Source organism: Vidua chalybeata, chromosome 27 (genome assembly GCF_026979565.1).
Source record: "Vidua chalybeata isolate OUT-0048 chromosome 27, bVidCha1 merged haplotype, whole genome shotgun sequence".
NCBI lineage: Eukaryota > Metazoa > Chordata > Aves > Passeriformes > Viduidae > Vidua > Vidua chalybeata.
The window spans coordinates 154,099-297,759 of NC_071556.1; the positions used below are offsets into that span (position 1 = coordinate 154,099).

Here is a 143,661-nt window from a genome sequence, read left to right on the forward strand (position 1 = left end):
ATTGAGTATTGCTTGACTCGGATAGGGGGTGTATCTTTTTGCATTTCTATTTTTATTGGCGTGATGTTCAAGTATCCACACTTACTCTCTTCTGCCCATACTCTGGGGTCTATTTCCTCTATGTCTCTCTGAGTCAGCCTCATGACCTGGACTACCATCCTCCCATCCCTCGGGATGATCCCTACCCCCAGTTGAACTTGCAAGTCTCTTCCCAAGAGGTTACTCCCTAAATTGGGCAGATAGATAAAGTCTGCCAAGCATTGTCTTGAATTCCCCTTGATTTCTATATTCTCAACTATAGGTGCTTTAAATGGTCTTCCCTCTGCCCCTAAAACCTCACAGACCTTCTTCCCAATGGTGATTCCTACTGGTAACTTGTTTATACTGGACTTATCTGCCCCTGTGTCAACTAAGAACTCAAATTCTTCATAGTGGGGACCCACCTCAAAGTTTACCAAGGGCTCTTCTTGATGGTTCATTGGGTCCCTTAACTTATAGAGCCCCTGACACCCCTAGTCATCTTGAAATCTCTTCTAAGACTTCTTGTTCTCTATGCATTACCTCATCAAACTGAAACTTCTTACAATTCCTTTTAAGGTGTCCTATCTCACCACAGTAATAGCACCTCCTGTTGCTTTGTGAGGCCTCAGGTTTCCTGAACTCATTAAAGTTCTTATTTGCTCCATATGATGGTGTTGGTTGGTCTCTAATTTTTGGTAATGGCCCTGGTCTATTCTCACTTGACTTAGACGGCAGTGCTGGTGATCTGCCTGCTCTTATACTTTCTCGAGCAACTGCAACCATAATTCTAGCCTTAGTTTTGGCCTTTTCCTCTTTCCTCCTTAGATAAACTCTCAGGGCTTCTTTGAGCAGCTCATTCATATTCTTTTCTTGCCAGTCCTCCATCTTTTCTAGCTTCTGTCTAATATCGGGCCAGGATTTGGTGACAAACTGGACCTTCAAGAGGACTTGACCCTCTGGGCTATCTGGGTCTATATTTGAATATAACTGGAAATTTCGTTTTAGTCGGTTAAGCCACATTGCTGGCGTCTCATCCTTCTCCTGCGTACTATCAAAGGCCAATTTCGTGTTGCTTCCCCTAGGGATAGACTCTTTGATCCCTCTTATCATGAGTGACCTATAGTCTCTCATGTTTTGCCTTCCTTCTTCCTGGTTGGGATTCCAGTTGGGGTCTACTAAGGGTATCTTTTGGTCCCCTGGGGGCCCCAATCTATTTTCTCTTTCCCATATCTTCACCCCTGCCGTTCGGATTATCCGGACCTCTTCTGGAGAGAACAGAATGCTTAGAATAGAGTTAAGCTCTCCCCAGGTATAAATATTTGGCCCTAGAAATTGGTCTAACTGGTTAGATATTCCAACGGGGTCTTCTACTAAATTTCCTAGCTCTTTCTTAAATCCCCGGACTTCGGAAGCTGTCAGAGGTGCATCTACAAACCCAACTCTTCCAGCTACTCCACCCATGGGGACTTCCCTAAGGGGAAAGAGCCTTTCTACCCGTGGTGCTTTGGATCGGGTGTTACAATATGGCCCTCCTTCTAAGGCCCCAGGTAGGGAGGTAGTAGTTGAGGCAGGCGCACTAGGCAAGGGAGCTCCCGTTGGAGAAGGGGAAGAGGGAACTGGGGAGGTGGTTGGAATAGAGGGGGGAAAACCGGGGAAAGGAATAATAGGAGGGGACAAAGGATTAACTGGGGAAACTGTTGGGGAGGTAACAGGAGCAGAAGGGGGTAGGTAATCAAGGGGGTCCCATCTTTTTCTTTTTCTAGTCTCTTCTCCATTCTCTTTGTCTTCTTCTCTATTTCTTTGTAACTTGCATATTCTCACAGTCTCATTATAGAATTCTCCAGCCAGCAAGCTGCATAAGATAGTTGTTCTACATCAAGGTCCTCTCGGGTTTTTAGGTGTTGGTTTAGCTGATTACACATCCACTGATCTTGGGTTCCATACCATGGCCATTCTCCCTGTAATTCTAACTTCGGCCATACTTCTATACTGTAATGTATAATCTTACTCTTGTTTAGACCCTTCGTGGCTTCCAGAGAATCCCATTGGTCTAACAATTGCCCTAAGGGGCTGTTAGGGGGAATCCTCTTGGCTTTTTCTTTGGAAGGATCTGCTCCTTTACTATAACCTCTTCCCATTTTCAGGCCTCAAAAAGAAAGGGAAAGAAAATACTTTAAATGGTGTATCTATGTAAAATGGAATATACTAACAGGCAATTAAAGCTGCATTCCCACAACTTAATATTTTGAATCCCTTGCCTGAATTTAGTCTCTTTTAACTAAACCACGACTACCTTCTGGACACTTTACATTGTTTCTTGGTTAGGACAATCACTAGTCACATTCACATCTATTGTCCTCTGTTCTCTTGCTCTTCAGCCTAAGTTTTGGACTTCTTGTTGGACTTTCTAGGCTTGTACCCCTGCTAAGTCTCGCCCCCAACTCTTACTTGGTCCGTTGCCTAACCTTCTTACTAGTCTTAGGAAGCTTGGTCTCCCTGCCGAGGTAAGGTCGAACGTCCTGCCAAGCCTTACACTCGAACTCCGGCCAAGCCCCCTTGCCTGACTCTCCTACTAGGCTTGGGAAGCTTGGTCTCCCTGCAGTGGTAAGGTCGAACGTCCTGCCGAGCCTTACACTCGAACTCCGGCCAAGCCCCCTTGCCTGACCCTACTAGGCTTGGGAAGCTTGGTCTCCCTGCCGAGGTAAGGTCGAACGTCCTGCCGAGCCTTACACTCGAACTCCGGCCAAGCCCCCTTGCCTGACCCTACTAGGCTTGGGAAGCTTGGTCTCCCTGCTGAGGTAAGGTCGAATGTCCTGCCGAGCCTTACACTCGAACTCCGGCCAAGCCCCCTTGCCTGACTCTCCTACTAGGCTTGGGAAGCTTGGTCTCCCTGCCGAGGTAAGGTCGAACGTCCTGCCGAGCCTTACACTCGAACTCCGGCCAAGCCCCCTTGCCTGACTCTCCTACTAGGCTTGGGAAGCTTGGTCTCCCTGCCGAGGTAAGGTCGAACGTCCTGCCGAGCCTTACACTCGAACTCCGGCCAAGCCCCCTTGCCTGACCCTACTAGGCTTGGGAAGCTTGGTCTCCCTGCCGAGGTAAGGTCGAACGTCCTGCCGAGCCTTACACTCGAACTCCGGCCAAGCCCCCTTGCCTGACCTTACTAGGCTTAGCTTGGGAAGCTTGGTCTTCCTGCCGAGGTAAGGTCGAACGTCCTGCCGAGCTTTACACTCGAACTCCGGCCAAGTCCCCTTGCCTGACTCTCCTACTAGGCTTGGGAAGCTTGGTCTCCCTGCAGTGGTAAGGTCGAACGTCCTGCCGAGCCTTACACTCGAACTCCGGCCAAGCCCCCTTGCCTGACCTTACTAGGCTTAGCTTGCTTGCCTTCCTGCCTTTCTGCTTACTCGGGTTAGTGCCTGCTCTGATGGGGACATCCTGCCCTGCCTTCCAGGGCCATTCCCCTATCTTCTCAGACGGGGACCTCCATCCATGCCTGCCATGGACATCCTACCTGCCCTGTTATCCTGTCCTGCCTGGCGGGGACATGCCTTTTGCCTGTTGGGGATATGCTCTCTGTCTGCCAGGTACATGTCACTCCTGCCTGCTAGGACACCCCGCCCTACCTGCCAGGGACATCCCACCTGCCGTCCTATCCCATCCTGCCGGTGCCGGGGACATGTCCTCTAGGACCTCCACATCCCACCTACCCTGCTGGAGGTATTCCCCTTGCCCTGATTGCCAGGGACTTACTTTGCCCATAGGGCACCTCCACACGCTCGGAGGAGGGCCTGCTTTACTTCTAAGGAGACGCCTCAGTCGCTCCTCTGTTCCACTCGCTTCCCCCCGTTCCTGGCCGGCCCCTTCGCAGGAGTCTGGAAACGCAGTACTAGCGGGTCCCTCTCGCTTCGGGGGTCCAAGCTGCCGGCCCCCGTCTCATTCACTCACTCATTCGCTCGTCTCCTGGTTTTTCTTACCAATCCGACGCTCCTCTGCGTTGCTTGTCTAACGCTGATCCTAGGGTCCGAAGGTAGCCAGCAACTCCCGAGGGTCCCTCGAAGCAGGTGGTCCAGCTGTCCAGCTGCCCGGGGGTCCTCTTCGGGTGTGGCTATCCCGGACGAGCCCCCAAATTGAAATTAACAGGGCTAATGCCTTTATTAATGTTCAGCTCTTTATTAAAAACATCAGCTGGGCAGGGGGCTCGACGCAGAGCTCGCCCCCGCGGTTGTAGCTTTCCCAGGCAGCCGGAAGGAAGGCGGTGTGCAGAGCCGGTCACTGGAGTCCCGAGCAGCAGCTGTCCTTTCTCCTTTCCTTGTGGCACACCGGTGGCCCGAGGATGAGGAGGCGTGGTGTGCAGAGTCTGTTGCTGAAGTCCAGAACAACAGCTGTCCCCGCTCCTTCCGTGGTGGCAGCACCAGGGCTCTCTGTCTCTCTATCACCCTACTTCTCAGAGCCTAATATAGTATGTTCCTTCTTAGGTGATGGCGACAGTTAACAGTCAATCAGGGGATGTGTTTCCCTCTTCCTCAGCTAGGGCATTTGCCTGGACTCCTCTACTGTGCTCAGTTTCTGATTTATATTCTTTTTTCCCTCCTAAAAATACTCCCATGATCCTAAGGGGTTTCTATTTGCATGTTAGTCTCAGAGTGGCAGCGTGGAGGGGTGGGGGACCGGTTGTCCCCAGGTAGTTTAGAGAAAACAAACAGAGCAATTAGCTAATTAGCATTTCAATATCGGTACCTAGCTAGAGTTAGTAGTTTTCTTTTAGTGTTGCCATGGAAACTAGGAAAGCCCTGCCCGCGTTTCTGGGGAACACCTGGAAACTGTTCATAACACAGGTGGCTGGTCCATACCTTTCCAGTATGCGTTCAGGGGGCCATTCCTCATCTCCCCATTTTTGGAATCCTCTAATCAAATCTCTTTTATTTCTCTTTAGGTCCTCATAAACTGGTATCCCTAATTGATCTCTATGAGGTCTTGGTAAAAGAAAAAATCTTGGCTAGCTGATTCTTACAGTACAGCTCCTTTTCTACTGAGAGGGTAGTTTTGGGTATGCTCTTTTTCTACATATCTAAAATAAGCCATCTGGAGCTTTCTAATAATAATTTTTTTGCTGATTTATATTTTCCCAAAATTTGAAGATTTCTGGGATGCCAAAGTAAGGATTCTTGCCTGTATCATAACATTGAAAAACTCTAATTTCATTATTATACTTACAATTTCCCTTTTTTGTTTTTCCCTGAGTCCAGTACAGGGTTGGTTCCTCTGGGATCCACTATACAGCAGTTCCATTACTAACCTTATATATTTTACAGGGAGTTTTTCTTACTTCATGAAGGAACTTTCTTCCAGTGCACCAGAGACATTCTTCCCCTATCACTTAAAATCTACCCTTCTAGTTGTTTTTTTCCACTTGTACTTGTTTGGTTCCACTTAAGGAACTCAATTGGTCCTAAGCTGCTGCCTTTCTATGGCTATTCTTCTGACATCAAAGCCCCTCCACAGACTCAACAGCTGGTCATGTTAAGTTCCCTACTTATTCTTTCCCCCAATTCCACAAACTGATTTTGACTCATTCTTGAGATATCTATTTCTTTTTCTAATTGCTGTTCAAGTTTTGTATACAAATTGTTAAATGAGATTGGCACAGGTTTAGGTTGTTGTGCTGGCTTAGCCTTTTTGTTTATTAATTGCTCTTTTACTAAATCTTGTGCTTTATTCCCAATAGCGTATGTGAAACAAATCCATCTCTCTCCCCTTTTGGGTATTGACTTCCCATCCTGTTACCACTTGTTCCTAAGTTCTCCACAATCCAGTACCTTTTCCCATTGTGCATGCAATTGCCTAATTTGGATGGGTTATAACAGTGATGTTGACATGAGTGTGAGAAATAAAAAAGGAACCTTGGTGGCTTTCCATATAGAGCTTTTGGTAACACCTGTGACATGACTTTGTTTGTATCCTAAAAGGGAAAAGACAAAAAATGAGTGACAGAAGAAGGAATAACAGAGGTCTACTATGGCTTATACTCCCACCTCCCATGCCTATGGGGTTGCAACCTACGGCACGTATATATGATCTTCTTGGTGGCAAATACAGAGGCCAATCTGGTCTTGCCCTCTGTCTCTGTATTTCCTTGTCACTTTCTCTTAGCTAATTTCTAGGCAAATAGTTTTTTAACTGTGGTTTCTTACCATTCCTCAGGTATCTCCCATTCAACAGGCACTAAAAATTCTCATCCACAAAACCAAGTAATTATTTCAGTTGCTTAGAGTTCTACCTGGATAGGGGATCGATTTGCTACTCGATACTTCCTGCAACAAAGGCGTCAATTGTGTTAACTACAATACTAATTTTTCCCACAATTTAAACATTTATATTTAACTTAGCTAGCATGTCCAATATTTGGGTGAATCAAATAGGGTATACGGTATGGCACTGATGGAAGTTGTAACTCCTTCCCCTTGTATAAGTCACAGGCTAAGGCCAGAATACAATAGCTTTCTGTCGTAAACAGTCCTGATCCTCCTGTTTGAAATGGCAGTATTCCTCCCCAAGGAGGGTATTGGAGGTGTCTCAGAACTTGTTTAGGCAGTACTTGAAACCACTGATATAAGCCTGGTCTTATTTCCCAATTAGGTGTGATTCTTGGTACATTTCCTAGATCATTTGCATCTTCCCAGTTCATTACCACCCATTCCCCGTTTAAGAGTCAATTTGGTATCACCCAGTTTAGATGTTATCATCTACTCTTTGGGTTCTTCTATGGGTCCTTTGATTCTGCTGGCGTGGATCCACCCTCGTTCACTGGTCTGGATTGCAGCCTCGGTTGTCAGCAATACCTGAAAAGGACCTTCCCATTGTGGAGTTAAAGATTGTTCTTTCCAGGTTTTCACTAGCATTATGGATTTTAAAGTCTAAAGGTGCGGTTTGAGGGATCATCCCTTTTATCAGCAAGTTTTCAAGAGTTTTTGCAATGGTGTTGACATATCTTTTAGCACTCATTTCCCCTACTTCATATGTAGCAGTTTTATGTTGGGTGGTCAGAAAAGGTAACTCAAACATCATTTCATAAGGTGATACTCCCAGGTCTGACCTGGGTTGTGTTTGGATCTTCAATAAGGCTAAAGGTAGGCATTGTACCCACAACATTCTGGTTTCCACTATTAATTTAGTCAAAGTTCTCTTTAAAGTCTGGTTCATCCTCTCTGCCTGGCGCAAACTCTATGGATGCCGTGGGGTGTGTAACTCCCATTTTATCCCCAAGGCTTGAGTTATTTGTTGTAACATTTTTGATGTAAAATGTGTTCCTCTGTCCGAGTCTATCCTATTAACCATTCCATATCTGGGAATAATCTGTTCTAAAAGGGTTTTACAAACCACGTTGGCTGTGGCCTTGACAGTGGAAACCACTTCCACCCAATGAGTTAGATGGTCTGTCATTACTAATAAGTACTTCTATCTCTGTACTTGAGGAAGTTCAGTAAAATCTACTTGGATACTTTGAAATGGTCGAAGAGCTAACTCACGACCTCTTAATGTTGTTTTTCTCATCACTTTTTTATTTATCCCTTGGCAAGTTATACATCTTTCAGTTACTTGCTTTGCTACTCTAAAAATCTCAATATACCCACAGTTCTTTAAAAAATGATCACACAAAGCCTGGGTACCCCAGTGGGTTTTCTGATGCATGTCTTCTAATATTTTCCTAGTAAGTGTTTTATTAAGTAATTGTCTTCCATCAGGAAGTCTCCATTTCCCAGATTCATCTTGCTCTCCTCCTGTCTTGCTTAATTCTTTTTTCCCTGCTGCACTAAACTTTCGGATTTCCAATTTTTCCTTATTTGGCATTAAAATTAACGTAACCCTTTTGGCCCCATTTTCTGTTGCATCTTTAGCTTCTTGATCTGTCAAATTATTTCCTCTTATTTCTGGGGTCATTCCCTTTTGGTGTCCATTAATATGTACTATAGCTATCTTTTCAAGTTATTTTAATGCCTCTAAAACCTCTAAAATGAGTCCCTCATGTACTAATCCTCTTGAATTAATTAATCCCCTTTCTTCCCAAATTTTTCCAAAGGTATGTACTACTCCAAAGGCATACCTTGAATCAGTATATAGAGTTCCTTTCTTGTGTGCTAAATATTCCAGTGCTCTTTTTAGAGCATATAATTCACAAGTTTGAGCAGACCAGTTTGAGGGTAATTTCCCTTTTTCAATAGTTTGCATGTTTTTCCCATCAACTACTGCATACCGTGACATTCTTTATCCTTGTAGACATCTGGAGGAATTATCTATATAGATTGTTTTCACCTCTGAAAGGGCTTGTTCTTCAAGATCTTCTCAATTTTTTATTTGGTATTGGATAATTTCTAAACACTTATGTATTAGGTTACCTACTGGTTCTCCATATAAGAATTGAGCTGGATTTAAACTTCTGTTTACTTCTAGTGTCAAGTCATCACTATCTATCAAGATTGCTTCATGTTTTACATTCTAGAGTCTGTCAACTATTTTTCAGCTTTCTGGTTTAACACAATTCGAACTGCATGTGGTGTACACGCAATTAGTTTACTTCCAAAATTAAGCTTATGATTTTCTTCTACAAGGATTGTAGTAGCTGCTATAGCTTCAAACACATACTGGCCATCTGTGGCTCACTGGATCCAACATCTTTGATAAATAAGCTACTGGTCTTTTTACTCTTCCCCACTCCTGAACTAGAACTCCATGAACTACCCCATTTTCTTCATTGACGTACAGATGAAAAGGTTTTTCTAATGAGGGTAAGCTTAAAGCTGGTACTGAGGCCAGTTTTAACTTCAATTCTTCTAATTTAACATTATCTTCCTTGGTCCACTTTATATCATCTCCGTCTGTCAATTTTCCACACAAAAATTTTACTGCCTCTGTCTACCCGTCAATCCATAATCTACAATATCACAATAATCGAAGTAGTTTTCTGATTTCCCTCTTTGAAGAGGGAGGGGGAAGAGATAAAACCCCTGCAATTGTTTCAGGGTTGAGCTTCCAGCTACCCTTACTTATTAAGTATCCAAGACATTTTACCTCTGGTTCTACAAATTGCAGTTTCCTTTTTGATACCCTTAATCCTTTTTCCCTGAGAAAATTCAAAAGTTTTATAGTGTCGCTTTCTCCCCGACTTCTTTGTTTCTGCCCAGCTCTTTTTTCCCGGGGCATTGGCCAGGCGCTTCCAGAAGCAGTCGGAGAGAAGCAACAACCAACCTTTGTGGTTTGTTTGATACAGACAGAGCTATTTAGAGAGCGTGTCCATGACCGGGATAAAGAGACTCAAGAGATTGGAAACTTGTGTGCAGTCCAAAGTAGGTTGTATTTGCTCGAACGCCGCACATACAAGTGACCCCGGTCTGGGGTTGGGTTACAGTTTTTATAGGGAATACAAGAGATAAGGTAAGACTAATAGAAACAATGCCCAGTATGAATACATTACAGGTGAAATCCAATGGGAATAGCGTCAGGGGGAAGGGTAAATACATGTAAAAATACAGAATAGAACCTTCAGCCTCATATTTACAAAACAGAAACTCCCATTTCAAATTCACAAAGCTTTCTGCTCCTTCTGCGTAGCCACACACCACCACATCTCCCTCTCTTTTGTTTAATAAAATGAATGGAGCTTTGAGGGAAGGAGAAACTGCGGCTATTAAACTGCAGTGTCGTCCTGTTTGCCATTCTCCCACCATTCTCCTCCCGTGGTGGCAGCAGCAATGCCAGGTGCGGAGGTTGCAAACTTGGAGGAAGCATTGCTAGAAATGATTAGCTTAAAAATCCCAAACAATAGCAAAACTAAAAAAATTGCAACTACAACATAACAAATGTCCTTTAGAAGGGACAACACCCACCCAGAAAGATCCCAGCCCTTAAACATGCCCTTGAACCAGTCCTCATTCTCCTGTTTCACGCTCCCAATGAGGTTTCTCATTTCCCGGATGGATGATTGAACACTTTGGCCTTTTGATGACAAATCAAAGCAACACAATCCCTCAAATTCTTTGCATCCATGCCCATGTGCCAACAGCAGGAAATTGATAGCTGCCCTGTTTTGCAGGGTAGCCTTTCTGGTAATTTCCTCATCTGCCAGGAGATCTCTCAAGGCTGCCGATGTCAAACTTGCCTGCTTCGTCACCCAGCATTCTAAATTGCCTAATTCACTCAGTGCTTTGGCTGCCGCTACCCATGGTGGAAACACAGAGACAGCAACCCTTTTTGATTTTGCCCAATGGTAAATTTCAGCGTCACAATGTTCATCAAATTGATTTGCACTCCGTTTAGTAATTTTTGTTTCACTTTTTGTTTTCCCAATTGGAATTTGAGTCATGTTGGGGGAAGCAAGGGAAAGACGCCCCAGCATGCATGGACCTCCAGCGAGACGAGAAGGGATTCCTGGATATGCTCTATCCCCACGGATGAAAAACATTCCCTTTTCCAGCTTGAGGGGATAGAAATCCGTGGTGCTAGGGATCTCTAAAACAGCAACAGCTGTGCACCATTGGCCTGCTCTGAGTTCTATCTTGTATTGTCTGACCTGTGCATATAGTTTTATTTCTTTATCTGGTGAAAAATTGAATTGAACGCAAAATTCAGCTTTTGTGGAGCCCAGTAGTTCTAATTCCTGGGGCTCCCCATCAGCAGCAGGCAGGTCTAGAACAAACTTTTGCCACAGGAGCAGGGGATTCTGAACAGGTATTTTAACACATTCTACAACATCCTTGTGCTTGTCGAACTCTGCCCAAATATTCGGTGGATTGTTTTCATTTAACTCTTTTTGCAAATGGATCAAGGACTTTGGAAATTCTTGCCCCTTACTCGGAATCCCTACCAAGCATGTGGACATCGGATTTTCTGCTGAGGCAGTAGCTAAACACAGGTGTTCTTGTTTCAAGGCTTGGGCAAGGGTGACCCACACATTTTTCCATGGCTGAGGGACAATCCACGCGTCCCCTGTGGACAGGTAGAAGGTCATTTTCTGGAGCCAAACAAGGAGCAGGAACGTAGAAACTGACATCCTGCTAGTCGGAAAGAAAAATGAAATCATACAACAGGGAAAACCAACTATAAAATATTCTGCCAGTATAAAGGAAAAACAAGAATTAGGGTTCTCTTCCTCCCTTGCGGTGTTTCCTGTTTGATGCAACTGCGTCATCTGTGGGGTCTCCAACAACCCCCTGACCCACCCCATTTGTATCATCACACGGGGTAGGTCTGCGCTCCCCAATTAGTTTTTTTGCTGGCTGGAGAATTCTTCCCCCCCCCCCCCCCCACCTCCCCCCCTGAGGAGGGGCTGTCCCTCGAAAGGGGCACTGGCTGATGAAATGGCCTTCCTGATTGCAGTAAAAACACCTGTGTTTGGGAGGAGGAGAACTCGATGTTGGAGTTTCTGGGGTTGCTGATGTCGGAGCAACCACTTTTTCCTGAGGATTTTTCACCAAGTCCTCTGCCATCAGTGTGGCTTTTCTTGTGCACTCCTCGATGAGCTGATCCAACGTTGGAGGAGGAGACGCTGGAAGAGCCATGATGACTCGCCGGCAGGCCTCATTTGCATTTGTGGTAACAATTTCAAACGTGATTTCGTCTCGTGCTTCTTGCCCTTCCACCTTTTTCTTGACCGTGTCTCTCATTCAATCAACAAAATCCACGAATGGCTCTGAAACAGATTGCTTGAGAGCAATATAAGGTATTATAGGTTCCTTTGAGGGCATACTAAGAAATGCCCACTCTGCTGCGTCTTTGGTGAGGTCTAACACTGGCTTGGGGATCCCTTCTGCTTGTTTCTGAGATTGGTTCCAATCCCCCTCACCCACAAGATGTTCGAGGGTGATCTCGTCGTCCTCTATATCTTTGGCATAATCGGCAATCTGCAAAATTCCTGGAAGAAGGTCTCCTGCAAGCCTTTTCCAAGTTCTTTCCCACATTTTGTATTCTGATGGAGGGAGCAAGCAACTGAACAAGCACTTTAAATCAGTGGGAACTAAGGTGTTAGAATTGAAAGTTGCTTTTAACATGCTCTTAAAAAATTCGCTTTTTTGCCCAAATTCACATTTTGTTTTGCAGAGTTCCTTTATGCATTCATATGAAAGTGGTTCCCATCTGGGGTTTTGTCCTCTTGCATTGTATAATACCAGAGCTAGGAACAGAGAATTTGAATCTCTGCTTGCTTTCTGTTTCCCAGCTTCGGCTCCCCCGCCTCTCACGTCGCCATGGGAACCAGAGGCCGGGCCCTGGGAAACAGGATGGGGGGGCAGGGTCCAGAAGCTCGGGGGTGGAGGTTTGTGTGGGAGTGGCTGAGGTTGGTGATGCCGTGTGGAGCGGGGCGGGATCGGGAGATGGAACCTCAAGGGGTGGAGCTGAAGGAACCACCTGGAGGGGCGGTGCTGTGGGTGGAGGCCTGCAATAGCACCTGGGAGGGGTTTGGTCTGCTGCAAGAGAGGAGGAGGGGTCAGGACAAAGGGAAGGTGGGTCAGGGACTGGCGTGTGGGATGGTATAAAGGAATTCTGAGAAGGAGGAGTCCCTGCCGCGCTTCTTTGTCCATCTTGTGATGAGACAAAGACCCCCGCCACGCGGCCACCGCCATCTTGTGGTGGTTCATCCCGTGGCGGTTGAGGGAAGGGGTTAGAAGGGGTACAGCATTTTTGGGAACAGCCACAACTGAAATCCTTGTGAGGAGGATCAGGAAAGGGGTTAGAAACAGAGATTTCAACAGAGCGACCAGCATTTTCAGACTGTGGGGGTCAGGGAGAAGGGGGAAATAAAGCAGATGGGCTCTTTTCAGTTTCCCATGTTTCCCGACTGTCCGCGCCTTCTTTAACCATGTCATACACTAACAAAAAGATCCTCATGAAGCCTTTTTTGACTGAAGGGTCCCCCTTCTTGGTGCCTTCTGTTAAAACTGTGCCAGCCCGCTTCCAAAAACCCTTTTCCCTCACATCCTGAGCTGAGACATTTGGAAATCTTAAAACAAACCACTTAATAAACTTTTTCACAAAACACTTAGAAAAACTTTCTCCTGACTCTCTCAGGGTTACTTTTACTTGGTTATAAATCTCTTTCTGCTGAGTGGACAATTTCCCACCCATTCTGCCCACAAGCAAAGACCCACCCGCCTCCTGCCAGAAAAAAACAAAGAAAAAAAACTGAAAAAGCCTACAAATCGGCAGCGGCACTGCCTGCACTGCGCACTGCGTGGCCCTTTTGCTCCATGCAAACACAAGTGCCTCCATCCAGTTTCACTACCCGGGGCCCTCCCACGCTGGTATTGAAACTTACCTAACTGTTGACCATTAGAAAACAACAAACAAAAAACAGCAGCGGTTCCCAGTCTGAAGCCGTCTTCCACGGTGTGTGGAAGTTGCGTCTCATCCTCGCTGAAAATAGAACTGGACAGAAACCGGAACAGTTTCTCAGTGGCGACAGTGCTGCGGAGCTGCGCGGAAGGGGGTGAGAACCCCCTCATGGACGACGTGGTCCAAGGGCTTTTTCCCGCCGGGCAGACTGTAGTGCCGACGGCTCTACGGTGGCGGTGTCAGTGGCTGTGTCTCCCGCGGTGACGGCGGTGTAAAACGCGTCTGAAAAAGCCCCAAACCAAAGCGCTATCTGTCGCGCCCTAAAAACAGCTGCTGTATCAGAGCCACACTTTGCGGCGCCACTTGTCGCTTTCTCTCTCCGACTTCCTTGTTTCCGCCCGGCTCCTTTTTCCTGGGGCGTGGGCCAGGCGCTTCCAGGAGCAGTCAGAGAGAAGCAACAACCAACTCTGGGGTTCGTTTCATACAGACAGAGCTATTTTGAGAGCGCTACCATGAATGAGATAAGGAGACTCAAAAGATTGGGCACTTGTTGTGCAGTCCAAAGTAGGTTGTATTTGCTCGAACGCCGCACGTACAAGTGACCCCGGTCTGGGGTTGGGTTACAGTTTTTACAAGGGAATATAAGAGATAAGGTGAAACCAATAGAACAATGCCCAGTATGAATACATTACAGGTGAAATCCAATGGGAATAGCTTCAGGGGGAAGGGTAAATACACATAAAAATACAGAATAGAAACTCCAACCTCATATTTACGAAACAGAAACTCCCATTTCCAATTCACAAAGCTTTCTGCTCCTTCTGCGTAGCCACGAACCACCACATTATAATAGCCTCTGTAACATCACTTCAGCTTCCCCAGATAATAGAAGATCATCTAGATATTGGATAATTTGTATTCTAGGAGGAGTGGGAAAAGCTTGTAGTATTGTTTCTAAAGGTTGCCCAAACAAGTTTGGAGATACAGTAAACCCCTGTGGTAACTTTGTCCATCTGAAATTACTGTTTTGTCCCAGTTTGTGGATCCTCCCATTCAAAGGCGAAGACATTTCAGCTCTCCTCAGATAGTGGACAAACCCAAAAAGCATCTTTAAGACCCACTACATTAAACCACTGATGCTGGGGTGGGACTTTACTTAGAAGAGTGTAGGGATTTGGTACCACTGGGTAGTGAGTCTGAGTTCTTTTGTTAACCTCCCATAAATCTTGAACCAATCTATAGTTCCCATCGAGCGTCTTTACTGGGAGAATAGGGTTATTATGAGGAAACATACAAGGGTCTAATGTCCCATCCTTTATTAGTCCTTCTATTACTGGCTTCAAACCTTCCCGTCCTTCTAAGGATATAGGATACTGATGTACACGTATGGGAGAATCTTCTCTCTCAATCGTGACCCTTATGGGGTCAATATCTAAACTTCTCCTATCTCCTTCCTCAGACCAAACTTCCTTGTTAATTTTTTCCTCATCCTCTTGGCTAAGTTTTAAAACTCTAGCTGTCATTTCCCTTTCTTCTGGTATAACCCCTATTCCTAGTTTTACTTGTAAGTCTCTTCCCAATAAGTTGCTACCCGCCCCAGGGACCAATAAGACATCCCCCATCCAAATTCTAGTTTCTCCCTTAATTACCACATCTTTAATGACAGGAACTGTGAAACTCTCCCCTTTTGCACCTCTTACTTTTACAGTATCTTTGCTTACACTATAACCTTTTGGAATATTTAACAGGCAGGTTCTTTCTGCCCCTGTGTCTACCACAAATTCTAATTTTTCTTCTTGGGGACCCACTTTTAAAGTTATCACAGGCTCCAGATGGTATCTGTCCCCCAAAATATAGAGCCTATGACTTCCCTATTCTTCTTCTGTGCCCATTTCACGGAAGATTTTCAGATCTTTTATTTGATTAGGGCAATTTCTTCTATAATGTCCTTTGACCCCACAGTAAAAACAGACAATTCTGGAATGCTCCTGAGATTTGGTTGGTATTTGGGTTCTATTCTTTTCATTTCCCCTGTCTCTATGACCTTCATGTCTAGGAGTGGTGCCTGGGTGTTTTAGCTTTCTCTGGAAATTGTTTTCTCGCATAGTGGTTACTATAATTTTTACTTTCACTTTAGCTTTTTCTTCATCTCTTCAGACATAAATTTTTTGAGCCTCCTTTAATAAGCCATCTAACAATCTATTATGCCAATCCTCAAATTTTTCTAGTTTTTTTCTAATATCTGGCCTGTCATTAGTGACAAAATTAATACTTAACAGAGCTAGTCCCATAACAGTCTCAGGGTTTATTCCAGAATATTGTTTTATATTTCTCCTAAGTCTGTCTAACCATTCTGTTGGAGTTTCTTCTTTCCCCTGCTATTCTTCAAAAGCCTTTTTTGCCCTCAGTGTGCTGCCTCTTTTATTACTTTGATTATCAAATTACAATAATCATTCATGTGTTTCCTCCCCTCCTCATCATTTTGACCCCAATCAGGAGGTGCTGTTGGCATTTTCTGATCTCTGGGGGGTCCTGCTGGTTTTCTTTTTCCCAAATTTTTATTCTAGCTGCTCTGATCAATTGCGTTTTTTCCTGAGAAAGAACTATTTTCATTATAGATTGCATCTCTTCCTAAGTATAAATGTTCAGACCTAAAAATTAGTCTAATTGCTCGGCAGTGACTATGGGATCTTCCAAAATTCTTTTTATTTCTTTTTTAGAATTTCTGACTTCAGAAGAAGTCAAAGGGGTATTTACAAACCCTGTTCCACCTCCTCCCATTGGAACCTCTCTTAGCGGAAATAAACCAATCTCTTTATCCCACTCCTTTTGTTTTTTATCCTCTATAGCCTTTCTCTTATGTTTTGAGGAAAGATCAGGAGACGGCTGTCTTTTAACTGAGTTTCTTGTGTTTCGATAAGGTACATCTTCTTCAAGAAGAAAGTTTTCCTGAACAGCAGGAGGCTGTCATTACCAAGGGAATGAGACCCAGGGCAGGGATGGGAAGAAAGGGAATGAGGGGAGGGATCCGCACCGAGGCTTTGTCCTCCAAGGGCAGGGTGTAGGCGGGGTCTGCTGTCAGAACTGCAAAGGAGGGAGTTCTTCTGGGGGAAACCAAACTGGACCGTGGATAGCCTTCACAAGGTTCATGGCTGCAGGGTCGGCAGCTCCCAGCTTGGGGTTGGCCTTTCCAGTACTTTAGTACTGTCAGGCCTCTGGGAAGGGCCCTGAATCTGTTCTCCTCTGGTGCCAGTTCACCTGTGAGACTGTCTGCATGTAACTCACTCTCTTTCACCACGGCCCCCTACACGCCCGGGAACAATGGCTTGTTTGTGGGTCACGTAGACCTTTTGCCACAGCCTCCCACTCGCCCGGGAAGCTGATTTTGCATGTGACTCACTCTAACACACACAACAAGACAACAATAAGGTACCTTTTATTTGCCAGCCCCGGATGCTCTTGGGTATCCTTCAATCCACCTGCATTGTCCAACTCTGGATGCTCTTGGGCATATCCTCAATCCGGCAGATTTCTGCTTAACGCCGGATGCTCTTGGGCATATTAATCCCTCAACCCAGCAGGTTTAATCCTGGATGCTCTTAGACATTTTTATCCTTCAACCCAGCAGAATTTTTAGAGGCCCCCTCCACTTTTTTTTAAATCCCGTTTTCCCAGTGGATTGTGCCAGGAAAAGCCTCAGCTCCCTCTCTCCAAGGGGTCCTACCCCTTCCCTGAGACCCAGTCCCAGTTTCCCCAGGGGAGGAGTTCTCTCACTCCTTTTACCACTCGCTTCGTCTCTTTACTGGCTGCTTTTCTCATGAAAAGACAAAACCAAAGTGTGGGAGACTCCTCACTCACTTGGCAGGTCTGGGATAACCAGCCCACCTCTCAGACACACACACATTCTCATTCCCCGCCCTGTATCCGCCTCCCCGAAAAGTACTTACAATGATTTTTCCTTTCTGGGTCTTCATGTACACTACTAGTCTTAGGAGGCCAATTACCACAGTTTTAGGGAGCCTTTTCCCTTTTCTTTGTTTTATTATATCTTTTTGTCCACTGGTTGGAACCTGCGTCTGCCGATCATGCCAGAAGAAACAGAGCGAGACTGCCAAACTTGGCAGGGCACACCTCCCTCACTGGGAATCTTCTGAGGCTTTGGCAGTGAGGTGTTAGATCAAAATTGTGAAAAATTTTTTTAAAATTTTAAAAGTTTAATAGTAATAAAATAGTTATAAAAAGATAATAAAAATTAGAGCAATAAGAATTTGGACAATCAGAGTTAGGACAATAAAGTACAATAAAAAGCTTAAAAACTATATTTACAACACTACTTAAAAAATATTAATACAGTACTACAAAGAAATTAATGCAATATAACTTTCCAGCATAACACATATAGTATTCCTTTTAATATTTGTGAAGAGCCAATCATATAATATGCAATTTTCACAGCATCCACCTCTTAAATTGTCTTAAACCAAGACATAAAGGAAACAGGATCTCAACTTGGCTCTTAGAAAAATCAGCCCTGTGAAAAATGCATATTATATGATTAGTTCTTCGCAAATGTTAAAATGAATACTATATGTGTTATGTTGGAAAGTGCTGTATTAATCTTTCTTAAGTAGTACTGAAACAGAGATTTTTGGAGTTCACTTAAGTTAACAAAATGAATTAAGCATTTACATTCTAGCTTGTAGAGTTATGTGTTGAATTTTAACCTTTTACTTAAGAAACATCTGCCATAGTACAAAGGGCATAAGAAAATGCAAATTTCTGAAGCTTCTTGCATAAAGAACAATACCAGAAAGGACCGAAGATGCAAAGAACCCAGATAAAAGAGGCTCCTGTGTCCCCACGCCTATGAAGACTGACAGACGTACTCAGATAAGCACCAAAAAGGACCAAAAGCACACACGCGAAGGAGAAAAGTTCAAAAGTTCAGTCATGAGGAAGACCACAATCTTCAGCCTCAGGACCATCGAGAGACCCCCATACGACCACCACAGCAAACCACGCGTGCCCAGAAGGGCGTGGACTTATTTAGCATGAGAGGCGAGGACAGGCGGGGCCAGGGATTGAATATGCATAGTAAAGTTGTACAATGTATTGCATATGGAACAGCTTTGGGAATAAAGGTGTGGGTCAGACTGAGGCTCGGGGCACAAGTTTTGGAGAGCTATCTCACTTGTGCCGGGCGCTGACATACATACCCACTTCATAACTACCCCAGGTTATGGGTGTGTGCCCCAGTGGACTCTCTCCCTTTAGTCAAATAAAGTTGAAGGACTAGCATAAGTAAAATATGCTGTTTAGTCTGGTAACTCTGCAGCACTAGTAAAACTGCCCCAGCTGAGGAGAAAGAATGCAAATTTCCAAGCTGAACAGGATGAAAAGGGTCGGGAGTTCTCAGGGCACACATGTCCTTTGAAGGGGAACGATCCCCACATGCATCCAGCACTGTAATAAACATACCATCTCTACAAATCTTTATAGGAATTGTGGGGTTTTGATTTTTCGACTGCGTTTCACTCCTCTGTCTCCTTTTTGGACATAAACGTCTGGCATTTTGTGCATTCTCCAGACAATTGAAGGCTCAGTCCAGGATCCTTCCACTCTCTGGGTCCAGCACATGGCAACAAGAGCTGAAGACATTCCTCACCCAGTTTTGGTGGTTAGCTCCCTTTGGCACTGGCTGGCCGGCACTGGCTGGCCAGCACCAGGCGATAGATTCGGTACCCAAGACTGTCCACGAGACAGATGAGAGGCAGACCAGAGGGGTCTATGAAGGGGTCTTTAGGGAGAGGCAAACCAGGGAGGGTCCATGAAGAGTCCATAGGAAAGGACATGGATGCCCGGAGGGGGCAATAAAGGAGAGTCAAGAAGGGTCTTGGCAAATCTCACCAGTAAGTAGCACTTTGGGGTGTGATAAACACACATTATAGTTTTGGCTTTTGCAAATATTAAACTGGATGCTATGTGCATTATAATGTAATATTAACTTTTTCAGAAGTAGCTATAGTTGTGAAATAGTAGCTAATGCTTTTATTTTCGTAACCAACTGACAATAATTAAAATAACTCAGACATATTTGTGAAGTAGCTGATGTTGATTTAGAATACTTGTGGTTAACTTGCAATGACTGAAATAGCTAAACTGTCTGCATGGTCAGATAACATTTGAGGAACGGGCATGATGAGGACCCCTGCTACTGACATTTCAGCTATCAACAACTGTCATCTGCTGAAACCATGGAACAGGGAGCCATTGTAAGGAGGTGACACACGACCCTCAAAACCACATTCAAGATATGAAAAATGCATATTTTATGATTGGCTTTTCGCAAATATCAAAATGAATATTATATGTGTAAAGTTAGAAAGTTATGCTGTATTAATTCTCTTAAGTAGTGTGTTAAATATAGTTTTAGGTTAGAACATAATGTTAAAATAGAAACTCTGCAATGTAAGATATTTTTTACTAGCTCAAGAAAACGGATAAAATAATCCCTCGCACAGAGATAACAGCAACAGGGCACATAAAGAGTTACGGCCTCCTTATCGGAAAAGACAAACATTCTTCCACCTTCTCTCTGTCTTTATGGAACCACCAGGATTAAGGGGAAGAAGTTGACAAAAATCAGAAAAATTCTTAATTTGCAAGGAATTTATGCATCATGTATGAGATATATGAATATGCAACAAGCTGTTGCTTTTAAGGGTTATTCCTTTGTTCACAAGGCATGTTTTTGGCAGCTCAGTGCCCAAAAACATCCGGACGTCTGTAATTCCTTGTTTTTTATTGTCTTGTAGTGTTCTAATCCTCATTGTCCAAATTTTTATTGCTCTAATTTTATTACTATTTTTCTATAACTATTTTATTACTAATAAACTTTTAAAATTTTAAAAACCAGGTGATTGGCATTTTTCACACAAGATTACTGCACATGCTCTAAAAAGGCAGATCAGAGGAAGGACCATGCTAAAAAGTTCCTGGAACATGTAAATTAGTTCAAAGAAATGTTTGAATATGTATAATCATTTATGAATATACATTTGACTGATTCAATAGAAAGGGTATATAAGAAGAGTTGCTATGGTTAGCCAGCATGCCTCTGGCTATGACCACACACCCAGCAGTGTTATGTTTGCTTTATTGATTTTTTCCCATATTGTCCTTTAAAGGAAAATCAAAAAAAGGGTCTAGACTATAGGGCTGACAATCCCAAAATACCTCTGAAGGGTCCTTTAGGAGAATGTTGAAATGGTTTGCACATTTTCCCAGAAGTAGCTACAGGGACATGGGCACCCAGAGTGGGTAATATGGGTAATATGCCAAGAAGGGGCAATATGGGGAACGTAGACGGCCAGAAGAGACAATAAGAGGCACCAAGAAAGGGTCTCGGCAACCCACGCCCAGAAGGGGCAATACAGTGTTAGTTTGGGAAAGGATTGGTTGAAGGGGAATGTGGAGAAATATGGTAAAGGCAAATAGCAGAGGGAGGCTACGTGATAGGGAAAGAACAGTGAGGACTGGGAAGTTCTCTGCCTTATCTTCAAAATCTATGGTCTAGTACAGGGTCAGCTGCAAGTCTTTTTCATTCCTGGCTTCCAGAAGAGGCAAAGCAGGGAGGTATTGTTCCTACCCCACACCTTCCCAGGTCATTATGGAGCCAGAGTGGAGGATTTGGGTTTGTCTGCTTGCTATTCTGGAGTTGAGGGGGTTTCTGTCCGAGGCCAGCATGGGCTAGGGGCCAGTGGGAGTGGCACAGGACTGAGCTGAGGCTGTGGGACAGCTGGGGCTCAGCTACAGAAGGTGCCCAAAGGTGCCACCCCTATGGGCAGGGGCTGCAGTGGACTCCCGGGCCCATGAGACTGCACAATGCAATGTGGTAAGAAAAGCCACTGTAAAACTGTTCCGTTTTCTGGCTGCAGAGGAGGCTTGAAGGGAAGGCACAGGTGATGGAGAGAAAGGTTGAATGTTTAGGGCTTATTTTGACTTAATGCTTACAGTGTGTTGGCTCAGAGGAGGTCCAGGGTTGCTCATGTGAGAAATGACATTCATGTTCAAAAAAATTTAAAAGTTTATTTAAACCTTATCAAAAATACAACAGAATACTGAATAAAGAAAAGAATACAGAGCCATGAGCAACAAATTCAGTCTCCATGTGCTGGTTTACACAATGGATGTTCTGCCTTTTATACCTTTAGCCCCTCCCAAAGTCTTGTCAATCAATTCCTTCTTCACTTGTTCAGTGTGGGAGATCACTTTCTTACAGCTTGATTGGAGGTCAGGTACTACCATAGTAACAAGGTGATCCTCCCAAATGACCTGACTACTAAGGCTATCCCGTGATAACAATGCAAGGAGGAGGGGAAACATAACTATACATCTACAAAACTTTTCTTAACATATATTTAATAGTCGCTCTTTAATTGTGAGAGTCAACCATTGTATTACTCATCTATAACACCCAGGACTGAAGGGGAACCATGACAATTTTTAGGATTATAGGGTGTTATATGTGTATATGATAATTCATGCAAATAAAATTGTTGTATATTTTATAGTTATATACTGTTAAGATATACTCTTATAAGAAGTTTTAAAATGCACAAGCCAGTGACAGGGAAACCACCTGGACGAGGGAGGGGGAATCTCATTTACAATCAAATGAACATGGCCAGCCCGGAGATGGATCATCCATCAGGGTGATCCAAGGAGCACCTGGACGATGAATATGCGATAAATATCTGAGATTGAGATAGCCGGAGCCATCGGGGAGATACATCTCAGTACCGAATCCGGGAACGCGATCATGGGTGCTCATCACTCTCCGGACATGTTCAACTTGCCACAGAGAAAGAACTCCACATGAATATGTGCAGTCTGAAAAGGAAGAAAAGGGACTCTGTCTTGGGCAAGAAAAAATGTATAAAAATCGCTTGGACAGGACAGTCGGGGTGAAACATAGGGGACCCTCTGCTGTAGCGGTCAAACCTGTGTCGCACCCAGCGCCGATACCCGGGCTCGGCACTGACCGTTTTTATTGGATAGTGGCTTTTCGTTGTTATTCTCTAAATTTTTATTTGGACCAATTAATAATTTTTTTTTAATTAATGAATTGGAGCATTCATTTATAACAAGGGTATTGCAAGAAAATTAAAAGAAAGGTTGATTAATGCCCCAGCTTTAGCTCTCCCAGGCCTGGAAAAGGAATTGGAATTTTATATGGACTGGCTGCAAAGACTGATTTCTCCTGTGTGAATTATTAATGAATGAGGAAATACTCTTTGGAAATACTGCTTTTCTGGACATCCCACGCCCAGACTTGGGGATGGTGAAGGAATTTGCTGAGCAGAGAAAATGCATAGGCTATTTCTGGTACGCTTAGGTTATGCTGAAGGTACTCAGAACAATAAGCAGTGTGGTCCTCTGGTATAGGGCTGTGCCAAAGGAATTCTAGTGCTAAAATATTTGTGAAACAAGGGGGTGGCCCCACTGTTTGCTCTAACGGTAACTGAGGCTCTGTTGTCTGCAGAGTTGTGCGGCCACAGCTTTGATGATAACTGAATGCAGGATTGTTAAAGTTTGGCACCAAGTTCTGGGTGGATGACTGGCACTAGATTGCTTCAGTGTGAAATGGAACAGGAGGATTTAGACTTGAGAACCCAGCCTCCTGTTTAACTGGCCCTGAGAAAGGAACCTTAAAGGAGGCTTTTGTCTGTATCTAGGTAACAGATCTCCAGACTCGAGCTAGGGAAGATTTGGTGGACCCTTCTGCCAAATGGGAAAAAGGTGTTTATTAACGGATCTTCAAGGATAGTAGGAGGAAAACGAGTTATCTGATATACTATAGTAAAGGGGAGGGGATTGCAAAAAGGGGGGAAAGGTACCATGCACATAAGCAGCACAAAGCGCAAAACTGTATGCCTTAATAAAAGCCTGCAAAGTGTATTAAGGAAAGGTGGTGAATATATTTACAGATTCCAAGTATGCATGTGTGGTGGTACATGCATTTGGAAAGCTGGAAGGAAAGAGATTTGGTAACTTGCAATGAAAGACGTTAGTTCGCTCATCAGAGCTCAATTACACGCCTGTTTGAGGTGGTACATTTACCAAAAGAGGTAGAAATAAAACATGTTAGGGGACATCAGGCAGATAGCCCAGAAGAGACAATAGGTAATCAACTGGCCAATGGAGATGTTCAGAAAGCAGCACTTCTGCCAGAGGTCTTTGGGATCCACCCTTTGCTCCCTGTGACTCAGCTGCTGCCAGGAGGAGCGGGGAAGTGGTGTTGGTGATGCTGTCTTTTCCACCAGAGGAATTTGGAGATAATTAAAGTTGGTGCAGCAGAGGAAAGAGGAGAGAATTGAGCTGCAAAAGACAGTAAACAGTAGATGCTAGGAGCTTTGATCCTGCAAATATTGGGACAGTTCCATGGGGGAAGCTGTTCGGACTCTCGAGGATTGGCAGAGACATTCTTCAAGATGAACGGCCTTGGGTTTTTTTGTTTCAACAAAATGAGCTATTGAGGGGTGCCTGGCTAAAGTTAAGAGTGAAGACTACAAAGGAGATTGCAATGCAGGGAAATGACCTTGAGCAATATGCCTTTTCCAAAGGTGTTGAGTGTATTTTGCTGAGATGCCCTGGGCAAGAGGACTTAAGTATCCTCTAGTAGTGGTATGCCGGCTGGCAGGGTGGCCAGAGGAGTTTCTAGTCACTTCAGCAACTATTGCATCATTACCAAAGGACTTCTGAATATGGGATTGTGAAGGCAGTGGACTTGGATGGGGAACTATTTTTAAAGGGGGATCCTTCAAGGGATTATGGCTGCCTTGAGAATTCAGTGGGACCTCCACACCCCCTGGCACCCTGAAAATTCCTTAACTGAATTCTTACCCTGAGAACCCTGAGGTTAAGTAGAAAGGATGAATGGACAAATAAAGAAACACCACTTGAAGCTGGTGACAGAAAGTAAGATGCCATGGGTATGGCTTTTGCTATTTGCTTTGGCAAGAGTAAAAGCCAAACCCGAGGGAATATTCAATTATTCCCTTGTGAATTGTTTGGGATTCTTACCCTGTTAATTTTCAATGTGGCAGGGAGGTGAAGATGTATATTTAAACTGGTATGTGGCCAGGATACTTTGTCTCATGAAATCTCATTGACAGGAAGCACAGTTAGCACAGACACTACCTTTGGACTTTGCTGTTCAGAACATCCAACCAGGACTGCAGAGACAGCAGCCAGGACAGCTGAACACAGGTGGACACGTCATACTCGGGTCAAGGTCTCTAAAGCCCTGGACATTTGGACTTCTCAACTGGAAGAAAAACATGGGAAACCTCTTGGTCCAGAGGAGTGTGTATGGCAAACAAAATTTCAGCCTCCATACAGACATCAATGCAAAACTTTTTCACTTATTCATACATTGTTAGCAATGTATAAATTAATGGAATTAATGATCATTGGTTCTAAATTACATAACTCTCATAATTAGTATTCTGTCTTCTATTGGCTGTTGAATTTTGCTTCTTATGCTAATTAGTCCTTATTTTTAGTCTTTTTAGTATCTTTTTCCTCCAGTAGGAACTTTCCAACACATATACTGAGTCTTCGTTAGTTTTTTATCTTCTGGCTTTTGTGAAAAAATCCTTATAAGTCCATAATTTCTGCATTCTAGATGTCCAGCTTCAATAATATATTTCCCTGTGCCCGATTTTGTTCATTGAAGCATATCTGAGTTAGTTTAGCAAAATGTAAAGTTTCAGTAATTTTCCCAAGCTGTGTTCCCATAAAAGGAGCATATGACAACTTTATTAAATGCTGGCTAAAAGTGATTTAAGACTAACACACTACTTATAACTTAAATACTTCATTTTTAAAAAATAATAAGAATATAATTAAAACCATTAACTTAAATATTAGAGAAGTTATATAATTTCCAACATTTGGGTCTAGGAAATGGAGCAGCCAAAGCACACAGGTGTATCTGACTGTAAAAATGAAAAGTATAAAGAAGCAAAAAACCCTGGGGAATCAGAGGTTCTAGTTAAAATGACACCTCCTGTCTCAATCCCCAAAGACCCTGTCTATGTTTTCTTTGTTTGGACAAGGGAGAATAGGAGAATAAAAAAAAAAGAAAAATAAAATTAAAAGAGGGCAAGAATATTATTAAGAACAACTTATATTCCAAGCTTAGATAACTCATGTGTTGTAGGCAGACACAGATGCTGTTGCAATTACTGTTGTAAATGTAGGTATCATTTCAGACTCCATTTCTTCTGCAGATACCATTCGAGATTAAGATTCCATGGCAGAGGGAAATGCATCTGCAGATGAGTACCCCAATGCAGTTACCATCACACATACCATTCATAATTTGCATCTAAGCTCTGTCTTCCAGCAACCAAGCTGAGAGAGACTCTCTTCTGAGAAGCATAGAGGCACTGTTTACTGGCCTGCTGCACTCTGCTTACCATGGACTCATATCAGAGATGTCACTGAGCAACTACCATGCCTTGCACAGTCCACTTCATGTCGGTGCCAGTGAGCAGCATCAAGAAGGATTACAGAGCCCTGGGAGCAGCAGTAGCTGCTGACTCTGGAGCACAGGTAGTTTTTTCATCAACCTTCCCAGTCAAAGCGAGGGGGTTTGAAAGAGACAGTCCAATCTGGGGAATCAACAAATGGTTACAGGACTGGTGCCACAGCCAAGGGTTTGGCTGCTCAGACCATCAGACTTGCTTTGAACAACCTGGTCTGCTGAGGATAGATGCAGTCCATCTGTCAGAAAAGGCAAAGAGTATCTTCACTCACAGGCTTGCCAAGCTGGAGAAGAGGGCCTTAAAATACAGCTGCTGAAGGAGGAGAGCCTCAGTCCATCCCACTCCTATCACAGAAGCAAGAGACATTCTGAGCCTCAAGGCATTCTGGTCCAGATGGGCCTGCCTGCATCCAGATGCAAGGGCTTCTCCAGCATCATGGGCATAGAGTCATTTTGTTACCACCTCAGCCCCTTCTCAGAAGCTGTGGCCACTGTTCCTGCCCCTTTTCTCTCCAGAAGCCAATGGAATTATTTTCTGCAAGCACTCCTGCAAATCGTAAGGGGAAAACTGGCTTGAGCAGCAGAGCAAGCAGGATCCAGTGCAGACTGCAGTGGGCCATGACCCTTTGCCACTGGGGCAATGCCTGCTGATCCTCAACATTTTGCAAGGAGAGATGGTGATGTGGCAGTGCAGCCAAAGCAAGGGCTGTGTGAAAGGACAGGAGATGGCTTTGGCTCCTCAGGAAACCACAGCTCCCTTCCCACAACTGTGGGTGCTGATAGAGGGCTGGGCAGCTCCCCGCTAGCACTGTCCCAGAGCACTGCCTGGTCTGTGGGCAGGAGGAGGCAGAGCAGCAGGAGAGCAAATACTGGAAGATCTGCAGGTGAGTCAGAGTGTTCACAGGGGCCTGATTGCTCATGGAAGACACATCTTTTCTCTTGTTTCATGCTCTTACCCTCCAAATCTAGCAGAGGGCTTAGCTGGTGTTGGGTAAGAGCATATTCAGGGAGATTCTTCCAGCACACGATTTGTCTGGGTTGAGCTGGGTGTGGGTATGCTAGGACACAAACACTGCAGAGGCATGGCTTTTACAGTGGTGAGGGCAGCAATGCTGCCGCAGTGGAGAAGGCATTGCTGTGAAGAGGCCCATCAGTCAGATTCTCCCCACTATGGAAGAGAGCATGGAGAGCAAAAGGGCCAAAATGTCATCTGCTGGCCTCCAAGGACAAGATGGCAGTAGGTGTGGGATTCATTTCTCCCTTACACCATCCCAGGGAGGAGCTGCAGAGCTCAGAGGGTGCCGGAGGGTCTGGTAGGGGATACCAGTTTTGCTACAAATGGTGCTTGTGTGGGAAGAAAGGCAATGTTTAGGCGCATGCCTGCTTGCACCCACACCTCTCGGTTCTCCCCCTCCAGGTCATGGAGGTCCTTGCCCTGACCATGGTTACTCTTCTGGCCCTGCTGCCCCCAGCCCAGCCCTGCTCCTCAGAGATTAACAAGGTCAAGGACCTCCTGGAGGTGAACTGCACGGGGCAGGCTCTCAGCGCAGTGCCCCCAGACCTGCCTGCAGAGACAGGCATCCTGCTGCTCAGTGACAATCGCCTGGAGTCCCTCTCCACCACTGCCTTTCTGTCCCTCGCCCAGCTTCAGGACATTGACCTGGCCAACAATCGGCTGGTGGCTCTGCACACAGGAGCCTTGCTGCTGTCCCTGAAGGAGCTGACCCTCTCTCACAATGCACTGTCAGCCCTACCTGTCCTGGAGGGCCTGCCTGCACTCACCCACCTGGCTGTGGCTCACAACAGCCTGGAGACATTGGCCTCAGGGGCTTTCCGCACAGTGCCACAGCTGCAGAACCTGGACTTGCGAGGGAACAAGATGCAGCAGCTGCCTCAGGAGGCCTTTGCAGGGCTGAGGGCACTCAAGGAGTTGGACCTCTCAGACAACCTCCTGAAGGAGCTACCCAAGGAGTTGCTGCAGGACCTGCAGAAGTTGGAGACCCTTTGGCTCTCAGGGAACCAGCTGCAGACCCTGCCAACTGACTTTTTCCCAAAGGGGCACCTCTTCATGTATGTTTTCCTCACTGAGAATCCCTGGCATTGCAACTGTGACCTGCACTACCTCCAGACCTGGATCCAGAAGAATGCTGACATTGTTTATCAGCCAGAGCGGGGCCTGGAGGAAACAAAGGTGGAGGTCGCACCTGAGAAGGTACTGTGCCACAGCCCTGCTGAGCATAGGCAGAAGCCCATCATTCACTTCAAGCTTAAGTGCAGCATCGTGGAGGATGTGGATGAGGAAGGATGGGATGAATATAATTATGGGGAAGAAACAACAGAGAAAGCTACCATGAGCACCTTCCCCCCACATCCATTCATCCCCAAAGAGCACACTACCATGCCCTGTGCTATTACCTCATCTTGCCTTCCCACCCTTACTACCACAAGATCTCCCCTCACCAGACCTTCCCTCAGCACCTCTTGTACCCCCACCCTTTCCCCAAAGACTTTGCTTGTGGTGCTGACAAGCATCAGAGTTCCCAACACCACCACTCCTGTACCAGCCAGTCCCACCATGATACCCACACAGACCCCCAGCACTGCCACCATTCTCACGGCTGCTACCACCATCACCCTGCATAGACCTGCCACCCTTGACAATGCCACCTCACTGCCAACAACTATGAGCAGCAGCTCTTCTAGCACCAGTGGCCATCCTCAAACCACCCTTGCTGCCAGCAGTATCTATGGCAGTCTCATGGGGTCCGCTGGTACATTTCCCACCACTTCCACAGCAGTGCCTTCCACTGCCATGATAGAGGCCTCTTCCACTGTCAGATCTCCATGTCCTCCGCTGATGTCAGCCAACACCATGCTTTCCACACATGCCCCAACACTACCACCTCCCCTGGACACCATACACTTCACCCAACCTGCATGTTCCCCCCTACCTTCTCCTCCTCCCCTCTGCCCATGCTCCATCCCAGGACGGGCTGTACCTGTGCTGCGTTTGCAGGCAGGTGGGGAGGGTCTGCAGTGGGGGCAGTGGGTGCTGAGGCACTGCTGCCTGTTGCACTGGATGCTCTACCTGGCTTCCTTGGCTCTGCTGGTCCTGACCATGCTGGCTCTAGCAGGTTGGCTGGCATGGATGTGTCTGGTGGGACAACCCTCCTGGCACCAGTCCCTGCAGACCCAAGAGGTGCGGTATCCACTGATGGAATGGAGGGAGTCAACAGGAAACCCTATGATGCATCTCAGCAGCTTCAAAATCCCCCTCCAGCAACCCACATTCTGTACAATCAAGGAAGTGGAGTTGTGCCCTGAGGTTACCTACTGCACAATTAAAGATCTGGGGATACAGCGCAGTCCTGCAAGTTACTCCTTCTGCACCACAAAGGAGTTGTGGGTTCACCACAGTCCTCTACATACATCAGTCAAGCCTTTCTCCAGGAAGCTGATGGTCACAGACCTTAGCTTCCTGAGGGCCCCATCTGTTTACAGCCTAGACAGAGGTGTTGAGGCCATTGGTGATGTCAGAGTGAAATATGCCGGTAACACCATGTAAATGTTTCTGTACACTCAGAGAAAGAGATTGAGGGTCATGGCTCTGCTTTATATGCTTTGTTTTACAAGGGAAAGATCTACTAGCCTAGGAGGAAGCCATCCAGCTCCTTCCTCTAGTATTCTCAAACAGCCTGAGGTTTCCAGAGCTAAAATAATTACTTGGGTATTTGGCTGAGGAAGATAATGTCCTAAACTGGTCAGTGATAGTCTGGGGCTGCCACTGCCTAGTTTTGGGGTGAGTGTGGGCAAGCAGAATTTATGTTGTGCTCTGTCACAACTGCTTCTGCTCAAATTATGCACACACTTTCTACCCAGTGCCAGGTTCTTAATCACATAATAAATATTCTGTGCCTGAATTTAAAAGGGGTGCTGGTTTGATTTCATTGGACCTATCACAAGTCCTGGCAGGGCAGTGAATGAGAAATTTGTCTTCAGTATTTGGAATAGTGAAGGCAGAGAAGAAAAGTCCATGGAATCCCAGAATCCTAGAATATCCTGTGTTGGCAGGGACCCCTGAGGATCAAGTCCGATTCCTGGCCCTGCACAGACACCACAGCAATCCCACTCTGTGCCTGAGAGCATTGTCAAAACACTCCTGGAGCTCTGGCAGCCTTGGAGCTGTGACCATTCCCTGGGGAGACTGTTCAGTGCCTGACCACCCTCTGGGGGAAGAACCTTTTCCTAATATTGATCCCTTGGGATGCCCCCATGAGGGGGGCACATGAGGGTCCTGCCCCAGGTCCCAGAGAGCAGAGATCAAAGCTGGCCTCTGCCTCCCCTCAGGGGAGTTCTCCACGATGAGGTCTCCCCTCGATGTCCTCCAGACTGAATACATCAAGTGCCCTCAACTGCTACTCATACCCTTCCCCTCTAGACCCTTGCCCATTTCATGGCCTCCTTTGGATACTCTTTAACAGCTTTAGACGCTTTATGTATTCTGGCATTCAAAACTGCACAGTTATACTCCTATTCCTGACTTTGACCCCAAATGTGTGATTCTTCCCTGTGGTACTGAATCACACAAGAAAAAGCATCACACTGGCAGGTAATAAGGAAAGTGCAAGTGTTGATGCTTCTGCATGACCCATTATGGGATGGCCAGATACGGAGGAGTAGGGTGGGAGGCTTTGAAGGGCAACAGATATGACTTGTAAGGGATTACACTAGAACAAAGCATTCCAGAGCTGGCCAAACTTTGTGACCACCTGTCTAGATGTCACTCAAACATTTTGGGAGGTGTGAGAACGAGGCAACAGTCACCATTGGTGGGGGTCAAATGGCTCGCTTCAGAACTCGTGCATAAATGCAGCAGCTGGATTCTATGAATCATTTTTCTAGCCTGAAACGCAGTTCCAGTTCTAATTGCCCCAAATGTATTGTCAAACTGCTGTGAGTCAGCATGGCCTTCTGGTAGATTAACTACTGGAGTTCCCCATGTTCCACAGGTGGGAACACGTGCCTGTGCTTGGCCAGCATGAGTATGTCTGCTGGTGAAGGTCTGGTGTGCAAGTGTGTCCATGGACATACACATACTGCGTTTGTAAGAAGGCACTAGTCTGACTGCTGGTGCTGTCCTCTAACCATACCATCCTCTCTATCCCTGTTTCCTGGGAAAACAATGAGACAAGCCGCTCCAGTGCTGGCACAGTCTGAAAGCTCCAACAGTGGGGCCACAGACATCTGGGGAGCAGAGCTGTGGAAAAAAAAAAAAAAAAAAATCTGTGTATCTTGGTGGACAGAAAGGTGAACAAGGTCTAGCAGTGCACCTGACAGCAAAGGGAGGGCAACAAAACTTGAACTGGGTTAACAGAGACAGGGCCAGCAGGCCAAGGGAAGTGATTATCCCCTTCTCCTCAGAACTCTTTAGACTACAATTTTTTGTCTTCTACACATTTGAAGCCAACCAGTTCTCTCCCCAGAGGCACTACTGGTATCCCAGTGTTTCTCAGAATCCCATTACCTTTGCCTCTCCTTGCAACTCCTCCCTGGAATTCTCCCACCTCTTCACACAACAAGCACTCCAATCCACTCCAGGAATCCAAGATCTCTCAAAACCACCTAGGAACCCCAAAGCCCCCAGGACCCCCTATCCTATCCCACCGTCAACCCCCACAAATCCTGGCACCTCCATTACTTTATTCCCTCAGGATCCCCTGTGCACCCCAAGATCCCTCTCAGTCCTGAGACACACACTACACACACCCTCGTGCCCAGTGAACATAGGCACACAGAGTCCCAGTGCCCAGCACCACCCACCCAGGACACTCAGGTCACTGGTCTCCTGCTCGCCTCCTGTTCCTTGTGAGAAGCACCTGGATGTCTGGGTTCCCCATCAGAAACAAGACCCAGACAGACAGTTCAGAAAGCACTTTTATTCAACCCAAGTGTGGGGGGAAATTGAGGAATTCCTAGCTCTCAGTGAAGGGCTCAGACAAGGGGATTGAATATTCTTGGAGGCAGAGGGCTACAGTGTGGGGAAGCTTTATGTTCCACAGGTTCACAACAGTCTAGGTCACGTACCCTGAGGGTGAGGTGTTGCTGGAAACCACAGAAGGGACCCACTCTTGTAGAGGGATCTGGACACTTTTGTTCCATAGAGGTACCCATGGATGCTATCTGGGTATCCCATGGATTGCAAAGAGTATACCCTAAGCATTATTGGGAGTTTCAGTTGATCTCAAGGGGTCTTTAAGGCAGCTGGGAGCACGCAAGGCAGGGGGTACAGTGAGAACACAGGCTTGTAGGTCAGTATAGGCATGGGGCAAGGTGCCTCGGGTGATCCAGCGCCGGGTACCTGGCTGGTAGGCGTGGATCAGGTGCGTGTCCTGGTAGGTCTCATGACTGTACCCTCCCAGAACAAGCAGCTCCCCTCCCAGCACAGCTGCACCCCCAACTACATGTGCACGGGGGAGAGGGCTGAGGAGGACCCAGATGTTCTTCTTGGGGCTGTAGACCTCAAAGGTCAGCTGGTCCCTGTAGCCAGTCTGCCCAGCCCGCTGACACAGGCCCCCAGCCACATACAGCTGCCCACCTGCCTCCTCCATGACATGGCCAGCTCGCTGGCCATTCATGGGGGCCAGGAGTGTGACAGGTGAACCTGGGACATAGCGGAGCAAGGATGCCTGACACTGGTATGCTTCATCACACCCACCCGACACGTAGAGCTCACCATCCAGGGCACACGCTGCATGCCCACACAGAGCCATTGGCAGGGGCTGGCACCTCCTGGGCAAGGAGAGAGGGAAGGGTGAAGGACAGGTTAAGCAGGGCTGTCCTGCAGTGACCAACTACCTAGGGGTTCCCTGGTGAGCCATGGCTTCATTGACCACTCAGCAGGCAACACTTGCCAACACCCAATGAGCCCCAGTGGACAACATCAGCTGACACAGAATGGATGCCCCACAGATGGGGCCATCACTGTTCAACACTTTATAGTCGCCACACCATTGGTCAACCACAGTGGGCTCTATTAATGGACAACATTGGCCATCACCCCATGAATTTTCTCCCTATAAGAGGAATCAAACTACTTTTCTCATTGGCAGATGGCAAACAAGACCTGCAATGAACACACTGCTGGCCAAAAACTCATTTGCCACCCACTAGTCAACACTGGCTAACACCTAGTCCCCAAGGGACATGGTTGTTCAACACCCAGTAAACCCCTCTCAAATACCACTGCAGGTCCATCCTCCACTGGAGACTTAGTGTCACAAAGCACTCAGTAGGCACCATGGCCAAGATAAGGGGCTCTGAGAGAAAAGGAAAATTAGGCATCGGCTGGAGCAGCCTCACCTCCAGGTGTCATTAGCCAGGTCGTAGCACTCCACAGTATCTGTGCAGTAGAGTTCCCCTGAGCTGCCCCCCAGGGCATAGATGAAATTACCAAGTGCCACAGCAGCAAAGTAGCTCCGTCCACATGTCATACTGGCCAGACGCTCCCAGGAATCATCCATAGGCTGGTACCTGGGTTTGAAAGGCAAAGGGGCAAGAGACTACCTGTTACCTATAACACCATGAGCTGATGTTGGCACCACTGAGGGCAACAACCTACCTACAACTTGCCAGTCCCATAGTGCCTTGGGGTCACCTTGCATGGGAATATCCCCTCCTTCCGGACAATATCAAACCCATAATGTCCTGGGGCATCTCCAGATAGAAGCCTCCTGCTCCTACTCCCAAAAAGCCTGTAACACCCCAGAGTAGGAGGGCACCTCTGAGTCCTATACCCAACCCTTCCCAGAATGTCTTGGGGCCACTTGACCAGCTGCAATGCCACAATGTCTTGGATCCACGGGGCAGCTCTTAGCTCTAGCAATACCTCCCACAATGTCCGGGTGCCACATGCCAACTCCAAGTCCTCTGTAGCTCTCACCTGTAGACACTGGTTAAGGTGTCATGGACCCCGTAGTAGTGCTTTCCACCCAGGACATAGAGGTTGTTGCCCACCACAGTTACAGCATGACGGAAGCGTGGGCCATCAGGAAAGTGTCCCAGTGCCCGCCACTCAACCTGCTTCACCAGCCCCACAGCACTGAGGTAGCGGTCTGCAAACCAGAGGTGTCTGCTGGGCTTCCGGGCAGCCAGGTTGCCCTTTACTTTGTCTCCACCACAAACCACCAACACTTCTTGCAAGGAACGTACCCGGCATGGCAGCTGGGCCATGGGGGTGAAACTTGCTACCATGAGCTCGCGGAGGACCTTTGGGTTAGCTACCCCTGCAGTCACAGATGGGACCTTCTTCAGCTCCAGGCTGGACATGAGGGCAAAGCGAACAGATGACAAGATCTCTTTGGCTAGATCCTCCTGGCCATCTCCATTGGCCATAAGCCACCGAGATGCTGCTTCCAAGGCTTCCAGTTCGTGGAGGACATTGAGACCATCAGAGCGGAGGAGGCGGATGAGAAGGTGTGCAGGAAGATCCAGGAAGGCCGGTGTAACCACCACACAGGGAAAGGTGGCCAAGATGTAGTTCTCTGCTATATGGACCACCTCATCCAACCCATAGGCCACAGCAAAGGCCAGCACATCAGGGACAGTTTCTGGGGTCAGGCCATGGGTGAAAACATCCAGGCAGAGAGTGAGAAGCCCCCAGGCCTGGTAGCGCAGGGAGGTCTCAGCTGCCTCTAAGACCATGGGCCATGGCCCTGCTACAGCTCCTGTGTAGGCAAAGGAGAGGAGGAGACGCAGCTCGGCTGGGGACAGCCCCGTAACCAACGGGTCAGCAGGGTCATGGGTGGCCTCTCGCATGGGGCAGGTGAAAAGGGCCCGGAAGAAGTCACAGGAGCAGCTCAGGGCCAGTCGCTGAACTAGGAGGAAGGAGGAATAATGGTGGGAAGCAGCAGGGGACCCTCTACAGTGTGCAACCCCCGGAACTCAGGTGTCCTGGCCCCATGCCCATCAAAGTCCCAGCTCTGCCAAACGGAGCAGCCCTGTGGGCACCTCTAGAGCCTGATCCCCACCTGGAGCTGCAGTCTTATCATCCCCACCAGAGGACTTGGCTGTCCCACAGCACCCTGTCCCACTCCTCAGCCCCTGATAGGGATCCCCACCTCCTGCCCACCTGGGATGACCTCGTTCCCTGCCTGGAGCTGAAGGTCACAGCCCACACCATTGGCATGGAGCTGCTCCATGGCTCTTAGCGTCTCCCACTGCTCCTCCAGGGGCTTAGGACCTTCTTCCTGATTGTCAATCTCCAGACGCAGGGCGCAGGCAGCCATCAATCGGGGGGCACCCAGGGCCCGGGCAGTCTCCTCCACCTCTTTTGCCTGGCCATGGGGCACAATTCCCTCATAGGCAAAGGTGAGCACAGCCCGCCAGCCCCACAGCGTGGCCCCAGGTGGCAGGGGGACATGAGGTAGAGGATCTTGGCCGAGTTGTCTGGTCCTGCCCTCCAGGAAGCGGTGGAAGAAGGAGCTGATGGAGGCCAGGACCACAGCATGAGCCATGTCACTCTCTGGGCCCACGGCCACATCCACCAGCTGTCCTGTGGTGCGGAGATGGTCAGCCACAGCCAGGAAGTGTCCAGCGTGAGCCCCATCCCGCAGGCTCCACTGGTCTGGGGCCGGCCCCTCTGCAACCCACATCTTGCCTGTGGAAACACATAGAGCAGGGAGTCAGGGAGCTGTCTGCACAGCTGGAGCCTCTGGCCCATGGCTGGAGTACTGGCTGGGGACATGGGGTCTTGCTACTGGTACTGCCACATAGCAAAGCCACTGGATCCACCACCAAATCCTCTACCCCACAGCCAGGGCCACCACACTCTGTTACTGCTCCATTACTGAATTTGATGCTTCTTGGCAAAACCGCAGCTCCATAGGTGAGAACAACAGCCCATTTCACTGCCCCATATCTGAGCTTGATCTCCTCACCTGCCTCATCTCTGAACCCTTAGCAAGAAGCTACTGACCCACAGCCAAGGCTGCCTCCCCACATACCTCAGGCCACTGTCACCACTCAGACCTTCAGTCCTATAGCACACACAACCATACCTTTCCTCAGCCATTGCCCCATAGCTGAAACTACTGATGGTCCAACAGCAACCAAGCTGCTGGCCCCCAGCGAAGCGCCTGTCACACCTGCTTGGTGTGTGGCAGTGCCTGCTGTGCACTGCCTGTCGTGTGTCACACTGCCTGTCACACATTGTGATGCGTTATCCTGCTAGTTGTCTGCAATGTTACATGTCATGCTCCCCTGCACTGCGTACTGTCGAGGTCTGCTGACTATTATATTACTGCCACCCCTTGCCCCCACCATGTTGCTCGCTGTTTGCGCAGTGTTGCTTGTCCTCGCTCAGGCCATGCACTGCAGCCCAGTGAAGCGGTTGTTGTATGCCGTGCCCCTGCATTACTGCGTGGCCTGTTATGCTGTGCCCTGCACTTGTCCCCCTTACCGCCTGCTGCTGCTCTGTGGAACTTCTGTGACCCCCTAGGAATGTGTTCGGGTAATTATAGACTGGACAGAACACGTGGCCTCAGCCAGGAGCTGGGAGAGGCTGAGGCAGAGGGAGGTCCAAGGCCTCAGAGTCCCCAGGCTGGGACAGTGGGTCACTGAATTCTCTGAGGACAGGCAGCAGGGCTAGCTGAAGCTGACAGGAGCTCTGTAAACTCTGTGCTACCCTGAGCAGCTCCTGCTGGGGATCCCTGGCCCCTCAGGCCCCTCTCTTAAACCTTGATCTTCTCCAGAGCACAGGGTGAAGCAGAGCCCCCACCCAAGCCCTCAGGTAGGAAACAATCGCCTACTCCCACACCCCCATTAGGGAGCAGATAGGTCCACTACCACTTGCTGTGCTCCTGAGAGCTGTGCTGTGCTGAGCTGTGTGACTCTCAAAGAGTTGGGGGTCTCAGCTCCAGGAGGAAACCAGCCCCTTGGCCCAGCCTCAAGTGCCCCCAGGACCACCCTGCAAACACCCAGGACCCCAGCAGCCCCAGAGCAACACAGCCTGCCATGGCTGTGACTGTGTCCCAGTATCACCGTCTTTCCCTCTGCTGTCCTCTGGTGCACCAATCTCATCTTGTCCCCTCTCCTTGCACCCCATGTTCCCTTCTCCCATGCACCGGCATCCCCCATGCCCACATTCTCCGTCTCTATAACTCATGCACCCATCCCCTAGTGTCCCATCTCTGTACCACACTGTTCCCACATGACCAGTTGAATTCTGTGTCCCCAAAAATGTTCTCACATCCTCTACAAGTCCATTCTTCAGTACTTACCTATCCTGCTTGTGAAATTTTTTCTATCTAGTTAGAATTTCCCTATCTTGTTACTTCCCATCCTTCACTGCACACCTGAGCCTCCACTTTCTGTAGCCACTAAGTAGTGAAAAAGTGCTAGTACATCAAATCTTGACCTTTCCTCCAGGCAAACTGATCCAGTTCTCACCTCTCTTTGTGTATCCTGTGCCTCCATGCTCTCCATCTCCTTAGTGGGTTTGCAGGACACACTTGATTGTTCATAAAAAAGTCAATCAGATATAGCTATAAGCAACCTGCTCCAGTTATCAGCTGGCGTTCAGGGGTCCCTTCCAGCCTCAGATATTCCTCACTTTCAACCCTGAAGCACTTAGCTCTAGACCTCCTGAAATGCGTTTTGGACAAAGACCCCAGGCTCCCCAACACATTGTGAGCAACCCACAACTTCTTCCCTACCCCACCTTCCCCATCTTCAGCTCAGAGCCAAGCACTTCTTCAGAAGCTTTGGCTCTAGACCCTCACTGATGGGCTCAGTGCAGTGTAATCCCACACCTTGTCAAGAAGCCCCACAGGGCCCACTCAACTACAAGAACCTCACCCAAGCTACAGCATTAGTGCTCACACTTGAGCACAAAATACTGAGACACGGAGGCAAAGTAACTTGTGCACAGAAATCAATCACAGCCAGACCAGAAGATGCTGCTTCCTCTTCAGCAGCTCCAGCTTTCTGCACCTCAGCCCAAATGCTGGGAAACAGCCATATGACACCACCATGTTGTGACAACTGCTGATTGGACCAAATCTTTATTACATGATGTCCTAAGTACATACAGCGTTTGGAAGCCAGTTCACAGGGGGAAAGGTGACATTTACAGCTTAGGAGGTCCCGTCAGCCTCCAGCCCTCCTTGTTACCGATCTTCATGAGAGCTGCAGTTATTCCGAACCCCAGACATGCTGTGGTGCCAGTGAGGTAACTGTGAGCTGAAGAAAACACATCAAACCAGAAAGACCCATTAAGGCACAAGTCCTTTGCAATAGATCTTGATAGACTGCCATTTTTCGTAAGTCCTTTGACCATCAGCAACATTGTCTGGCCAGGGGAATTGGAGAAGTGACCTTTTTATAAAATTGAGTTCTCATGCTTATGACTTGCAATTTGAGATATCAATTTCAGTAATCCACTGCCCCATTCCCTTAAGTGGGCAATCTTAAATGGCTCATTTGAGTGACAAAAATAACTATCACTGCTTTGAACTCTCATGAGCTCAACAACTAGGACAAGTAAATTTTCACCAAAATCAAAACTTAAAAAAATCCCTCACTTCATTAGGTTTGAGGATGAATGTCTACAGAAAACAGAGTTGTGTCAGTATCTGCAGGAGATGCTTAAGGCTTACAAAGGGCTATAGAAGCAACAGCAGCAGGACACAGCTTGTCCATCAGACTATGTAACAAATTCACAAGGCAGATACTAGATTGTACTTGCTGTCTAAAATAAATCACACACTTGTTGCCAAAAAAACATGGATTTCCACAACTATATCTTTCCTATCCTGCAATTTTAAGGTATAACTGGTAGCTCTTACTGGCAGTACTGAGTGAGCTCTCCTTTCATTCTGTATATCACTTCAGGTTCCCTTTGGTATCTTCCCCTCCTACAGCCATATTTACTTTAGCAGGCCCACACAATGCCAATGAAACTGGCATGAATAGAGGCTGAGATGAATCATTACCAAAGAAGCCTGACATCAACATTCTTTAACATTTTTCCCCAACTGAAAAGTTTCTAAAACCAGCAAGGGCACATTTCAACACAGACATTGCCCACAGTTACCTCTCACTCCCAAGACAGCTCCTGCTGCACAGCCACCTATGAAATAGTTCAAAGGATCCTCTGGTTCCTCCCGGACTTGGGCACTGAGACAGGTACTTAAGCCAAACACAGCTCCCAGTGTAGCTGCAAAGAAGAAGTAAAAAAACAAAAACCAAAATCCTCAAGGACCAGAGAATTCACACTGAGAACAACTTCAATATTCACAGTAACTACAATGGTAAATGAAGAAAGATCCCTTTCCTATTTCCCAGGGACATCCTATCCCAGCTGCTACAGTGAGACTCAGCATTCACTCAGTCCCACTCAGCTTCCCTGGGTTTCTCCCCCTGCACTGCTTCGAGCTGGAGCCTTAGAGCACTCCACACCTACTGCCACCAAACAGCACCGCATGCTGCCAGGGTATCAACTAACAGCCCTTCCCGACAAGGCATGGGGCACCCCTGACAGCTGGGAGGACTGGAGGGGAGCAGTGGTGTCTGTGCAGCCACTTCCCCAGCTTTGCCTGGACTCTGCACTGTAACTTAGCCCTCAAGTCCCTGTGAAGCCACCTCACAGCACCAGGGAGAGCAACCCCAAGGGCACTGCTCTCCCTATACACTGCTAGTCCTGGCACTTTCTTCCTCTGCCTGCCTGGGGCTCACAATGGTTACTGGATAGTAGGAAAATTTATTGAGTTTGTCAATTATTCTTGTTTGTAAACTGACTTTGAAATTAAAAATTTTGAATTGAACTAAGAAACTGCAAAGTAGAAGCACCCTGTCCACTGAATTACACACTTTGTCCCATCAGACCCTACACTGATATAACTGCAAACTTTGGCAAAGAGCTGTGTCAAGAACAGCTGGGTTTGTATCTAATACAAACTCTTGATCATGAAACATGAATCTGTCTACCAGGCACCATGTGCAGATTTCAATTCATCTTTCTTGGGAACAACAAAAATGTCCAGATTAAAAATTTTCAATCCGTATATAAAACAAGCAGCTCCTGTTACAAACCTATGCAGAAAATGAATTACGCTGATGCCAAAATCAACTGAAAAGAGCACTGCAGAAACAAAACCCCCAGACCTAGGACTGCATTTCAACTTTCCTGCTCTCCCTGCTTTGGACCAAGGCATCTGTAGGCCAAATGCACAGCTTGAGGCAATGAGGTGCGGCTCCTGAATGGCAGACAGGACAAATCCTTCCTCATGTATGAAAGTGGTAAGAGGACCCAATATGCCTGTTTAGGATTAAGGGATTTATTGAAATCACACTTGATTACATGATCTAGTCCCTTCATAATGACCTCAACTCATTAGAGGAGATGCCAGATCCTGGTTAGAGTCGCACTACTCAAAAATGCAAACCTGGACTGACTATGCCCCGTCTCAAAGCACCAGCATTTGGGGAGAGACAGAGGTGGCACAAACCACTGAATCAGACTGAAAAGCAAAAGTCTGCTAAGAGGAAAACTGCACTTGACAAGGGACAGAGTGAGCTTCAACCATGCAGCCCCTTCAGCTCCCTGCTCCTCTCTTCAGCATCCACTTTCTCTTTCAAAGACAATTCAAGACAACTACATGGTTTCTCCTTGTCTATATGACATGACGGGAAAAACCTACAATGCCTAAATATACTAAGTAAAAACCTAAATTTGCTTATACTATGTTGTTGCCCACAAACTGAGTATTCTAGAAATACAAAAAAACATAATGTACCTTTTACTTTAGACTGCAAAAATATGTTACCTCACCTGCAAACCAAGGACATGTCTTTCCATTTCAGTGTTCTGGCTCTTGACTAAACAACGACCCAAGACCGGTGGAAGAGAGAACCACCGAAACCGTGCAGGGGCAGAGGCAAGGGCAAAAGTGAGGGCGCAGCCAGACCGGGCACAGGCGAGGCTGGCGTCCCTGCGGAATTCCATCCTATAGTTACAGTGCCGAGGGGCCCGGCCCTTACCCATCGTGACACTGTCCGCCGCCGCCGTCTGCAATGCGGCCAGAGCCGAGCCGGGCCGCAGCAGGATGATGCGATACGCCGCCCCGACCAGGCCTGCAACACAGCACTGCGCGTCATTGCCCGGGCCCGGGCCCCGCTCGCCGCCCCCCCGCGTGCCTCCCTTCCCCCCGGTGCCCACCCGCGGCCGCGCCAACGCGCGTGGCGAGCCAGGTGCGCTGCGGGCACTGCTCGCCTTCGGGCCCGTCCCAATAGCCCGCCATGGCGACAAGGGCACAACCGAGGTATCGCGAGAGGACGCCGCGGCACCGCCCCTCGAGGGGGCGAGGCCAGGGATCGTCCCGCGGGCACGCGCGTGGCGAGCGCGGTGGCCCCTTCCCTTCCCCTTCCCCTCCCCCTCCCCTCCCTTCCCCTTCCCCTTCCCTCCCGCAGGGAGCCAGGATCCCCGCGCGGGCCGGGACTGTGCTCCGCACCAGCCGCTGCCCGAACACACCCGCACTGTCACTGGCCTAAGGGATTTCTACCTTATGTTCCCAGATGCCCCACCCGCGGCTCCCAGGCTGTTTGCCTAAGCCTGGGGCTGTGACCCCACCGTTTGTCTTTGCTGGCTGCTTGCGGGGTGGGGAGATCAGTGTGGTTTTGTTTTGTTGTTGGTATTTTGCATTTTTGTTGGGCAAGGGTTGTTTTTTGTTTGTGGTTCGTTTTTGTTTTTGGTCGGGTCTACAACTCTTACTTATTGGCGCTTGAAATATCTTTAATAAATTTTCAAAGATTTTGATTTAATTCTCTATGTCTATACTGCTGTATGGTCGTATTTCCTTCTGAAATAATAAAGATGCTTTGACACAGGCTATAGAGATGCTGTATACATTGATTTTTCTAGTTGTTCACAGTACACTAATAAAAAGACAACTCTCTACTGTGCCTTCTTGGTGATGTACGGAAAATCACACAATGAAAAGCCAATATCCATAAAGGAGACTGAAGAGTCCTGCAACTTTATTTGAATAAAGGGAGAGTCCACAGGTACACAGGCCCATGGCGTTTTTTCTCTCGAGGTTTCGGAGGACGCAGCTTCCTTTTATCCCAAATTCCCAGCCGCACGTTGCCCTCTTCCTTTTCCCATTGGCTGAGGTACTAGGAAGGTACAGCCTTCCCAAACGCCTTACCACATATTCCACCTAGAACCTGTCATTTTACCCCAAAGGTCAGAAGTTCAGGTTTGTCCTCAGCTTGTCTGTTTCAGGAGTTGGGCTATCTGGGCTTGGTAACAAACCTGCTTGAAGTTAGTAGAGATGTTAAGACCCATCAAATTGGTTTGTAAAGACATTAGCATGCATCTCCCCTATCAGTGACACCCCGTCAAGCAAAGCCGTTCAGTTGTTTTACTGACTCTTGAAATAACTCCAAGATCTGAGTGAAGAAGTCTACAACTGTATCCTTGTTAGCTCAAGCTTTCTCACCTCTCTACCTCTTTTCCCTGTATGTGAAAAGCGTATTAAATACTTGATTTCTGCATTTTCCAGTATGCTGCGTCTCCCATAATATCTCTTTCTCATAGGAGCTAAAAACAGCTGGAGTTGGATGCTACTGCTCCATTATCCAAAGGAATTTTTTCTAGTGCTGTATCCTGCTGGCAGTAAAGTTGGGGCTTCATGAGCCTGGCAGCAGGAAAAGGAGACGGGGCATGGCCAGGGTTCGGTAGCTGCGCCGTGCTGTATCACACCGTAGATGTGCTGGGGTGCACTCACAACGTGGCAGGCAAATCACCTCCGTTCCAGAGCTGTCTCAGTGCCAGAAGGAGCGGGTGTGGAGTGCATTCACAACACAGGGCCTTCCACTGACCCTCGGCTTGGGCATTGTGAAAAATGTTTTTGTGGTTCATGTCAATTGGCAATAAAATCAGCAAATGCTTGTATTTGTTGTGTCGAAAGTGGATACATTCCCTGCGATAACTACAAAGAACGGTTTTGAAACTTTCTGACTGAATAGCTAAATAAAGCATTGAAATAGAAGAAGTATAGTAGAGTAAAGAGATGAGGTAGCCAGACAACTGATGCTTAGAATAAAATAGAGGAAGTTGTGGTAAAACAAAGGGATAGTGACAAAGCAACTAAATGCTTACATATAATAAAAAGCTTGATGCACTTGACAAAATCATGTAGCTGACACCGGTGTAAGGCCTCCCTCCAGATGACCACAAGAAGGACAGGAAGCCAATGACCACCTGGAAAGATTATGAAATTGCTGATCCCAGCTTATTGATATTTGCTCATTTGGACTAACCAAGCACATTGGAAAATGCTTTGTAGGCTTTAAAGCAGTATATATATTTTGCCGAACTTGTAAGTGGTGAGTGCCGTTAGTGGAGCGGTGACTCCCCGGCCACCCAGCCCTGGCTCGCTTGCTTTCTTTAAAATAAAGGCTATAGAAATAAAATTCGGTTTGGCTATTGAAATTTTATATCATTGCTTCCTCTACATGCCAGAGAGCTAGCTGTTCTTATACACAGAATCAATGCCACCATCAGGCACTTACTGGTGCTTTAATAAAGGAAGCATTTTTTAGAACAGCTTTACCCTTCTCCAAAGCTCTTCCTAAGCACACCACATGAAGGGCTGTGTGACCCTTCCAGACAGCAAGATGGAGAAAACACTTGCCTGCAGGGTGGCATATGCTGCAAATGTTCTCTCCTCAATAAAAACCATACAGAAGCCTCAGATATTCCTCACTTTCAACCCTGAAGCACTTAGCTCTAGACCTCCTGAAATGCGTTTTGGACAAAGACCCCAGGCTCCCCAACACATTGTGAGCAACCCACAACTTCTTCCCTACCCCACCTTCCCCATCTTCAGCTCAGAGCCAAGCACTTCTTCAGAAGCTTTGGCTCTAGACCCTCACTGATGGGCTCAGTGCAGTGTAATCCCACACCTCACCACCACAGGGCCCACTCAACTACAAGAACCTCACCCAAGCTACAGCATAGTGCTCACACTTGAGCACAAAATACCGAGACATGGAGGCAAAGTAACTTGTGCACAGAAATCACAGCCAGACCAGAAGATGCTGCATCTTCTGAATATTGCACAGGGCAAGACTCTACACCATTAAGTAACAAATAATTTTCTGGCATCCAAGGAACTCTTAAAAGGTCTTCTGAGACCATATCCCATGCAGTAGATTCATATTGCGTCTTCCACCGACAAGGGAGGTGTGACAAAGAATTCGCATCTCTCCAGCTTTGCAGCAGGTACAATGTCTGTAGCTGCAAGACTCTGCGTACCAGTGTCTACAGCTTTCCACTTGCCTCGTGGATAGACTGCAGCTAACTGGTACAGTACACTACTGGTAGTGGTTTATTCAGCAGATACATATCCTTGGGCTGCAGACCTTCCCCAGGCAGTCAACGCTGTTAAGACAGCTACAATAAGAGGGAACAGTTACCTTACTATAAATGGGCAAGTTCCAAGGAAAGCAATGCATAATTAATGTAACATTACTCCTAAAACACTAACTTGGTTCCAAATGTTTTTACTGTTGATAAATTAACTTGCTGATACAGGATATTAGTTCCCTTAAATGGGGGGAGGAGCTCCTCATTGTACTACAAGCTGCAGATAACTGTGTTATAGATGAATAATGCAATGGCTGACTCTCACAACTAAAGAGCAAATATGATGTATATGTTAAGAGAAGTTTTGTAGATGTATAGTTATGTTTCTCCCCCCTTGCATTGTTCCCACAGGATGGCCTGGGTAGTTGGGACATTTGGGAGGGACGGCTTGTTACTATGGTAGTACCTGACCTCCACTCAAGATGTAAGAAAGTGATCTCCACCACTGGACAGTGAAGAAGGAGTCTACTGACAAAACTTTGGGAGCAGCTAAAGGGTTAAAAGATCCATTGTGAAGATGAGCAGATGGTGATGGAATCCTTTGCTCCCAGCGCACTGTATTATTTTCTCTATTCAGTCTTCTGTTGTATTTTTTTATAAGGTTTTAATAAACCTTCTAATTTTTTAAATGAGTGTCATTTCTCACAATTGGGGTTCCTTTGATCTCAAAAACCTTCTCAAAAATGGCAGAACCATTAATCAACAAATTGCATTCAAAACATTACCCCATCCTTCCCTCTCGGGAGCTTTTTGTAGGGCCTCGTCCAATAGGTCTCCTGTCTGCAGCACAATTTGTGCTCTGAATTCTCCAGGACAGGAATTTATCTTGTCTGCTAAAAGGACTACTGACAGCAAGCTGCTTCTCAGAGGACAGTGTACAGTCAGCATTTGGATATTCAGTTACCAGCAGCACAAACTCTGCAGTGGGGGCTCAATGATACCTCCTGGTCTCTGGAACAGGAGAAGGAAATCAAACATAACATCACCACTTGGCTTTTCCAGTTTCATTAGAAGCTGAAGGTAAGCTACCAGAATTTGATCAGGAGTGATTCATTTAAAATAACCCCACATTTAATTCAGATGACCCTGGAAAAGGTATTCATTGCCTACCCATGCAACAGAATTGCCAGTGCTCTCAGTGACAAATTCAGCTTTTGTATCTTTACAAAAGGAAGAGTTTTGGAAAGGAGTCCTTGAAAGGAGGTAGACAGAAGGGAGCTCTGAATACTACCTTCAAATGAGGTCTTTTATTTACAGAAATTATCTGTAAGCATTTCTTAATGAGATACCTGTACTTCCACCTAGCAGAAAAGAATCAAGGCTGACTGTCTGATTTAGCAATTCTCTCTTGCACCTGTTTTGTTCTGTGATGATTTCACAGGAGGGAAAAAAAGAAACCCTTTAAAAAAAATTAAACCATCTTTGTAACATCCTGTCTGAAAATCTGCTACCCACAGAATGGACTAGGGTTCAATTTAAGCCAGTCAGTGCACTGAAAGACCAAGTAACACTGGGAGATAAAGCACACAGTGAAAAGTCAGTTTAATAAAATCTTGTATGACAAATTATAGCAATTATCATAACTGGAATTCCTAAAACTAGAGAAGATTATGGGAAACATGGTAAATTTTGAAATATGTAACATGGTTCTAGAAAGTAAACAAACCATTTTCTACACTCACTGGGAGAGCAAGAGATCAGCTGAACCACAGAATGGGATGTGTTAGGAGCAGTCATTTAATGGCAGTAATACCCAAGCAATGGCATCAATTGATACTTCAGAGAACAGAGAGGAGCCATTACAAAGGTGGAGGGTTTTTATTCCTGCAGGCTTCTAACAATCTGGTCACCTCCCATCCTAGTTCTAGTGCAGGATGGCTGAGGACTCATTTATTCATTAGATCATTTCCTGCCCTGTCTTCTCTAAAGCAACGCACTGGGAACTGGACTACAGAAAGATGTTGTAATGACAACATTCTCTTACCTTAATGCTTGTGCTTCCTGTGGGTGTCATATTTTTTTTCATTTTATGGATACGAGGCTTAGTTCTGGTTTCAGTGACATCACCATTCTAATAACATTTTCATGGAATCATAGAGCACGATGAGTTGGAAGGGACCCATCAGGATCATCAAATCCAGCTCCTGGTCCTGCACAGGGAACCCCATCCTATGACTGAGAGCACTGTCCAAATGCTTTTTGAGTTCAGGCTTGGTGTTGTGATCACTGCCCTGAGGAACCCATCCCAGTTCTAAAATCACCCTCTGAGTGAAAAACTTCCTAATATCCAAGCTAAACCTCCCCTGACTCTGCTCCATGCTGTTTCCTCAAGCTCTCTCACTGGTAATGAGAGTGTACAGACCTGTCCCTAACTTCCCGTCATGAGGAGGTTGAAGACTGCATTGAGATCTCCCCTTAGTCTCCTCTTCTCCAGGCTGATGAAACCAAGTGTGCCCTCAGCAGCTCCTCATACAACTTCCCCTCTAGACCCTTCCCCATCCTTGTGGCCCTTCTTTGGACACTTCTCTATTAGCTTAATGTCTTTTTTATACTGTGGTGACCAAAACTGCCCCTAAAACTCAAGATGAGGCTGCCCCAGTGCAGAGCAGAGAGACACAATCCCCTCCCTCACCCAGTTGGCCTGATGCCCCCCATGGATATGGCTGGCCCTCCTGGTTGCCAGAGTACACTGTTGAGTCATCAGCAAGCATGTTCAACTTTACTACACTCTTCAGTATTTTTTTTCCACTTGGAAACCTGAAAGGCTGTGCCTGTGTGGGTCAGCAGCCAACAGGCTATACAGGAATTGTCAACACCACACAAAAGTTAACAGGAGGCCTAAGGGGAAAGATGGAGCACAAGCATGATCAAGGGGAAGACTGCTGTAAGGCAGCAGAGCTGGTCACCATTACCCTCCCCTTGAACAGCTGCTGCTCGGTACAGGAAACACAACGCGGGGCTCAGGGTGTTTTGTTTGCTTGCTTGCTGACACAGGTTTTAATGTAATTCCCATGTACATTTTGATATGACAGTCTTACATATATCTTTTGAGACACATGGGCATTATCTGGTTTTGCCTGTCACTGGCTTACTAAGGCTTAAAGCAGAGAGCTAAGTCAGGGTTTTGCTTTGGCTACCTTTGGTATCTTGCTGGGCAGGGCCTGAACTCAACCCATTGCCAATTCTGTTGGGATGCACAGCAACACAATTCTGTCGGGATGCACAGCAATATTTCTGCCTTCACTATAAACATTTACGCAAAGCTTCTAGCTAAAAATAAAATCTGCATCAGTAAATAGTTGCCAAAATTTTTAGAAAGCTGTAGGTGATTGTGTACCATCAAACCCCAAAGCAAGCATGCTTACTCAGTATTTCTGAATCTTCATGCACCATCAATTGCATTTTAGGTAAAACACTTCAAAGTGAGACTCAGCAGGGACACCATAGAGCCTGGGACCAGGAAATAATGCCTGTTTTTGCAGAAGTAGGCCGTGCGGGCCAAGACACCTTACTAATTTTCCTTATGAACAAGCTGCTGACAAGAAACATCTTTACGGTGCAAGGGTTTTTGAAAAGAGTAGTTTAAATCTGAATATCTCAACAATGTAAAAAGGTCCCAGATCCAAAATGCAGATCACTTACTTGAAAGTCCCCAGACCTTGTGATGCAGAAACAATTGTGTGGTGGATACTAAGGAATCTGCCATGTTCCTGTTGAAGCATGGCAAGAGTAGGGGGTTCAGCAACTGGTCTGTTCATTGGTAAGAACCGCCATAACCCTAAGGAGGAAAAAAGAAAACCAAAATGCAAGAAGGCATGAGCAGACAATCCAAAGAGATCAAGATGCACTGGCACAGCTTATCATTAGCCCTTTTCAACTGCCAGAAAAGAAATCACAGATGTTCCTTCAACTGGCTATCAGGAAAAGGGAAAGCACCCTCTGCCCCAACAGCATCAGTCTTCAGTGATGGTTAACAACAGAAAATAGGGGAAGACTTGTTCTTGACTGCCAGTGAAAAGTGTTTCATTAAAATAGAGGCAATATGGACTGTTTTGCTATTTGAATGCTAAATTTCAAAGTTGACTTTGTGCTATAACCGGGGTTTCTGTTTTCAATTCATGCTACGTCAAATGCTTCTTCCCCTTTCATTTTCTTTTAGGTGATGCGTTTTAGATCCTTAACCTACAAAAGAGCAAGCATGCAAGTCAGAAATTATCTATCAGCAAACTATTTATAAAGGAAATAGAACAATTTGGGGAATTTAAAGTGAAAGTGACCTGGTGACTACCAAAATCCAACCTTGCTGGACAAGAAGAACATACCATATGTTTCAATAAGAAAATAAAACTCAACTTTCACACAAAAGGCTCAAATGATTAAAAAACATCCAAAGGAAAAAAAAAAAAAAAGAGTTATGGTTACAGTAGGAGTACTTCAGAATTACACACAAAAAACCCACATTTTTGCTTTTATTTGTGGTGGAACAGAATACAGTAACCTTCAGCCCAAACTACTCAAGGCTGGAGTATTACCTTTTTCTTCATGCTGCAAGACTTCAGAAAATGGAACAGGGACAGGAAGGGTCTAGAAGTTAAACTTTCTATTTAAGGCCATTAATTCAGCAAGATTTAAAAAAATGTCTTCAACTTTAAGCATGAAGAGTTGCATTGACTTCAGTAAGATTATTGTAAGATTATTCACTTACAGTTAAGTCACACAAGTGCTTAAATGGCTTGTTGAATCAAGCCATTAAATGAGAGCTGCTTTATTATACAGATTTATTTTAATGGGTGGCAGCACTCATTACATGAGCCTATTTTATTCTTCCAAGGGCTAACAGCTGTTTTGTCATTAACTTTTCTGAAGGTGTAACCTGTATGCCTCCTGCACTTTACTGTAGCCACAGAAACAAAATTTTCTAAGAAAAATTGTATGCAACATCTATTATATATAGTGGCTTAGCTCTCCCTTAAATAGTAACAGAAAAGAACAGTACAAAACAATAGTTTCACTTTTTCAACACACAAGAGCATCTTATTGAAAAACTAAAATAAAAAAGTCTCACCACAATATAAATCCCCAAAAAATAATAATGAAGTGGGAAGAAAAAAGGAGTTAGCAAAACGTCCTGCAGACTTTAAAGTCTCTTATCGCATTAAAAAAGCTTTTCTGGTGAACAACAACATTTTGTTTCTTTCTGTTTACAAACCCACTAGACAGCAAACAATGGTGTCCACATCCACAACCTATGTTGGGATTAAAAGGTAAAAACATAACCTGCCCCATCTACAATCCAAAAAACAAAATAAAGGAACTCAAAAGGGCAGCCAGTGAGCATAGGAGCTGGTGAGGACCGGGTTCCTCTGTGTAAAGGGGAGTAGGGATTATAAAAGCAGAATTCAATTTGGAACCGTGTCGAAAAGTTCTATCTTGGAGACGTGCAAGACATGAACTACTGAAGAAACAGCCAAAAGTTCCCAATGAAAAGCTGTGACAAGCTGTAATGTGCCATTTTAATTACAAGGAAGAGGGGAAATGGTTGGGGGTGGTTGCATTTTGTGTTTTTGTTGTTTTGGGGTTGGATTTTTTTTTTTTTTTTTGCTCATCAATATGATGAGCTTTCAACGTCCCAAACCACATTCAGGTAGTTTCCAAGTCTGCTATTTTTTGTGTGGAATCTACTGATCCAGACCAAAAACCCAAACAAACAGAACAGAGATGCACAGTTCTTAAGTCCTGGAGCTTTCAAAACTGCCTGAAATAATCGCTGGCCTGGGGTATCCAGAGATGCCTGCAAGATGGTGTTCATAGCAGCCTTGCAAGCAGATTGGCTCACATCTGCTATGTGCTGCCAACGTTCTGCCCATCACCTTCATCGTTAGGACCTGAAACAATAAAAGTAGTTCTTGGTCATAAGAAATATCTTTTATTTCTTGCCTTGCAGTAAGAGACCCATCCCAAGTAGCCTACATAAGTCTCAGATTCAATTCTTCAATGAGAGATGAGAACTGTAGAATTCCTCCTCCCCTACCTTGCATATGGCCTTCTCCAGACTAAATTTGTCTATTGTAGAATTTTATGTTCTTGATTAATCTAGTTCAGGAATCCTAGCAGCATCCCAAAACCTAAAAGCTCACTTTCCAAGCTCTTCGATCTTCCCACTGCTTTTGTTCATATTAATTCCTTTTGTTTTCCCCTTCTGTAAATCAGGATGGAGGACTGTCAAAGGCTGGATGTTCCCAGCCACAAGAAAGCAAAGCACAGATGACTTCCAAGTTGAGATTACAAAAGGAAGCCTTCCTCAAATTGAAGACTACTATTTTTCTTAAATTATGGTCTCCTCATGCACAATAAAAAACATTACACTCTGCCCCTTTGTAAGCCTTCTGCTTTCCAAACAGCTCTCTACTGAAAAGTCAGTCTGGATGCTGTCTACTGATCCTGAGTCATCTCAGATTTTATGTGCAACTCCTGGCCATGATGAAGGCAAAAATGAAACTCAGAACCACCCTTAGAAATCCTGTAAATGAAAAAAAGCACAGAAAACCTCTGCTAAACTGTGGCATCTCAGAGGCAGCACAGGGGCTGGAGAAGAAGCAAAGAGTAGTTGCATTCAAAAAGGAAAGCCATGCAATAGTCCTACTCCATAGACATACACAAAGAGCACAGACTGCTTTAAGAAATGACACAGAAAAAATGCATGGAAAACAGAAAACACCATTTCTTACTTACCACTTCCAACTGATCCTGAAGGTGCAATGACATCATCATCATCACTGTCTTCCTCATTTGACTGCGTTACCTCTGGCTCAGGTGCTACATTCTTGACTTCTTGCTCTTGTTCCACTCTACTGCGCAAGGCCAAGATCCGATGGTGCAATGCAGCATACAACTGCCCTGTATCTTTAGAGCTTGCCTGCATTTTTTAATATTCAGAAATAAGAAAAAGGTGCATGGAATTATAACACAATAAAACACAGATGACATAATACACACCAGTCATGCCAAATTTCACAATATACTTTTTAGTTTTCTCATGAAGTGTTTTTTAAACCAGTCAGAATGGGCTGTGGTACACACAGGACATTAGATACAGAGAATTCTGGTAGTAAGAGTATATTCCTCTGCTTAGTTCCAACTTTCTCTGGCTAACATACCCAGTATTTGCTGATCTCATATAGCCTTCTTCACACAGAAATCACATAGCTTTCCTGACACCTCCCAAAAGCTCATATAAAAAAGACCTTCAATTAAAATCTTGCAGATTTTTGCTGGCCTGTCAATAATTCAACTTCACACATTATAATCATAATCAATCCAACTGTTTCATGAGGCACTGGCATAAAATTTCAGTATGAGATATAATGACAAAACTCAATGAACAGACAGGAAATTATTCAAATTTTTTTTGAACGGTCTCTATTTCAGAGGGAAGCATTTTTGACTACCTGTCAAATTCTTTCATAAAAAATAGTTTCCCCAAATTCTTTCATAAAAAATAGTTTACATCCACCCCCATCTGACACTTGAATCTGTCAACTCTGTATCAGCAAAATTCTCCTTCAATAAGCTGAAATGAAAAAGTAATTCCAAACAAGATACCTTTTATCAATACTAAAATCAAGAGTTAATAACCTTATGACAGATTAACTCAAAACTTTCAAAAATAGAAAACTAAGGAGAAAAACTTATCCAATAACTTAACTTTTTTTCCTTCATCAATGAATATTTGGTATCATTAAGTTCAATTTTGGTATTCCAGATCCCAGCCCTACAAACTTAATGTCACAGGGAAAGCTGACCATTTGCTGATGCTCTCAATTTCTGATCCCTAGGAACGTCCCCTGCCACATCTTGTGTAAAATCAGTGCAAATCAAAAGAATGTTCTCAGACCTCTCCAAATCTGTTAGTGCTTTAGCAGGCATTAGGGAATGAGCTTTTCTCCCTTACTGACTGTATGATCAGATCCCGAGTGTTTTAGTAATTCTAATTGTGATTGCCGTTCCCCATTTAGTAAGCACAGAAATCACTTTCGCTATCCTGTTACTGCTTTAATACTCTGCATCAAAGGAAAATCGAAGTTACAATGTGTAAACCTTAAGTACTAATATGATGTTCTTGACAGTTTTAGTGTTTCCTTTTCAGTGGGTAACTATTCATCCTCTCGCACTGCAGACAATGACAGTTTTCCTGTGCTGAAAGTTCCACTAGATCCAATTTTGGTTAAATTACTGCATAAAATATATTAATAAAGGATTTATTAATAGATAAATAGATAAATAGATTCTGATTTTTTTAAAATCAGAAAATCAGCATGAAACACTATAGTTAGAGTTTCAGTATGTGTGGAACAGATCCCATGACTCCATGGGCAATGCTTTGAACAACATGGCTTCCTAGGGTAGCTTTTGATATGGCATTTGTTCACAACTAGCGAGAATTTTTAGACAAGGAAATCTGCCAAGTGCCTTGTCTTTGGGGCAAGGGTGATGTTAAGACATTGTAGGGTGCAAAGAAAAATGGAATGCTACCTCAGCTACAGTTTAAGTAAGCATCAACTTTAGTAGGATGGTTAAGCATAAACAGTACTCACTGATATAAGAAAAACTTTAACTCCTTGGTCCTCTGTATCCATGGCGGTGATCCGGATACTCTTCTCACTGGCTTTATCGATCTGCATCTGAGCCCAGAGCTTGGTATTTAAGATTAACCTGAGACTCCCCTGAGTCCTCATCACTAAAGCCAAGTTACAAGATCAGTTAGGTGGAAAAAGACACATCAGGAAGCTCAAAACAGTCAAGGCACTTTCTACTCTAAAAGGTTTCAGTCTTTTTACAAATAAGCCCTCTTAGGCTTTTGTCACAACTGTAAATGAGAAGAATGTAGGCTTGTGCTGGTTTTGGCTGGGGTAGAGTTAACTTTCTTCCCAGTCAATGCTATGGAGCTGTATTTTGGGTTTGTGCTGAGCATACAGTTGATAATAGAGAGAACAAACAGTTGATAATATAGAGATGTTTTTTATTACTGCTGAGCAGTGCTTGCACAGAGCCAAGGCCTTTTTTTCTTTTCATACTACTACACTGATGAGGACAATGGGAGTCTGTAGTACGTTATGGTCATAGGTTGGGGACAGGTACAACAGAAATTACCAATGATCATGTGACAAATAGCTCGGTTTATTGTTTGACATCCCCTTTTATAGGGGGTTCCCATGCTTGGACAACTGATTGGTCAGGGTCTCTGCACTGCCTAGCTCCTTGACCAATGGTATGTGTGCATTCAGGATTGAATGGAATTGGCTGGGGTTCTTTGTTTGAGTTCAAATCTATCCTATCATTGCTCACCTAGGGACTTTACTTATTTTCTACAACAAACTAGGCAAGCCGAATTGGATGTCTGTTTATGGCCATATTTATCTGTCCAGCTACATACCAGCTGTGCTGTGACAAGTATGTGGGAGGTTAGAGGCAGACACAGCTGGGACAGGTGACCCAAACTGACTAAAGGGATATTCCAGACCACAAAACACCATGCTCAGGATATAAAGTAGGGGGAAGAGGAGGAAGGGAGGATATTTAGAGTGATGGGATTTGTCCTCACAAGTCACCATTACACATGATGGGGTCCTGCTGTCCTGGAGATGGATGAACACCTGCTTGCCCACAGTAAGCACTGAATTTGTTTTGCTTTGTTTGCAATTTGCATGCACCACTTTTGCTTTCTTTATTGAATTGCCTTTATCTCAATCGGAGAGTTTTCTAACTTTTATACACTTCTAATTCTCTCCCTGATCCTGCTGGAGGGAGAGTGAGCAAGCGGCTGCAAGGGGCTTGGCTGCTGGCGGGGCTTGGCTGCTGGCAGGGCTTAAACTGCAACAAGGCTATTAATCATATCTAAAGCTATTTAGTCTGAAGCCTTATATACATTAAAGTTCAGCAGTGGTATCCGAGCAGTTAATCTCAGGCTAATGCACATTCCTGCCAGCCTGAACAATCATGCACTATTCAGACTTCCCTCATCACAAGCGACCCATCCAAAACAGCCAGATCTGAATGATGTTACCATAAATTTCTATGCAAATATTCTAGTTACTAAACATGGCTTGCTTTTATTGGGGGAAAAAGTAACTGGAACATCTGCTGCAATATAAGGGTATGAAGATACCCTCTTTGCAGGCAGTATTCACTAACCGAAGCAAAAGAAAAGGTCCAAACTGCTACTGAGTTGCTGGAGCTAATACAAACTGAAGTGAATGTTGCTGTGTGTCACGGAAGAACCTTATGAAAATAGCATGACTGTAACCCAGTATCTCACTTCCCCTGGTTCCTCTTACCCAGTCGAGACTGTAATGTTCCATCATCTGTTGAGGCCATATCATTGAGTCTCAGGAGCCCTCGACCTCTTTCCACCCAAGACTGAGAGCTTTTATCAAATACAAACAGCTTGCACTGAATCTGTAACAGAAAATATCTCTATGGCATAGTGGTTGATTGAAGTAATCATATATTTCTTAGTCACCTACAGTTGATTAAAAAAAAATTAAGATTTCATACTGGAATTTTTAATTGTTTATAGCTGTGGAAACCAAAACAATCATCCTCTCTTTTGCAATAAATTTCTCAAAATATTCTGTCTGTTTTAATCAAGTTTTATTAAAAGAAGCTATATATTTTTAAACAATAAGAGGGTTCAAGATCAAAACAACAAGTAATTTTCAGGTAAGATATAAATTTTCACAGAGGAAACCTAATGTCATAAGAGACTGCCTTATATCAGTCAATTCTTTAAAAAACCTTAGGTACACACTGCACCACTGAATATGTTATTTGTTTCTGGGAAGACCCAGCAAATATAATGAAAGCAAAGCAAAATTCTTCCTTTAAGGAAGCAAAGGATGAACAAACATGCTAGCTCATTATCAATTCATTATCAAAGCCTGAACCATACAGAGTCATCAGTAACTGACTTTATTAACTGAGGGTTCAGAGGTTATAAAATTCAAAAGGTGTGTATGTATTTATTCCAACAGTAGGAATACTGAAGGAGCTTGACCTACAAGCTCCCTTTTTCTTCCATGCCAAACATCTCTACTCTGTATCGCCCTCTCTAATCCAACTTTACTGTTACTGCTGAGGCTTTATACCTCAAACCATCACCCCTCAAGTTCCCCACAGATGAGCATGCACTAAGTGCAAATGATACTTCCATTTTCATTCCCTCCATTTCTCATCTTCTTCACGCCAAAACATCTAGCTCTGTATGTTTCTGCAACATTAACATAGTTCTGTTTTTACAAGTCCCACTTGGAATTTTAATGCATTACATTTCACAAGAAAAAAAAAAGAATTAAAGTTAGGCAAGATGTCTGTTAAATTACAACATATTAGTTGTACACTTAATAGAGGTCTTGACTAGCATGAATATGTTGTAATTTAACAACACAAGCTGTATACTTAATAGAGGACTTGACTTGCATGAATATGTTGTAATTTAAAAACACAACCGCCAAAAGTTGTGGTTTTCCTAAGTGAAACAGGATTCTTATCTCTTCAGTTTCTTGTTCAATTATGTGAAGCATCCAGACATTTCTGAATTACATAGAAACAGAGATGCACCAGAAGAACTACTTAAAGACCAATTTATGTGTGGTAAAAAGAAGTCCAAGAAGATAAACATTATAGAGTATCACTTCGTAAGGTAATGCAAGTGTAACTGATAGGCATTAGATACTGATAGTGCAACTGTTTGGTGTCAAAAGAATAGAGCATCATGTCTGTAAGAATAAAAAAGTTATCCTTGAAAATAACACAGTTCAAATGCTGAGAAATAAAATATCTCAAGGAAAAAATCAAACTATAATTGGAGGATAAAGAGAGATGGGAAAAAATACATATACCACTTCATTTTATATGAAAACCCTGCATGTTTTTCTTAAGGATATACTGGAGTTAGCAAGTATATTTAAGTTAATGAATAACTACAATGTTAAATATATCACGATTAAAATCAGCAGTCCAAGTCATGACCAACTATCCTTCTACACCATCACTAATTCAATTAAGTATCTCAAACCAAATTCCTGAGTGTTTGTGATATAGTTTCTGTTTTGCAAGAAACTAGACTACTGGCATAAATAGTCCATTCCTAGTTTTAGAAAATCTTCAGTAGTACAAGAATTAAAGAACTTTAAAATATTTAATTAATTTAAATTTTTTTTCAAATAACTGTCTCACAGAAAATAGAAGCTTCTATGTGATGGATTCAGGAAAGTATGCTTAAGATACACCTGGATGGCTTATACACTAAAATTTATTCAGAAAGAGGAAATTAAAAAACAATGGATAACAAGTTAATAAATAAGGATCTGATATAAATAGCTAAAGTTTGCATTTTAACACAAGAAAATACATTAGAGATATAGAGGAAGGCTGAATTGTAGGGAATCAGATGGTATGCATTCACTGGACATCTGTTACATGGGGCCGTTGGTCAGAGACAGGGACAATACAAACTCTCAGAGATCCAGGCGATAACAGCAATTGTTTATTATGGAGGCCTGCTTATATAGTGGGTTTGAAACTTCCTGGTTTAGACAGCTGATTGGTTGGGATCTCTCTCTGCCCAGACCTCTGGCCAGTGGTGTGCTTGCATCTAAGCTGGAACAGGGTTTGCTGAGGGTCCCCTGTATAGATTTAAATCCAGCCTATCTGTGGACTTGTTACTGTGACAGACATCCATATGAATCCCCACAAACTCAAAGCTCCTCTATCCGTTTCTTACCTGTAACACGTTACTTTCAGCTTCCTCCCCAGTAATCACTTCTACCTTCGCTAATAAACACTTCCTTGCTGTTGCTTTAGTATAGGCTGCTGCAGACTCTGCCAGTGATTCTGAAATATTATTAGCTGAACAACATTTTGAGAGTCTGAGAATGATTAGCATAAAATTTTGTAAAATATACAAAAGTCTCACACAGAATTTTGAGACCTTTTGAAATGAATAGAAAACAGACTTCAATAGAACACGTAAAAAAGGATTGAAATTTAAAGCAGAAGTTAAAGCTTGTCTTTTAATACTTGTTTTACAAGCATAAGGAACGAAATAGATAAATTCTCAAGAAGTTTTGTCCCTACATGCAATAGTTCAAAACCTTTGCATGGACACCTGCTTATCTGTAGATGCTCCAGCAATACTGATACTCTTGCCAGCTGTGCCTACACATGGACAGTGCACTTAATTTTTCACTTCCATTTGGGCTTGCAAGCAGTTTATTGAAAAAAAAACCACGGTTCCCAGAATTTCCATAATATCTTGACAATATGAAGTCACAGAATCCAGCAAACAGTTCTGACTTCAAGCAACATGTGGGGCACCCACACAATGCAGTACACATTTGACCCAGAAATTCAGTCACTTGAAATAAAACAGAATTGTTAAAAAAAACTTTGCCACATTTCTCCTACATTCTTTACCAAGTCCTATTACCAGTTCTGTTAATTCCCTCTAATTTTATTCCATTGAAGATACTCCCACAACCACAGACTGACAATGAAAAAGAAAGTGCAGCCTGCACATGTTTATATCCAGCAACTTCCACACTCAGTCTTGTAACTCTTGGTTACAGGAGACAGTAAAGGCAACATAAAAATCTTATGTTTTTGAAAAGTAACAGGATATTGAAAAATACAGTAATTTAAAAAGGAATTAACTACCATTATATATAATAGTTTGTTTTTCACCTTTTTCTGGCGTGGCCTCCTGAGAAGACGATTCAGACCCAGACTCTGTAGCAGCATTCTCCTTATTACTCTCTGTACTACCTTCATTTGATTTTGGTGGACTCTATCACAGAAATAAGAGGAGGTAAAAAGAAGAGAGAAAGCATACACTAATTCCGCTAAACAAGACTAGTGACCAAGTACTGAGGGCAGCTTTAGTATTTATAAACCATATGGCAAAAAAAGAATCTTAGACAACATGCTTTCACAGTCAAAACTATCTTACTGTCAGCCAAGGAACTGAATGGAGTGTGACCTAAAAAACAGTTCAAATTATTTTCCCTTGAACTGATACCAAATTTCAATCCTTATTTTGAAGCTTTTTGACTTGCTTTGTTCAACACAGCAAGTCAATTTCAGCTACAGCTACTCATGGCATAATTGACTGAACTCCTGCTCGGTAGTTAGACAGGTCTGAACATTCAGTATTAAACATTTCCATTTTGTTCCAGCACAGGAATAAAAACAACAGCAGGAAACAGTGAGGTACTAGAAGTTATTCCTTAGGTTGGTACATCATAAACAGCATTTCCAGAATCATACCTCAGTCCTGAGGCAGTTCCTTTACTGCTGGGCTTGAAATTCAATCCTGGGGGGAGTCACATTACTGAACTGCTCTCAATTTTGAGGACAAAAAACATAAAATACTGTCTAATACTTATACTCCAATAGCCATTTAAAGCAACAAGCTGTGCCATAAAATGCTTGGGTGCAAGAACCACATGTACTATGGAGAGGGCACTGAATCTCCTTACACTGAGAGCTTGAAAGGGAAATCCTGGAAAGTATTGCTGGGCAGACAACAGCTCATAATGAACTTCCTGTGCTGCATTCAAAGTAAGTTACCTTCAAAGGAAACCACTGAAAAAAACCCATACTCAAGTGAGAAGTATAATTAAAGGCTCTCAAAATTCCTGAGTGAGAATCTCTAACAAACTGCTGGCAAAATTACAACATATACATAGTGGATACTCACTAGGACCCGTTCACTCATGTTCTGTCCAAAAACAAACTTGTTGCTAGACGCATCTGCACTGTTGGTAGAGTTCTCTACACTGAAAAAAAAACCAATAAATAAGCCAGGTTTTACAAGGCTGAAAATAATACCTCTTTTATTTTCTACTAATAAAATTTCTCAGAAAGTGAGTGATTGTCACTGGCTTTAAGAAAGCATTGGTTGACACAAACCTAGGTAAAAATTAATCCAACTTAACACGAAAGCATATTCTAGTTTTACAGAACAGGAATTCTCTCAGAATGACAACAAATGATTTTGTCTCTGTAAAAATCTTCCCCGTCAGATAACTATTAACATACAAAACAATGCTGAACGCTAAGTGAGGGCTTATTGTCTAATCATATAACATACTTTTTTTTAAACAGTAGTCTACATGTACAAACTTGAACTACTACACATCTTAGGCCAATTCTCTCAGAAACAGAAAAAACGGAAACAAAAGCACTTGCAAGATCGTAACTGAAGCAAAGGTAGCAGGGATAAGTAATGCCTTTTATCAGTCTAGCTGCAATACAGACTCTCCAAGAAGTTTCACAATCAAATCTCAGCCTTTATTTCTTCCTTATAGAATAAACATCTCCCTCCCATTAGTATTTTTATTAACAAATTTTTAATCCTATTTAGGAAGGACAAGAGTTTTATTCTTTTACAGACTCAAAAGACTTAACAAGTCATTGTTCCTGTCCCTTCCCATCAGGCATACCTTTCTAAGACACCAGCTTGCTCACAAAGTGAACATACAAAAGCAGACCATTCTGAATCAAGCCTACGTGCATTTCACCAAGTTTGGAAAACGGGGATTCACATCTACATGATTCAAGTGAAACCAAACAAACCTTTAAATTGTACATGTAGAGTTGCTACTTCTGATTAAGGAGATTCCTAGAACAAAGGAGATCCTCAGTGGAAGATAGCTTTACCTCCTAAGGGAATTAAATACCACAGTTCTGAGCTCCAAAAGTTGACAAGGAACTCAGTGTGGCCTACCAATATCTGCCATGCCACCTAGCACATTTACAGTTTTTAAAGAACTGACAGTGTTACACAAAGGGAGGAGTTTCCTTTTACAAGTTGATTACCATAATGCTTTGCCATCTCAGCTGAAAACCAGAGCCAACTCCCCTTAGAGACACTATTGTTTTTAGGACAAGTAGAAATCTAGGTCTCTTGCAACTGACTCATCATGAATAAATCTTCCTGAAGTAAAGACTCAAATGAAATGACAGTAGATGTGATATGAGTTGAAAAATATGAAAAAATATTCCAGTATTTTAAGGTCACATACTAGCAGTTATTGTCTGCCAAATCTGATTGAACAAGTCTGACTGTGTCTATTGGAAACACACTGATCTGGCATCAAGAGGGCAAAGGTGTTTTCTACCTCTCCAGCGCAACATCTGAAAAGTTCATTGACTGCAAAACTGCCTACTGCCTCTATGGTGAACAACAGTATCTTAAAAATGCTGAATATAAGGACAAAGAAAGCATGTATTGGTGCTTTTCCTACAATTATTTCATTGCCTCAATCTGAATTTCAGCTTATGCCAGGAGCAGAAATGTTGCTCTGCTTCATCACTCTTGGTGGGATTACCCCTCACATTTTCCATGAATTCACAGCTGTATCTTCTGTTTTCTTATTCTTTACACTACTTCATTTTTTTGACCACTACTAAGGTAGCATCTTCAAAGAGATACAGATTTCATGTTATCACTACTTTAGCCTCAGAGCTCATCACTACATAAGACAGGATTAGCAGTTTTCTCCTGGCTACCTCTACCTATACATCACATTTCTTCTGATGTTATCGATGTTATTGTTATTCATCAGAAGTAACCTCCCACAGTTAGGCTCCTACTTATTCATACAGGCCACTCTGAAAAGCTTATTATCATGAAAAAAAAATTTAACTATTCTTCCTTTTACCCATATCATATATGAAACCTACTGAACAACACAAATACAGTGCAGATCTCCTCAAGATTCTACTGGCAGCTCAAATTTAATTTATCACTGTTTCTGATCATTCATGAGAAGACTTCTCATGTCATGCTTTTTGGTTTTCTGAAGAGGCTTTGGTGAGGATGTGGTCAAATAGATAGTATCAAACGCATCTCCCTTGATGAGATGATTGAGGATTCCCCCAGATCTGAAGACTGCCACCTCATTCTTCAGAAGTCTGGGTCCCCACTGACCCAGTCTAAGCCCTGCATCCAGAGCTGAATCCAGATCCTGCATAAAGAGCTGAATCATAAAGAATATTCAATAAAGAAAATAAAGAGCAAGGAGAACTGTTCTATTGGTTTCCCTGTAGTCTCACCTGGAACTGATGTACTGCAGAAAATAGTTAGTTGCAGGGGGTATATCTGATGTCAGAAAGCCAGCATTCGGCACATCAGCAGTTTCATTGCTTTCATCTCCTAGCTAGAAAAAGAACAAGTATATATCAATAATTTTAATTACAAAATTTTCAACTCATTCTTCCTAAAGACAAAGTTTCATCCACAAATGCTTTCTACAATAAAACAAGATATATCCCAATATTACACCTTCTTTTATCATGCTAGGAAACCTGAGCAAACCTGTGTTCAACAGGAGCTACTACTAACAATCCAACTCAGTTATTCTATGCACAAGTTTAAGCCCAGGCTCAGCCTATTTTTCCATCTTTTCTGTGAAGTCTTGGTTGCACGGGAGCAGCTTAGGACCACATTTCAACTTCATTCTAACTCAGAAAGTAAGAGAAGACACTACATTCTACTGAGCTTTAGCCATTACTCATTATTGCAGTAGATGCATTTTTTTAAAAAAAAAGCTTCTTATGTTACTTAACAGAATTCATTTATTAAATGTCCAGAAGACTAGTTTTATTAAGCAGACAACTCTGCTGTGTTCCCAGCTTTTAATTTTACATATATTCATAAACTCTTAGTCAAGAGAACAAATGTGTTTACCTTAACTCTATCTCGTAAATTTTGCCCAAAAACAAATGCTTGCTGTACATTTAGTTCAGCCTTCTCAGAGCTGTCATCATCTGAAGTATTGTTGGTTTCCTTTTTCTGACATTCTGCTGCCTAAAGAAATGGAAAAATGTAGCCAAAGACGTTGAGTTTCTTTAAATAAAAACACCTTATGACAAGGTGAGTCACACATTCATTTATAATGACAAGCCAATAACACTTTCAGATCTACAAGACATGTTTTGCATTTAAATAATATCTCTGTTGTTAAGCGTTTTTCTTAGCAAATCACAGACTAGTAAAGGTTCGAAGGAATTTCTAACAATCACTTGCTCCAAACTGTGTTCAAAGCAGCACCAACTTCAAACTTATATTAGGCTGCCCAAGATCTCCTATCAAGTTTCAAAAAATCCATGTGGCAGCTTTACATTTTGTAGTCTGGTTCTCAATCATGATTTTAAAGGGTTAAGATTTTAGCTGAGGGTTGGAACCAATTCATATTGAAGTTAGATACACCAATGATAGGTTAATGATTATTAGATGCTTAAGTTAAAGCTAATTGTTATATGATGAGCTCATTTGTAGAAGGACATGGAGCAAGTGAACCATTATAGGAACATACTGAAACCAGTAGAACAATGCCCAGCACCTGGACTCCATGGCAATCCATCACAGAACAGGGGGCCTAGAATGGTGCCAGAGGGTTACAGAGACCTGACAAAGACCTTCCTGACTTCATCCCGGGGACCACTGACCCAATTAGAGACCACCAACCCAATTAAAGAGAAGAATTGCACACGTGTGAAGGACTAATAACCTCATTTTAATACAGAGCAGAGATGGGAGGTGCTGGGGTTATGCACATGTCTCATTTTGGGAAATAAACAGAAGGCATGTGTGGTATGGTCATGCATGTCAGGGACACCCCCCCCCCCCCCCCCCCGATGGCGTAATAAATGTACTACTTTCTAACTTTAGTTAGAGTCTTTGTCCGTGATCTTTGGTTTTAACAATTCAATTGGCGAGCCAGACAGGAGGAGACTCTGCTTGGATGTGAGACCAGCATGGGTCATGGACCCCCTTGGGGCATCCCCAGGATATTCCTGGAAGAGTGGGGTCCACTGCCTGGACTGTTCATCCAGCAGCAGACAAGGACCCCTGACTACTAAAATTCCAGACAAAACGGTATGTTTATAAATTGAAACCGTTTTAAGTAGTGAGGTGTACGCATGGTCAAGAAAGGCCATTGTAAGGTGTACGTGTGGTCAAGAAAGGCCGTTGCTAAGTCATGGGAGACATCCCATGTGCCACTTGTGCCTCTGTAGTGTGCTTGCAAGCTGAAGTTGCAGTTGAAATCTGGTTGTCATGAGCAGAAAGGGTTGTTGAACTGCAATACAGAGCTTGGGCTTTTGTTGCTGACAGAAGGCGAGTTAGACATTTCTTTCGCCATAGAGGGCTCAGTCTGGTAGCAAGTGGGGCTAGCAGTCACAAGGGCAAATCCTGGTCTGAAGTTGTTATGCTACTGTGAATGTGTCCTGACTATCAGAATGATTGTGGGAGTGTTTGTTGAGACATGCTGTTAGCACAACGCAAGTGAGAGTTTGGACCTCTGGTTCCGTTTTTGGGCGACTGAAACAGCCAGGGAAAAACAAAGTGAGTGGGGTGCATGATCCTTAATAAATCCCCTCCCCGTTGTGACTGTGTGTGTGTCTGTGCATGTGTTTTCGTTATGGGGGACGGAATTTACAGTAACACCCAGTGTTCACTTTAAAAGGACTCAGAGAAATTATAGGGGCAGCACTTTGCTGTTCAGGTGTTTATGTTTGTGGAATTTAAAACATAGAACTTGAGTGCTTTAGTGTAGTGTGTTTGTATATTGTTAGACTGCACAAAGTGTTTCCCACGGAAATAATAAGATTGTGATGTTGTAATCATGTTTGGAGTTGTGGTGTATTTTTGTGGCACGTGTTGAGTGTGAAGTAGTAAAACTGGTTTGTTTGAAACCTTTGGTAAGAGTTTATTTGTGGTTTTAGGTATGGGGATTGTGTTTGTAATTATACTAGCGGTAGTTTTGGTCTGAGAATCCAATCTGGCCAGATAGATAGGAGGAAGTCCTTTGCTTCAGTGGTTTGGGCTCGACTCGTGGGAGTTTGTGAATTCAGTAAACTGGTGGATAGACAGGGGAAATGAGAGAGTATATTTAGAAGGTTTATATCAGATGTCTGCTGGGGGACTAGTGGCTTTGGATTGGGAGCAACCAGCTGCAGAGAATTTAGAAAGTCAAGAAGGGGCGAATGGAATAGCTTGCATTTGTGGGAATTTTCCTGCAGCTTTTGGTACATCTCAAGGTTGGCATTGTGCATGGGTGTTTCTGCAGTGTAAGATTTGTGCAGGACATTATTACTGTTCTTCTGCTAACTGGTACAGAGAGTGTGCCCAGTGTCAACAGCTCCCTGATCAAGCTGATCTAGAATCAAGGATTTTAAAGCTGGTGTGCGGAAAGTCACATTTAGTACCTGAGCAGTGGGCTATGCAAGAAGAAGACTGGGAAAGGACTGTACAAATCTGTGAAGCCAGGTTTGGATGGAAGCAAGACAAGAAGCAAAGGAGGCGGTAATAAGGATTGGAGTAGAGTGCTGGTTTTGTTAAGGAGAAGGGGAGCAATGGGAAGCAAACAGAGTAGAGATCCCCAAAAGTTGTCCTTTCGGGTGTATTTTGGCACACTGGAAGGAACTAGTAGGGTATGGGTGGATAGAAAATAAAAGGACCCTCGTGAAACTTTCCACACAGTGGTGGCCACTTTATAGGCTGGAAGAGGGGGTCAGGTGGCCTCCAACTGGAACTCTACATTATGAGACTTTGTTACAGCTTATGTTATTTTTGAGACAGGAACAGAAATGGGAAGAGGTGATGTATGCTGACCTGTTTTTCTCCAGCCAGAATCACTCTGAGCGGCAGAGGGATTGTGGACTCAGGGCTCCATCTGACCCCTTTGTATTGGCCCTTGAAAAAGATAATGACGCTAGCAGAGGGAGGCTGAAATGGTGCTGTAGTGCATGCTCCATGAACCAATGCTGCACACACCCAGACAAGGTATACCCAGCTGACTCACTGGAGCAAGAGTTGGGGGATCTGTTTAAACTACCCCCTAGAAGGCAAGGGAAGCAGAGAGGGGCAGCAAATTTGGGAACAACCTCAACTCCAGCTCCAGCTCTTATTCTACCTCCCAAGACTTCACCCTCAACTCCAACTCCAGCTTTTGTTCCACCTCCTGACATCCCTGTCAAGACTTCAGCTTTTGTTCCACCCCCTAAGACTTCACCCTCAATTCTAACTCCAGCTCTTGCTCCACCCTCTAACATCTCTGTCCAAACTCCAGCTCATATTCCATCCCCTACTCCAATTAAACCCACTATTTCAACCCCAGCTCCAGCTTTAAACAAAGCTATTTCCATTTCAACTCCAGCTCCGGTTTTAAGCTCAGCTGAATCAACTCTGGCTTCTATCTCAAGTTCAACTCCAGCTTTTATTCTATCCCCCACCTCAACTACTCCTAAATCTTTCCAACTACCCAGCAGCAACAGTGAACAAGAGGAGCACCTCTAGAGGGTCCTATAGCATCCCAGACTCGGAAACAAACTAAGAAAATTAGACAAGCACCTTCGAGGGAGGCAGTAAGTCCTGAAGGAAGACAATGTTAGTTAAAATCCCTTTTTCTACAGCGGATTTAGAGGTTTGGGAAAAGATTGCTAAACGTTATCGGAGTGAACCAATAGGTGTTGCAAAGAAATGAAGTTTATGATTAAACAGCATCAACCTGATTAGTCAGATCTCCAGCTGTTGTTGGATGCCCTAATGGAAACAGAAAAACAATTGGTTTTAAAGGCAGCTGGGGGTTTAGCAGAAGATGTTTGTAGAATAACACAGAGTGATATGAGAGATGTCTTTCCTCTTCAGGATCCACATTGGAATGCTAATGATGTTAGTGATATGGAAAGACTAGAGGATTGTCAAGACTTCATAGTAAGGGGGTTAGAAAGGGCAATTCCTAAAACAATAAGCTGGTCAGCCCTATATACAATTAAGCAAAGTCCCTTCAAAACACATTCTGAATTTCTAGAACATTCAAGGGATGCAATGCGTCGTTATACAACCTTAGATCCTGAGTCTGAGGAAGGGACACAACATCTAGTGGGTTTATTCTTAGGACAACCTACAGGGGACATTAGACACAAATTTCAGAAGATACAGGTCCGACAGCACAGGATTTAGAGACTTTGCCAGAAGAGGCATGGAGAGTATTTAGTAACCAGGAAGAAAAGTGCAAAGTAGGATGAAAAAATTATTAGCAGTAGTAAGGGAAGAAGAAAAAGGGAAATGTGGACAAGGGCCACTAAGGCAGGGACCACCTCAGCTAGGGAGAAATCAATGTGCATTCTGCAAGAGAGTTGGACACTGGAAGAACCAGTGCCCAGAACGAAGAAACGGCAATGAACAAAGAAGAGGAGATCAAAAAGGGAGGGCGGTGGTTGCCCATGTTAAGGGAGACTGATGTGGACCGGAGGATCTCACCCTAGGAGACCCTCTGGTTATAATGAAACTAGGGAACAAGGAAAAGGAAATGGAATTTCTGATAGACACAAGGGCAACATATTTGGTATTAAATAAAGCTTTAATACCAATAACAGATGATTATGTCATGGTAGAAGGGGCAACTGGCCAACCTGAAAGAGCTTATTTTTGTAGGCCATTGAAATATAAACTTGGGAAATAATGGGGAATTCACAAGTTTTTATATATGCCCAATGCTCCATCAGGACTTTTGGGTAGCGATTTATTGGAACAATTAGAAGCAAAAATAATATTCAAAAATGGAGAGATTACTTTGGAGGTTAGGGACCAACAATATGTGGAATCGTTAAGCCTCATGTTAATAGCCAATGAGGCTAAAGTTGAAAGTGAAGATGACATTCACAGGAAAATACCAGATCAAGTATTTCCTTTGTGTATATGTTGAACAGTCCTAAGGAATGCCTCTAGTGACTGACACTTGTCAGACTTCCAATCACTGGCTGCTACCCACAAAGGTCACTGCTTCAGCCAATTTATCACCTACTTTAAATTCCACCCAACCAGTACACCTCTCTCCATTTTGGTTATGACAATGATACTTCAGACCATACAAAGATCTTGCCTAAAGTCAAAATCAACAAGTAGGGCTCTCTGCAAAGCAAATAATCTCAGAGGATAAAAAAACCCTCGGGTCGGTCTCTGTTTTATCTATGCTGACTGTTCTCAATCCCTTTAAGGTGCCACGTATCCTAGGACTCCTTCACCACAAAGGGAGAGGAAGGAGCTGAGCCATTTCTACTTTCCTGGAACCTCTTTCTTGCCATTCATGGAAACGTGTGCCATGCTTTCTTCTTCCCCAGTAACTGGGACCCACTACAGTACCACAACTCTCTGAGGACAGGTAGTGGTCTCACACAAGCACCCCCCAGCTCCCTGCCCTGAGTTCATTTTCTTCCCAGTACAACACTGGCACAACACTGTATTTTGGATCCAGGATGAGAATAATCTTGATCATGCACTGATATTTTTGTTGTGGCTCAGTTGCGCTCACCCCAAGTCAAGGACTTTTCAGTGTCTCATGCTCTGCCAGCAGGGAGTTGCACAAGAAACTAGGGGGGGCTGGTGGGGGGGAACACAGCCAGGACAGCTGACCCGAACTGACCAGGGGAATATTCCACACCATAAAACATCCTGCCCAGTGTGTAAACTGGGGGAACTGCTGGTTTTCCAGCTGGCTGATGGCTGCTGGGAGACAGGCTGGGCACAGATCAGTGGGTGCTGAGCACTATACTGGGCACCACTTCTTTTTTTTGTGTTTTATCTGTCTCTCTCCCCTTTTCACTACAATTATTATTATTATACTTTACTCTGTTTCAACACTTAAATAACTGTTCTTATCTCAATTCACTAGCTTTACTTTTTTCCTGATTCTTCTCCTCATCCTAGCTGAGTGGAGGGAGTGAACAAGTGGCTCCATGGTACTTAGCTGCCAGCTGGGGTTAAACCATGACTCTCCCTCCACACCCATGGATACATCCTGTCTGGTCCTATGGACCTGTGTACATCAAACTGTCTGAAACAGTCCTTAAGCAAATTTATTGTAATAATTCACTCTCTCAAACTTCCCCTAAATAAAGGACTTGGTAGATCTGACAGCAGACCTCTTCAATAGAAAACGACACAAAGGCATTGAGTACCTCAGATTTTTTGATTTTTTTCACCATTAGGTTCCCTTCAACATTTTGCAGAAGGTCTGCAATTTTCCTTCATTTTACCTTTGCTGCCAATACTAGAGGAAGCTTTGCTTGCAGCTTTTCATTCCCTATAATTTCCAACTCCAGCCAAATTTTGGCTTTCCCATTTCTCCCACACATCCAGGCAATCCTTCTGTATACTTCTCAGGTGTCTTGGCTCCTTTCACGAGATATATGCACAGTCTCTTTCTGGATTTAAGGAGCTCCCAAGTCCATACGCATTGGCCTTCTGCCAAACTTGCGCAGCTTCATGCACTTTGGGATAAATTATTCATTCTCTGAGGTGGTTGTCCATGAAGGTAATGAGCTCCCATGAGCTCTGCTGTCCTTCAGAAACCTACCAACCAGCTCAATGAACAACCTGAAGTCTTCTCTCCTGAAGTCTGGATCTTTATTCTGCTATTTATTAGCTCCCTCAGGATCTCAAACTCAATCTCATTGATGTTGCAATGACAGCCACTCTCAAACTTTGCATTTCTAGCCAATTCTTTGGTGTGAATACCAGGTAGAGCTAAATACCTTCCATGTCAACTTAGCCAGCAAATGCAAATACGCTCAGCAACTTATTTCTAAAATCTCCAGGAGTACTCTGAAGGATTTCTACCAGGACATGTTGCCATTTTATCAGGTGTCCAAGTACTAAAGTTCTTCTTTAGAACCAAGGCCTGTAATTGTGAAGCTTTTAGTTCTTCAAGGGCATTAGTTACTTTCTCTACTTTATCAGTCCAAGTCTGGTGAAGGTTCATTTTGATCTCCCTCTTGTTGGCTTCCCCTCTGATCCTAATCTATAAAGCCTTGACCAATTCAGTGCCTTCCCGAAACAAAGCCTCTGCATTCAAACAGCTTCTTTTAGCATAGCAGAAGCCATCCCTGTCTGTCTTTCCAGCCTTATTTCCTAAAATATTTATATCTGTTACCTTGAGTCTCCTTCTCCAACTCACCTTGTCTTCAGAGTCTGAACTTTTCAATGTTGCATCACTTGGTGATTGTGATGTGGCTGCAGAATCTGGAGGGATATTTACACCATTGGTGCCACTGCTGAGAACTGCAACACAGAAACAAAAAAAAAAAAATTACATGAACTCTCTAGATATTTAGACTGTCCTAAAAGTTTTCTTATGTAAATTGCATGCAGTTTTCTTGTTTAAGTCCATTAAACATCGCAATGTAAGCTAAAAATTTCCTATAGTATTTTGCAAGAGACATGAGGACCACAATTCAGCAATTCTTAGCACAATCAAAATTCCAAATGCAGAAAACCAAGTCAGCAAATTAATCTATACAAATGTTGTAGGGACTTCAAGCAACCATCCTTCTCCAATCTAATACTGTTCACACCCAGCAGGGCTTGTCTTCAGACTGATCTACCTGTTCACATACTGAACTCTCATTGAAAATTTTACCCCAATACTAAGTCCTCTGTAGAGTCCAATCAGTGTCAGGAGGCACATCAAGAAATCAAACTAGAAATGTTTGGTTCTATGCCAGATTCTGCATTAACTGAAGTTACTCCTGTTTGTGTTCAACTAAACTTCCACATAACAAATGGCATCGGGCTGAGGAAATATGGGGTTTAGGAGACAGGGACTTTAAACAGCTTTTTGCATTAACTTCCACACTTTAATCATGTCTATTGCCATCAGCTACATCAAATTCCATAACTCCATAATACAATAAACATTATATGAATGAACAAACTTAAAAATTAAAATTCTATGTTCAGAATTAAAACTGTACTTCAAAGCTCCAACTGCAACATGGTCCCCAAGCCCAGAGGCACCTCTCACTGATTCAGGTACTTTACTGTTGATCAATTACCAGTAATAGCTTATTACACCATGGTCAATGCTGTCATTTGAGATTGATTGCTTAACCACACTCTTAAAAGTCTTTTTATTTCAAAACTCAAGTATGGACTACACCAAAGTTAGAGGCCTGGCAACATCAGACAGTCACCCTACACAAGATCTGAAGGTTCAACTATATTATCCTTCATGTGATACAGATACACTTACTGTTTAAGATGTTTCTTTTCTGAAAGGAGAAAACTAGAAAAACCAAGGTGAGTGTTGAGTAAAAGCAAACCACCACACTAAACAAATTCAATATTTTTGTTCTCTCTCCACTGTATTTAGAATGCAAAAGCATTATTTACCCATCTGTGAGAAAGCTTTTGGCTGCGGTGCCTGTAGTACTGCTGGACGGAGCACACTTCGCTGCTGTTCCTTCGGTTTCTGGCTAGGGAGACCTGCAAGTGCAAAGGTTTTTCAAGAAGTTTTAAAGCTGGAAAATTCAGCTTCATCTAATCTTCTCTAACTGCTTCCAATAGAAGACACAATTAAAAACCAGACACTAGAAAAGCTTCTACTCACTTCTTTTCCATCCCTCCTTACTCAGCCTCAAAAGAGAGTTAGTCCCAAATAGGGAAGACTATTTCCTAGCCTAAAAAGACACTTTAAAATATACTGTCTACCTCATCCAGGAAAGCATAGAAAGAAATTGATCCAGAAATAAAAGAAATAAAAGCCAATATGTAAGAGAAATGAACAGTACACCAGTAATCCTATTTATGCACTGACATTTTATTCAACTACACATTACAAGTCTTCTTTTCTCCTTCCAATAAAGTAATTTCCAGAGAGTAATAAAATATTTTTTATCCATGCAATCAAACATGTTGGTACTGTAATAATTATGTTGTGTCATTTAACAACCTTTTGGCTTTTTGAATTAACCTGGCCTCTTTGGTTATTATAGTAAGATGCACGGCACTACAACTCTAATTCTGCTACGATTCAAAAAGCTAATTGACCTTAAACAACCTAATTAAAAAAAACGCAAACATTGTAACATTAACTCTAGAAGGTTATGGTAAGCCCAGAAAATTCAGTTTTCTTCACTAAAAAAGGTCAAGATGAACTCCTGATCCAATAAAATACTGCAACAGAACTCACTCATAGCAATTAGCTCCATTTCAGGTCACCCATATTAAAAGGGCATAACATCAGATTATAAAGCTATCCAAAGTTCAAACACTCATAAGTTCAAAACAGCTTGTTCCTTTCTTAAATTTACCACTCTTCCTTCAAGTGAAATGAAGTTTCCATATAGTTATGCAATAATAGCTTTCATTACCTATGTAGTTTTGGGTTTGTTTTTTTCCCCCTCAAATTCCCGAGGAGCTGTAATACTAATATCTTTCTGATAGTGGCTGGGTCTACATCTGGCTGGTAAATAGGAAACTCAGTCGTAGCCAACCTGTAGTGCAGAACAGGCAAGATCAAGGACCTGCCACTTATGCTGCCACCAAAAGCCAGGGAGAGCAGAAGTGGGCACTCTCCTGCCACTTCCAACTGCCCTGGCCTGGTCGCAGACTAAATACTCAGTAATGGCCAGAACTTGCTCAAGGCACTCACTGAACACCCTTTTTCTTATGGTTTGCTACCAAAGGAATCAAATTCACTGTCTATAGGGTAACTCCAAGCACAAACAGAAGCTTGCTAAGCAGCAACAGCTGGGAGATCCACTTCAGACATTCACAGCTGATCCAATGCAAAACATGGATGCGTCCATACGCATTACACAGCAGACATGGGCACAACCACCCCAGAGAAGACAAGACTTTTTTCTGCAGACACATAGGTATAGCCACCTTCTATTTACACTGATGAAACTACTAACTAAATAAAATGCTTGAGCTGGTTTCTTTGTACTGTTGCAGTAAACAGTGAACTCACCTGCACTAGGTGCCTGACCATGGATAAGTATTGGTGGCTTCAGCCGGAATCCACTGCTCTTTTCCTCTGGAAGTGAAATACAAAATTACAAGGACAAAGCTGTAACATATTAGAAATATCCATTCAGTCATAAAAATCTCTCAGGTTTTCCCCACTGTAACAACCCACAAGTTCTATAAATATGCAAAGTTATTAGGAGCTTTCCAAAGAACAAATTCTCTTCTTCTGAAAGAAACCTGAATTTCCAGTAATCATCACAGACATGGTATCACAAGTAAGAAGTTCAAAATTTTTTTTTCAGAAGAAGCAGGAAAAATACTATGTTTCACCAGAGAAACGGGGCTCTTTCTGTGAAGGACTTAATATAGATAATAAAGGTTTTAAGTGAGACTCAAACTAAAGAAAGAAAATCAAAGGTATGACTGAACATGACAGCTGCTAACAACTATCTAACTGCTAATGATCATGAACTAAGTTAAACTTAATTGCTTAATGTTAGTTTATTGTAATAATAAGCTTTTACTCATGCTTTTGTAGTATGAAGATAAACTCCTTTGCTCACACTCACTACAGTTATGGTTTTAAAATTAAATACCAAAATCTCAAAAAAAAAATTATAAATCTGCAGCTCTTAAAAATTGAGTTCCCTAGAACTTACAAAGAATAATTATACTTCTTTCCTTTTAGGGGCTTAATAGCTGTACTCAGAATAAGACAACTCAGCATCTTACAGTCTCACTGTGCTTGGTTATAAGCATATGATATTGATGTGCACTACAGTGATACCAAGACAACCGAACCAGAACTATGGAGACTAACAAAATCAGCAGTTCTGTCAACACAGGGCTCACAGGTCACAGCTGAACACAATCATGACCATACCTTATGGTTGTTTTGCTTTCCAATATAAAAGAACATTTTTCCAAAGTATACGCGTGAAACTTTCCCAAAGGTTTTATTGTGAGGCTAGCAGGAAAGGGTCATACTCTGGTATTCTACCATCACTCCCAAAGCATTTAACAAATTTGATATTATTTTAATTACCTCCATCAATGGTGATGTTGAACAATTAAGTAAGCAAGAGAACAGCTCTAAGATCAGAACTATCATCACTTCCATTCTCACAGACAGAAGTACTTCTGAAGTATCAGAGCACTTTAGATCACAACAAATTAACAACAGTTCCAGAAATAAGCAAAAAAATGAGGAAGCTCACCTGGTTCTGAGTCAGAATTGCCCGTAGAGGGTTCACAAAAGCTTGATGGCATAAAGACATTGTTCTTTGTTACTGCAGTCAAGGAAAAAGAAAAAAAAAAGGGAAGTTGTGTATGCTGTTCTTTATTATAAACCTGTTCCCAGACTTTAAATTGAAAATTACTTTTCTAGTATTTTTTTTTATTTTGGTTTTATTTCTTCTAAATTAAAACAGCATTAAAGCTGAAGTAGCAAACAAGCCATTGCCCATAAAATCCTCTCAGTGTCTCCTGAAACAGAGAAAGAACAAATTTCATTTTCTCTGAATCTTGTATAAATAAAGGATTCCCAATCTCAATTGTATCTGAATTAGGAATTAGAAGTGGTGTTAGTATATATAATAGCATTGCAAAATGTATAATACCATTTCAAAAGGCCCCTGCAGAGAGAGAGCAGAAAGGTGTGTAATGCCTGCTAGAGAGTAGGAGTGAACATCTGGGCTCTGATGGACTGCACTGTTTTCACCAAGAGGCAACTTATGTTTGAACTACCCTGCAAAGACAAAACTCCTATAGAAACAGAGGAGAGCACATCAGAGTACTGGCAGATGTCACCTCAGCAGCATAATAGTCAACCAAAGGGAAAAAATGTTTGAAAAAACAGGCAAAGGACAATGTTTCTTTTCCACCCTTTGCTGGGTCCTAAAGAAGCAAATAACAGGGAAGTTTGGTTGACACCCTGTCCAGCAGTTCTAGTACTTTTGGTGTTATACAAAAATCACAATCCAGTTTATAAAATAGGACAATCTGAAGGAGACAGATTTCTCCAACAAATAATTTTGCATAAAGAAAAGCAAAACAGTATTTACTGGCTCTTTTAGCTTTTATAAGGCTCTAGAAAAAGTTCAAGTATGTTGAAAAGAGAAATGAAGCTCATCTCTGAAGACCATTGTACTAAAAAATGTGGCATTTGCCTTTTATAATTAAGTCTGAAAATGTCTTTCTTATTTCCTTTTTTCTTTTCCTTTTTTCCTCTTATTTCCTTCTCTCTTTTTATTATTGTCTGCCTTAAGGTTAAACATGACACAGTTTTCATGTAAGTAAAATTTCCCTATTCTTGAGAGAAACATAACCCCACCAAAGAAAATAAAAAGGTGGAAAAGTAAAAGATTTTCTGGAAACCAAAGCCATTGAATAACATCAACAATATTCAAAGAGATCTTCATGGAACTTGCAATTCAAATCAAAGTTGTCACTGTTTGAGAACAACATCCACCAGAAGAGAAGAAAGGCTTCAAGGAATAAATCACCACATCGTCTCAAAATTCATTAGCTAAGCAGAGGCTTGAGAAAGGATACTGGACTCCTGGAATATCCAGTATTTAACCAAGGAAGAGATGAGTAAATTGTTTTCCTCCACTTCTTAACAGATGTTAGCATAGAGATTCTAATCTTATACGACAGACATTGTGGAATGCAACTGTTAAGAGATTATGGGGAGCCTGGGTATACACATACTATTATTCTAACAGAAAATCTACAAAACTCTGTATTCATTATTTTTGTGCATTCCTTTACTAAGAGTGGTTGGCAAGCAGACAGCAACAACACTGATCACTCAATTCACAGGATGGCATCTGGAGACCCACTGAGCTGCACACCAGAAAACTGGGATCTGAAAGAGAAGAGCTTCTTCCCCTGACTAGCACTGGTGCATGACTTGAAAATGCTATGCCCATAAAGTATCAGCAACTACATTTTGGATTTCACAGTCATTTATTTCTTTTAAATTAAAATCAAAACAACTAGGCTTTCACCTTAGTCACATCTCCAAAATGTGCTGCATAAGAGAGGAACATTTTTTTTACTGTTCCCTCCTTCAAAGTTTTTCATCTCCTTTGTTTCAACTTAAGACATAGAAATAAAGTAGCAGTCTCAAAATCTGCCTCAAACACTGACATATCTTAACTAAAATAACCATTGACCAAAGCTAAAACCTTCATATGATCCGTGAGGAGAGAAATCAAGACTGTTCCTGTGAGTGAACAACTATCAAACATGACCATTCCCATGGAAGTGAAATGCATGAATTTACCCCAGTAAATTCACTGCCCTGACTGTGCACACACACAGGCTGTGGCCATTCTCTCTTGCATTTGTCAGGTGCTTAAGAAATGCACTGAATCCTCCCCATTTTAAAGGGAATGGGAGAAGAGAAAAGAAGAGGACTAAAACATGAGTTGAGACTTGAAAAACTTCCCTGGCAGCAGAGTAACTAAGAAAAAGGTAGCACCTATATAAATTTGGAAAGGAGCAACCTGATCACAACAAATCAAGAAGATTTCTGGTTAATTCTGCAATTTAACAGCACAAGAGTAAAAGGTGAAACTACAAATACACATAAACTTACAGACAGAAAACATTTTTAAAAACTATCTATCAGCTCCTTTGGGCTTCACCAAATTTGCTAACATGAGTACATGGCTGCTGTGGTCTTAACTGAAAGCACAACAGACAGTAATAAGACTGCTTACATGACTGGAAAAAGAATGTCTAGGTAGAAAAAACATCCCTCATGTATAATACTGTAGCAACATTTACCTGACTGAGAAGGAGGGAACTGAGTCAAAGATGAAGTTCTCTCACGTTTTACAGGTGGGCAGTAGCTTCCATCTTCTCGATCAGATTCTGTAGAAAAAAAATGATTAGAGAAAACACAAAACATCCCAGCAAGACACACATTCATGGCTTTTAATTTTACAATAAAATCTCTTACCATCTCCATCTTCTGGACTTGATCCATCTGCAGATCTCTGAAATCAGATTACACTGATCAAACAAAGATCACATACTAAACATTTCAGTCTCTTCAGTTTGATCCAAATGTTTTAAACATCAGTTAGGAGAATTTTTCTTTAATGTCAATGATACACACTCAATGCAATCATTTTCCATGACTTATATGTGGGCATAGAGTTTCACACAGATACTATCAAATTATTAATTAATTCAAAATATTTCATTTACAAGCAATGAAATTCCTGAAAATTCCCAAGCACTAATATCTTTAGGGACAGTGTAACAATTACTACAGTTACCTTTTCTATATACTGAAAATTTGAAAATGACAGTTTTCAAAATTGGTTTCATTTTTAAAATATAAAGTTTCAAGCTCAACATAAACATACTCATTATTTGGGAGTTCATTCCAAAGCACTTTACCTAATTACTCTAAGTGACATTAGTTCCTTCAACAAAATTATAGCATTAGAGGAATGTCTTTCAAAGCATGCTCTATAAACCAGTACGACCGTGTTTTTATTGGAATTAGCAATGGATAGTCCCCTAACATCTTCCACAGTACCAGAACAAAAAAGCAAGCATCACAGGCTACCAACCATCTTAGATATTTAAAAAGTCTTTAAACAAAGGTTTTATGTATTTTCTGAGGATTTCTATGGCCCCTTCCTCTTATCTCTCTGCCAGTTCCTCAACTAATATAATCTCCTTTCCACCTCCAAAAAATAACCCCATGACAGATTCTTTTCAATGTGGAAGGTGATCACGTCTGCACCAGCATCTTCATCTCACTACAAAACATCTTAGAATAATCAAATTGCTCAGGTAAGCAAGAACCTTTAAGATCATCAAGTCTAAGTGATCCCTCAGAACTGCCATATCCAATGCTAAAACATGTTCACAAGTGCCACATCTACACATCTTACAAATCCCTGCAGGGAAGATGGCTCCACCACTGCCATGGGCAGCCTGTTCCATGGCTGCACAAACCTTTTGTGGAACATGCTTTTCCTAATATCCAATCTAAATGTTCAACTTGAGGCCATATCCTCTTGTCTTGTAACTTGTTACCTGAAGGAACAAACCAACCCTCACCTTAGCTACACCACCCTTTCAGACAGCTCTGACATATTGGACCATCTACCTAGTCCAACACTATGCTTTCATCCCACTCCTGCCCCAGGACATGCAGATGGACACCTCCCCTTCACTAAGTCTTACTTTAGAGATTGGCTGATAAATGGAAGAATGGCAGCTCATGGGCAGAGCCCACTGATGCCCCAAAACTCCTTCTCCACCCTGATTCGGCCCACTTGGGCACTGAGAGCAGGCAGACACACAGAAGAACTGCACAAGTCTGCACAGGACTGACATCTGAAGCATACCTTGGGTGTAAGAATACCAGAAAGCACAAAACTTTCTATTTAGCACTGCATACATTTAGAACCCAGATAATAATGTACTATCAGTACTCCACTAAATGCTAATTAAAACCACTTACACTGCACTTTGCCTATTTAATTACCTTTAAGGGCTTTTCTGTTTTGTTTTACATTCATAAAAAAAATATAGCTACCTCACTAGCACCCCAGTTGAATACTTTTGAAATCTTCAGCATTGGGAATAAGAAGCTACTGACAGTTCTAGAATGCAACTCCCTGCAGTCACACACACACCTATTAGCCCAGCCATGTTAATACTGCACTTGATGATCCATGGCTCTTTCCACATAATTAGTCAAGTAGTCCACAATACTACCAGAAGGTATTCACTGCCCTTGTCAACACACAATACTTTCCCAAAAGCTGAGGCTAAAATGGAAAACCATGATATCATGTATTTCAGCAATCAGCATCTGAACTCAAATTTATTCCATTTTGCACACAAAGTGTTTTCACATATAAAAGCAATTTGTTTCCACTTTTATCAAAAATCCTGAAAATGAAAACACTTGGTAAAAAATTTGCATGAGTGGAACTGCAGATATCTATATGCAAAAATCCTTAAAAATAAACAAATTATTTCCACCTGAATGTCAAAAACTTAATATCTGCTTCATTCTCCATGCTCAAGTAACACATCCAAAAGTCAAACCTATATGATTTGAGGCACAAGCCTCAAATCATCTTGTCACTGTAATTTTGTAACTGACAAGCACAACTAATGTACCATCATTGTGTTTAGTGGGTAACAGGCATCAATACCCAAAACCAGCTCTGTACTGTACTGAGGGCAATGCAGAACAGAGAATCTGCTCTGAGTTATTTCCATGCTTCCTAGCCCAAAAGTTTTGGGAGATTAAAGCTATGTACCTTTGGACAAATAGATGTCAGGTAGATTCCATGGGGGTACACAGATCTACTGTATTAGCATAAGCTTCACTTTTCTATGATGCCACAGATAAAGTAAGTCACCACTGCAGCCAGAATTGCATACCAGTGCTGCTTCAGAGGAAGCTGGGTACACTACACAAAAAGCAGGGGTATATATGTATGACAAACCTGACTGACTGGAAAAGCAGCAAATTACATTTAGTGACAACAAACAGCAGTCCAGCCTATTCATTTTACACATCTCTTCTCAACCTACTCAGTCTGTACTTTACAGCAACACATGCTTTACACAATGGAAACCAAAGGCAGGACCATCTCATCCTGTAAGAAACCACCAAGGTAATTAAATTTATCTCCATTCAGTTCTTTGGACTTAGATGCAGATGAGACACAAACTGGTAACAGCAAAATCCAACCCAGAATTTTCTCATTTAAGAGCAGAAGCCACTTTTCACTTATTCCCTCTGCCCCTGGCTTTCAGAAATCCAGGTAGAGAAAAGTTACATGTATGCCTCTATTTATAGAGGCTCCTACAATTAAGACAAATTTCCAGTTAAGGAAATCGGCTTCATAAAAGCTACCAACTGTCTCTGAAAAGCCTAAGTCACAGTAGTTAACTAAATACAAACATTAATTCCTCACACAATTGTTACATCAAACTAAGAGAAGAACTTCAAAACTTAAACTAAATTGTCAGTTTTTGCTTATTTACACTAGTAAGCAGAAATAGGGAGAGGAAGGGAGAATTTGGGTAAAGCAGAAAATCTCAATGCAATTCAGGGAAAGCTCTAAGAGTACACATCTAGTGTTTACCTTTGAAAATGCATTTTAAGATGCAAAAAGTCATATATAAAGGACTTCAGAGCACAGTAATGCAAGTCTTCAGTCCAGACACTCTGCACATACACAGGCATTCTTGAACTGCTATGATTTGCTTAAAAGCTGTTCCAGAACCTCTTAATCAGCAGCCTTGCTGGGATGGCCATGTGCTGTGGGAGGTTGGTGTGGGTTAGCAAAGAGTTAGGATATAACTATCAGCTCTGCAAGGGTCTGTACCTATGGCCACACTAAATTCATGCCATATCAGAAATATCTGTGAGTGTGTGTACAAACAAGTAAACAAGAAATATGCAGTGTCTCTTCTTCTGCCTTAGCTCATTCATCTTCCCAGGCCCTGGGAAGACCGCATGAAAACTGACGCTACAATGAGCCAGTACAAGCCCTCTTAAGATGCATCAATCTTCAATTTCAAGGTAAAGGATGGTTTTACTGTAAGACATGGGATAATTTGAAGAGTACTTGCCAGTGTGTGCCAGTTACATACCCATACTGAGCACCATACAATTCGGTACATTTAACTGAATGGAATCAAAAAGAATGCTGAAACAGATGTTCTGTACAGCCACTACTTTCTGCATATGACACCCAACAGCATTTGTGGGTTTTAAATTTCTTTCAGAACACAGTTAACTGGGGTAAGATTTTCTGCTCTCTAAGAACAAGATGAAGATAACCACTTCCTGGTTAATACCATTCTCTTGGTCAGTTCTAGTAACACTGCAATTTCAAATGACAGAAAACTGAGATAAAAGTCTGTGATTATGTTTTATAGGAAAGATGTGTGATAACGTCTTTATGAACAATTCCATGGGTAAGGGTATGGGCGTTAACGTCTTTGAAATAGGTCTTAATGTCTCCCCTAACTTCAAGCAACAGGTTTCTTACTAGAGCCCAGACAGCCCAACTCCTAAAACAGACAAGCTGGGGACTCTGCACAAGCCTGAACTTCTGAACTTTGGGGTAAAATTACACTTTGAAGGGGGAATATGCAATAGGCAGTTCGGGAAGGCTGTACCTTCCTAGTACTTCAGACAGTGGGGAAAGGAAGAGGGCAACATGCAGCCGGGAGCTTGGTATAAAAGGAGAAGGCTGCACCCTCCAGAACCTCAAGAGAGAAAACCCGGTGGGGACATATGGCCCAGTGTACTCTCTCCTTTTTTATTCAAATGAAGTTGCGGGACTCCTCTGTCTCCTTTATGAACATTGGCTTTTCAGAGCGTGATTTTCCGTACATGTTTACCAGCTATATTTTAAAATATTAACCCTTGAAAATTTTAACCTTCAGAAAAAAAACTGAAAGAGTTCTGCAGGTAATCAAGCAATAGTCTGAACATTGAGAGGTGCTTAACCTACAGCTATTATTAGCACCTTATCATGATAACCCCTTCAGTATTGGGTTTACTTAAAATGGCCGATTCTTGGACAAAAAACCCCAAACGACCAGTGCAAGAAAAGGGTCCATGTATTGGGTGAAGCAGCCTTAATAAAGCTTTAACGAAAAGCACATGCCTAGGGTGTGATGCCAGAATGAACAGTGACACTCATCTGCACCAAGAAAACATGGTCCAACAACCAGAAAGATTAGGAACACAAAGTTGCTCTGAAAGACTGTATGGCAGAAGTCATTAAGTCATCCAATCTTTCAGAAAAGATTTTGCCACACACCAGAAGAAAAATCAAATTATGAGCTCTGACAACTTTTCCGCAAGATACTGATTTCCTCCCCATTCCAAACACCCAAATCCAAAACTCTGCTATGATGCTTGGTGCTTTTAATCTGTCAAATACTTTACGGGTTGGCATGACATATCCAGTGGAAGCAGTATTAACTGCTCACTTTGTCAAGCTGCAGCATTACGGCCCATAGAGTGAACAAAGAGTCCTCTACCTGCTTGAAGCAAATCCCTCAAAAATAGACCCACTTTCTCATTTATTTAGATGTGCTCTTGCCCTTAGCAAACAGTTTACACATCAAATTTTAAAATACTTGAGGTGTCTTCCACAGTTACGCTACTAGGGAGACTCACAAATTTCATTTCTTCTAATTGGAACGAGGGTTAGAGAGGACTAACACTTGAGATCAAAGAACCAGACAGACTGTGATTTGCACTACCTACAGTGAACAGTAACGGATTCCACCTAATGGAAGGGACTTTTTCCTCTAATCCCCTCAGCAGCAGAAGTACTTGGTAGATTGACACTTACCCCTGCCAGTTCTTGTTGAATAGGAGCAAGCTGGGCTTCAGAAGCAGGACTCAGGGTAGCACTGACTGAGACCACAGCAGGAGCAGGGTGCTCAGAGTCGCACTCACCAGCTGGTTCTGTGTGACCCAGACCATGGTAGGGGGGCTCAACCTCTCCCTGGGGGTCCTCGCCTGAATCCGACAAAGCTTTTTGCTCTGCAGGGGACTGTGAGCAGAAAAGACAACGTCCCTTCAATGCAAGGCTGCAACATGAGATTGGTTGTCCTAGTGAGAGGATCCATTTTTTAAAATTTCACTGTTTTCACAGCATGGCAGAAGGAGCTGCTTGTTGCTGAGAAACCAATTAAAATACACAGAAACTCTGTAATAGAACCTGTTGACAGAATTAGTTCCCAAGATTGCGAAAAGCCTTAGTTGGAGCAAATGCACTCTTTTGAAAGTTACCGAAATCATCTGTGTCCACAGCAAAGAGGATTTTGCCAGCTACAGGCTTGTTGGTGTTTAACTCCTCCCCCCTCTCAAGGACTAAAGTACAGTTGATAGCTTTTACCTTCAGATTCAGATATAAAAATTAGACAATTACTCTAAATAAGTGTTCTTCACTGCCTCTTCGGCCCACTTTTGAGGGAGGTGAGGTTGGTTATAAAATTCTTACAGAAATTAATTATTTTAACATTCACACAAGACATAGGATCCTTTCATATTTACATGACAGTGAATTATCTGAAAAGCAACACCAATGCTTTTTTTCATAAATTAGCAAGTTTCAATCTATTTCAAGGAGGGAGGTGACTGGATAACTAGTGCACCCTAATAGGATTTGGTATTTGCTGAACTTCTGCCACAGACTTTTCATTCCTTCACATCATTTAATGCTGTGCATCCCTGCCTGTACAACAAAAGTTAGATTATCATATTCTGTACACATTTGGGGAACAAAAAAAGTTATAAAAAGACTTTGAGCACAAACAACTGCATTGTGATTAAGGACTGAATTATAGTCCATGGATAACCTGCAGGCCAAGGATGTGCACTTGCAATCTGTGGGCTGAGCTTCCCTGCATCTTACGGTGAAGTATCTGAAGAATTAAGCAGTAAGGAAAAGATGGCACTCAAAAGGACATAACTCAGTTTGCTCCCAGAAAACACTTGGTAGAACAAAGAGACTAAAAATGCTCATCATTGCCCAAGTCTGTGCGAGAAAGTAAAAGCCTGAAAAATAAACAGCAGCACTTAAGAGCCAAGTTCGTCAAGTAACACTTGTCCTGTCATGGTAACAAAATTTTTATTATGCAAGAAATTATTATAATTAAGGCTCAAAATAGTCAAAATATATTTATGGGGATATTACTATGGATATCAGGTAAAAGTTCAGGGTGCTGAGTTTTTGTACTGTCAAAGTTATCTAACATTTTCATATTCAGTTGTTAATAACAGACTCAAACACTAACTTAAAACCCCACAGAATAAGAAGAGTTAAAGAAACTTTTTTTTTTCGCCAAACATTTAATAAAATCTAGCAGTCTAGCCACCTATTCTTACCTTTTTGTCTGGGGAGAACAGCAGGAAAAGGCTCTCTGGAACTGGCCATAGCATTTACAATATAGGTTAAAAAAAAAAAAAAAAAGAGCCTTACCAGAAATATACACTAACTTCTAGGTACAGTTTAGAAAATTGCTGGTAACGAAGAATAGGCAAGAACATGCAATGCACACTTGTGCCAAGCACTTAAAATTGGAAGTGACAAAACATTTTGCAAGTAGTTCATATCGACACGGTTTAGAATATCCTAACCCTAAAGTAAGCTAAGTGAACATCCAACAGATTTTAATAACTCCTGTAATACTTTAAATACTTGCTATCAAGCAAGTATTAATACTTGAAATACTTGCTGTCAAGCATTTAAAAAAGTGGAAATAAGTATAAATCTGATTTCTATCCTAAGCAAGACTGGAATATCCGCTTCAAGACCCACAAAAGAAACAAACAGAAGTAACTATTACAAATCACCACTTCTATGAAGAAAAATCTGAATCCAAGATAAGAATTTCATGGCAAATATATAAATACATTAAAAATATAAAATTATATTAGAAAAAGAAATTAATCAAAAATTACTTAAAGTTTCAGAATTTTGTGAATAGTATATGATTTAAGTCATGGAAGACAAGACCAACAAAGGACTCAAGGATTTATTTATCAAACCAGAACTGCTCCAGGCAAATGTTTGTACAGCTGCTTTTTTGTTCTCAGAAAAGCTTATCCAAAGGAAACTGTGAACTCTTAAAATTAATTTTAATCCTTAGTGATGCATACTATTGAAAGCATTTCCTAGTCTCTTAGCTGCATGAATTCTGATCTAAGCTCTTTCTGGAAGTTCTTTGGAGCTGATGAAGAGTTCACTCTCTTCCTTTTTGCTGGAATATTTTGATGGAGAAATGTGTCCCTCCTTGAGCCTCCTCTCTCTAAAGAAAACATTCCTTATAAAATACAGTTCTAGGGAGAACTTGACAGAAACCTGTTCCTGTCTCTTAAACACTACGGCAAAGATGAAGGGAGAGTTGAATAATGTTAGGAAGCCACCTACACAAATACACCTTGCTCAGCCAGATCAAACAACTTCTATTTTTTTTAAACTAAAAATAACACACCAAGACTAAATACATCTATTTGGAGATTTGGCTTCCTCTGTATTGCAGAAAATAAGGAGAGACATGAAAGAATAATTAAAAGCTAAGACTCACATGATACTACAGTCACCAAATATAGGCAAGGAAATAATACTCTTTTTCAATAAAGACTGGAACAAGCACTCTTGGACCAGCTTTCCCTCCCAATTCTAAGTTGAGTTACTTGAAACCCCTTTCCTCATTTTCCTCACTCTAGCACCTCTATCCAATGGTCTAAAAAGACTACTCTCAGTATAGCTTTTCACATTTTTTACTTGCTTAGAGCCAAGGACAACTCTTATCTATATGCCTAACAGCCTTTATCAGCCTCTCTATATTCCCCCAAGCTTTTTCTGCACAACTGTCTCTCCAAATACCTTCATGATTGTTCTTTTAAGTACAGCAAAATATTCACAATTATGAGCTTTTAAGCACAAATTTTAACTCCTTAAGTATACTATGGACTTACAATACAGTTCCACTGGGTATCCATGCAAACAATGCTGAGAAAGACTGGGAAAGGGAATGCTCTGCTTCTCCGTACACAAATTACTTCATTCACAGCTCTCTCTCTGCCATTATCCTAAACCTGTAAGTCATGGCCACACCACGAAGAACCTTTTCTAGTCATCCACCTCCCCAAACCACCAAATCCCAAGCACTGCCAAATAACACTGCATCAAAGCAGGACTTCAACTAACCCCTACTTTACGTATATTAAAAAAAAAAAATTAACTCACGATTTTGCTCTCCAGCCTACCTGGGAATGCCATCTTCCAATCACCTACATCACTTTTGCAACTCTGTATGTAGTTTTAAACTCCATAATTAAAACCATGACAGCTAGAACAATTTAACAACATAACCCCTTATTCACTCCAAAACCTTTGCATTTAGGACCCCCAGTTACCCCTTAAACTCTTTGTACCACTTTAGTATGGAACATGACCCAAGTATCACATAACTTACCTTCTTTAAGAGTCAATCTTAAAAGGCCACCACTACCAATTCAAATGTGGAAAGCAGTACACTGATCAAAACTAGTTATACAACAAACTAGAAATAAAGTACTCTTTTCTATATTCTACCAATACCCCAACACAGGCTGGTGGAGGGAAGAGGACAAGGTGTAAGCTACACCATAAACAATGGTGTCTTCAAGTGCAAAAAAATTTTAAATCCGTGTGGAGAATTTATCTTTTCCAATACTTGTTGTTACTAGGGAGGTCATAATGATCCTATGTGATGACAATCAGTAACAATCAGTATACCAACAGTTCATACTAGCAGAACAAATGACACTCCTTTAAAAACATTTTTGGACAGAGTGTTTCTTTACACTACTACTGATTAAATTTGTCTGAGCTAATACACTTGCTTAAAAATGTGTCAATCCAAAAACGACAAAATACTTTCACCTCAGATATGCATGTTGAAAGATAACTTCAGAAAATTACTTAAAGTAACCTATGGCCAGAAACTTGTCATGAAATGGTTTTATGGCAGAAGCTAAAAGCAGTTTCAGAGCAGAAACACCAAAGTGTCTAATATTAAACACAGATATAAGTTGTATCCATCAATTTAAATACTTAATTCAGAAAGTGCTATGAAAAGCACAGCTTAGCTCATAAAGAAGTTATTTGGAGTAACAGAAATACTCTATACCTAACATATAGACTTCATATTACTTTCAGATCTCAACAGTTTGAGCCTTAAGCTGATGCAATTTTCCAACTGGTGTCAGCCCTAGGAACTCTGCTTGTCAGAAACACAAATAACAGTGCTACTATTCAGATATTTGCAAGGTTATATTTTACACATTGTAAAAACAGTTCTCAAACAGTTAAGGAGACAAGAAAATAATGAAAATACAGACTCACTCACATTTAGTAACTACAAACTTGACATCCACCATTAATTGACATCTAAACTGAAAACAAGGACAGACTCCTGTCTTTTCACAGAATGACTAGGTTGGAAGAGACCTTCAAGATCATCGAGTCCAACCCATGCCCTAGCACTTCAACTAAAACATGGCATCGAGTGCCACATCCAGTCTTTTTTTAAACAAATCCAGGGATGGCAACTCCACCACCTCCCCGGGCAGACCATTCCACAGCTTTATCACCCTTTCTATAAAAAACATTTTCCTAATATCCAACCTAAATTTCCCTTGGTGCAGCTTGAGACTGTGTCCTCTGGTTCTGTCAGTTGCTGCCTGGTGAAAGAGACCGACCCCACCTGACTACAACCACCTTTCAGGGAAGGTCACCTCTGAGTCTCCTTTTCTCCAGGCTAAACAACCCCAGCTCCCTCAGTTGTTCCTCACAGGGTTTGTGTTCTAAGCCCCTCACCAGCTTCGTTGCCCTTCTCTGGACACACTCAAGCATTTTTAACTGCAAAAGAAAATTCAAACTTCCCTATGTAAAGTAACATTAAGGGGCAGCATTATGAACACTAGCGATTTTTTGTCCCCTCTAAATAAACATGTCAAATTGCAAGGTCTGATGTTTTATTCAAGTGTATACATCTTTAGTTGGAAGATGCAGTCAAAAAATTAGTTTCCAGACTAGTATGAATTTTGTCCTAGAACATGCTGAATATTTTACAATTTCTGGTGGAGAAAAAGATCATAAAACCATAGAATTGTTCAGGTTTGAAAACTTCTCCAAGATCAGAATCATGCCATTCCCTCAGCACTACCAAGTCTACCACTAGCCCACATCCCACATCCACACAGCTTTTAAATACCTGTAGGGATGGGGACTCCACCACTGTCCTGGGCAGCTGTGACAGGGCTGAACAGCCCTTTCAATGAAGAAATTCCCAATATCCAACTTAAAACACCCCAGCACAACTTGAGGTCATTTCCTCTCATCCTGTCCCTTGTTCCCTGCTAGCAGAGCCCAACCTCCACCTGGCTCCACCCTCCTGTCAGGGAGTTGTAGTGAGTGAGAAGGTCTCCTGGGAGCTTCCTTTTCTCCAGGTTGAGCTCCGCCAGCTCCCTCAGCTGCTCCTTTTCAGCTCCAGACCCTTCCCCAGCTCTGTTCCCTTCTCTGGATAGTCTCCAGCCCTTCAGTGACTTTCTTGTCATGAGGGGCCTAAAACTGAACCCAGGATTTGAAATGCCTCAGCGATGCCCAGCACAGGGGACAGTCACTGCCCCGGTCCTGCTGGCCATGCTGTGGCTTGTACAGGCCAGATGCCATTGGCCTTCTTGGCAACCTGGGCACACCTGGGCTCATGTTCAGCCACTGTTGACCAGGACCACCAGGTCCTACTCCACCACTCCAGCCACTCTGCTCCAAGCCTCAAGTGTTCCATGGTGTTGGTATGACCCAAATGTCAGACACCTTCCAAGCACAAACTTAAGCCAGGATACCTAGAAAAAGAACATTGTTTAACTTAATAGTAGACACTACTGTTAGTTCCAGAAAAATCAGTAAGACCACTGAATTAGATCAACCCAGCTGTAATACTGAGAGGATCTGTAGATGCTGAAATGAAATAATTCTGCTCAGGAAGTCCAGGTTCATGTGGAAAAATACTAGACAATATATAAACAACCATCACAGACAGTTAACTGAATACACAATGCAGTGCTTTTTCTTCCCCTCAGCTTATTGTCAGATTGCTGAGTCAGCACTAGAAAGCCTCCACTAACACTTTTGCTTACAGAAAAAAGTGACCTGACTAGACAGACATTTTGCTAAATTAAAATTGTAATTTACACTGAGAAGTTACATATTTAAGTAGTGTGTTGTTTGACAACTATTTTGAAGTTACTTTTGCATTTTCTTCAAAACATTGCTCAAGGAAAAACTCCTCTGTTTATAAGATTTCCCTGTTAACTTTAAGAGGACAGTCTTTTGCGGTAGGCAACACACCTAACCAAGAACCTTTTACAGAAAGAGTAACGGAGTTTACCCTTCTTGGGAACACCTATTAAGGCTATTAAGACTTTCTGAAAATACAGTGAAAGATCTCAACCAGTATGTAACCTGATGCACTTTTCCTTAATTAAGTTGATTAAAGCTGGCCTGAATGCCAGATTCTGATATATACAGCATAGTATATACATATATATATATATAGTATATACATATATATATAGTATATACAGCTGTTACTTTAAGCTCACAGCATCATATTCTGACTATATGACTACTGTATCTATACTACAAAAAACAACTACTGGCACAAGCAACAAGCTCTTAATTCAATCAATCTGCAAGAAGCACAGCAGAGATGCTTCTACAAGTCTTTCTCCGCAGTGTCAAATACACCACAATAAAAGCTACTAAAATTATTAACCACTCCCCCTTCCTGTTTAAAAATCCTACCTCTCCACACAACACAGTTTAGCATAAGCATTTATGTCTGTCACTACTTTGAAAATTGGCAGCTAACTGACAGATGCTACCACTAGACTCTCTGATCTGTTTCAAGGAACAGGCCCTATTCCTCACCCAAGCCAGACTTATTCCATGCCCAAAGCAACAGTGGCTAGCCTCCATGACAGCATCACCACCACCCGGCATTTAAATAAATGTATAACTTATCTCTAACTCCTGTGCCTTCAAGATGCTCAGGAACCCACAGACTCTACCCACCAAAGCCAGACTTTCTGTCTATGGCGAGGCAGAGGCGGTCCTGAATACAGTTATCTGCTCAGCACCATCTCAGCATCCTCAGAGGCAGCTGGGCAGATCAAATCACAGATGTCCCTCCCTAGATCGTCTCTGCCAGCCCCAAAATACGTTATCCCTTTAATTAATGTATTTTTACAAATATTTTATTGAGATCTATCAGAATGGAACAGATCTGTCTCACAGCCCAATGCAGGAGTTTGCACAGCTTAATGCTGAAGGCATGCAGCATGCAGGCCGCTAGAGGGGTGCAGAAGCAAAGGTGCATCATGAAGGAATTTGAGAGTACAAGAACTGCTATCTTGCCATGTAAGGACCAGGCCAGCCAAAAAGAACATAAGACCATGTCACTCTGCCTAGATTGCACACTGCTACAATCACCACCAGGTAAAAGACACCTGCAGAGAACACTCACCATGAAGGGACTTCAGAACAGTCTAAGCAACAGTGGGTGACTGACTGGGAGCTGTTTCCTAAATGGAAACATGATCAAAATTGATAGTGCAAACACTACCACTCCATTCCACAATATATGAAACAGTCATTGAAAAAAATCTAATTAAAAGGATGTCTTGAAAGAACTTACTCTCTAGCAGATTTAATTTGTTTAGCTAATATTAGGAGGACAGCAGACTTAAATCCTTTCCAAGCTGAAAAACTATTTCAAGCTCCTGCTGAGGAATATGTCTAATGAACCTGTGAGAAAGCTTGAGTCTGGTACTTGTTCTAAACTAAAGAAAAGCTATCAACTGAAAAATTACTCAGTATTTCAATTCAAACATTTCTGACTCCACAGACGACAAAACAATCCAGTGATCCAACAGAAAGTGTATCATATACTTCTCTTGGTTCCCACCATCTTCAACAGAAACAAGAGTAACCTTGATTTTTATCCCACATAAATCTTACTAGTTTTTACTCTTAACCAGACAGAATTAAATACCATATTGAGGTGAGGGAAGAGAATTACAATTTCCCAAGATAACTAGACACTTCACAGCATACAAACCAAAGATATGAGAGACATTTAAGTACACTGAGATGAAAAGCAATAATCTGGACCAGTTTTCTTGGCTTTATCTTAACCCTATTATCAGAAAAATTACTTTTGTATCTTTGTCATGCTGAGTGTGTCAGCACTCCTCTGCCACATGCTCAAGACACACCTTCACCATACTTTTTCTTCCACATTGGTCCATCTTCTGTCTGAAGAGCTACCTGTATTTTGAAACCACCATACATCTTCCCACTTTTAGCCCTTCAGTATCTGCTTGCCCTATGCCCATTAATGATGTTAATGCTCTATTAGCCACCTTCAGCTTCACAACAATACAAAGGACTGATCACCATGGAAGGAAGGAGTCAGGGCTAAGAACAAAACAAAACAAAAAGTATCAATATCTCCTTACCTTCTGTGCTTTATCCTTCTGAAATACAAAGACAGGTGGGGCAATGGCAGGTTTTTCTGTAAAAAGAGAAATCATTGGAGTTTTTTTCCAACCACATTCATATTGACTATTATGAAAATGTTATGTTCTGTGATGCTTTTAGCAACAATGAATCCCTAAGCTGGTTAAATCTCAGTTACACATATTGTTTCTACCAGTTCCTGGTAATAGATGTTTATAAGGACTTGATCTTCAAAAGTAAAAAGGAGCGTTTTAAGGCAAACAACACAACTAATGTCTAAAAGCTATTTGTGCTTCTCCTCCAGATCACTTGCAAGCTAGTACTTGTACCATACTTTAGTACATCAGAAGGAAAAGACCCTTTGCTGCAGCAGTTCACTAGCTGAATAGACGCTTTTCCTTCCCCCTTGACACGCGTTAATGAAAGGGGAGTTTGTTTTACGCTCCCACATACTCCTTTCTTAAAGGTCCCCTAACACTGACATTTGATTACACTTGTATTTCATTATCATTGAAAAATTTAGTAAGGTCCTAAATTAATATCTGCAGGTCTAAAATTCAAACCCGATATATTACACATTACAAAGGAACAAGACTTTTCTGCATAATTTAGGAGCACATATGCTTTCATCTTAAAGCTCTGAATCAAATATTAGCAGGATGTTATTTTCTAAATAAGCACATCAGCATCTAGTCTACAAGAGTAGAATTAATGTATAGAATGAGTGTATATTTCCACTGTCCTTTGAGATTTCACAACTACTTCAGAATCTGGAATAATAAAAATATACATACACAGGGGGAGTATGTGTGGTAAAACAGAGGTGAGAATTCCTGGCAGTTCAACAAACTGATGTATCTTGTCTGTGAGTTACATTTGAAGAGAAGCTGCACACACACTATGCAGTCAGCAGCCCTCCTGTATGTTTGTAGGGCTAAAGACGAGTACAATATTTCAGTATGTCTTTCAGTCTGGAAAACGGGATTTAGGGAGAGCTAGATTTACAAAGAAATTAGCCAAAAAAGTTCCAGGTTTGCAATTATCCAGTCTTATAAACAAGTCTAGACATCTAAGAAAATTAAAAATTTTAAAACTTTCAGAGCTTGAAAGGCTAGCATAAAAGAAAAAGGAAATATAAAGCTATCAAGGAGAACTACCTTGCACCAAAAAAAAAGAACAGTATCACAAAATCTTACAGGATCAGTAAAGTACTTGGATCACCATATAAGGAAAAAGGAATGAAACTGTCCATTTGGGAACTGCTATATTAGATCAGTTTGACTGAAAAAGTGAAAATTTAGTTGATGTACACAAAATTATGAAAATTATTACCAGAACTGTGCATTTAATTATGAGGGTAGAAGAGCCTCTTTCTATTTTTCTGTGGATCTAACTTAAAGGGATAACGCAGCAAAACTAAAAAACACTGCAAGACTGATCTAGAAAGACTGGCATAACGTGTTCTACAAAAGGTAAAAATAATCAAGAAATGAAGCTACTTATGGCATCATTTTGCCTGCTCTTTCTTCCCTTTATTTTTTAAGTTCATCTCTCCATCAAATACTGCTGAATCCTAAAAGCATTTATTAATAAGAGCAATGCAGACAATCCATTTCAGAAGTGAAAACAGTGAAAACAATACAGACCCTTAAATGTAATACCTGTCCCAAAACCCAGAGTGTGTTAAAACAAGACAGGGATCCATTTTTATTCCCTGGGCCTCAGTATAACCTGCCTGTGGGAGGCTTCACTGAGGCAATGGCCAAGCTTTTAAACCTTGACTTCAAAGTGACAGTTATTTCTTAATACCATGTGGTACACTTAGGTTGGAAATGGGGTTGTGTATTCTATTCCTATCTGTTAGAAGTACGGTAGTTATCTTCTGTTAATTGGGCAGTTTTCTTTCAACTAATCCTCCCTCCAGGGAGACATCTGCTGTTAATAGGTCATTGAGTGTCACTGCATGACTGATAAAATTACACCATCCCATTGTGAGATGCTCCACCCAGGAGGAGGAGCCAAGCATTCCTACCGGGATATAATCAGAGTTTTGGAAGACCACAGTCAGCCTTTCCCACTGGATTCCCAGAGAAAGATCAGGCCCATGTACACCACCATTGGATCTTCAGAGGGTGACTACATCCTTCTACAGGATGACTGCTTCAACAGAACCACATCTGTCACTCCAGGAAGACTGCAGCCACCATTTAACCAGACTGCTACCAACAGGGTGTCAGGTTGTATCCTGACTCTGTCAGTGTTGTTTTGTATTGCTGCATTGTTTATTTTATTTTTTTTAATTTTCTTTCCTAATAAAGAACTGTTATTCCTGCTCCCATATCTTTGCCTGAGAGCCCCTTAATTTCAAAATTATAACAATTTGGAGGGAGAGGGTTTACCTTTTCCATTTCAGGGGAGGCTCCTGCCTTCCTTAGCAGACACCAATACTTCAGTGCTCATTAGCGCTACTGCTACAGCAGCATGCCCTCTGCCAAAGCAATCAATAGGGAGATCTACCAGGATGTGGGACTTGATTATCATGCACACCTTACAAGAGACTCCTGCACCAAATTCCACAAATACCAAAGAGAACTGAACAAAATCTAATTGTCTCTCTAGTGCATAACAAAGGATTGAAGTAATGAGAGAGAAGAAACCAAAGAAAAACAGATCCAACAACAATGCAGAGTGCAGAGAAAAGCATGGGACAGCTGGCAAAAGATGGAATGAGTAGCCAGAGAAATTGATGCACAGTAACACAAAACATGAAATGGAGTCCAGTGATTGAAAACTAAGCACTCAGGAAAAAAGACAGATGTCAGAAACAGCAGAAATCTTACAGTAAAAAAGAAATAGATGAAACAATAAAGAACAAAAGAGAGTGAAAAACCTCCAACTATTTGAGATTGTGTCCAGCTATGACAAATGACAATGGCAAAAGGATCTAATAAAGCAAACTTATAGCCAGGCCTGTCAGTCAACCTGAAAAAGGGAACACTGCTGCAACATCTGATAGTCTTTTTCCACTAAAGGAACACAGTCATCCAGTATTCAAGGTCCAAGAATCTCACTACTGCTCTTTCTGACTGTGAGACCAACTGACAGGGTCAGGAACAATGATGAGACAACAGGCACTCGCAGCTAACCACTGTACCAGTGCTTACTCAGGAACAGACACAGGGGACACTTGTTCATTTGTGTCCTTTCTGAAGTCTGCAACAATATCACAGTCCCTAACTCTAGCCCAAGGCAAGAAGGGATCACTAGATTGCCTAATCTGACCACCTTCATTAAATAATGCTATTTTTCTAAGCCTTACTTAAATTTTGGGTAAACATTTTCATTGAAGGCATCAAAAGCAAAGTAAAACTGCCCTCAATCATCCATTTCTGCACTAAAAAACTCTAGTGTCAAATTTCCCATTCAAATGTCCAGCTCCAGATTTTAGTTCCTATTTCTAGTTATGTTTTCAAATGCATTTATGCAGAGCTCTCTAGCATTTATTGTTTTTTGTACAAAAGCACTTACACATACCATGTTTCCATCAACTGAAGAACCCCCATACCAGGTTTTATTTTTGCAGATCAGAAATGCAGATGTTAGGTAGTTCTTTGGTTTTTCCAGTCAAGTGCTGGCTCAAAACAAGAATTCCACTGTTATTTGTACTAGCTAACATCTGGGCCAGACGGTCATGTTCTCAAGTTTTTGTTACACCAAGATGTCTGAAGGATGACCTATGATAAAATGGATCTGCCAGGTCCACTAAACTGTCAGCAACTTAAAAAGAAAATAAAGCATGATATATGAAGGAAAAACACTCTACCTTCAAACTTCAGGTAGAATGCATGAAAGAAAACATGAGATCTCCTTCATCAAGAGATGAGCAGTCAGAGCACACAGTTCTTAAAAACTGAGGATTAGATTTGGTTTTTTTCTTCAGAGAAGCAGACAGAAACATGGCAAAACAAAGATCTGGAGAAATGTCAATTTTTTCTAACCAAGTCAGTCTTGATAAAGGTATTCAGATGAAGTCCAAGCATGTAAGAAGGAAAGCAAAACTTCAGTAATTAGCATCAGAGATAGTACCTCTCCAATCTCAAGATCTGGCACCATACAAACCTGAATGGTTTTAGGCTGTCAAATCAAATTGAATCCACAACTGAAAACCAACTGAATCCACAGAACTCCTTCCTGCAGTTTATTCACTTTGCAGCTATTTCAACCTGCATGAATAACTACAAAAACCTCAAGAGTGGGATTTCACAGGCTAAATTTCTTTAACATATTTTACCATCAAGTCATTAACTATCAATAAATAAATGCCCTATGTACTATGAGAAAAACATGTACTATTAAAACTGCTGAGCTTCTTTCACGAGCTGTGGAAATCAAAATGCAGAAATAGAAAATACTACCTCCATAGCTCATGCAGAGATATCATCTTCAAGTCATATATACTATTTACTGTGATAGTTTTAACCTAGATGCATGACCACTAGTAGCTGTAGCAAACTCTCCCACGTCAACCATATTTTCCACAGCTAGACAAAACATTCACTCACATGATGCACCTCTAGCAGCCACAAGGTGTCAGACCTTTACTGCAGCATGAAATGACTAATTGAAAAAAATCCAAGGGGGTCAAGGGCAACAAGAAAGCTCTGTAGGTACATTGGTCATAAGAGAAAGGCATGGGCCCTCTCCAGCAGGCAACAGGAGATCTGGTTTCCATGGATATGGAGAGCTGAGGTACTCAATGATGTTTCTGACTCCATCTTCACCAAGAAGTGCTCCAAACCAAGTTATAAATGGGGAAAGCAGCAGGGACTGGCAGAATGAAGGACCACCTGCTATAGGAAAACAGGCTTGAGACCATCTAAGGAAGGTTAAGGTGCACAAGTCCATGGGAACTGATGAAATGCATGCATGAGTCCTAAGCCACTCTCCATTCATTGAGAAGTCATGGCCACCTGAGGAAGTTCCCAGTGACTGGAAAAGGGGAAACTAACCCCCATTTACAAAAAGAGAAAAGGCAGACTTGGGGCACTACAGGCTGGTGAGCCTCACTTCTGCACCTGGCACTCCATGAACCTTGACCATGGAAGCTCTGCTAAGGCACATGGAAAATAAGGCAGTGATTGGTGAGAGCCAACATAGCTTCAATTAGAGCAAACCATGCCTGACAAATTTGGTTCTATGATTGTCTTACACTGTTGGTGGACAAGGGAAGAACAACTGATAGTCTACCTAGACTTGTGCAAAGCATTTGACACTGTCCCAGAGGAGATCATTTGTCTCTAAACTGGATAGATGGACCACTCCATGGATAAGGAATTTGCTGGCAGCTACACTCAGAGTTGCAGTCAACAGCTCAATGTCCAAGTGGAGACCAAGTTTGGGACCAGCACGGCTTAGTATCTATTTTGGTGACATGAACAGTAGGATTGAAGGCACCCACAAGAAGTCTGCCAATGACACCGAGCTGTGTGGTGCAGCTGATATGCCAGAGGGAAGGAATGCCATCAGACAGGCTGGAGAGGTGGTACTACGCAAACTTTATGAACTTCTACAAGGCCAAGTGCAACTCCTGCACGTGTGTCAGGGCAATCCCAAGAACAAACACAGGCTGAGGGGAGAAAGGATTGAGAAAAGGCCTGGGGAGAAGGACTTGTGGGTGCAGGTGGATAAGAAGCTCAGCATGCCAACAGGCACTGGCACACAGAAACCCCCCCTCTGTGCTGGGCTCATTGCCCAGCATGTGCAGGGGGGGATTCTGCTGTCTGCCCCACTCAGGTGAGACCCCACCTGAAGAGCTGCTTCCAATCCTGGGGAACAGTATCAGGAGCATGTGGAGCTCCTGAAGCAAGCCCAGAGGAGGTCACAGAGATGCTCCGAGGGCTGGAGCCCCCTGCTCTGGGGACAGGCTGGGAGACCTGGGGGTGTTTAGCCTGGAGAAGGCTACACAGAGACCTCAGAGCCTGTTCCAGTACCTAAAGGGGCTCCACAGGAGAGGACTTTGGACAAGGAGGAATGACTTCAAAGTGACAGAGGGTAAATTCAGATGAGATATTAGGAAGAAATTCTTCCCTGCAATGGTGTTGAGGCCGTGGCACAGGTTGCTTCATGGACCTGTGGATGGCATCCCTGGCAACATTCAAAGCCAGATTGGATGAGGTTTGGAGCAACCTGGTGTAGTGGAGGTGTCCCTGAACAATGGGGGATGGGTGATGTCTTCAAAGGTCTCTTCCAACCCAAACTATGGATTCTCATGAAAATAGAAAGAAACACCTGCAGGAGTGTGTATCTCTGTAGAGTTCTCAGGCTCACAGAATATATCTCATGGCACAGCAATGACAAGGGCCAAAAAAGCAGTCACCTTCTTCACTGCTGAGCCCAGTGGGCCTCTGCCATAAGGATACAGCATAAATCAGGATGGAGGTCTCTAGTCCAATCTCCTGCTTCAAGTAAGGTCCATTATGATGTCAGGCCAGGTTAATCAGGTTATCCAGTCTGGTCTTAACATCCAAGGACAGAGGCTGAGCAGCCTCCCAGGGTAATCTCTTCTCTGCTGCTAGACTGTACTTATGGTGAAAAAAACCTACCACCACCACAAAAACCCGACCTTTCCTCTATTTCCAATCTGAGCATCTCATTCCATCTCTCACCTTTTGCCTTTGTCCTTTCAACATACACCACTCTGATGGGCCTGGGTCTGTCTCTCTAATAAGCTCCTCAGAGACCCTGATAAGCTCCAGATGTGCCTCTCTGAAGACTTCTTTCCTCTAGGCTGAACACACCCAGTCTCCTCACAGGATATGCAACCCAGACCACCAAATATCTTGGTGATTCAGGTTAATCTTTAAATTTTAGAAGGAACCATGGCATGAAAACAACTTTCAAGACATCACCAGATCATTATTAAGATGAGAATTTATTTTTAAAGCTAAGAATAACAATGTTTCAAACACTTTTTCTTTTTAAATTTACTCCAAATTACATTTAGAAATGGAATAGTGCCTGATTACATGGAAAACTACACGAGGCAGGGAAAAAAGCAAACCTACAGTGCAACGTCTTGGCAAGCAAGTCCTTGCTTCAATTTCAAAAAGGACTCTTCAACACCAGAAGCAAACAAAGTGGGAATAGCTACTCCAACTGTAACTCTTTGTAATACATCACTTGAGAGAAAAAGTGTACCTGTGAACAACGAATGAATGTTAAAAAGAACAGCAGTTAGGCTGTTAACTGACTTAAAATACTCGGAGTGGTAATTTGTCACTTGTGAAACACCTAAGAGTCAAGAAAGTAAAAGTTCAAAGTTAGGTTTAATTATGCTTATTGGAACACTGCAGGCCACAAAAAAATGTTCTTGGGGATTTTCTCACCATTTACATTATGAAGAGCAGAATAATCATGCTAAATGTAACATATGAAGAGATACAGATGATTTGCAGCACTACAACATCCAAAAGGTGTTGATAACAACACAGGATTCTCTTTCAATAGCTAACAATAGACTCAAAGCAAAGAGCAAGCTGCCACTAAGAGCTTATCTGCAGAAAGACCTCCACAAACAAAATCCAGCCATACCTCATGTCAGAAACAACAAGAAACACAACTGGATAATTTATGGCCAATCTTCACAAGCAATGTCATGATGAATAGAACTGACATGGTAAAAAGAGATACTTCTGCAAATGTTACAAGTTAGAAAAGAAAAAATTTGCTTATTTTCATATCAGAGGGAAAAGCCATGAGGCAGGGCAACTATTTGGTAAAGTAGATAACATATCTAAAAGAATTTAAAGATAAAGAATTCAAAAAAGTATTAAGTCACTTACATAGTGCTGTCTTGTCAATTAAATAGCTCTTTATGGTGTCAGGGTGTGAATTATTTGGACATGTCACTCAGCCTAACTTTGCACCCACTAATCCATCTGAAGTCACCATAGGGAAAAAAAAAAAATCTTGTTTCTAGAGTCTGCAGACAGTCAGTGGTGAATGACACATTTTCTCTCTGACCTTCCTCTGTCCAAAAGCTACCATGAGATAAGTAGAATAAACAATCAGGGCAACCCCCAACCCCTCGCCCCCACCACCAAAACAGCACAGAAGCAATGCCAGCATCCTACAAGTCTGGTAAAGAAATGATACTGATTAGTCTGAAAGGAACTACTTCAGTTTGCTCACCTTCTGTGTATTTCATAAAATCATAAAATATGCTGAGCTGGAAGGGACCCATTAGGAACATTAAGTCCAACTCCTGGCCCTGCACAGGTGCCCTGGGGTGACTGAACCCTAGGAAAGACAGTGAGGCTCCAGAACAGCTGCAGTACATCAATGACATAATTGAATGGGGGAACATGGCAGCAGAAGCATTTGAGAAAGGAGAGAAAATCACCCAGATTCTCCTGAAAGTTGGTTTCACCATCAAAAAGAGTAAAGTCAAGGGACCTGCTCGAGAGATCCAGTTCCGGGGGGTAAAATGGCAAGATGGACAGTATCAGATTCCCACTGAGGTCATCAACAAGATCACCATGATGTCTCCACCAACCAGCAAGAAGGAAACACAAGCTTTCTTAGGTGCCATAAGCTTTTGGAGAACGCATATTCCTGAGTACAGCCAGATTGTGACCCTCTCTACCTGGTCAACCACAAGAACAGTTTCCACTGGGGCTCTGAGCAACAACAAGGCTTTGCCCAGATCAAACAGGAAATGGCTCATGCGGTAGCCCTTGGCCCAGTCAGGACAGGACCAGATGTGAAGAATGTGCTCTACTCTGCAGCCGGGAGCCATGGTTTGTCCTGGAGCCTTTGGCAGAAGGCACCTGGTGAGACTCGAGGCCGACCACTGGGATTCTGGAGTCGAAGCTACAGAGGGCCTGAAGCCAACTACATTCCAATGGAAAAAAGAAATTTTAGCAGCCTATGAAGGAGTCCAAGCCGCCTCAGAGGTGACTGGTACAGAAGCACAACTGCTCCTGGCACCCTGACTACCGGTGCTGGGGTGGATGTTCATAGCAAAGGTTCCCTCTAGTCACCATGCCACATGGAGCAAGTGAATTGCTCTCATCACACAGCATTGGTAAACTGAATTGTCCTGGGATTTTGGAGATAATTACAAATTGGCCTGAAGGTGAAAACTTCTCATTGATGAAGAGATTTCACTGACGAAGAAGAACAAGAAAAAGTGACATGGACTGAAGAAGCTCCAGCATACAATCAAATGCCAGCAGAGGAAACACACTATGCTCTTTTCACTGACGGTTCCCGTCGCATCGTAGGGATGAATTGGAAGTGGAAAGCAGCTGTATGGAGCCCCACCTGACGGGTTGCAGAGGCCACTGAAGGAGAAGGTGGATCAAGGCAACTTGCTGAACTCAAAGCTGTTCAACTGGCCCTGGACGTTGCTGAAAGAGAGAAGTGGCCAAAGCTCTACCTCTACACTGGATGGTAACCAATGCTCTGTGGGGTTGGCTGGAAAGGTGGAAAAAGGCTAATTGGCAGTGTATGCAAAAACCATTTTGGGCAGCTGAAGAGTGGAAAGACATTGCTACCAAGGCAGAGAAACTATCTGTGAAAATCAGTCATATAGATACCCATATCCCCAAGAGTAGATCTAATGAGGAGCACCAAAACAATCAACAGGTAGATCAGGCTGCAAAGATAGAGGTGTTAAAGAGAGACTTAGATTGGCAACACAAGGGGGAGTTGTTCCTAGCTCAGTGGGCTCATGATGCTTCAAGTCATCAGGGCAGAGATGCCACCTGTAAGTGGGCACAAGACCGAGGGGTAGATTTAACCATGGATAGTATTTCTCAGGTTATCCATGACTGTGAAACGTGTGCTGTCATCACACAGGCCAAGTGGGTGAAGCCCTATGGTATGGTGGGCGGTGGTCCAAGTACAGGTATGAGGAGGCCTGGCAGATTGACTACATCACACTGCCCCAGACATGCCAAGGCAAGTGCTACGTGCTCACAATGGTGGAAGCCACCACGGGATGGTTGGAAACCTACCCTGTGTCTCATGCTACGGCCCGTAACACCATCCTGGGCCTTGAAAAGCAGGTCCTTTGGAGGCACAGTACCCCTGAGAGGATTGAGTCAGACAATGGGACTCATTTAAAGAATAGCCTTATAAAAACTGGGCAAGGAAACATGGCACTGAGTGGGTGTACCATATCACCTACCATGCACCAGCTGCAGGCAATGTGGAGAAGTACAGTGGACTTCTAAAAACCACCTTGAAAGCACTGGGTGGGGAATCTTTCAAAAACTGGGAGCAGCATCTAGCAAAGACCACCTGGTTATTTAACACCCAAGGCTTCATTAACCGAGCAGGCCTTGCCCAATCTGAACCCCTGCCCCTGCATACAGTAGACAAAGTCCCAGTGGCACATATCAGAGGTTTGTTAGGGAAGACCGTTTGGATCAATTCTGCCTCGAGTACAGACAAACCCATCGTGGGGTTGTCTTTGCTCAGGGACCAGGTTGCATATGGTGGATAATGCAGAAAGATGGAACAACATGACGTGTACCTCAGGGAGATCTGATTGTGGGGCAAGAACTATGTGTAAATATCACTGTCTGATGAATGTCACTGCCATTGTCTGTATATAGCTGTATACTGTGTATGTACATGTGTGTTGTACATGTAGTTTTGGTAGTAAGTTGACTATATAGGGATAAGGGGTGAAGCGTCCTGAGGTGACTTTATGATACTTGTATCCCCATTAGTCTGTTTAGCCTGGAAATAAGTTCTGCACCATTAAGACCGGTTCCAAGAGCAAAGAGGGGGAAAGAAGAAACACGGAGATTGTTATCAGAAATTGCACTTACTCCCCCGCATCCTTCTCCTGGATGGTGCTGTCTGCAGCACAGACAGCGGGACAGAGCCTTCCTTTGCTTTTAGTTAGTTTTTGGCTCACTGAGGCAGACAAGTTCCCTGGACTGTTGTTTTTCTTTTTCTTGGAACTGTTTAAACCTGCTCTGGACTGAACACCCAGAAGAGCACTGGCAGCTCGCACCTGTGGCCCATCAGGCTGGGCCTGGGCTGTGGCATTTCCAGCACTGGAGGGACTGATAAAGAGACCGAGTGAGCTGAGCTACAACCCACGAAGGAGACATCCTGAGTTTATCACCTCTTCAGAGCAGAAGGAGGTTTTATTGTTTAATATTGTTCAATTTTTGTGCTGGTGAATGCTTTGCCTGTTGAATAAACAGGTGTTTTTCCACGTTTCTCCAAGGGAATATTTTCATGAACCAGTTGGGGGAGGGCCACTTGAATCTGCTTTCTAGAGGAACCCCTTCATAGGTTTTCTCCCAAATTTGCCCTAAACCAGGACAACAGGGCACCCCAAAAAGGCCACTACATGACAGAGCATTGTCCAAACACTTCTTGAACTCAGGCTTGGTGCTTCTCAGCTCACTGCCCTGAGAAGCCTTGTGTGCTCAACCTCCCTCTGGGTGGAAAACCTTTTCCTGGTATCCAAGCTAAACCTCCCCTGACTCAGCTCCATGACGTTTCCTCAAGCTCTCTCATTGGTCATGAGAGTGTACAGATTGGTACCTGCCTCTCATGAGGAGGTTGAAGACTGCAAGACTTAGTCTCCTCTTCTCCAGGCTGATGAAACCAAGTGTGCCCTCAGCAGCTCCTCATACAACTTCCCCTCTAGACCCTTCCCCATCCTTGTGGCCCTTCTTTGGACACTTCTCTATTAGCTTAATGTCTTTCTTATACTGTGGTGACCAAAACTGCCCCTAAAACTCAAGATGAAGCTGCAGAGAGACAAATCCCCTCCCTCACCCAGTTGGCCTGATGCCCCTAAGAACATGGTTGGCCCTCCTGGCTCCAGGGCACTGCTGACTCAGATCCAACTTGCCATCAACCGGAACCCCCAGGTCCCTTCCTGCACCACTGCTCTCTAACCTTTAATTAATTTAAGGCAGTTACATACAGTTAACCTGTTATGATTGTGCTGTATGCTCAGCAATTTCATAAAGCCAAGTAAGTCGCAGACACCTCCTGAAAGGAAAATGTGTACACATCCATCAAATTTTAGCCATGAGAAAAATTTGTATAACCTTTCAGCCATTGAAAAGATTAAGTCATTCTTTCCCCACACAAGGGGATCTTGTTGTCTTAAAAACACAGCTTTAGCAGTAAGTCATAGACAAGCAAACTACTACTTGTGTTTTAGCCGCAAGTTAATGAGAAAAGCAATCCAGTTCCCATAAATATATAGGACCGACAGGAAGGTGCGAGTTCTCCTTGGTATTCTAGCTGGATTGTCTTAAAACTGACACTTCACACATGTGGCAGTCAAGTACCAAAGACTTCAAAGAAAGTTTCTACGAACATTCAGTAACTACTTTATACATTAGTACCAATAGCAATTGTGCTTACCAGTCTAAACCCCTGGTTTTCAATAATCACCCTCACAACGACAGTCCCCAAAACCTCTATCACAATGTTAAATCTTTGCAGCAGAGTCGATCAAACTTCACACAGCTAGGGAGAAACTACTCTCTCCTGCTCTTCATTAGCTCCACACTTATCAACTCATCTGCCACCATGACAGGCAATGCCAAGACCAGGATCTGTTCCTAGGAAACTTCACAGTACAAACTTCTTTGGAAAGTGGCACTATGACTATGTCATCTTTTAGCCCCTTTCTATGCAATAGAGGACCCTCTTAAACCAACAACCTTCTCTTGTCAAGATACAGTTGGTCATTACTCCAATATAAAGAGGTAAGGGAGCGGTTTCACCTACTCATTAGAAACAAAGCAAAGACAAGTGGATGAAAAAGACTTGAGGAACAATAAGAATGAAAAAAAAAAAGGAAGTCATTATTAGAGGGAATGTTTGTAGCTTTGAAGAAATGCATCACAAAAAGATCATCCATTAAAATAGTTCAAAATTGCAAAAGACATTGGTAGAATGGTTACTTGGAGGCAGTACTGACAGCTCAGCAGTGATTTAAGACATTCAATAGTTTAAGAGCATCAGAACCTAGAAGGTAAAGATAACTAATATACTGTTGGAAACAGAAACACCAATCAATTAATTTAAAGATGGGTGTCATGGTAAAAGTTACAGGTTAGAAGAACTTTATATTAGTAAGATGAGAGGACACAAGCCACACAAATCTCAAGCACTTTTCAAGGCCAGGAAAAGGTTTGTTGCAGTAATCAAACAGGTAAAAATCTTGAGTTTCACCTGCATGAACAGACAATAAAAGCTACTGTTTAAACACACCAACAAAAACAGTCTGCAAGAATGACTGAAGCCTCATTCTAGGTACTTGTATCGACTGTGTCAAAAAATAATTAGCTTCACACCTCAGAACAAAGTATGATTGAGACAGCACTGTTGTACAGATCAACCAAGATTCAGGAACGTTAAGAACTTCGCTGAGATCACACTTTTTTGTGAACATGAACATTGAGCTATCAAATGGTATAAACAATAGAAGATCAACATGAAGCAGAAGGTCAAAGAATTTTCAGTACCAAAATAGTTACTTCGCATATTTAGATGAAAATACCTCGGCACAAGGAAGTAAAGCATTCACCTAAACAATGGAAAAATAAAACTAACTGATGTGTTTAAGAATGAGGAGAAAACAGTCACCTGAGAAGATCCTTGCCATGACAGAGTCTGCAAATAAGCCCCGTAGAAAGACTATAGAATTCTCTGAGTTTCAGCAGAAAGATGCAAATTTTGGGAAATGCATGTATTTCCACTGTTATACAAAGAACATACACCTCAAAAATGGCACTGAAAGGAACAAAACTAGCAACAGTCAATGATATTAGAATGAGGAGACAACAGTTCCAAAGCAAGCCAATCTTGCTTCATCTGAGGAGAGATTGTATCACACTCTTATTGCAAGAAGAAACAGAACAGCAACAGATGAAGGTGACAACTGTGGAAAGAAAGGCGAGTATAAACTAAAGAGGTTTACAGGTGAGGTAAGTCTCTGGAGGCACAAAAGGATGAGATCACACTCCCCCTTGCCATCCCAGGCAGTCTACAAGACCCTGCAGGAAAACAGAAGTAGAAGTAGAAACACATGACAAGTCATCATCAAAAGATGCAATAAATATTGGTAAACTGTTGAGCTTAATGTTCCCCAGCAGAAAGGGGAGGTAAAGTGAGGGGCTTGCATGACTTAAGATAGGTATTGCCAAGCTTCTGATTCTAAGAGGACAAAACAACCCATTAAAATTTATTATAAGGTCATTATAATAGCAGTATATAAAATAAGTACCGATGCTAAGTTTCCCACAAATAGTCATTACAGATTTGACTACTACTACTCTTGAGAGCACTTATCATGCCTCCTCAGGCACTGACAACTCACCTCGAGCCTGGAAGCCAACAGCCCAAGACATACCGCATCATAGGATTTGTTAACTTAAGCGTAATTGTATTGTTAGCTGTTTGTAGGCTTCATCTTCAAAGGCTGCACCTATAATGTTTATTTGCTTCCTGTTGTTTAACGTTAATATCAGAACGGTAATTGCCACTGTCACAGAGTTCAAAAGTAAGAAACTGTCCTGAAAGGAGCCTGACACACACTTTCATTCACCTCCCTCTTTCCCTCTTCCATTAGCTGAGAGGAATGGTGAGAGACAACAGAGCAAACTGGCTTTTGCCAAAACCCTGAGAGACATTTGTCATTCCCAAAGGCAAAATATAGATATCCACTGCCACTTAAAACACCACTGTACACACCTTGGGGCAGAATACCCAAATACTGCAGTATTGCAGCTCAGGTTCTTCTAATGCTCTTCAGAAAAAAATTAAACCACTTTACTAGCCCATCTCTGACGTTTTCAACTCAAAAAACTACAGTGCACCTACTATGATACCCTGCCTTGTTTTACACAGGCCTTCTATTAATCCTTTAACTAAAGGATTAACATGAGTGTAAGCAAAGGAAAGATTTACAGCGTTACGAAAGCTGTGGACAATAACTTCAAAAAGCAACTGGACATGGCGGGGCACAAAGTGGCTCAGAGCCGGAGCCAAGACGCAGTGCTCGCTACCGCGCTCTGGGGCCCGTGCCCAGCGCTGGGCCCGCTGTCCGCGTCCAGGGAGCACTGGCCCCGGGCCACCTGCCCCGGGAGTAGCCGCATCGCGAGCCCAGAACCACCAACCCGCGGCAAGCACCTAAGGACGCAGGCCCCAGCCCGGCTTCGTCCGCCCGCGCCTCGCGGACAGTGCGGTGACCCGGCCAAGGCGCTCCCTTTGTCCAGCCGCTCTCCCCACTGGGACGGGACCGGCTGCGGGGAAGTGGCGCTCCCGGGCCGGCCCGTGAACGCAGATCGCCGGGCCGGGCCGGGCCGGGCCGGGCCAGTCTAGGCCCACGGCAGCACAGGGCCACTGTGGGCCAGAGTAGCAACGCCTGCAACTCCCGCCTACCTTCGTTCGCCAGGTCCGCCATTTTACTTCCTCAGCCGCGCCCACAATGCATCGCGCAGCCGGACGACACCGCTCACTGCGAGCCCCGCGGGGCGCGCACGCCCCGATTTACAGCCGCTCCGGGACGGCGCCGCGCATGCGCAGAGGGCGGGGCCGTGCCAGCGGACTCGTGGGCTCCGCGCGGTGCCCGATCGGTTCCCGATCGGTTCCGCAGCTCTGGGCGGGCGGTGTGGGCAGCGTCCCCGTGGGCCGACTCATTATGAGGCCCCCGTTGGCCCGATCGCTCCCTGCGGCCCGCGCACCGTGTGTACCGCGGCGGTCGGAGCGGGGCCAATTGCCCGCGGGTCTCCGTCCCGTGCGCGGCCTTGCCGTCCTCCCGTGGCTGCGGAGCCCAGGCGGGCAGACCGTGAGCTGCTCCTGGTGCCACATCCTGCGCTCAACAGCAGCTGGCACAGGGGGTATAAACTGAGCAATTAATGATTCTCGTCTTACCCGTAGTGATTGCTTCAAGGTTCATTTAACAACAGCATGCACGATGCCCTTCATTTGACTACATTCCTCACAAGCTATCACACTAGCCTAAGGCAGAATCCAAGGGCCAGGCTCTTGATTCCTTTTGTAAGTACCATCCATTGAAACCATCTGGTTTGCCTGCTAGGAGAATTGTCCATCAGGAATATAACAGCAAAACTGGCAAAACCTGTTATGAATAAATGAATGGTATTAATTAAAAAAAAATAAACAACAAAAAAAAAACCAAACAAAAAAAAAAAAAAAAAAAAAAAAAAAAAAAAAAAACAAAAAAAAAAAAAAAAAAAAAAAAAAAAACCCAAACCAACAGATTCATCACAGAATGGTTTGGGTTCCAAGAAACCTTAAAGCCCATCTCATTCCCCTCATTTCCATAGACAGGGACACCTTTCTCTAGACCAGGTAGCTCCATGCCACATCCTACCTGGCCTTGAACACCCAGGGATGGGTCAACCCATCTCTGAGCAACCTGTGCCAGGGCTTCACCAGTCTACCAGCCAGGAATTTCTTGGCAATATCCCACCTAGCCCTTCCCCCTTGCAGTGGGAAGCCATTCCCCCTTGTCCTGTCATTCTAGACTCCTGTCCAAAGTCTCTCCAGCTCTCTTGGAGCCCCTTTAGGTACTGGAACAGGCTATAATGTCCCTCCAGAGCCTTCTCTCCAGGTGAACACCTCCAGCTCTCCCAGCCTGGCTCCAGAGCAGAGGGGCTCCAGCCTTCAGAGCATCTCTGTGGTCTCCTCTGGACTGGCTCCAGCAGCTCCATGTCCTTCTGATGTCATTCCCCAGGATTGGAAGCAGCTCTTCAGGTGGGGTCTCACCTGAGTGGGGCAGACAGCAGAATCCCCCCTCTCCTGCTGCCCATGTTGGGCAATGAGCCTGGAGGAGGGTTTCTGTGTGCCAGTGCCTTTGGCTGGGGCATGTTGAGCTTCTTATCCACCTGCACCCACAAGTCCTTCTCCCCAGGCCTTTTCTCAATCCTTTCTCCCCTCAGCCTGTGTTTGTTCTTGGGATTGCCCTGACACACGTGCAGGAGTTGCACTTGGCCTTGTAGAAGTTCATAAATCCCACCTCTCCACCCTGTTCAGGTCCTTCTGCATGGTATCCCTTCCCTTCAGCATTTTGACCACACTACACAGGATACCTATTTTTAAATACAAAATATCTATCAGTAAGTAAATGTCCATCTTCAGCATATGATGGAATACTTCCGTAGATCAGGCAATACTCTTTGGAGTTTTATGATTGCTTGCAGTGTAAGCTGCATTATCAGTTGAATTTGCAAGACAGTGGGCACAGGAAATCCAGGTGTTTTCTAAAGCATGTTAGGGACAAATTCTTTCCACACTTGCTAGATAGCCCTCTAGTTCAACTGGACACCCAGCTGTATCTAGTACTCATGACCAAGAGAGGAATGTCTGGGGACATGATAATCCATGGTCATGTTGGTTGTAACAGCCATGAAATTGTGGCATTCACGGTTCTGAGAGGCATGACAAAGATGAATGGCAGACTGCAGCTCCTTCAAGAGAATGACTTTGGGTTATTCAAGCGAAGTTATTTTGGGTTATTCAAGTGAAGATTCTGTTTAGAGAGTTAGCTCTGAAGGACAAAGGAGCTCAAAAGAGCTGGCAGTTTGTTAAGGATTTCCTCCAAGCACAAGAACAGTCTGTCCCAGCAATCAGAAGAGTAAGTAAATGTGTTGGGAGACAAATTTGGTAAATATCGAACTTGTGAATTAACACAAAAAAACTATACATGGGATGGAAGCAAGGACAGACTAATGAAATGGAATATAGGAATACTTCTTCAGCATGCAGAGATGGTATTAGGAAATCCAAAGTCCAACTAGAGTTGACACTGCCAAGGGACTTCAAAAGCTTTCCTGGTCTTACTTTCCACCAAGTCAGTTCCACCAAGCTCAGGTCTCTGAGCTTTGAGACAGGATTCAGAGACAAGATCAAGTCAAAAATCTCTTGAGAACTCCCAGCCCACCTGTCCTAAATTGCAAGGTAATGTGTGTATTCTATTCCCATTTGTTAGAAGTAGGGTAGTTATCTTCTGTTAATTAGGCAGTTTTCTTTATTTCTTCCACAAACCAATCCTCCCTCTGGGGAAACATCTGCTGTTAATGGGCTATTGAGTGTCACTGCATGATTGATAAAAATGATATAATCCCATTTTGAGATGCTCCGCCCGCCCAGAGTGAGGAGCCAAGCATTCCTAACTGGATATAATCTGAGTTTATATAATCTGGGACGTCAGGGCAGCCTTTCCCACTGGATTCCCAGAGAAAGACCAGGCCCATCTACATCATCACTGGATCTTCAGAGGAAGACTACATCCTTCTACAGGATGACTGCTTCACCAGAACCACATCTGACACTCCAGGAGGACTGCAGCCACCATTTAACTGGACTGCTACCAACACCCTGACCCACAGGGTGTCAGGTCGTATCCTGACTCTGTCAGTGTTGTTTTGTATTGCTGCATTGTTTATTTTATTTTTATTTTCTTTCCCTAATAAAGAACTGTTATTCCTGCTCCCATATCTTTGCCGGAGAGCCCCTTAATTTCAAAATTATAACAATTTGGAGGGAGGGGTTTTACATTTTCCATTTCAGAGGAGGCTCCTGCCTTCCTTAGCAGACACCTGTCTTTTCAAACCAAGACACCACCCGAGTTCATGGGATTCAGTGGGCTGTGTGGGAGGGGGCTGAAAGCTGGCTGATGTTACTGAACAGACACATTCCATCAGCTTTAAAAGGTCCTGGAGATCAGTTAAGACCACGTCTGCATTCCAGGGGATACTTTAAGCAGCAAGAAGCTGTGTTTAACCTCTCACTCTCCAGCTACCAAGGCAGAAGAAAAATATCATTAAGAGTCTTGCTTTTCACCTGAGATGGGTCCTGTCATGCTTCCCTGGCTTAAATAAATTTACCTCTAGTCAATAAGCTACATGGTCCTGAAAAAGTCATCCCTGTATTCCCTGAGGGTAGAGCTCCAGCCATGGAATCCAGTGATATCTGGGGCTGCAGCATTTTTAATTTGATCCCAGATGACTTAAAACTGATTTTAGCATATCTGATCATGACCTGAGACTTTGAATCGCTTTGCAAGATTTTTTTATTTTGTGCATGTCCATTGGGAGCTTACAGGGCTGGACATTAGTGCTGGCAGCTGCATGATGTCCACATGGCAGCCTGAGTCTGTGTGTGGTCCTAAACCTTGTCTGTGCCTTTTCCCTGGAGAACATTTGGTGCAGAGAATTTAGCCAAAAGAATTAGCATGTTTCTATTCACACAAGAACTGTAATTTTCAGAGATATACGGCATGACTGACTTAACTCCAGTCTTTATGGAATTAAGTTCCTTTCCCAAAGCAGACATGTCCTACAAACTGAGCCAAACAGTAGTCTTGAAAAGTGACTCAGAGTAATTACTTATTATGTGTCTAAAAAAACAATTATTTAAGTACTTATTCTGATACAGATATCCATTACAGAAAATTTCATTTTAGAACATTAAAATCTATTAAACCTATAAGAAACTGTGAACATGCGTTTATAATGAAAATGTTGGGCAACTTGAATTATAGGAATTGCTGCCCTATGCTTCTCTAATGAATGTGTGGTACCAGCATAGTGAGTGATGTGACCTATTTAAGGGAAGTGTTTTAGAAATAATGTACCTCAGAAAGTTGCATACACTGAAGAACCACCAGGTCACAGTGTGTTCTCTATTCATGTTCTAATTAGAGCCCACACTTCTCAGAATCATTAACGTAAGAGAGGAAAATTAACAGTTTTATCCTAACAGTGTTGGGAGGTTTCTGATTGTGATTTAATTTACCTTCAAGTAAATCTGTAGTAATACCAGGATAAATGTGATTCTAGCAATTTATTATTTCAATAAAAAGTAAACTCCACCCACACCAACTTCACGGTTCTTGTGACTTTTAGAAATTAATTACAAGAGTTATCTGTACCCTATGAGCTTGTCAACTTGCTGATATAACTAGAATCTATTTTGGGTGCATGCCATTAAGATACTATAAATGCCGTACTTTCTGATTAGTACTATTGTTAGGTCAGTATTTCTAAGGGGACATGGCCTAAAAGTCACTATGACTTTGACAAATTAAATATTTTTCCACAGCTGAGCTCTCAAAAAAAAAAACCCAAAAAACCCCAAAAACAAACAAAAAAAAAACCAAAACAAAACCACAAAAAAAACCAACCAAAACCCCAAAAAACCCACCAAAAAAAAAAAAAAACCACCACAAAACCAGAAAACCAAAAAACCCACACAAAAACCAAACAAAAAGAAAAATGAACAAACAAACAAACAAACAAAACTGCAAAGGCAAAAGGCCACCACCTTACAAAAAAAAGCCCAGCCCAAACCAATCCACCCTGTTTGAAGACTTTCTACTTCTGAGAGTGTCATTTGGATGGACTCAGACCCTGGAGCATTCACAGTTGTTCCATAGCATGACAGTAGCATTTTGATCCATTGTCATAAGCATTCATCAGCAAAAAAAGAATCAGATGCTCTAGAGTAAAGACAGCACCACAGGTAATCGCTGTCTCATTTCTAGCTTTATCGCTCTATCAGTGTCCCGGACAAGAAGGCAGTTTCTAAATGCTCACACCATATAGGTCAGTTAATATACTATCTTGACTGCTTCTGGTAGCAGACCTGGATCAAACAGAAAGTTGTACCAGAGGCCTCCAGAGGTCCATTCTACCCACATCTCTATGATTTTCAGCAGTACAGTTATTAATTGGGAAAATATATCCAGGACTCTCTATAAGTTAGGTTCTGCTGGAGTTGATTCAGTTGAAACCTATTTTTTTAACTTTTTTCTGAACTGATGAAGTTATTTCTCAGGTAACTCATTCCTTCCTTACAGCATGGGGGAGCTGGCAAGGACAAGCAACCTTAAGAGGAATTTTCAACAGCAGCAGGGATTTATGTCATGGATTTATGTCACACTCAACTAACCAATGTCACATGCTTTCCCAGCTGCCAGACCATTTCTGTGGGTCTTACAGATTCACTTCAGAATATTTTGTTACGGTCCTGCTTTCTCTTGTGGCAGGTCACACCTCCTGTGACATCATGACCCTGAGCCAGAAACTGCTATATTAATGCTACTGGGTGACTAAGCAGTGGCCAAGCCACATATTTTCAAGCACTGGTTTGCTGGAAATTACAACAATAAAGAAAATACATCTGTTAACCTGCTTTCAGGCAACATGCAGTGTGAAAGCCAGTGGTTCATCCCTGGAAACTAATAGTTGCAAGTAACCCTAACCCAAAATTCATTGGGGTGGGGTCAGCCATGCACCCCACATCTGAGGGTCTTTAACAACATGACAGTGATGTTGGTTACCACCATTAATGTTTTCAGAGTTCTAACTCAGCAGGGGATTTCTTATGAAGCATTTGTTTCCTCCTTTGTGAGGACTGAATCATATTTTTTTCCCTGAGGAAAGAGAGCCATCAACCTTTCTCCAGCTGTAAGGAAAGACATCATCTCGTGACAGTCTTGAGGAACCAACCAGTTGCACAGCCTACACCTTGTCTTTTCTCTGGCATCTAGTGCAGTTTTGGAAGTTTTTCAGGTTGTTATTACATTCAGTCCTTTCTAGTATCCTCATCTGCAAGGATTTACAATAATTTCAGTGTGAAAATTCACAGGGTAAAATACTTGCTAAAGTGGAATGATCAGTATGTTCTGTGAGTGAATTGATTCATGAGTGAAGCTACTCACATGCTCAACACACTCTAGAACTCAATCTGGCTTTATAAAAATAAGGGGATATTTGAGGGCTTACTCAGTTTTTCCAGGAAATGTATGCAATTTCAATTGCAGATCTTATAACAGCATGGGCCAAGGCACCACTGACACAAAGGGGAAGGCTTTTTCGTTTAAACCCTTTGTATGTAACCAAGAGCCCAGCTGAGTGAAACTTCAAAATTCCAGTGATGTCCCACTGACACACAGCTCTGCTCATCCAAACATCACTTAAGGGCTGCTCAGAAAAGCAGCCTGGTGTCCTTAGGCCATGGCATAGCCCTCCTCCCTGGCTGTGGTGAGATCTCCAGCACCCACTAGATGGTGATCTGGGATAACAAGAAGGAAGCTTATGAGGCCCTGACTGCAAAGGATTGTTCGACATGAGAGACTGAAGGGATTTGTCAAAACACAAGACCTAGGGGCAAAGGGCTAAAAACACTACAAGAAGGTCATTAAAGCTACCTTCCTCATGTTTTTTCCTCAGAGGAAGCAAGCTGGGTTTTTACAAGATGTGGCTTGCTTCTAGTAAAGTGCATTTGTGCAAGGACAACTAAGTCCACTCACAAATACAAAGAAATGCCTTAGAAGAATTCATAGTCCAAGGTTCACTTCTCTAATTAACTTGCAGTGTCAGTGCTGCTCCTGAGTTGTGACTCTCCAGGCACACTGGCCCAGGACTCTAGAGCCTGAAAGCATGAGCAAGGCTGTCAGTAACTAGGGCTATTCAGGGCCTGAACTAAAAAGCTGAGAAATCTTACTCCCCATCCTGCATTACTGGGAGATCCTGGCAATTCGAGCCTGTTCTTGGCACAACCTAAGAGCTGAAGTGCAAACAGCATCTTCCGCTGCAGAAATCACAGTGTGCAAGAAAAAGGGGATCTGCACTCCCATTCCCTGGCAGGATTTGGGAGCATTTTTTTTTTGCTAGGACTTTATTTTCTTCAAGTGATTTCCCAAGCTAGTGGAACAGTACTGGTATATGGACTGAGGTGGTATATTCACTGAGGTGATGAATCTCCATCCTTGGAGTGTTTCAAATTTAACTGGATCAAGTTTGACTGAATAACCTGATCTAATTTTGCAGACAGCTTTGTTTCAAGCAGGAACTTAAAGTACACAGTGTCTTGCCCTACCTATAGCTTTCTATGATTTTATGATATATTTGATTTCTTTCACTCTTAAAAGATTCTCTGAAAAGAGCTGTGCAGGTAGAAGAGGAAGAGGAGATGGACAGTTATAACTGCAACTCTTTGTCCATCTAAATAGGATCAATGTGCAAAAACACGTGAGACCACATTTATGGTGTCTGATCTTAGTGCATGCACATAGCCCCAGCCTCCAGAGACTGGCGACTTATATTTACTGGAATACGCTTCCTTCTGAATATAGCACTAGATGGGGAAGCAAGCACTTGATTTTTCACTATTTCTTACTGAAAAATTGTACTTCTATGGTTTTAGCTATGCTTATACAATTCACTGTGTTGTCACCTCTCTGTTTAGCATCTCCAACTGGGTACCTGCGTTAGTACCTTGTGTTGTAGCACCCAACCTCAGGATTTTGGCCTATCGACATTTAAGGAAGGCTCTGCACAAGACCCCAGAAGAAAGACCCTAAATCTGGAGGTGTATAGTCATAGAATCACAGACAGGTTAGAGTTAGTTGGAACCTTAAAGCCCATCTCGTTCCATCCCATGCCACAGGCAGAGAGAGTTTCCAGGTTTCTCCAAGCCCTGTCCCACCTGGACTTGAACAGTTCCAGAGAGGGAGCAGCCACAGATTCTCTAGGCAACCTGTGCCAGGGCTCCATCACTCTCACATGGAAGAATTTCCTCCTAATGACTCAGCATTATCTAAATCTCTCCTCTTTTAGTTTAAAACCATTCCCCCTTGTCCTATCACTATCTCCCTGTGTAAAAAGTCACTCTCTCTCTTCTTACAAGCTCGCTTTAAGCACTGAAAGTTGAAGTCACCCCAGGGCCTTCTCTTCTGAGAAGGTTATGAGGCAGCCAGTTTATTTCAGCTTGAGCTGGTGCCTCCAAAGAGGGACCCTGAACAGCACAACTCCTGGGCTTTTATCTGTTCACAGTCTGTGCACCTGACCTTCACATGCTTTTCACATGCTCTGTACATGCCTCTTGGTCCAATGGCAGTTTATGATCTGGGATCTTCTAACACCTCATTGGTTTCTTTCTCCATGTCCATGTGGGCAGACTGCTTTTCTCTTCTCTTCCAGGGTAACCTTGGGGCCCTCAGCTCTTGGGGTCTCGCTCTTATCTGAAGATCTCCAGATCTCTGTATCCTCCCCTCCTCAGCCATTTATGTTCACCGAATTAATTTACAGCTCACCTCAAAGCCAAGCTTTGAGCAGGGCCTACTCATGCTAAACTGTAAGCAAGTTACAATTAAACTTCAACCTACACAATTAATTTCCAATATTCTATAAGTAAACTTACTTTACTTCTCAACAGACCACATATGTCTGGCTGTGGACTCCAGCCAATTTCTTAACCACCTATCCTGGTTTCAGATAGCACAAGGTTAATTTTTTGCCGTAGCCAAGAGAAGGTGTGGCTAAGGTCCAGATGTTACTTGACACAAAAGCGACACTCTCTCTGTCTTGTCCAGGGAGAAGGGGTTCCTTCCAGCCAAGAGAACATGGTGGACAGAATGGTCTGGTATGGGTTTTTTGGGGGGGCTTGCCATGTAAATAATTTATTTTTCTTGTACCTTTTTTTATTAATATTGTTGCTGTTAATGTTAATTTTCTTATCTCACTGCTGTTTCCAGTAAATTGTCCTTATATCAACCCATGATCTTTGTCTTTTGAGCCTCCAGTTGTAGGGGGGTGGAGGGGAAGCAGTGCATAGTGTTAGCAAGAGTACTAAATTGGAGAATACCATTCTTAAACCACAACGCCACCAAATAATCCACTCTTTAAATCCATGTCTCTCCAGTTTGGAGATAAGGATGCCATGTGAGACCTTGTCACAGGCTTTACAGAAGTCTAGGTGGATAAAATTGGTCATCTTCCCTTGTCAATTGTTGCAGGTAGCTCCAACATAGAAGGCCACAAAAGTGGTCAGGTACGACTTGCCCATGGTGAAACTGTGCTGGCTGTCTCAGGTCAACTCCTTGTCTTGTATATGGCCTTAATATTGCTTCCATGAAGATCTGCTCCAGTCCCTTCTGCGCCAGGGACTGAAGATGTGTCTAAGGCCTGCCATATTTGATCTGCTGTTATGTACGTTGACAAGATAATGTAGAAGAAGACCTTATTGTTAGTTAGTAAGACTTTAACCTTCAGAAATGAAACTGTGTATTGGTCACCTGGTAGGAGATTCAACCTGTGAAAGGGGAATAACATACAACAAAGCCATTGTTGACATGGAGGTGTTATCATGGACTGTTATGACTTCATCTCACACACTGGCCCCGCATGAGATGATGTTGAAACTAGCCACTCCTGAGGAAGACGTATAAGGTATGGTCCTGGGGTGGAGGGGAGAGGAAGACATGATGCATGCTGGTTTCATCCAGGGGATGCTGTGAAGGTGCTCTGCCTCCCTATCCCTCCCACTCAGGAGCCATGCTCCATCTCCTTCTCCTGTTTGGCAGCTTCTCTAGAATCCAGGGGCCAGATTGTATTAATTGCTAGTGCAACTAATAAAATTAATTTGCTTTGCAATTCTGAGTGCATCTTGAGTTTTTTGTGCACCGGCATCTTCCCAAACTTGTAACACCTTCCCAGGCACAGAGGTGACAGTCACTGGTACGTAGTTCCATGGGTCAAGACAGAGTTAATGTTCTTGCAGTAGCTATGAAGGGCCAGAGCCTGGAGCTGGGTTGGTTGGTTGGCTGGTTGGTCAGTGAGCACTTTTTAAAATGTAAATCACCCTCTTTTGTATATTTTTGTTATTAAAATTGTTGCTGTTACTGTTCATTTTCTCATCACATTACTGTTTCCAGTAAATTGCTCTGACTTTTGTTTCTCTCTAATGGGAGGGGGTGAAATGAAGGTTCAAGGCTGTAAAAGGCTGAATTTCCAGCTGGGCTTAAAAGCATGACACCTTTTTAAATATAGGATTGATATTTTCCTTTTTCCAATCACTGGGACTTCACCTGACCACCATTTTCAAATGTAGTCTTGGCAACTACATCAACCCTCAGGACCTTGGGATGCATCTAATCAGACTCCATGGATTTGTGCCTATTTAGTTCCATCAGGTGGTCTCAAACCTGCTCTTTGCTGAAGGTGGGAGGGACGTTTTCCCCCAACCTTCACCTGGAGGTTCAGCAACCTGGAAGATGCAGAAAGTCCAATGCCTAGTGGAGTCTGAGGCAAGGTCGTGCATGGGTTCAGGTCTCTGCAGGTTGTGCAGCAGGAGAATGACTTACAGGGAAATTATTAAACAACAGGCTTGCTGATAACACCTGCAAACAATCAATTCCTTGTGTCTCTTCAATCTTTACCTTCATTATGTTTTTAAAGATCCTTCAGCAGCCTGGAACATAACAAAAGCAGTTGAGGCCTGTCTTAGCTTCAATCTAGTACTTGAAAACTACCATCAACTACAATTTGGAAAATTGGAATTACAGACTCTGGACATTTAAAACTGTGGTGCATATTAAGGAGGAAATAAAAGTTTTGGGGGTTGGTTGTCATGTGCCTCATAATCAGTGTCTGTCCCAAAGGCCATTGCTAGTTTGGGTTATCCAGTGTGACTTTTGCCACAAGTTTGTGATTAAGCAGTTAGAATATTTTCTTGGGAAATCACTGAGCATTGAATTCCATTTTTTATTCTAAATAGCATCTCCTTAGACTTGAGATGTCAGAGAAACATCTGAAGCAAGTAGAGCATGAGGCACACAAACGAAGCCATCTGACTAAGAATGGGGATCTGCATATTCAGCTATGGCTCCATCTCAAGAACAGTGTTTCTTCCTCTGGCAATGCTGAGCAGGGCACTTACTACACCTTTGTTAACGAGGGCACTAAACCTATGTTAGCCATGACCTAGAGCAGCCCTGACCCCTCTCAGGACCCTCCCTGAGCAGCTGCAATTCAGCACAGGCTTCCCATGTGTTTCTACTTTTCTAGTATGAATTCAAACACACTCTTCCTTGATTAACACCATGGTGGGCTTAGCCTCTGGGGGCATAGGCATGGACACAGCAGCTTTCTGCTCAGCTGAAGTGGACAGGCTATGCACATGCTTTCACACCAAGAAGCATGAAGGGTCAGGGTGCTGGAAATGCTGAGGTCAGAGTGTGGGGGAAGATCCCAAGATACCAGGATGGCAGCATGCCCACCCTAATTTCTCAAATCAATTTTCTTTATGGCCACTGGAGAAGGCAAGTGCAAAGAGCCCAGATAACTTTTCAGAAGTCTATCTTGACACTGCTCTTGCCACCACTTACACCAGCACATCTTCTCTTCAGGAAGATTACACAGTAGGCACTGTGCAAGAGATGTCATGCTGGAGATGCAGTGGGGGGATATCAGCATGTCAGAGCTGTACAGGAAAGGAATATGGTCAGTAATGAAAATTCTGCAATGTCACAGACAAGCAACAACACCAGCCTCGCTGACAAATTGGGACCAGCTCCAGCTCCCTGCCCCTAAATATTTACTTTGGGGCCAAGCAGAGGCATAGCAGCAGCATACCACCTGGAATAATGCAAGCACCTTGCACCACTCAGGGTAGATGGCACCAAATATTCCCGGCCAATTTATACCCTGTGCTCCTGTACGGGAAACTTAAGAAACCAGCAATGCTGCATTTACCACCTCTGCCAGAAAACAGCACATTACAGGGAGCTGAACTGGACAATCCTCTGCAACTTGCCCTTGAAGAGGGGTGTGCCAGTGTAAGCAGAGGGGTCATTGCAGAGAATCCCCTCAGCACCAAAAAGCCCCTTAGCTCCACTGAGACTTCCAAAAGGCTCTAAAAGATGGAATAGGTTTCCCTAGGGGAGGAGCTGCAGGGTTAGACAGCATAGCTTTTTGCATTCCTGTCTGGGACTAAGAGTGGGGAGGAGTGTTTGTAACAATAATGACTGATTCTCCAGCAAAAATACCTTGATCTCTGCAGTTCAGTAAATATCACAAATACCCACATTGTGACGTGCTTTGCATATCAGTGCCCATTGCCACACGTGGACAGGGTGTCGCTTTCCATGCTGGACGTGAACAATGGTTTGTTTCCTTCTGCATCATGTTTGCTGGGTGCCATCTCAGATTAAAGGAAGGTGAGTTACCCTTTTTCCAAGCTAAGTGCTCATGTGCAAACTAGAAATGAGAAAGTGCTAGGGGGGACAACAGAAGTTTTCAGATGTGAGATTTATGCAAAGAAGGCAACTGTCTCTGTACAAGAAAAAGTTTCCTGAATTATGAAAACATGAATTTTGATGTAAACAAAACCTAAAGGGAACACTTTTGGTGCTCCTTTTTAATTAGAAAAAAATTTAAAAGCTTTCAGGACTTTTAAAGTTTGATGTAAACACACTCAAAAAGTACTATCAGCCTCCTTCCTCAGCTTTGCCAAACAACCTTACACAGACTTTAACAGCAACATTGTACAAATCCAGTATCAGTATCCAGTAGTCAAACTTTTCATGTTTCAAAGCAAAATAAGTGAGCATTTTCTACAAAGATTATTCTGATTATTGTTGCCATTCTGCTGATGAGATCCATCAGCTCCCAAGCAGATCAGAGCCACAACAAGTGTGTTTATGACAGCCAGCCCATGCTACTGATACATTTTTATTTCTAGATCCAGAAAGGAAATGTTTCAAGTGGAAAATTAGGCATCTAGGATGCAGGGCAGTGGTGGACCTTCCTCAGGTACTGTTCTTCTCTGCAAAGCAGCATTACTGACTGCCTTGTACCTCAGTGGTCTAAAATAATTAGAAATACAAAACTGCTGAGTGATTGAGCCATTCCTTCCTTGCTAACAGTGTGAGCTTGATGGAGGTAGAAAGGCTGCAAATGATATGGCCATAATAGTAAAGGCAGGCTATGAAAAGTGCAGAGTAACGCGGCAGATTGCTTGTTTGGCTTTCACCCACAGTCAGGTCTGTGGAAACTGGTTCCTCCAAAATGGCAGAGAAGCAATTGAGTGTAAAATCTCACTATGAGAAGCCAGTGTCCACAAAGGAGGCAGAGAAGTCCTGCAAATTTATTCAAATAAAAAAAGGAGAGAGTCCACTGGGACATATCCCCGTGGGGTCTCTCTCGAAATTTTGGAGGGCGCAGCCTCTCTTTTTTATCCCAAACTCCCGACCACATGTTGCTCTCTTCCTTTCCCCATTGTCTGAAGTACTAGGAAGGTACAGCCTTCCCGAACTGCCTATTGCATATTCCCCCTTCAAAGTGTAATTTTACCCCAAAGTTCAGAAGTTCAGGCTTGTGCAGAGTCCCCAGCTTGTCTGTTTCAGGAGTTAGGCTGTCTGGGCTCCATAACAAACCTGCTGCTTGAAGTTAGGGGACACATTAAGACCCATTTCAAAGACCTCAACCCATGGAATTGTTTGAAAAGACATTAGCACACATTTTCCCTACCGAGGCCTCCTGGTTTGTGTTTGTGTCCTGCCGCAGCAGCCCAGCAGAAGCCCAGACTCTACTGCCCAGCATTTCCCTGAGCCTTACGACTGCCTGCTCCAGCCATGCCCCTCTCCCCAGAGCACCAGGGGGATAACCCGAGCCCCGCTGCCTGCATCCTGCCCTGACCCCCATCCGCCCGGCCCTGGGCAGCAGCCCCGTGCTGGGGGTGGAACGAGGCCTCGTTCGCTGGGGCCAGCGGAAGTCACGGGCACAAAGAAGGAATAAGAAACGATGCTTGTGGCTGACCCCTCCTCTCCAAAGGCTTTCTTTCCATCTTCCAAAGCTCGGTGCCTGCCGTTACTCGGCAGCTGGAAGTGGGCAGAGCCTGTCATTCGACCTGAGCAGGCAGAACTTGTTTCCTGAGACAGTCTGAACTCCCCCCTCCTCCCGAGCCTTCCACAAGCTTTACTCCAGGTCTACAATTTGAAGGTATGGTGAGCACCCTGTAAAGGTAATACTCTGCATGAAGACTTTGTTAATCATACAGGAGATCCCAAAAGTGGGCAGGATTCCCAATCCAGGGAATCATTAAAGATGTTAAGGGACTTGAAAGGATCAAAAATACTCTTTCTTATTTCTGGTTTTCAGAGATTTTAGTGCATTTCGCACCATCACAGGAAGAAGGGAAGAGGTATCACTAATATAATTTGTCCTTACAGATTTTACATGAATCCCGGTTTTGTGAACAGACGTTGATACACTTCTGACCTTCAATAAGCAGATTTGCTCTTGAGTTGTAAAGGAGCTGAACCTGCCTAAGGCAATATATTGGCTATGTCACTGCTTTCTATCAATCTTTTACATATTCTCCAACAGCTATGCAAACTATATATTTTAACCAGAACTCAGTATGTAATTTTTTTGTGCTAGATGCCTGATTGGTTAGACTGAGCAAGCACAACTTCTTTAAATGTCATCCTCTTTTCTGACACCACATTTTAAATTATTTGACTTGGAAAGGGCTAACAGACCTCCCAATCAAGTGTTTTTTGAGACAATGTTTTAAACATGTGGATGAAACATATATGCATATAAAACCTCATCCAAGGGAAGCATATAATGGAATTGAAGCCTTACTAAATAACCTTGTTACTGCATACCTAAATAAGATTCCTCAGAGATCACGTCTTTCCTCAGGGTCGTTCCCTTCTTGGCAGTGCCTAAGCATGTTTCCACTACAAGGTGGACGACTGGCCTCCCCCCACCCCCGCCGGGGTTGGGATCGTTTGTGGAGGCACTTGCTCTGCATTTTCTCTTCTCTGCTGTGATCAGAGGCAGCAGGTGCCTTGTGGCCATTAGCAAGTGAGATGCTCCATGGTATAGGAGTGTTAGAAGGAACAGTCTGAATAATACTGTATGCTAATAATTAATACTTTATTTGCTGGTTTTGTATAATTTAATTGCATAGCATTGCAAGGAAATCAGCAATAGTACATTCACAGTGTGTAGCATAGTTGCCAGGATTTACAGCTGTGTAAATCCCATGGGATTCATTCGCATTGGTTAGCACTGGCTGTACACTGGTGACCTGAGTGACATTGTAGCACAAGGCTTTTCTGCCCAGACACACACACGCTTTTCTCACCTCTCCACAGGGAACTAATTGAACCAGCTGTGAGCACAGCTGCAGATTAGAGGTAAGAGTGTGTTTGTGTGTGGAAAAGCACCAGAAGGGGGCAAATAAGTCAAAGGGAGAGCACACAAAGGTTTTCAGACCATCAGCCAGGATTCCTGAATTCTTGAAAGGCTGGCATTCATAAGTCACTTTATCATTCATGTCTTTAAGTAAGAAGAGTCTGTAAGTTTGACTAATTCTACACAAGGTAGCAGGGTTTGAGTTAAGCTGGGATGCGGAGATGTCCAGAGCTGATCACTTAGCAGAGGTGCAAGGAGTTCAAGCATCAGGGAACAGGCTTCTTGTGCTCAGCATGGCCAGAGATGAAGGAAAGGTCTGTTCTGTTGGTCCCCATGCTGGATCCTCACCCTTCATGTTGCACTGCATTGACTGTCAGCAGTGCTAAAAAAATATTTCAAAGCAGAGCAAAGTATGCAAGATGCTGTTCCAGAGGCACTTCTTATCACAGTGCTAAAAGAGGGCTGAGCAGATAGTGCAGGCATCCTGGCAAATGTGCACAATTCATGGGACCAAAGCAGAGCAGCAGCCTGGCAAGCAGATAAACACACTGCTGGTTTGCTTCCCAAGTTCTTCAGCATGGTGTGCTGTGATGAAGAAGAGTGGAATTTTCCATCTGGTTAAACAGACTTTGCGTGCCATCCTGCCGTCTCCCCACCATAGCAGCTTGCAGATGCCCATTTAGCTGCAGGCTATGAACGGTGAGATTTCTCAGGGGCTTCTCCTAGGTCAGGAACAATCACTGGAAAAGTAGATCAGAGAGCTCACAGAGGAGGTGGCCTGATAAGCTGGGAACGTGCCTTCCCTTTGGCTCAGTTTCTGTAATGAGCTGTGAGATAGCTTGTGTTGCCTCCGTTGACAGCTTGCAGCCAGCACAGCACCACTCCAAGCTTTTCTGAGCAAGGACTTGAGCCCCACATGCCTGCCTAAGCTCAGCCTAACCTCTACAGGCATCTGGGGCCACCTCATGACCCCTATGCTTTATGACCTATGACAGGAGATGGGGAGAAAACTCCCTGTGTGGGAATTTGGAAAGGATGCTTGGTTGGAGGCAGGAGTGATCCCATATACTGTGACTGCCTACACATGACTGTGCTGTGTGCTGGCACAGGACAGCCAGCTTGGAGCACCCTTCCCATCTATGGAGACCTTCCAAATCACAGCCCAGTACTGTCTGTGCATGCTACCTGCATGGGTCAGGGAAATCCAGGCACCAGATCTGTGCAGTCTCAGTGGGTGAAGTGTGCTCAACAAACCCTTCTGTAGCACCAAAGGGGGCGAACCAATCCCTGAGACCACCAGCTCTTGAGAACTGTTTGAAGAGATGGCCATGCTTCCCCCTGTAATACTTCAAAGATGTAGCAGAAGAGGCAAAGCTTATGAAGCTGAACCTGTTCAACTGTTAATTTGAAAGCTGGTTTATTGATTTCAGACTGCATTAATATGTTAATATGTTAATATATAAAAGAGTGATTTGTCAGAAATCTTGCTGACAGGACAAGATACAAAGATAGGCAGAAAGCTACATATGCCTTTTGTATAAGATACCATTTGAAAACAAAAGCAGTTTGGCAAGGAGATGCATGTAGAGTCACCTGCAGTCCGAAAGAGGAGATCCTGTATCTTTCTGATACAGCTTTCAGAAGATACAGCTTTCCACAATGGGAAAGATTTGGAGATTCCTGCTGGATCTGGGAACCTTTGAGTTCTCCACTTGGGGTCTTATAGCAAGGTCCTACCCCAAGGTGAACAGATGTTTTGTCAAAATTAGGAACCTAAGAAACATGACAGAAGAGTTTCATTAATGGAGTGAAATAAAGTCTCTGAAGAAGAGGGAGTTAGAGTGTGTTTTTTCTAGACAAAACTTGAGAGAATAAAATACAAAATCCATGAGGAGTGGTTGAAAGCAGATGGTTTTAGGGGATTCTGCAGTTCAATGAAGGAAAGCAAATGGGGTAGATGTCCTCTGAAGTCTTGTGGATTTTAATTCTTCTCCTTCCAGAAAGCCATTCAATAACAGGGTAGACTCTCTGTTATTGAATGGAAACCAAATTGCAAAATCAAACTCCAGAAGTCAACATAACGCTTCAGTCTGTAGTTCAAGATCTCACTTGGAAGGAGAGGAAGAGGAACCATGTGAATCCATGCTGAGGGAAGTGGTGATTTGAGGGAGCATTTGGAAAAAACTTGGAGGTGCTGCTGTCCCAGTGACAGCTGCAGGATCATCCACCTTGACTAAGACTCTCATACCACAAACCTCATTTGCATTGTGTCTAAGACTGACTGCCGGTGCTGTATGCATGAGTGTTTGACTGTCCATGGTAATTAAGCTACAGCTTCTTGGTGTGTCAATGTCAGCATTACCATTAGCATTAGTAGCTTCAGTTCGGCTCCTCTACAGCAGCTGACTGCTTCTTCATAGTGATTATGCATCATTTCCAGGGTCAGGTAGACCCAGGCTTATATAATTTGCCTGAAACTGTGGTGAATTCATGACCACCAGAAGATAGTAATGTAGGTTCTAAAATTTCTTTAAAATAGTATATTCTACTTAAAAGAAAATTAATTAACACAGGGCTATTCCTGTCCTGAAAAAGGAGGTCAGATTAGATGATCACACTTGGTCCCTTTTGTCCTTGTAATACATATACAAACACACAGCATTGTGTGCTGTTGGAGAAGAGCACAATGCCAATGCTAATACAATATGGAGAATGGTGAAGAAAATGGGCCAAGTTAAATCTGGACAAATATCTCATCAGAGCAGCAGAAGTGAAGCCTTTCCATCCTGTTTTCCCAGCTCAGAGAAGGCAGACACCCCATAGCAGTATCAGACCAAGCCACTTGAAGCAACAGAAAGGCTTTGTGACATCCTCTGGTTTGTACGACTTATTAATAGAGGATGCCCAAATGAAAGTCACATGCTGTTGTTGCAAAATCATGCAAGCTATTCCCCTGAAATAATTAATTGCTAGTTCAGACATTTCAGTGGCATGGAACAGGGTGTATATGAAGGTGCTCTATTGCAGAGTCTTAGCCACGGAAACAAACCATGCTCAGAACAAATAAAAATTGTTTCCACTACTGTTCAGAAGACTGCTGCTGCTACTGCCAGTGATTGTTTGTTTTGTTTTTTAATTGCTTGGCTACATAAAAAATGCCTTCAAACAATATAGTGTAACCTAAACATAGCTCCTCTCAACACAGCTGCTGTTCCAGTTTTGGCCTTCCTACTACCATGGTTGTCCTATGGGATAACATCATTCTGTACTGAAGATTCTTGGGTTACCAGGGACCTTCTAACATCACTCAAACCAGAAACTGTGGAGAATGATTGCTTCCAGCACAATATCCTTTGCTTCTTAAGAACCCAACTCTTATTCTTGGGTGGGATTCCCTTCTCCCTAACCATTCTTTGTTACCTCATCATCACCCACCTGTGGTGGAAGAGAGGCTGGGGAGTTAGGGAAGAGCAGCAGGAAAGTGCTGCTGAGGAGGGAACAGAGGAATGAAAAGACAAAGTGAGAAAAACTACAAAGGTGCATAACCCAAGCTCACTAGAGATAAGTCTGAGGGCACCGTGCTGATGTTAGAGAGATGGTGTGCTAGTGAGGTCCTTCAGTCTGTAATCTCCATGCTTGGGGAAGGGATGGAGATTGAGGTGGCAGCAAAGAAGCAAGGGTTATTGATGGGTTAGAAACCATGGAATCATCTGAGAATGGTCATGTAGGAATTAGGGCTTCTCCCTCCAAAAAGATGGTGGGATCAATAGGCCAACTGATGTGCATCTACACCAACACCCACAGCATGGACAACAAACAGGAGGAGCTGGAAGCTGCGGTACAACTGAAAAACTACAGCATAGTTGCCATCACATAGGCATGATGGGATAACTCACATGACTGGAGTACTGCAGTGGGTGGCTGTAGACTTCTCAGAAGGGACAGGCAAGAAAGGGGAAGTGTTGTGGTAAACCTGTGTGTGAGGGAGTGGTTTGACTGCCTCAAGCTTAATGATAGCATTTGATGCCACACGACTTTTGCTTTTTATATATACTTCATATATTCATAGCTTTGTAGACTATTATTGTATTGTATAGTTATATGGTTTCTTAGTTTACTTCAGTACTTTTCCAGTACTCTGTTAAAACAGACGCATTCCTGGAATCCTGTTCTAATCTTACTTCTTCAGTGAACCAAGGCCATTCTTCTGCTTTCCTAGGTATATAGACATAAACAATGTGGGGCTAGAACCAAGAGGGGAGGCTTCAGTAGGAGGCTAAACCAAGGGGGGAATTACTTCATTAACTGTACTTCTAACCAGGGGTTCTTGTCAACTATGCTAATATGCTAAACTTATAAAAGTGTCATAGCCCTATATCATGCGTGCATTTTGGTGTGCATTCTGCTGTGCGTTTTGGGCTGATAAAGGCATCTCAATGATAAGGTTGCATGCTTATGTTTATGGTTAAGGGGGAATGTCAATGACTGTCATAGACTGACCAACCAGGGAGAAGAGGCAGACAAAACATTCTATAACCAGCTGGAAAAATCCCCACAATTACTGGTGCTTGTTCTTGTGTGTGTCTTCAACTTACCAAATGTCTGCTGGAAATACAACACAGTGGAGAGAAAACAGTCTATAAGGTTCCTGGAGTGCGTGGAAGAGAACTGCCTGACACAGCTGGAAAGTGAGACAACCAGGGAAGCTGCCCTGCTGGACTTGCTGTTTGTGAGCAGAGATGGACTGGTGGGGGATGTGACAGCTGAGGCCTTCTGGACACAGCGATGATGAAGTGACAGAGTTTTTGATACTGGAGAAATAAGGAAGGAGGACAGCAGAACTGCCACCGTGGACTTCTGGTGAGGCCTCACCTCAAGTCCTGGGGTCAGTTTTTGGCCCTTCACCCCAATAAAGTCACTGAAGGGCTGGAGCATGTCCAGAGAAAGGAACAGAGCTGGGGAAGGGTCTGGAGCACAAGGCTGATAAGGAGCACTGAGGGAGCTGGAGGGGCTCAGCTTGGAGAAAAGGAGGCTCAGGGTGATCTTACCACTCTCTACATCACCCTCACAGGAAAGTGGAGCCAGGTAGGGGTTGGGCTCTCTTCCTGGGGAACAAGGGACAGGACAGTAGCAAATGGCCTCAAGCTGCACCAGGTGAGGTTTAGACTGGAAAAATTTCTTCACTGAAAGGGCTGTCCAGTTCTGGCACTACCCAGGGCAGTGGTGGAGTCTCCATCCCTGCAGGGATTTAAAGACCATATGGATGTGGCACTTGGGGGCATGGGTTAGTAGTGGGCTTGGCAATGCTGGGGGAATGGCTGAACTTGATGATCTCAGAGGGCTTTTTCAAACTGAACAATACCGTGCAGACCATGGGGGGAAAAAAAACACCTAAAGTTTGATCCTCACTATTTGCAAGCATGATTCAGAAGGAATGGAGTGAGATCAGACAAGGCAGGAGATGAAGGGATAAAGTCAGATGGCATTCATGTCACTCTATTGTGGGTATTCAGGTAACATGCTGGTCTGAAATGCCTCTTCCTGGGCAGATAGCAGTTTTCAGAAATAATGGTCTGGAGAAAGGGACAGTCTTCGTATGTACACTGCTTTCTCCCACCTCTGTGGCAAGGCACATCCAACTTGTAGTATTGAAGTCTACTCTTCTCCATATAGTAGGAAATTCTCTTATTGGAAGATTTTGCCTGAGTTTCAAGAAGAAATAATATATTTGTAACGGCAATCCATGGGAGTCGTGCCACGTGTCATTCTGTCAGAATGTATTTCATAGTGCTTCAAAGGGTGTACAAATATGGGCCCTGAGAAATGCTTCTACCAACTATGAATTTGCATGTGAGGTTGCATTGCATGTCTCTCTTTAGAGCAGCCTGAGCAATTGGGCACATGTAGAATTCAGCTGTCCAAACTTACAAGTGAGTGCAAGGAAACTTACTACAGTAATAAAGAAGAATCTCCCATTGGTATAAAGAGTTATGTAATAGTTAAAATGCCAAAAACACAGAGAGAAGGCACCTTGGTATCTTGCTGAAACAGACAGTGATTTTCCAGCCACTGTGACAAAGAACATAAATCTTGTGCTGATATTCAGCCAGGTAGCTGATGACTGTTGGCATCTTCACTGAAACTCCATTCTGCACAGAAACTGCAACAGTGCAGTGGAGAGAGCTGCTAAACCTGGGAGTCTGAGAACCAGGGAGGCCAATTGTGGAGTAGAAAGCACAGCCAACCACAGGCTGCAAGAGGCAGAGCAGAGGTGGGAAGGAATGAGAGATGCAGCCTGATCATGGAAAGGAAGAAAAGAAAAGACAGTACCACATTGGCATTGGAATTGTCTCTGTGCAGCATAAGCAGTGGAAGAAAGCTGCATTCCCAAGTCATGGGTAAAGCACAAAATACAGTAGAATAAATGTACAAATACAATAAGGCAAGTGATAATAAAAAGGTTTTAAGAAAGAACTTGTTTGTGACATCAAACCTGAATCAAGTCTCAAGTAGCTCAGGGAGAACAACTGCTAGTTTGTAGTGCAGCAGACAAGCATGGGGCTGGGAGGAAGAGTCAGAGGTGGATTAGGGCAGGGAAGAAAATCAAAATGACTCCTCACCCCTCTTGTCATGCTATGGGAATCAAGCGAGTTTCCACCAGGGAACCTCTCAGGGTGGGAGCAGGGGATTTATTTTACAGTGGCAGTGCAGTTTCTCAAACTGTTTGAGGAGAATGGTGCTTTTGAAAAGTCAGGCATCAGAGTAACCACTGTAAGAATATGCAGTTCACACTGGCTGTGCCTGTATAGTGATTTACAGGGACTGCTAAACCAAAAAAAAAAAAAAAAGTACATAACAAATCACACAAATTCCCAATGCGAACTCCTAGGAACTCCTAGGAGTGTGCAACACAAGTTCCCAGTGCATCTGGAAGAAGCAGGGAGCATGAGCTGGGCCTCAAAATAACTAAAATGCCTCAGTCACACACACTCTCAGCACAGCCAAGAAGAAAATGAGGGCACTTTAGAAAGAAAGACGCTTCAGAAATTCACAAAACTTTGTCTCATTCATCAGTTGAAACTACCCAGACAAAATTTGGTGGTAATAATTTTTGTCACTGGATATACAATTTTTTAGCTTCTCCGTCTTTGTTTTGTTGTCCCATCTGAAATTCTAACCAAATGTCCTAGCAGGTGCTGTCAGTGAGAACAACCTCACATGCTTTTTCTCCTTTAGCCCTCTGGGGCCTGATCTCCTTGACCCTTGCTCCTCCCTCCAGACTGCATCCAGGAAAATGCACCATAGAAGCATGGCTACATGGGGAAACTGCAGAGGACCATGAGACCTTGAAGACTATAAAAAACGAGGTAAAAAAGTTATGAGAGGCACTCGTAGGATGAAAAGCTACCAGTCTGATCCAAACCAAAACATTTATTTACATTTCTGAATTTTCATGAGCTTCATGTATGGTAAGAGTTTCGATTTTGACTCTTTGTTAAAAAATAGGGCAAAAATAGATGTTGAGATATTGGCATTTCCCATAGGAAGGAAATTCCATTATTTGAGTAGCTCTGTGAAACATGAAGGAAGTTCATTTGCAGAAAGTCTGCTAACTTGTAATGAAGGTCACAGCTGCATAATTGGACTCCGTTCCCAGGGCCAGTGAGCAATGCAGGAGAAAGAATTAATACCAACCCCCAAATTAAGGTTACTGTAACAAGGAGAACAAAACTATAGAATTGCAAAATCCAGGGAAGGGAGGGCTGAAGGATTCCTTAGCACACAAAGAAATCACATCTTTCCCCACGACAATTAGCAGCAGGGAATATCCCAGTGGCTTTTTACACTCCAGCAGAAAGTATCCATGTCCTAGGACAGGTCTAGGTATGGATGGTCCATATCCATCCTCCCAGTCACCACATGTTCAGGTGACAAGGCTGTGACACTTACCTGCCATTCACTACATCATGGTCCTGAAGGGTTTTTTTCCTGCAATTCAGAAAAATCAAGTACTTTCAAAAGACTGATATGCAAAGTGCTGGAAGCAAGGAAAGCCATGGGACAGTGGATGCAACCATCTACTTGTGTTTTGCATCCCAGCCTCACAGCCTCAACACCTCCTCCAGGTTGTCTGTCCAAACTGGACACTCTTAACTGCATTCTAACAGAGACTCACACAGGAGATTTACCTTATTACAAGTCAACTCTTAGCCCTTTTATAGGTGTTTTGCTTTTTAAAGATCAATTAGAAATCAGTCTTTCTTAAAAATTAGAGATTATAAAGAAGGAGTTTTCTGCTGGACCTGCAAACCTCCCCTTTAGACACACAAGCCCTTAGTCAAAATTTGTCTCAAGAGTCATTTGCCCAGAACTTCACTTGTTTAGGATCTGGGTCTTTCCAATATGGGCAAAGATACTGATGCTGTCTGGATTTATACCTTTTTTTCTTTTACATATTTTCTGTATTCTTTACACATATATTTGTAGCTTTGTAGTCTATTATTGTAACTTAGTTTCAATATTTTCCTAGGCATAAAGACAAAACAAATTCCAGGACCCCTATGTTGTCTTGGTTCTCCTTAGAAACCAAGGTTGAAATCAGCTCTTCAAGATATATTTTTATAAACAGAGCCTGGTCCTTATCTGAGGGAGGAGGATTTAGAAGGTGCTAGAGCTAGGAGGCATTTCTTCATGGAATGTACTTCTAATTGGGGGGGGGGCCTTGTCAGATATGTTAATTTGCAGAATCTATAAAAATGGTACACGGGTTACACGGGGCAAGCATCTTCAGCGTTTGTCACCTAATGGACTGTGCACCTAAGGATCCTTACATAAAGGTACTCCCTTTTATTATCCTGTGTCTGGCTCATATTTCTAGGACTAGAGAAAAAGGCATCAGTACAGACCGAGGACATATCTAAGGATGGAAAGGGTGCAAAACTGCCCTGTCCCTATGTAACATTTTTTGTCTACTTGTGGAATTAGCATAAATCATTTTGAAAGGTGCTTAGTGGAGGAAATTTCCAGGGGGCTGATTTTGGAAAGCTGTTTCCCATCAAACCCTTCCTTTATCTTCAAGTAGCTGTGCAAGGATAGCATCAGAACACCCTCTGGAAGGTGACTCCATGACAAGAGGTGCAGTTGTCATGTCTTTTCTCATTGCCTCTCACAAGGTAACATTGTGAGTGTCCTTTTTACCCATTGTTGAAAACTTAGAGCATCATGTGGCCTCTGATGTGAATGATCAAGTGTGCCCTGCACTCCTAGAATGAGGAGAGACTTGGGGGAGTTAGCTGACCATAGGGTTTGTTCCCCAAGGATTGCTCTACCCTGGAAAAATTGCCTGGGCATCAGGCAGCACCATCCTGAAGCAGAGCTCTTCACCTCCTCCATAGCTTCAGGCTGCTGCTCTGTGTCCTATTTAATAACTCAAAGTTGCCTGGAAATTGTCACAGGTACAAGTCAAAATATGGAAAAAGTTGCCAAAGGAGAAGATTTAAGGCACTTGTCACTGCAAGTTTATGGCTTAAAAAGGCCTATGCGCGCTAATCAGGGGATTAAAAACCAGGGTAGGAATTAGCAGAGATTCTAGGAGCCAAGCTGTACTTCAGGCATAGGAGGTGGAAAGGACGACCATTCACTGTTAGCTAAACACTGCTGCCTGAGGTGGAATCAGGCAATAGAACAGCATTTGAGGGGTGGCCAAGTGCACAGCTGCTCTGCCACTCTCTGTGTAGCACCAGAAATGCACTAGTCTCGCATAGGAGTGCTCTGCTGCAGGTCATCAGCCCCCAACAGTGCCAACAGCGCTGTCAGGGGCCTTCTGCAAGACCAGCTTCTGACCAAGCTTCGTGAGAAGCAGGGGCATGAGGAATAGATGTCCTTTCTCTGGGACTGCCCCAGCAATGGCCGATGTGAACCATCGGAAGAAGCAAAGAAGATCAACCATGTACCAGGTTGGTCCACCACAATCAGTCTCCCTTTACATCTGTGGCTGGACTGGCTCTCAGACACATTTCTGCAGGATTTCAGTGCATGGTACAGGCAGAGCACACCTATTCCCCAAAACCAGAAACATTAATTTTGGAATAACAATATTTTCTGGGGTAGCCCATTCCAATATGTGTTTTTCTGGAAAGATGACTGAAACCTTGCAGGGCATAATGCTTGAATTTACAGTCCCCACTTGACACTTGCGTGACCTGAGATGTTGATGAACCTTCAATAAGAAAATTAGGGTCATTAGTGCCATGTGAGCCATGGAACTGTGTGAAGACCAAGCAATTTATTGAGTTCAGAGAGTATGTCCTTGTCTCCTAATGCAGCGATGGCTTGTGTCTGGAGCAAGTTTAAACAAGGAGAATGACACAGTCATGACTCCAAATGGCTCACTGAGCAAAGTCCCATCTAATCACCACCCTGATTTATGGTTGCACTCAATGATTTTAAAGTTCTTTTCAAACCTAAGCAATTCTATGATCAATGTCTGAAAAAGCCATTTGGTGCTGGGAGTTGCTTTCTGTAACCTGGGCTGAAGAGGTCCAGTTCCCCTCTTCCTACAGAGCTGATGAGGACACAGGATTTGGGGGGATTTAATTTCCAGCATCATCTGTAAAATGAACATGACGCTTTGCCTTTGACCTATGCCTGACTAGATGAGTTCAAACTCTGTGGCAAGCTCCAGCTGCAGATGCAACATATCAGCCTTGGTATGCCAAAGCCAGAGCACACAGCAAAACCCCGACGCTGGGGCCACCTCAGTTAAGGAGACGGCTATTTCATTAAACAGCCACATCCATTGTGAGTCATATATCCGGCAGGGCTAGAAAAAGAGGTGCTGTTGTAACGTTGATGCTGTGCTTGATTTTTGGATATAATTTTTCACTCTGCCACATTCAGAGGCCAGAGTGGGCTGTGTGGTGTTCACACCTGTAACCTGATTTGTGGTTTTGACATAGTGCATTGATCAAAATTTTGAAATGTGAGACTTTTATCTAAGAAACTGCATCAGGAATCAATATTTAAGAAACTAGTGAGCAGTGGAAGTTTTGCCTGCTTCCTTGGAAGCAGAATCTGTTTCCCTGACAGACTGTACAGCTACTGTATTTCCTTTGCATGCTCAGTGAACTGATTCCTCCATAAGATGTGCCTAATACATTGAAGAGAAGCTGCAACAGTTTGGCTGAGGCACAGACACATGTCTATTCCCTAAAGCTGATCTGGACAAACCACAGGAGTGTCTGGACCTCAGAGGTCCTGTGCACACAGACTGGACCAGTGAAGGACCTGCCTGTCCAGTACTCAGCTGTTGCTGCTGGATTGACCTATGCATGCAGCCTCCCTTGTGGAAGGAACCCTTGCAAGAGGCAGGGGTGGAACGGGGATGAGATTTGATTCTCATTTAACAGCTGCCCTGCACTCTGCTACTGCTAGCTCTCCTTGAAGCTTGTGTGAGGAGGCAGAAGAAAGTGCAAACCCACTGGTACTGTGAAACGCAGTAAGGGCTCTATGCAACCTCCTGATGACAGGTGCTTTCTGTGCTTTGGTCTGGTGCAATCATCAAAGATTTTTTCTGTCTCCTCCTACATGCCACTCCCCCATCCCTTTCTGCCATGTATCCTGAGCATATACAGTCTTCCTTTCCTCTCTCAGGAGGTATTGCTCAGAGCTCTCTGCTAACACTGTACTTTTCTAAGGAGAAAATCTTTCTTCCTGCCTTTGAAAGAATTAAAGAAGGAAACAACACAGAATAATCCCCCAAGACGAAAACTACTTGCTTCCCTCTGTGCTTGGCAACCTGCACTGGTTCCAGGTGAGTGGTTTTAACAGTGAATCTGAATGCATGAATAAGAGTGGTGCCAGTACCAGGGGCTGAAGCAGGGCAGGAGATTTCCTTGGGCATGTTCATGAGAGAGGAAGGGATAGCTCTCATCTGCTTTAGGACAGGGAGCTGTCCAGGGAGCTGACAGGAAGCCCAGTGAGGGGTGCTCTAAAAATGGGACTCTGTGTCTTGAGTTGGGGTTAAATGCCTTGTGGGAAACTTGAGCGAGACAACCTTATTACAGGACCTTGGCATGAGTAGGGAGCATTGTGGAGAGTGGCACTTGTCCTTCCAGTATTGTACTTAGGCCCCATACCCAGTGCTCCGCTGGTGATCACTGTTGTTGTAGAGCTCAGCTGGGCTGAAATTCCTGCCTATTGCAGATTCCTCTCCCTTTAGCTGGTGCTCTCTCACAGAGATGGGTCAGTAGCTGGGCCCTGAATAGATCTGTTCTCCTCCTGGGTCCATTGTTGTGGTAGGAGTTGTCTGGGAGGTAGCTGCCTGAGGTTTCTAAATACAAGTTTCTTTCAAGAAACAGAAATGCCTTACTGAGCAGAAAGCCCTTCCAGGGGCTGCTATAGCAACACAAAGATGGCTGAGTTGGGTTTGTAAATGGAAATTTTGAACATAGGCTCTTTGGTTGCACTGCTTTCAGCTTGTATTTCTCTTCCCAAGGGCAAGCAATGGGCTAGGCTGCAAAGGAACTAATAGCATGAGGGGTGAGGATGCCTTCAGCCAAGGGAAGTCTATGAACCCTGTGAGGATAGAGATCAGATCCTGGTCCTCAGGACTGAAAAAAAAAAAAGCCCAGGCAATAGCACAATGGCTGGATTTAATGCTCCTGATCACAGGCACTGAGCTACTGATGGGGGATGTCAGGTGGGAGTGGAGACATCTACTCCTCCTTTGCCATCCTTGCAAAGACAATCCCCATAAAGAACCTGTTTTACTCAGCTGGCAGTAGGGGGACTGTAGCTTCCCACTCTGGAGTGCCCATGGTCTGCTCAAAAGCAAGTAGAACTTGAAAGCTGCTAACAGCACCTTTCAGACCACTGAGCAGTGACATGCCACTTCCTCATAAGCACTGAGCCTCCCCTCCCACCATATGAGGATGGGCTATTTAACTCCTCTCCCTTGGTGACCCAGCACCAGAGGTCCACCTCAGAAAGACTGGCACAGATTTTTCAGTGACCCCTTGCCTTGCCCTTCCATATCTGCCTAACTGTGCATAATTCGTTACAATGCCTCTCCTTCTGCAGAGATTTCTCCTTCTTCTCCCACTTTGGCTGCTTCCTTGCTGCCACCTGCAGAGACTTCCCTCACTGAAAATTCTGTTGGTTTTGATGTTGAACATAAAGCAGAGTTTCCTTGGAGACAAGAAAAACAGTGGACTCCAAGTGCTGGTTATTTCACAGACTGTCTGGCTTTCAGCAATGAAAACTAAAAAAGGGGTTGCGTTAGCAGAGGGAAGAGGGAGCCTGGGGCAGCCGTCATTGAGGAGGACACCTGACATGCTTTTCCAGTGTCATCCTTTCAGCAGCATGGCTTGACCAAGTGCCATTTGCCATGCCCATGGCAGGGTGTGATGGCACACACTGTACCAAACACTGCTGTCTTGGGATTATGTTGCCTCTCTTCCACCAGCCCCTGGAGGCTGGTAAACCTGGGAGAGGGTTTGCAATGGGCATTTCTATTTTGGCTGACTTCTGCCAGTCCCAGGAGTAAAACTGGCTAATTAGATTAACCCCTTTTTATGTTCTTCTACACAGACATTAGCAATAGTGGGACAATGGTGTAAAGCAGCCTCATTTCAGTCATTGTTTCCCGATTTTTGCCTCTCTTGGGGCAGGTTATTTGATCATCAGCTGATATCTCTTGCACACATTAGTAATCAGAAAGCTGTGTCAGCATGTTGTATGAGGGCAGAGAAAGCAGGCATGAGATGGCAGCTGTGCCTCATGAGATAGTGGAGCACAGGGTAAGAAGGAAGACACAGTCTTCATCTGAAATTTTTGTTATTTTTTCCAACCCCACACACCATGGCAAGAGTGCCCTGTAATGCCATGTCCTGCCACTGGTCAGGACCTTCTCCTTCCCCAGAGGAGTATCTCGCAATGGATCCACTTGATTGATGGCTCCCCTTCTGCTGGGTCATTCCTGGGTCCTCACAATCTGTCCAACAGCCACAAATGGTATTTGGCTGTTTCAATGAAGCAGCATTTTCTTGTTTGTCTTTCAGTGCAGTGCAGAAGTGCTGTGCAGGGGTCAGAGGGTGAGAGAAGAGTGGAGAACCGACCGTGTCCCTGCGCTAATTATAAATGTAAATCACCTCCAGGACACTGCCATGAACAGGATGTGTCAGTGCTGTCTGAAGTCCCATAAAGCTTTGTCTCACAGCACATCAGCAGAAGGAAGGTCACAGCATTGCTGAAGTTGGCAGGGATCCCTAAACATCATCTAGTGCAATCCCTCTGTCCAAAACAGAGTCAGCCACAGTTGGTTGCTCAGAACTGTGTACAGACAGCTTTTGAATATCTCCAAGAATGGAGAACATCCTGCTAGCACCTTTGGGCAATCTGCCCCAGTGTTCAGCCTGTCTTGCAGCAACAAAGACTCTCTTTATGCTTAAGAAGAATTCCCTGGTACTTCAATTCATGTCTGCTACCTCTCATGGTCACTGTGCAACACTGAGAAACTGTGCAACACTGAATTCTTCACACCCTTCCCACAGGTGTACATTGATAAGACCCACCCCAAGCCCTCCCTCCTCCAGGCTGAGCAGTCCCAGATCTCCCAGTCTTTCCTCATGGGAGATGCCCCAGTCCCATCATCATCTCTGCAGTCCTTCAGTGGACTCTCTTCCCTGTATCCATACTGGGAAACCCAGACCTGGACACAGCATGCCAGCTGTGGTCTCACCAATGCTGAGTCAGAGGGGAGGGATCACCTCTCTCAACCTGCTGGCACAAGCACAGCAGAGTTTCTGGACTCTAGTGCTGGTCTCACCTGGTATGTCCTGGGAGTTCTGTGGTCCCAGGGGTGATGTATCACATGCAGGCCTTAAGAAACTGTTATTAGGGGTTTGATGTTGAGTTTTGTCTGGACCATGTAAAGTAGTCAGATATATTTCTTCATCCACCACAGCCTTGGTCTGACCATTACCTGGACAAAGCTAGGACAGAGATCTCTGCAGCCCACCCCATGCTCAGAACACTTGCTTCTCTGTGACCTCGGAGCTGTTGCATTTCTCTGGAATGAGGGCAGAGCTGCATACAGGCATGAAGGAGATTTATTTCCCTACATGTAATTTCTCTTCTTGTTATGAAGTGGGGTTAAGGCATGAGAAGCTCACGTGAAACAAAGAATAATCCCCTTTGGTTCCAAACAGCTTCTCTGCAGGGCAGCAAAACTGTCTATTCTCCCTGGCAGAAACTCAGTGTATCACTGCTACACAGAACTGACCTCCTCTGACCAGCACCACTGCCCTGACCTCTTGAGAGATGTTTTCCATGTGAAACTGTGCCCTCTCTGCAGATCTACATGCTGTGTAGATCTGTATATGCAGATGCAACCTATCTCCTCCAGCTCAGCCCAGATCTTGCCTCCAGATGCAGCCCTAGTGCCACAGCATTGGGATCTGCACTGTGCCGATACTGCCCAGTGACAGGCACCACACCCATGGGGCTCTGCAGGGCTACCCCAGCACTGTGGAACACGTAGACTGAGAGTCTACCTGCCTGCCCAGTGGACAGACTGGATTCATGACCAGTGCATTTCTGAGGAAAGTCTACCCTTCACCTCTGCTGGTAGTCTGAAACATGCACAGCTCAGAAGGAGCTTACTTGTGAGCTCCCATGGGTGCAAACTGTCTTAATACAGACAGTGCAAAACTTTGCAGTCATGAAGAAAAATTTATAAATACTTACAGCCTGCCTCTTGATGTTTGAATAACTGAATGCAGGAACATTTCAGTGATGACAGTCAAATATCTTTATAATAGACAAACTTGGCTGTTTTTTTTCTTGAAGCTGAGCCTGCACAACAAAGAAAGTAAGTAATTGAAGACTTTCACAGCAGTTTTCCTAGAATTTGTGTTAAATGCAAAATTTCTTCAGCAAGCAATTTGAAATTTGTCCAAATAATTTCATTTTTTTTCTGTTGTGATGTAACAATATTTAAAATGTGTATAGAGGTTTCTAAATACAAGTTTCAAGCATTTAATATTGGAATCTACAAACTTGTACCATTCCCACGAGTGAGATTCATGTCTTGGCATTTTCCCTTTATCACAAGACAAAGTCTGAGATTACTCTCACTCTACATTTCGAACACAGCACTGTACCAACTCTTAGGAGGAAAATTAACTCTGTGCCAACTACTACTCATCCTCTCAGGGATGGAATATTTTCTTCTTTGTCCCCTGATGTCTTCCGAATAATTCCTAGTACTTTCTTCTGTCAGTCTGTGCTTTTCTGTGATCTTTCCTGTTTCTTTGTGAGTCAACTCACAAAGAAACTGGAATTAAGAGTTTTTCTTTCTGTGTTTACTGCTTTTCATTTATGCATAAAGCAGATCATTCTTCCTGTCACTTGTGAGCAGATGAACAGCTGAGCCCTCTGCACACTTTCTTTTTGGACCTCACAACTGAAATCTCTGTTGGCATCCTGTCACCACAAGTGATGATGAAAAGGGGATCTCCCCTTTCATTCCCTTTCATATCCATTGTTTTAAAAACCTTTCATACACAATCCTTTACAAAAGTTTTTAAAAACCCTGACTGATATGACACTGAAGCCATGTCCTTACTGATGTGGGTTTTCCTTCAACTAGATGCATTTGAACATTGCTTTTTACTTCTCCTGCTCTCCCTAGTTCTTCATTTAAGCAAGCTGGTCTTTCCTCTGGGAGAGGGGCATGGCCAAAATGTGGGAGGCTCTGTGTCTTTATGGAGCCTGTAGTCAAAGATTACATTCAAGATACTATTTCAAGAAGTTTCTCTGCTGTGTACAATATTTTACTCTCAGATTTTGAGTGTGGAACTTTGTGGGACCAAAATTGTACAATTTGTGAGAAGGGGATGCAAACCTGCCCTGATGCTCCCACATTTGGCCCTCCAGCACTGAGTGTGCCATAGCTATCTCCAATCTCCCTTCTGCCAGAATTTTAATACCTTCTGTCTTTAAAACATGCTCACAGGAAGATGCTGCACACTGGGTGCTTTGCTGATGTTGGCTTTTCTGATATTGACAGCTTTAACAGAGACAAAAGATAAAGAGGACAGATGTTCCACAATGTTCAGTACAAGCTGGAACAGATGCATCTCAGTTGATCCAGAGCTTCCCTGTTTTCTAGCTCTTTGTAAGTGCTTAAGCTCTATTGCACTCCTCCCCTCATGTTGGAAATCTCCTTGGGTAAATGGGGAGATAACCAGAGAAAAATCTGCAAAGAGCAGGATAAAATGTAATGCAGAAACCTTCCTTCCCATTTTTCACTTTCACCAACATCTGACTGATACCTCTAAAATAGCCAAAATTCCTCTGTTTATGTGAAACCTCACTGCCAGGAACTAGGCATTAGTTTTGCAACACTGATCTTTCTTGCAAAATATCTTGTGCTCCCTGCTCAAACCTTGAAGTTACCTCCAAAAATACTCTCTCAAACAAATTGGTGTTTCTGGCAGAGTGGAGACTGGTGAAGCAGCCACAGATAGTACAACATTCACTGAGAGAGCAAAGCCACCTTCTTCCTCACAAGAAGGAAAATACAAGTCATTGACAAGAGAAATTTTTGACTTTACTGTAGCAGTCTGAGAACTTCCTGCTCATGCAATAGAGAACATTTACACAATTCCAGACCAGCGATGCAGAGAGAATGTGCTGTGGAGAGGGCTGCTCTGTTGCAAAATATGCAGATAGAGAAAGGGAGCAAGTCAGCAAGAGGGTGGGGACATCAAAGGAGCAAGATCTGCTGATGAGTTCCTTCTGTGCAATAACTTTTGCTCTAAGAAGGCAGCTGAACACATTGTCCAACATGGGATCTAATGATTAATCCTGTACTTTCTCATATCAAAACAGAAATTTCATTTTGCTTGGACAAAAATACATTTTCCAGTGCACGTAGATGGGGAGACATCTGGAGAAAAAATTGGGTGAGTCCTTTTATGTGGGTTCTGCTCCCACCTTTCCTGTACAGGAAATTGTGCCATTGCTGTGGTATGGTCCAGCTCTAAGAAAGGCAAGGTTTGCAGGAGGGGGAGCCTACTTTTTCCTACTCAACATGGGTCTCCTCTCAGGTCACCACAGCAAATGAAAAGTTTGGTTTGCGTGTAGAAAGTCTGTGGTGGATGATTTTAGAGTAATCAATGTGACTTTGACTTCACTAAACTGTTTGGAGCTTTCCATGTCGAAGTAAGGAAATACTTCACATTACCAATGTGTGCTGCATCATTTGATGAAGAGTGAGTGGTTTGGGAGCAAGAAGAGTGTCTGGGGTTTGAAAGTTTCTCTGGTGGTTCTTCTTTTGGAAGTGATTGCCTCGGATAGCAGTCTGCTCTACTGTAGGAAGCCACACGGCATCCCTGCTGACTGAGAAGCAAGCCGATGTTATTCTAATCCACCAGAAAGGTGTAAGGGAACACACAAAGAACTACACAAAGGCTGGTGAGTCAGTTTCTAGAAAAATTATGGAGAAGGTCCTGTTGCAGCTAGAATTACTGCTAGTAAAGTCCAGGGTAAAGAAGCAGAAAGGGCCTTTGCATGGTATCCACAGATGTTTTATTCAGCTGCGCAGTGAGATGTTCAGGTCCCAGGCACACACACATGGAGGATTCAGGTTTTTTCTCTCCCAAGGGGCCGGGGCTGCCCCTGCTCTCGGGGCAGTACAAAGATAAGGGCCAGTCAGGGAATAGGGAGGGAGTGGCTCAGGGACACAGGAACTGACATAAGAACAGGGGAAGGAGCCAGTGGGCTTTTATCGGCTTTTTTGAGGGAAGCTTCTTGTATCTCCCCAATTCAGGGGATGCCCCCCAGGGTCTCCACAAGGTCCTACTGAATACTACTGAAAAGCATTTGAAGAATAATGTAATCTTCAACATGGGTTTACAGAGAAAAAGTCCTCTCTAACCAGTTTGATTTCTTTCTAGGATGAGGTCACACCCCAAGTTGATAAAGGGAAGATGGTGCATGCAGTTTTCCTGGCTTTTAGTGTGGCTTTTGATACTGTCTCTCACAGCATCCTTCTGGACAGCTGTCCAGCTGTGTGAGGGCCAAGTTGATGGTGTGCAGTGTGAAGAGTCGGCTGGATGGCAGGGCTTGAATGGTTGTGGTGAATGGTGCTGTGTCTCCTGGTGAGTGGTCACTGGTTGTGTTCTTGGGGCTTAACACTGGGGCCAGTACTGTTCAGTATTTTTATCCATGATCCAGATGCAGGAATTGAATATCCCATTAGCCAACTTGCTGACAAAATCAAACTGGGAGGTGCCATTGACTTTCTTGAGGAACAAGAGACCTCAAAGGAGAATTTTGATGAATTGGAGTATTGGGCTATCTCAGGCATGAAATTGAATTAGTCCAAGTGCTATTTTCTGTGGCTGGGAGGGAGTAACACTGAGTACAAGTCTGAACTGGGAGAGGAGTGGCTGAAGAGCAGAAAGGGACTGCAGGCTCAAGAGGAGTGAGCGGTGTGCCCAGGCAACTGAGAGGGAAAATTACATGCTGGAGACATCACACATAGAATGACCAGCAGGTCCAGAGAGGGGATTATCCCATAGTAGTCAGCATTGCTGCAGCCTCACATGGAACACTGTTTGCAAGCCCTAACATTGAAAAAGGATGTGAAGGTCCTCAAACGTGTCCAGAGGAGGGGAATGGAGGGTGAACTTTCTGGTGAAGAGCTGGAAGGCATGTCCTACAAGGAGCAGCTGAGTGCTCTGGGCTTGTCTCCTTCAGAAAAATGGAGGCTGGGAAGCATTGCTTTTGGCAGCTTCCTCAGGAGGAAGTCCTAATGCTCAAGCAACAGGATGAGGAGTAATGGCCTGAAACTAAACCACAAAAAAGTTCCACCTCAGCATGAAGTAGCATTTCCTTACACTGAGGGTGGCAGAGGACTGGAACAGCTGCCCAGGCAGGTCATGGAGTCTCCCTCTGGAGATATTCAAACCCACCTAGGTGTGTTCCAGTGTCACATGTTCTGGGTCATTTGTTCAACTCTGTATCTGGAAGGCTATAAATTATATGAGTTTACTGTGGGACACAAGGGGATTGAATTCATAGTTTCTAAACCTACTGTCAGGTTCAGGTGGCACAACCTCAATGAACTGAAAGAATCTTGCAGGGTTTTTTTTTCTCATGTGTAGCTGTGAAAAGCAGGACTGGCAGTGAAAGGAAGGAAGACAGGCAAACTTTTCACACAGTCTGGTGTGTATTGTCTCTATCAGCAGATAAAAATGGGGTAATGGTAAGGTTATGGTAATAGTAAGGAATGGAATGCTTGGTCAAGCATCAATGCTTTGATCCATGGAATGCATGGATCAAAATCCATGGAATGCTGTTTGCTGACCTAAAAGCTGGAGTGACCACAGCAGCACTGCAAGGTTCCTGCTGTAAATACACATCATCTTTGCCAGTGGCCTTTGTGCAGCTTAGCCTTGGGAGGGCTTAGAGTGACCTGGCTGGGCCACCTCAAGTGTGTCTCCTGTTCTGAACCTCATGAAGGCATCTATGCAAACAAACCTTGTTTCAGAATGGAGGTTGATCTCCACCAAGTGCACAACCTTGCACCACGAAGACGTTCCTCTTTAAGGCAATGTCTTCAGTTCATTATAGGCATTTATCTGGGTCCAAGTGGAAGATACTAGGTGTGTAATTTATAGAGAACATAGTCTCATTTGTGAGGGTTTCTTTGATTTAAATTTAGGATTACAAATGGACTAGCTCTTATTTGACTTGCAACACCAAAGAAGGTTTTCCAGCACTTGCTGATATGCTAAGGTGACTTTGTTCTTCTTTGGTTTCATTTAGGTTTGTATTACCTTTGCAGATTTCTGGGAATAAGGATAATTTTCAGACCTTCCATCTGTCAAGGCATGGTGACAGAAGGAAAATGGCACCTGCATAGCCAGGCAATAATCTTCCTCATTGTGTAAACCGTTGGGTGGCTGGTGCCTTCTAAGCACTCTAGAGGGGACTGATTTGCCTGTGTAGCCACCTTGTTCTTCTGTTCTGAGGAATATGGAAATAACAGTAAAACCTAAACAGATAAAATACAGTAGACTGTCCAGGCCTTTCAGCTAATTGGTAATGGAGGAGAATTGGTTCTTTATTTATTTCTTTGAAGTAGGTTTGATTTCAGTCTTAGTATTTATGAAGACAGAATATCAGGATAATCCCATCAGTGGAGTTTGACAAGAGATACTACTTGAAAGTCCTGTTGTGTTTCAAAGGAAAGTCAGTAAATAAAGTCTTATCCTCAGACTCCACGTAAGGCAAGGGGAAAATGTTCCTTTCTACAGAAACAGCCAGCGCCACTTGCTGTCAAGGGGAAAGTTGTGGTAGAGACCTGTCCACCTTGGAGGTGCATCAGAAATGTTGTTTGCTGCTTGGTTTTGTTTGGAAGAGTTTGTGTATGGGAAAGGGGTTTGTTGCCAGGTGATAAAAATTAATTCCATTCCAAAGTGGTCAAACTTTGAACAAGCCTGGGTGGCTGTGGAACCTGTTCTGGCTGCCTGGGCCAACATAAGCCACTCCTCAGTGCAGGCTGGGTGCTATAGGGGCCAGAGCTTCTTTAGAGGCACCAAAGCAGTAGTTAAAAAACCCTGGCAGCCCTTTACATACCCTTCCCCAAGGGCTGATCCTTGCAGATGGTCAGAGGATGGTCATTAATCAACTTTAAATAAACCTTCATAAGCAGGCCCCAGGGAAATGACCTAAAGACTAAGGTAAGATGTGCCACAGTTTATGCTTTCCTGCTTGTACTTCTCCCTGCCCAGCATAGGCAGAGCTGTGCCTGGAGGACTAAGCAGCTGTGCTGACCATGAGTGAGCAGAGCCACGTCAACAGCCTGTTCCTCAACGAGGATGCAGCCAAGCGACTTCACGCTGACAGCCGGGTGCAGCAGTTCCGGCAGGCTGTGCACAAGCGGGCGGCGCGGGCCAAGAAGCGAATGCACAGCATCACTGCTGAGAGTGCTAAAAGCTTCTTCAGGAGAAATGCCTTCGTCCTCTTCACCATTGCTGCGGTCCTACTAGGTACAGAGCTGGTGGCAACACCAGGCACCATTTATAAATATGGGGAAATGTTTGTTTATTTTACAAAGATTTTTATTTTATCATAGTGATTTGACTGAGGAGTTGAAGCTGATGAGATGGCAGCTCAGAGTGCTGTCCACATCATGAGTACTTTTGTGTGCAAGATCAAGAGACCCAACAGAGAGTGTGTATGTGGGAGGGAGATTCCTTGTTGATCCTTTCTAGTGCAGTATAGAAACAGTCTACAATAGAAAGAGTTTGATGGTCCAACTCAACCAATCCTTGTACAAATCATCCAGGTTTCTTCAGAGGCATCTTATGAGTGCAGCTGTAGGCACAAGGGCTTTTCAGATT

At 43.5% G+C, this 143,661-nt stretch overlaps 6 protein-coding genes across 13 annotated transcripts in view; 2 read left to right on the forward strand and 4 right to left on the reverse strand.

Annotated features, from left to right (window-relative positions):
* Positions 1-9,343: 9,343 nt before the first annotated feature.
* LOC128800555 (uncharacterized) lies at positions 9,344-13,958 on the reverse strand. 2 transcript variants are annotated; one of them, XM_053965828.1, is made up of 2 exons: positions 13,322-13,958; positions 9,344-11,063 (listed from the first exon to the last, which is right to left on the reverse strand). In XM_053965828.1, exon 2 carries the CDS (start codon positions 11,060-11,062, stop codon positions 9,701-9,703), a length of 1,362 nt encoding a protein of 453 aa, XP_053821803.1. In that variant the 5' UTR covers position 11,063; positions 13,322-13,958; the 3' UTR covers positions 9,344-9,700. The 2 variants fall into 2 exon arrangements, with proteins under 2 accessions (XP_053821803.1, XP_053821802.1); XM_053965827.1 differs by having other exon boundaries at positions 9,344-11,066.
* Positions 13,959-26,720: 12,762 nt separating this feature from the next.
* LOC128800607 (platelet glycoprotein Ib alpha chain-like) lies at positions 26,721-29,705 on the forward strand. Its single transcript, XM_053965926.1, has 2 exons — positions 26,721-26,775; positions 27,309-29,705. The coding sequence occupies exon 2, from the start codon at positions 27,312-27,314 to the stop codon at positions 29,454-29,456; it is 2,145 nt and encodes a 714-aa protein (XP_053821901.1). The 5' UTR covers positions 26,721-26,775; positions 27,309-27,311; the 3' UTR covers positions 29,457-29,705.
* A 2,102-nt stretch (positions 29,706-31,807) lies between these two features.
* KLHL33 (kelch like family member 33) lies at positions 31,808-36,021 on the reverse strand. The gene is made up of 5 exons (XM_053966235.1): positions 35,947-36,021; positions 35,019-35,546; positions 33,831-34,764; positions 33,251-33,421; positions 31,808-32,680 (listed from the first exon to the last, which is right to left on the reverse strand). Exons 1-5 carry the CDS (start codon positions 35,966-35,968, stop codon positions 32,104-32,106), a joined length of 2,232 nt encoding a protein of 743 aa, XP_053822210.1. The 5' UTR covers positions 35,969-36,021; the 3' UTR covers positions 31,808-32,103.
* Positions 36,022-37,934: 1,913 nt separating this feature from the next.
* NDUFA11 (NADH:ubiquinone oxidoreductase subunit A11) lies at positions 37,935-41,222 on the reverse strand. The gene is made up of 4 exons (XM_053965622.1): positions 41,106-41,222; positions 40,928-41,020; positions 38,982-39,104; positions 37,935-38,128 (listed from the first exon to the last, which is right to left on the reverse strand). The coding sequence occupies exons 1-4, from the start codon at positions 41,185-41,187 to the stop codon at positions 38,016-38,018; spliced, it is 411 nt and encodes a 136-aa protein (XP_053821597.1). The 5' UTR covers positions 41,188-41,222; the 3' UTR covers positions 37,935-38,015.
* Positions 41,223-41,892: 670 nt separating this feature from the next.
* On the reverse strand, positions 41,893-105,758 carry RANBP3 (RAN binding protein 3). Of its 4 annotated transcripts, none has more exons than XM_053965618.1 (20): positions 105,669-105,758; positions 90,233-90,288; positions 81,507-81,710; positions 76,106-76,142; positions 75,931-76,017; positions 73,353-73,424; positions 72,137-72,202; positions 70,555-70,647; positions 69,341-69,444; positions 62,068-62,187; positions 61,434-61,537; positions 59,074-59,152; positions 58,059-58,161; positions 57,100-57,224; positions 54,653-54,773; positions 52,913-53,055; positions 51,051-51,234; positions 47,961-50,203; positions 46,303-46,468; positions 41,893-44,345 (listed from the first exon to the last, which is right to left on the reverse strand). In XM_053965618.1, the coding sequence occupies exons 1-18, from the start codon at positions 105,688-105,690 to the stop codon at positions 50,160-50,162; spliced, it is 1,764 nt and encodes a 587-aa protein (XP_053821593.1). In that variant the 5' UTR covers positions 105,691-105,758; the 3' UTR covers positions 41,893-44,345; positions 46,303-46,468; positions 47,961-50,159. The 4 variants fall into 4 exon arrangements, with proteins under 4 accessions (XP_053821593.1, XP_053821594.1, XP_053821592.1 ...); XM_053965619.1 differs by having other exon boundaries at positions 41,893-42,200; positions 43,050-44,345; positions 46,303-50,203; XM_053965617.1 differs by having other exon boundaries at positions 46,303-50,203.
* Positions 105,759-132,971: 27,213 nt separating this feature from the next.
* LOC128800530 (excitatory amino acid transporter 4-like) overlaps positions 132,972-143,661 on the forward strand; it is a 24,368-nt gene continuing 13,678 nt past the window's right edge. For all 4 annotated transcript variants that reach the window (XM_053965781.1, XM_053965780.1, XM_053965782.1 and 1 more), the window contains exons 1-2: positions 132,972-133,055; positions 143,050-143,307. In XM_053965781.1, coding sequence (XP_053821756.1) covers positions 143,094-143,307 — 214 coding nt within the window. In that variant the 5' untranslated portion in view covers positions 132,972-133,055; positions 143,050-143,093. The remainder of the gene's footprint in view (positions 133,056-143,049; positions 143,308-143,661) is intronic.

Bases quoted from the DNA above. Each gene is read 5' to 3' on its own strand.
- LOC128800555 (XM_053965828.1), bottom strand. From the start codon at position 11,062: ATGTCAGTTTCTACGTTCCTGCTCCTTGTTTGGCTCCAGAAAATGACC.
- KLHL33 (XM_053966235.1), bottom strand. From the start codon at position 35,968: ATGGGGCAATGGCTGAGGAAAG. The intron at 35,547-35,946 runs GTATGGTTGTGT...GTGTTTCCACAG, and splicing joins GGGGCAATGGCTGAGGAAAG to GCAAGATGTGGGTTGCAGAG. The intron at 33,422-33,830 runs GTGAGAGCTACA...TTTCAAACCCAG, and splicing joins ACCTTAACCAGTGTCTACAG to GTACCAGCCTATGGATGATT.
- LOC128800607 (XM_053965926.1), top strand. From the start codon at position 27,312: ATGGAGGTCCTTGCCCTGACCATGGTTACTCTTCTGGCCCTGCTGCCC.
- NDUFA11 (XM_053965622.1), bottom strand. From the start codon at position 41,187: ATGGCGGGCTATTGGGACGGGCCCGAAGGCGAGCAGTGCCCGCAGCGC. The intron at 41,021-41,105 runs GTGGGCACCGGG...GCTGTGTTGCAG, and splicing joins GCGCGTTGGCGCGGCCGCGG to GCCTGGTCGGGGCGGCGTAT. The intron at 39,105-40,927 runs GTAAGGGCCGGG...TCTTCTTTGCAG, and splicing joins GGCGGACAGTGTCACGATGG to CTACACTGGGAGCTGTGTTT.
- RANBP3 (XM_053965618.1), bottom strand. From the start codon at position 105,690: ATGGCGGACCTGGCGAACGAAG. The intron at 72,203-73,352 runs GTGAGCTTCCTC...TTTCACTTCCAG, and splicing joins CAATTCTGACTCAGAACCAG to AGGAAAAGAGCAGTGGATTC. The intron at 54,774-57,099 runs GTAAGAAACGGA...TTTCTGTTACAG, and splicing joins CTGAAAGTAACGTGTTACAG to ATTCAGTGCAAGCTGTTTGT.